The sequence below is a fragment of the Aedes aegypti genome, chromosome 2, assembly GCF_002204515.2.
Source record: "Aedes aegypti strain LVP_AGWG chromosome 2, AaegL5.0 Primary Assembly, whole genome shotgun sequence".
NCBI classification, from domain to species: domain Eukaryota; kingdom Metazoa; phylum Arthropoda; class Insecta; order Diptera; family Culicidae; genus Aedes; species Aedes aegypti.
This window is the reverse complement of record NC_035108.1, coordinates 100,232,098-100,371,537: the sequence shown is the minus strand read 5'-3', so window position 1 is coordinate 100,371,537 and position 139,440 is coordinate 100,232,098. Positions and strand designations below refer to the sequence as shown.

The window sequence follows — 139,440 nt, the reverse complement described above, 5'->3', positions numbered from 1 at the left end:
GTAGGAATGTTGTGTTTAGATATTTGTTCAACAAACTTTGAATGGTTCGTCACCTCAAGTGTCGGCAAAATTTTCCTCTACATAGAAATTTTTCATATCAAATTTAAATATTATATTTACATGTAATAGACAGTTTCACAAAAATCAAAATGTCTGGGATTCAACCAGTCACCCCCTAGTCCTAGTTGCAATACTAAAACAAACTACCAGACAAATTTTCATCCAATATGGAGAAGATTTGGAGGTGCCTCAAGTCGAATTTGTGTTTATTGGCTATTTTTCACATTCAAAAAATTCTTACGAGAATTCGGAAAAATGAAAAACAAAATAAATACCACTAGTTGAACGTATTATTAGTACTTTACAACTTTTGAGAACACTGTATGCCCATTAGAGATGGTTTTGACCTCATTAAATTGATTTCTGTTCATTAAAGTACCTGTAAAACATACATTTCTCTACAGTTTTTGTTCTACGAGATTCTTAACCTCATGCCTAATCATAAAATTTCAACCGTAGTATCATTCCTTTGTCATTTCTAAACATTATTGTAGTACATCATTTTTGTATCCGAATTACAGATAAATTGTATAAAATCATCGGAAATACGATATTCCTCATTCCCCTGCATTTAGAGCTGCTGCCATATGGCGCAATTCCTGACATGTTACAAAATTGAACATAGTAGCTTTGCTTTTTCAATGATGGATGATGATTGAAGAAAACAGCTGTCAAATGTCATCTACGCAGTCGTAATTCAAACAACATTCGCATTTGATGCCAAGCAATTACATATGTGATATAGCCTCGAGGTCAAGCTTCTCGACTACTTTAATGAACAGAATTCAATTTAATGAGGTCAAAACCATCTCTAATGGGCATACAGTGTTCTCAAAAGTTGTAAAGTACTAATAATACGTTCAACTAGTGGTATTTATTTTGATTTTCGTTTTTCCAAATTCTCGTAAGAATTTTTTGAATGTAAAAAATAGCCAATAAACACAAATTCGACTTGAGGCACCTCCAAATCTTCTCCAAATTGGATGAAAATTTGTCTGGTAGTTTGTTTTAGTATTGCAACTAGGACTAGGGGGTGACTGGTTGAATCCGAGACATTTTGATTTTTGTGAAACTGTCTAACATATAAGCATATACATATCTCACAAATCATTATTTATCATGGTCTAATCGCTTATCAAAGTGAATCCTGTGACCCAACCATCCTTCCCATTAATAAACATCCCTCCCAGTAACCTTTGTGGAGATGCAGAGGCAAACACGGTCTCCAAATAGCAAAGGTTACACACTAACATTTCTTCCCCCAATCCCATCTGACTGCAAGGACGTGGCCGGCGCCGTTATTGACCCTGTATAAATAGAGGCACTGAATTATGCACATTGAAGAAGATTATGGCCAATCCCAGCCGAACTTCTAGTTGATTCTTTGTGCATTTTCACTGACTTCGGTCAATCACGGAATAGCAACCATTGATATGTGTAGTCAGTCTAAGCTAAGCTAAACTAGCTAAGCAAATCTCGAGTTTTAGTGAACCGATGAAACTGATAATGTATTGGGTTGTGCACTACATATATACCGTTTTGATTCATATTACGGACAGCTTCAAATTCCGGACACTCTCGTTTGTATGGGAAACATTTCACACGAAATGTTTCAATTTTCGCCGTCCAAAAGTTCTCATTTTCGAGGCTCGTTTTATTAGGTTTTTTTCCATAAATATCATTGCAAATTTATAATGCCCAACTACCTTAGACGTCTCTTAAGTGGTTGAACGATTTCAATTGATGATTTGACTGTTCCATTAATGATTATCATGAGCTGTCCGTAATTCGAATCAAAGCGTCCGGAATATGAGGCAAAAGTTAGGGAGCGTCCGGAATAAGAATCATGAAAAGGCCACACGTTTTGATTTATTTAAAATTATTCAAGTTGCGGACGCGTATTCTTTACCCACCATCCGAAAGTTAAGGGCTTCCGACGCTCGATAACGCTAAAAAATCATACAGAATGATTTATTTTGTATGGTCCAAGCTGAGTTTTACTTCACTGAAGCCTTAAGTGTCCGTAATATGAATCAAAACGGTAGAATCATAGTGATACATTTTCGCATCGATATATGAAGTGGTTCTTGGGATTTGCTTCTTGGAATGGATAGGGTGATTATGATGACGTCCCGTGCGGCCTTGAAGAGATTCTTAGCTCTATGATAGATCATCTCGAGACCAACGCACAGTGAGAAAATCGGGCTCCAAAACGCGACTAAATGCAATATCTCAGCTGGGTAATGGTTTCAGGAAATGATTTTGACCATTCTAGATCGGAAAAAGGCTGCTGAATCGATTGGTGGCGGTCACATTGACCGGAGACTTCGCCCTGGCCACCTAGAGCCCTGGAACCATCCTGAGTTCCTTACGGCAATTAAAATTATTGGAACTGATATAAACTGTCATGATTTCGTTTTGCTGCGGAACAGCACAGGACAATATTCTTGCATGGCAGATTAAGTAATCTGAATTACTGACCATTATGGCCATTTCATGGTTCCGGAACTAACCCGGAACATCCGTTAAATTGGCAATATTGAAAAAAAAATGTTCTGATGATTCCTTTGCCTCTTGTTGATAAGAAAGAAGTACTCTTACAATTCGTATTTAGTAATCTGAATGTTTGACCATTACGGCCAATTTACGGTTCCGGAACTAACCCGGAACATCCGTAAAATTGTAAATATTGAAAAGAAAACAAATGTTCTGAGAGTTCCTTTAAGTCTTGTTGATAAGAGAGAAGTATTCTTACAATTCGTATTTAGTAATCTGAATGTTTGACCATTACGGCCATTTTATGGTTCCGGAACTAACCCGGAACATCCGTAAAATTGTAAATATTAAAAAAAATATATTCTGATAGTTCCTTTGTCTCTTGTTGGTTAGAAAGAAGTATTACAATTTGTATTTAGTAATCTGAATGTTTGACCATTACGGTTATTTTATGGTTTCGGAACTAACGCGGAACATCCGTAAAACTGGAAATATTGAAAAAAAAAATGTTCTGATAGTTTCTTTGTCTCTTGTTTGTTAGAAAGAAGTATTCTTACAATTCGTATTTAGTAATCTAAATGAATGACCATTACGGCCATTTTATGGTTCCGGAACTAACCCGGAACATCCGTAAAATTGGAAATATTGAAATGTTCTGATAGTTCCTTTAAGTCTTGTTGATTAGAGAGAAGTATTCTTACAAGTCGGATTTAGTAATCTGATTGTTTGACCATTATGGCCATTTTATGGTTCCGGAACAAACCCGGAACATCCGTAAAATTGGAAATATTTAAAAAAAATATGTTCTGATAATTCCTTTGTCTCTTGTTGGTTAGAAAGAAGTATTACAATTTGTATTTAGTAATCTGAATGTTTGACCTTTACGGTTATTTTATGGTTCCGGAACTAGCCCGGAACTCCCTTAAAATTGGAAATTTTGAAAAAAAAAACAAATGTTCTGATAGTTCCTTTATGTCTTGTTGATAAGAGAGAAGTATTCTTACAAGTCGGATTTAGTAATCTGAATGTTTGACCATTATGACCATTTTATGGTTCCGGAACAAACCTGGAACATCCGTAAAATTGTAAATATTAAAACAAATATGTTCTGATAGTTCCTTTGTCCCTTGTTTGTTAGAAAGAAGTACTCTTACAATTCGTATTTAGTAATGAAATCGAAAATGGTTTTCTGTACATCGTCCAACTAGTATTCGACGATGTTGTGGATAGTCGAGGTCTTTGGTATAAGATCTAATTAGTTTTCTCTTAAACGTCAAAGTTAAACAAAGTTAAAGATTTTATTTCGCTTAACAAGCATCTTCAATTCTATAGTAAATCATATGTTGTTCTTCTTCTCCGTCCTGTAAAAGGTAGTTATTTAAAACTTTCAATAATATTCCTTCAATCTCTCATATGATGCCCCTCTTGAGACATATCTATATAAATAAAAATGGAGTGGTGTTTGTATGTCACGAAATGGCTTGAGAACGGGCTATCGGATTTTGAAAATTCTTCCATTGTTATATTCCTCAAGTTTTCCGACGTGTTCGTGTGTATAAAAAGTCCAAGATATTGAACGCAAAAGTAGGAAAAACAGGAGTGCACGAAACTAACATTTTGTACGGGACGTTTCATGTCGTTTTTCAACAGCCTACTTGATAGCAAGACGAAGTTTGCTGGGTCCACTAGTTTATGATAAAAAAAAATATGAATTACCAATTCGTAAATTGGTTGTTCCAAAAATTCCGATTGGTACTCAAAGAATAACATATTATGTAAATGCTACATAGAAAAAATATATGAAATGTGAGAATGGAAACAAAATATTTATCTTTTATCTCTTATTGTTATTTCTAAAAATTCTTGTCACATTTATTATGCCTATAACATTAATCAAGTATGAACAATTGAACAATAAACGTTAATAACAAAAAAAATACGAGCTTCCACATCCACCTGGCTTTGGTCGGTTAACATGCGCTTTGAAACGATCTGAAAGTTTGTTTGAAATTCTTCTATGCTCTGACTGCACTTCCGGATGTTTCAATGCTGGATTATTGGGAATCCAGACCCCCAGCAATCCTCATTAAGCAGTCAATTACGACTGGGGGTTTTAAGGAATTTGCAATGTAATTTAGCCTTGATCTTATAGTTGGAAGTTCCATTATTCTTCTCGCATCATTTTCAATTAGGTTACGAATGGGTATACTACAAAACAGGTATCCTTTTTCCCAGTTTGGACTTGAAAATGACGGTATTATTGATTTGCGGTGTTCTATCATTGCATTCCATGGCACGAGGGGCTTCAGACCATATTCTTGTTTGAAGAATTGCCGAATACCTTTGAAAAAGTTAAAATTATGTGAACTGACTCAGAATTTAAAAATAGCTGTAAAAGAGATATATTTGCTGATACATTTGTATTTTTCTTAATGTTTCATGGGGAAATAAAATGAATATTACAGGGTGGCCATCGGAACCCTATTTTTAGTTTCCAGACTTTTTCCTGGTACATATAGTAATTATTTTTTTACGGTTTTAAATTGTGCGTCAATTAAAAGGCTTTTTAAATTTCTAATGTTATGATTTTTTTTATTTATCGAGATATTAGTTGTAATTTTACTAACTAGGGATTATTTTAGCATATTTGTTTTTTCTTTTTTGGGGTGTCCCAAAATTTAACTTAGTCATAAAACCTGGAGTACTAACATTTAAAACGTGTTACAAACAAACTTTTTTAAAGGAGAACAAAAGACATTTTGAAAAATCGCTTCGTTGACATTTTTGAGAAAAGTCTGATTTTTGTGACAAATATCAACAAAATATTGGTAGTGCTGCAAATTTTCTGATATTTATTTTATTTATATGTTTATGGTTCTTTCGGAGTCCAAACTTAAGGAGTCACAGCAGTCACTTTGTTTTTCCTAAAAAATCATCAAACAGAATTTTAAAATTCGGTGATTTTTTAATAATAATTTATTTAAAATCATCAAAAGTGGGTTCCTAACAAAACGCTAGTATTATTCTTCCCATATCGAAAGACAGTGATTTTTTTTAAGGATATCTCTTTAGTATAGATATCCTTAAAAAAATCACTGTCTTTCGATATGGGAAGAATAATACTAGCCTCTAAGCTTATGCGTTTTAGAGCTATTAATACATAGACAAACATCTGTCAACGTTTCGCATGAAAAAAAAAATGCATAATGAGCAAATAACATCAATATGTCAATATGGAAGAATTCATGATTTTCGAACTGATATAGTTTTTTTTATGAAACATGTCTTTGATAACATTATGAAATTTACACAGATTTTTCTTGGAAAATGTGGTTATGAGAAAAATAATTAATATCTATAATAACGCATAAAAATAATTGCTTTGTTGAATTTTCAAGCCCCTAAAACTCAATTTATGAAAAGTTTATTTTCAGTATCTTGCAAAAATCTGTCAAAACAAATTCGATTTTCACAACTGCTACACTCGATATTGATCTGGTCAATTTCAGTTTCCTGTACCATTGAAAGTTTTGAATAACTACCTTTTACAGGACGGAGAAGAAGAACAACATATGATTTACTATAGAATTGAAGATGCTTGTTTAGCGAAATAAAATCTTTAACTTTGTTTAATTTTGACGTTTAAGAGAAAACTAATTAGATCTTATTCCAAAGACCTCGACTATCCACAACATCGTCGAATTCTAGTTGGACGATGTACAGAAAACCATTTACGATTTCATTACTGAATACGAATAATAAGAGTACTTCTTTCTAACAAACAAGAGACAAAGGAACTATCAGAACATATTTTTTTAATATTTACAATATTACGGATGTTCCGGGTTAGTTCCGGAACCATAAAATGGCCGTAATGGTCAAACATTCAGATTACTTAATCCGACTTGTAAGAGTACTTCTTTCTAATCAACAAGAGACAAAGGAACCATCAGAACATTTTTTTTTTCAATATTGCCAATTTAACGGATGTTCCGGGTTAGTTCCGGAACCATGAAATGGCCATAATGGTCAGTAATTCAGATTACTTAATCCGCCATGCAAGAATATTGTCCTGTGCTGTTCCGCAGCAAAACGAAATCATGACAGTTGATATCAGTTCCAATCATTTTACTTGCCGTATGGAACTCAGGATGGTTCCAGGGCTCTAGGTGGCCAGGGCGAAGCCACCAATCGATTCAGCAGCCTTTTTTCGATCTAGAATGGTCAAAATCATTTCCTGAAACCATTATCCAGCTGAGATATTGCATTTAGTCGCGTTTTGGAGCCCGATTTTCTCACTGTGCAACGGCTTTAACTCCTTTCCGAAGGAAGTCGTCATAAGTTACTATATCGGGAAAGGAATTCGATCCCAGGCTCTCGGCGTGAGAAGCAAGAGTTCAAACCACTACACCAGGCCCGTCCCCTCATCTTGTATTATTGATTTTAGAAAAAAAAATCTTCCAGGCTTTTATCGCGAAATCTGATTTCTGGCCCATAGTGCTAGTGTACTGATCTGGACTATGGAATTTCACTGAGACTGTGTTCTGGATCGGGAGAAATTAGAACCTCAATAGAACAGCAGGTTTTACCACTTTCTGTCCTAAGGCAGGTGGTACTATTTAAGCATCGGTACGTCCAGCACGTGATGGCATTCTCATTTCAAGGAGTTTCTGAGAAGGATTCAAAGCGAAAATCTACCACCAGTTCTGTGTCATAATGTTCAAATTAGTGAGTACTACACATATGATCTTATCTGTTATAAAATAATCATCAAATGATCCTTCTATCTGTTTTCAGCTGATAATCACCAGCCTGATGGCCTACGCCTCCGCAACACCAATTGCAACTTTCCTGACTCCAGCTGGCCCAATTGCATACTCCCCAGGCACTAGCAATTACGTTGCTCCGGAATCGCAAACCCGCGTAGTACAATTTGCCTACCCATCGTTGGCGACAGCAGAAATCGCATCTCAATCGGATGGTATCAGCAGGATAACGGAATACGAGGCAACCCCACTGGTCCCGGTCTTGGCTCCTTCAAGATACTACGCAGTACTACCATCGATAGCAGCGGCGGCGACGTCTTACTATTGACGTTAAAGGTCGAGACACAATGCAGAAGATAGGTCTAAGATAGCTTTTCCCATAACGTCTCGATGGGCATTGCGTTCGTGCTTTACCCATGGGAATAAAGAGGAAGTTGAACTAGGACAATGCAAGCGACTGACCTGACGGACTGTTAATGAATGCAGACAAGAATGCGACACTCAGGACGAATAAGTGGGTTTCTTTGTAAGAGAAAAATGCAATTTACCAGGCGATGAATAAAGTATGATAAAAACATATTTGACATGGTTTTCACCGAAGTTATGCGCGTATATTTTTGAGCACAACCATTTGATCTTTCAATTCCCCAGATATATGGGCCATGTGACCGAGTGACTACGTCAACCCCAACAGCAACCGTCCTACGTCATTCGAACTTTTTCCCAGCCGGAAGGAATCCACAGCTTTTTTCCCTCCGGGAAGCCATGCCAATTTTCGATCAACTCCAGCAAAAGCTAGCAAGTCACGATAAAATACCAGCTGCCCACAATAAAAAGTGATTGACTGGGTGCCAAAGCACTTTCATCTCGACAAGGGGTGCCAATCTGTAGCTATCAAAACTCGGCAATAAAACCACTTTACAAAGCGATATCACGTGCAATTTACAGTTCACGTGGCGCTTTCCAGGGGTGCAATGTGAGTATTGGCGAAAAGTTTCACACCTATGCCTACACTCGGTGCTCCGGAAGGGTGTTGCGAATATTTTCTGTACCCGGCGTCGAATGGGAAACTTTTGATGGCGCCCATTGGAAACTATATTACTGCTGCTATGAGATGACGGACGCAACCAAACGGAGCATGATGACGAATGGATGCAGGTGTTTTGCGCCTATTGTTGGAAAACGCTTCAAATCGTGTCACATGTTCGGAACTTGTGAGCTTATTCTGCCACACTTTTTTTTAATTCATGCAGGAAGAGAAAATACAAAATTTGTGGTGATTCAGGTTCTGATTTTAAATTATTGCATTCCACTTTCTTCTAATAGTAAAGATCTATCAATAAAATATATAATTTATTACTTAATTAAAAAATAAAACCCTCATGGACTGCATCGAAAATAAATTACAGTCGCCTCTCCACATCTCGATATCGAAGGGACCATCGAGATAGGGAGAGATCGAGATAAAGAAACGATTTTTGATGAATACTAGATTGAAAAACACTCCGTTTCCATGAAAGTAATACACAAACAAACGTCATTTTGCGCTCCTAATTTGTTTTGAATCCCAAAACTTTGGTCTAGTAACCTTCGATAATGGTCATATCGACATACCGAGAGAAATTTGAGAACGAAAAATCAACAGAAACACATCGAGATATGGAGATATAGAGATAAGGAGGATATCGAGATATGGAGAGTGAAAATGTATGCAGACTGAAGGGACTTATGAAACCATCGACATAGGGAGAGATATCGAGATGTAGAACATCGAGATGTGGAGAGTCGACTGTAGCAACATTCAAGTTGCTAGTTCTCCAAGGTTAATGCAACTTTAGGTAGGTACAAGGGGGAGGTCACTATACGCACTTAATTCGGCACAGCTGTGCCAAACGTGCTTTAATACTAGCATGCAATTTCAATGAACTGAAATTACGGAAAATCATTCTCAGCAAGCACGATGGTGCATATTCCGGGATACGTTTTACATAATTGCGGGAGAAACTTACGAGAAAGGCAAGTCTTGTATATGTAAGACTTCAATGGGAAGATTTAGGGAATGGCCCACACAAATTATCCTTGATCTCAAAACCTTTTCTCCACCTTACGGAATTCATTCGGAGAGAATGCTATGTTGAACAGGTCGAGTAAGGAAAGGCGTTGAATATTTTTCCCCATATTATCCTATATTTTTTCACCCATTTATGCGGAAAGTGCTTTGAACTGATGACAAGGTCACTGACTTTTTTGTATTTATGTTTAATGTAAGTTTTTATTCAATATCAATTTAGTATAGGACACATTTCTATGGGTTCAGCTGAAGAAATGCCACTTTCAAGGCCCGAAGACAATTACAGCGGAACGACAACGCAAGCGGAACCGGTTCGGTCAGAATGAATCACGCCATCTCGACTGAGCTGTCAACATATGAAAGTGAGCTTAAAGGCCCAAACGCAATGATAGCGGAACGGCAACGGAATGCGGAACCGGTTCGCCAGCATGAACTTAATCAGCTTGTCAACTCCGTGTTGATCAAATTTCATTCGTTGTCAGTACAGTCGAGATGTTGTGATTCATGCTGGCGAATCGGTTCCGCATTCCGTTGCCGTTCCGCTATCATTGCGTTTACGCCTTAACGCCCCAAACGCAATGATAGCGGAACGGCAACGGAAAGTGGAACCGGTTCGCCAGCATGAAGTATAACATGCTTGTCGACTCAGTGTTGGTTAACTTCCATTCATTGACAGCTCAGTTGAGATGGTGTGATTCATGCTGGCGAAGCGGTACCGCTTTCCGTTGCCATTGCGCTATCATTGCGTTTGGGCTTTAAGTAACTAAGTCGACAAGCATGTTAATGATTCGTTCTGAAATAAGAAAAAAGTTAAAAAAAAAATTGGGGAACTGGGGGTAAAATGAACACCCTAAGCAATTTTCATGTTTTCGTGCTTATGAAGCTGTCAGATTATTTTTCAACTGCTCAGAATTGAAGAAGGATGTTTATGCAATGTAACAAGTGGAAATATTGTGAAGGAAATAGAATTTCATCAACATTATTATAATTTTGAAAATTTCTTTCCCCAGAGTCAATGTTTCAAACATGTGGGTAAAATGAACATGTAACGGGGGTAATGTGAACATATACTTGAGGGTAAAATGAACATACAATGGGGGTAATATGAACACATGCTGGGGGTGAAATGAACATGTAGTGGGTGTAAAATGAACACCATTCAAATTGAACGGGTTGTGGCATGATTCTCGGCATCTCTCACAGACATTCCGGAATCGATGGAACGTTTAGCTGCGACCATTCAGTCAATCCAGTCCATGTCTGTCTTTGCATTTTGTCCGGAAAGCTCTCAGCATCTGAAATAAAATCCGGTAGCATTCGCCCTGCCATGGTGTTTTACCCTCATCTCAAGTGGTTCATTTTACCCCCAAAGAATCAACATATTCAAATCATTTGTTTTAAGAATTTAGAAGATAAAAATACTTTAAATTTTCGTCTACTTATCATAAATAGATATGGTGTGCTACGCAGTTCAATAGATTTTGGATGATTTTAGTCATAAAAACCTTAAATTCCACGAGTGAAAATTTACATAATATGAGAAAACGGAGAGGCGTACTTTGTTTTTGTGTATTTTTCCAGCTTTTGACAGTTCTAGATCGCTCTAGATTTTTCGAAATAGTTCCTTAGTCTGAGGATTACACGGTAAAAAATCAGCACGTTCGATTGAATAGATTTCACTTGACTCAATTCAAAACACCAATCATCACGATTTGAAGGGTTCTAACTTCGTATTTGCTCTACTGACTCTAGAACTAGACTATGAAGTGAAAAGTCTTTGATTTTGAACATCATGTCTTTTGTATGAAAGCATTCATTGACAGCTCGTTGTAGAAAGTAATTGAGATCAATTCAACCCCTTTCAACAGATGCGAGTTGGTGTCGAGGTAAGACACTAGACTTGCACTCCGAAGATTGGTGGTTCAAATCTGGGTCAGGCGAAAAAAATTGTTTTTAACTTTTTTTTTATTTCAAATCAAAACATGGAACGTTGAATTCAAGTGCTGTTACCTTGATTTTGTCAAGAATCAACAGTAGTGCGAAACCAAGTGCAGATCTATTGATAGCATGGTGCTTATTTTTTACCGTGCATGATGTTCAAAATCAAAGACTTTTCACTTCATAGTCTAGTTCTAGAGTCAGTAGGGTAACCAATATATTTTGGACCCCCTGGGCCATTTCCCTGCAAATTTCCCAGTTTAAATCGAAAGACCAATTCAATTCGCATGCCATTTGGAAAGATAGGACCAATCCGCACTTGCATCAACCGTTTGTACATAGAAAATGTGTTTATTTTATCTGAATTTAATTAAATTTAATCGGTTCATCCATGCAACCGTTACAACACGTTACACACAGAAATTGAAGCCGTCAGAATTTTTTCAAATGTAAACAAAAACTTTTTTCAAATTTCTGAACTAAACGCGTAGAATTTCTTAGGTTTTCCATTGTCAATCGATTGATTAGACTATGGGCAATCAAACTATTCAACCAGTGTCGTGGACTTCGTCGCCAAACGAATAAAAATGCCAGAGGTCCAAAATATATACTTTGACGGTCCAAAATGTATTGGTGTGTCCAAAATAATGAAACACCGTGCTTCACAATTCAATTATTTTCGACGTTTTTTGGATCCTACATGATCGTATGGTCATTTTTACCTCGTAGATGAAGTTTTTCTTTACATTTTGGCATGTTTTTTGACTTGGTTACGCTGTGCAATTAATTATTTAGGACAAAAAACTAAAATCACTTCCTTGGGGGGTCCAAAATACGACCGTTACCCTAGAGCAAATACAAAGTTAGAACCCTTCAAATCGTGATGATTGGTGTTTTGAATTGAGTCAAGTGATCAATCTATTCAATCGAACGTGCTGATTTTTTACCGTGTACCAATCAATGCGCCGAAATGTGCCATGAGCCTTTGCACGTGCCATAAATTCTTTTGTTCTCATGGCTTTTACTGTGCGCCCTGTGTTGGTGCTGTCTCGCTCTCTCTCACAGGCAACTTGAAAACAAGGTGCACAGTAAAAGTCAAACGTTTTATAGAATGCATAGGCTCATAGCTGCGCAAGGCACACTGCGTAGAGTGTCCACTAGGGCGGTTCAAAATTTGAAATAAGCCATTTTACGAGATAGTCGGTTGACGTTTTCTGGCGGGCCGCTCATTGTTATTGTTTTGAAAACTAGCATGATATGTGAATGGCGCTGGTAACGTTTTTGTTGGTGATGACATTTTCATCTCTTTCTGGCTATTTTTCTACGCGGTTACATGTCTGATGTTACCAGTAAATAGTAAAATTCTTCCCTGGCTGCTGATTTTTATTTTACAGGGGAAGATTGACAAGCTCGTTGCATGCCATTATTGAATGAGCTTCTTCCAAATGTGGCGCTAGAAGAAACGTAAATAGATGGGCCCGCCAGCAAGCCTCAAAGCTGGTAAACAAACAAAAACATATGATTCGAAACGTCTCATAAAATGGCTTATTGTTTTAGAATCCAATCTCCCATATGCACCTTACCATCCTTACCATAAAAATAGTGTTCTGTGAAAGTTTCAGCTTTCTAGGTGGTGATTTAAAGGTGGCCCAAAGACAATGTAGGTTTATATGGAAATTACTATGGAGAAATTTTGAGATATGTTCCAAACACGCTAGTACTGTAATGTAAGTACAAACTTTTTATCCCATATTGAAAACTCATTCTTCAAACCATAATAAAGAAGTTTGCTGAAGAGAGAAATTCAATCCGACCGATAGCAGAAGAGGTATTTCTGAGTTGGTTTGCTATTATTTAGCTTATTATGGGATTATAGCCCTGCAAACATGTACAAAAATCCCAAACAAAATTAGCTCAAAATGGATTTGTTTCTTCAGCAACATCCTTCATTAGGGTTTGAAGAACGAGTTTTCAATATGAGATGATAAGTTTCTACTTACATTACAGTTCTAGAGTATTTGGAACATTTCTCAAAATTTCTCCATAGTAATTTCCATATAAACCTACATTGACTTTGGGCCACCTTTCAATCACCACCTAGAAAGCTGAAAATTTCACAGAACACTATTTTTATGGTAAGAATGGTAGGGAGCATATGGGAGATTGGATTCTCAAACATTTTTATAATTTGAATTGCCCTAGTGACCACCCCCTTGGGGGTAGTCACTCTACACCAAGGGTGGAGGGCGGCTGTCAAATGGGAGTAAAATTGAAAAGCCGTCAACCTAAGTCCAGAACCAGTTTTAAGGCTTAACGCGGAAAAGTGAAAATCATTCTTCGCAAAATTACAGGCAATGAATGCGCTTCAAACATATTGTTGGCAACCAGTTATTTGCTACGTGCTATTGCAGAGCGCTGTTGACAAGTTAATCAGCAAAATCTGCTAAATTCCCAAAATGAATGTTTTCGGGAAAATTGATTACGCCTTGACCGTTGTTTGGTCGTTATTTAGTATGGTTGCTTACATTTTAGAACCAGCCGTATGTTGGGGTAGCAATAAAGAGCCGCCAGTACCTCCTTTGGAAATTATGGGAAAATATTCTCAGCAAACATTGACATCAAACCTCGTACCACAAATTTTAGATGCCCTAAGTAGGATCATGATACCTTGGGTAGGATTGGATACCCGGATACCCGGGCAATTATGGAATCGTAACTTGTTTTTAATTTATCACCGTCGAACTAATTATGCTTAATTTTCTCCTCTAAATCGAATGATGAGTTTAACAATAGACTTAACAATGTCGCGTAGAAACCTAAGAATATACTTTAACTCTGTAAGATATAGCAGTATTGCTGTTTGCCTTTGAGGTGCAAATCGTGACTAAACGTCCTCCAAGTGCGGTAACACAAAACAATCAAAGGACTCTTAGCAACGACTATCCAAATCACCGCCGACCTAGCAAGAAAAATCTATCATTGACATCGCATTTCTTGTGAAAAATCTTACCGCGTTAAGTGTTCCCGCATTTGATATTTGCGTTTCAAACGCACACAGCAATATATAAATTTAAGTGTCAACATGTAGTCTACTTTGATTGACGATAATAATTAAATAAATAAATAAATAAATAAATAAATAAATAGATTGCACGGTACAGTCGAATTTCGTTCGTTGCACTATCTTTAATTGGGCTCCCGTTAGTTGGGTTATAGGCCACGAAGGCAAACGTCATTTTCTGTTATAAGACGCAATTCATTCATGTTAGTGGTTTGTAAATGGCTGGGCATGGCGTATCATTAGTACCTCGCGTACCTGAAGGAATAAAATAGACCCCTTTGTGCGGTCCTTAGCCTCTTGCCCAGCAACTCCTATCCCTACCTCCTCACTGTACTGACCGGGGTACGAGTAACCTTAGGGAAGATCGGGTAACCAACCCCCGGTGGGAACTATGGTCGTATGCTGACAGGGAAGGGAAGGGGGTTTGCTTTTGCTTTTGCTTCTGCAAACCTTGAGCGTCTGTACTTCATGTTAGGATCGGCTCACAACAGCGTCTGTTCCCCATGTCAGGGGCGGCTGATCATCGTCCGAATGCCAGAGAAAGACTCTAAGCTAAACTGCGCACTATGGCCCTCCGAACATTTAGGGGGAATGGTCCTCCGGAAATCTAGGGGGTTGGTGTCAGGCCCTGCAAGCCAACCGTAAAAAAATCAAGCAACGAATAATCAACGAGAGAATACGGACCGAGACAATCGGCGAAGACCACAGCGACGTAAAGGGACTAGCGATTGGAAGCTCGATACGTAGAACTGCAAATCTCTCAACTTCATCGGGAGCACACGCATACTCGCCGACGTGCTGAAGGACCGTGGATTCGGCATCGTAGCGTTGCAGGAAGTGTGTTGGAAGGGATCAATGGTGTGAACGTTTAGAGGTAACCATACCATCTACCAGAGCTGCGGCAATACACATGAGCTGGGTACAGCTTTTATAGTGATGGGTGATATGCAGAGGCGCGTGATCGGGTGGTGGCCGATCAATGAGAGAATGTGCAAGTTGAGGATTAAAGGCCGATTCTTCAACTTCAAAATTATGGACGAGAACAGCTTTCCCGGGTAGCTCACAAGACTGATAAGAGCGACGATGGAAGGTGTGCAAAATTGTGTGACGGTTTCAGGCGAATACTCTAGTTTGTTTGGATCCCGCCGGGGACTACGACAAGGTGATGGACTTTCGTGCCTGTTGTTCAATATTGCGCTAGAAAGTGTTATGCGGAGAGTCGGGCTTAACAGCCGGGGTACGATTTTTTCGAGATTCAGTCAATTTGTTTGCTTTGCGAATGTCCATTTTGTCGGCCGAACATTTGAAGAGGTGGCAGACCTCTACACCCGCCTGAAACGCGAGGCAGCAAAAGTTGGATTGGTGGTGAATGCGTCCAAGACAAAGTACATGCTAGCTGGTAGGGCCGAGCGCGACAGGGCTCGCCAAGGTAGCAGTGTGACGACAGTAGAAGCATTAACCTAAGAATGCTAATGTCGCTGCTTTTCGTGTTACCAACATCTAGTTTGCCACGCGCTGACAGCTTGAGTACCGGTCCTCAAAGTGTCAAATAAATTTTAAAATTATCTACTACAACATGACATCGAACAAACAGCGGAAAGATACAGTTAAAGGTGATAATAAACTAATTCAGTTTTGTAACAACAGCGCCATTAGCGTTCTACTACTAATATTTCTATTGTTACGATAGACGGGGCTACGTTCAAAGTGGTCGACGAGTTCGTCTACCTTGGATGCTTACTGACGGCTGACAAAAACGTTAGCCTTGAAATACGGAGGCACATTATCAGTGGAAGTTGGGCCTACTATGGTCTCCACAAGAAGCAGCGGTAAAAAATGGGGTGGGTAATGTCTGTTATATTACCGCTAGATTGACGTCGATATTAAATATCAAACAAAATATACTATCCAAACGACAGTTGATTCCTGACGTTGTTTTGCACCTCTGGGCCGAATTTGAAAAAAAATCCTTAGTCAGAATTTTGAGTTACGCCCTTTTGAAGTTTATATGATTGAAATCACATGATGTGTGCCATTTTAACTTGTTTAAACAAACAGATAGTAATAAAATTTTGTAGTTTTGTTTTTCTATCTTTGAGGTAACGCACGAAAGTTCGGTTTTTGGGTTGTTTGGCTCTTCGCTCTCTGACAACAATAGAAGGAGCAATTGAAATAGGGAGAGAAAAATAACACAAAATTAAGTTAAAAAATACTTAAATATGGGTTTTCCGTTTTCTCCGTGTATGGTATTTCTTCGGGGAAGGACCAGTGCATAGGGGAAGACGGAGTATGAGCGCCCGCCGGGGTAAGACGAACCACCTCCAGTTTGGCATGGAAAAGGCGTTTTTCTTGAAAGTTCACCAAGAACTTTGCATAAACACAAGATTTTTGACATTCCAAAGCATTTAGAGTGATACCAACATTATTTTTTCAATGACAAATATCAAAAACAAAGTTTTTGCTCGTAGATACTTAATTTGATCTAATTTTAACAGATGCTCACTTAAGGATTTCGTAAGGGATTTTTTGTCAAAACATAACAAATTACCTGTCCATGCTTATCCATGCATATGCTGCAGTGAAGTGAAATATGAATTGTAAATATTTAGCTTTGAAATAAGTCCTTACTTTTGAAAATTGCGCAAGCGGGGTAAAACCGACCACTGTTGATGGGGTAAGACCGCCACCCCTAATTTATACCAAAAATGTCTAAACCATTTTTAAAGTTGTAACTACGTTGTACATTACTATTCAAGTAAAATAAAATCAATTTTGTTAAAAATACAAACCAAACAATCGCAAATTTTTCCAAAATATGGGTGTCTCAAGGTAATGATAAGTATATGTCTATGTTTTTTGAACTAATTAACTCTAAAAATGATTCAATATCCACGTTAATCAATGTAGAATTCATAAAACAATATACTTTTTAGAATAACAGGGAACTGATATATTTTTTCGCAAAACTGTGAACGAAAATCGAGGCGTTCGCTTTTACCCCGTGGGTGGGCGGTTTTACCCTGTCGCTAAAAATAATCGTGATAACCCGCATAGAAAAATACAATTCGCCTTATGTTTCAAACAGTATGAAGTAATTATCTGTTAACGTTAATGTATTGAAAACAGTTGCGTTTATGTTGTACATTATCAAACCAAAAGCGTTGAACAATAAAAAACGGTTTCAGTACACCATTCCGAAAAGTGACAATGTTCTAAAGTATTTTCAAATTGTTCAACAATATAGCGTGAAAACTTGCGAGAAATAGTAACAACATAAAATCACGTTTTCAGAAATAGTGTTTGCCTCTGTTTGTGCAACACATGTACAAATGTGCCTTTCACTATATGTTACTTTTTTTCAACAATACGGCAAACAGTTCAATCGTACACGCTAGTAAATTAACACTTTCATCAAAGTGTCTGCATATTATGAAAAAGTTTGACATAATGGTTCAAAAATCACATTTCACCCTCATAACTCAATACAAATAATGAAACATTAAATTTAAAATTATGCTCTACTGTTGAAGTTGAACAAATTGAAACTTAAAAATATATCTATTATAAAATTAATACTTTTACTGTGTTGAATTTTTTCAGCGTGTTTGTTTTTCTACTGCTGGTGAAAGAAAAAAAAAGTCGCGAGTTGTCTGTTGTTTCAGTTTTAATTATTTATTTTCGATATGGAAATACGTGTTTGGCTGGTTTAGCTCCGTTGCTGGATCCATAATAATTGGTAAGTAATCTGATTCGTGTTTGATTTCATCAATTAGCCAAGTAGTATTTTTTCTCTTAATAGATATAATCAACTCAACCGTAAACGCTGCCGTTTTTTCCTCAACAGACTATCATCGGGAGAACCGGAACTGGAAAGTGAGCTGAATCGTGCCAATAGAATGCGTCGTCCCTATGCCTGCTTGCAAAAGCATCGGTTAAGGAAACCGGAACTTTTTGTACTTGTTCCGTTGAGGTTGCAGCTGCTGGTAAAGTTGAAAAGGCGTCGTAAAGCTGTCGGCTTGGAATCCTCTACTCAGCGGTTCGTGGGTAAAAAGATGAATTTCGGTGATACTATGCAAAGAATATTAATATCTGTGAGTAATGCACTTATGTGATCAATAATAATATTAATTATAATAATAAATGCAGTATTTTTTTGACACGTATCTAAATGTTTTTTTTTTTTCTAATTAATTAATTTTCATCACACTTTCTTTTATGGTATTAATGTAACAGAAGAGTACAGTATGTGGTTAAAATACTGTATAGCACATACACTGAAAATAATGCTGTAGTAACCTCAATCACGACATTGTTGTTACTACAACTATTCCAAAATATTGTTGAATTGAATGAAATAATGTTATTCATAAAAACAATGTTGTTCAAACTACCACGTTAAGCAAGCTATAGCATTGTTCTTTCAACTATGTTTTTGTAGTCGAGAGCTATTCTTCTTGAAGTTGACTTGACCACATGTTCAGTAACAAGCAACAGCAAATGTTTTCAATTTTACCATGCACATGGTAAAAATGAAAACATAGAATGTGTAATCTTTACTACTGTGCATATTATGTATATTCATAACTCAAGCGCACTCCCATCGAAGGACGCCATTTTGTATGTTGATTTAGCTACTAAGTTTAGTAGATAATTAGAGGCAAACTAGACTCAACCTAAAATAAATTATCCAAACATACCTACTCCAGGATCCAGAATTTGAAGGTGCGTATGAAAAGTATTTATTGATTATATGTCGATTCAAAAATCAGACTTTCTTTTTTTTCAGCCCGTGGTAAAAATTCAGAGCTTTTAGATTGAACTTTAAAAAAGTAGTTCTTCAAATAGTTTACGACTGGTTCTTCGGATCGGCATTTATGCTTTCATTGCATCATCCACCGGAAGGACAAGGTAAGTTTCTTCTTAGCATTTACCATACTTCCATCCCAATTAACTTTTACTTTCGCCTATCTTAGCTAATGGAAAACAAAATCAACAGGCCGGGAGTAGTGTTCTTCGAGGCAGACCATATTCAGTATTAGGTGTTCCTGAGAATACGACAGCCAGTCGATACACATAAAGGTCAGCCAAGTACCAGTGTCAGTTACCATGGTTGAAAACCATGGTCTTCGCATTTCCAAAAACCTGAACCAGTTCTTTGATCGACACGTCGTCGCACCATCGAAACACCAACGTCTCACCGTAATATCGATACCGTCCGACGTATTTCTTATTTCGTGAACTTCACAAATATGCAAATATGAATACATCATGAAAGACATTGGAATCAAATATAATAAATATCAATAAAGTTAGTTCTATTTAAAAAGTACACGATTTTTATTATATTAAATGTAATAAGTTATTGTAAATATCACTTAGAAATGTGTTTACAGTTACCATGCTCTTGTATTCAAATTTACTACACGATTGTAGTAATTTTTAATGCAAGGAATGGTTGAAAAAATAACTTTTATTTGTCGTCAACATAACTATGTACCATGGTAATTTTGACTGAGTTCCTCTTGCATTGCCGTCATGGTAAAAAATAACGACACAATTTGTTCGAAAAGAATGCATTGAGTAGTCTGCACAAAAAAAAATGGTGCTGTGCATTTAATTTAAACCATCAACATGGTAATTTTTACCGCAAAGCTGTTTTCAGTGTACATTATCCGGGTTTTGAAAATAAATATGGTTTTACTGTTCATGAACAGTTTGTCTTACATTGGAATTGGCCAAAAATGGATGGTTTAGCTACAATTTGGTAAATCGTTCACGAAAAGTTTTGTTCGAGAAAATCTTTGTTTTCAAATGGTTACATAACTTAACCGCCCATTCCCCACATTGTTATTTGCTCATTTACCGTTCACCAAACTGTGAAAACCGTTGGCCGTATGGGTGATTTATTGTTATTTTGCACTTTATACGATATTATAATGATGTGGTCGCAAATTGTTGTTGACAATACGGGAAACCGTTCTGATATGGTTCATAGTTATGCGGGAAGACATCACTTTTTCAAGCTTCCAGAAATACATATTTTTTACAAATACAACACATGTGATATTTTCTGATCATGCCCAAGACTTCAAAAAATGGTATGCTGCGTCGAAAAAGGATTGATTGATTCTTGATTTTGACATGTGAATTAAATTGTTTAGGCGGGCGGTCTTACCCCGTCTTCCCCTATAGCACAACACGTGTAGCAGAAGTAGCCTAGGCAAACTGCTTCTCTTAGCCGACTTAAACAATGTTACAATGTTACAATACAAGGGACCAGCCTCGGCAGGGCTAATCCTCTGCAGCCAACTCTTGGTCGGCGCGCCTAACAATTCTAACATAATGTGAATGACAGCCGTAGTTACTGCATTCCAGCGCTCGGCATCCGCACACATTCTCTCTATTATATTGTCGGGGTCCCCTCCGCATGTAGTGAGCATGCGATCTCTCACAACAATGAAACGGGGCAATCGAACACGACATGCTCCGCTGTTTTCTCCACACCAGCACAATAGGGTATCGACTGTTTATTTTGATCTTAATCGCTAACAGTTGGCGCCTGTGGCAAAAAGTACAGACAACAACCCTTCGAACATTCAGTTTATCTATGCTGGCTGCCTAGCGGCGACACTGATGTGTGTATTCCTTTCACTGATCGCGCTACGCTGGATTCTCAAATTTCTCAAAGCATGGAAGAATGGTAGTCGGTGAACTGTCAAAACGTATGGGAAATAATGAAAAACGTAAATGGATCATTAAAATAACCAAAACGGCCGCTATGGAAAGCATAGATAGCGCCACCGTAGCCTTGTGCGTTTGACAGAACAGCAATGCTGTCACAATGTTAAATTCCATATACAGTGGCGCCTTTGTTTTGATGCGATGAGCACTGACAAAAACTACATTCAATGATTAATTACTTGCAATTAATCATTGAATGTAATTTTTGTCAGTGCTCACCGCATCAAAACAAAGGCGCCGCTGTATATGGAATTTAACATTGTGACAGCATTGCTGTTCTGTCAAACACACAAGGCTACGGTGGCGCTATCTATGCTTTCCATAGCGGCTGTTTTGGTTATTTTAATGATCCATTAAGAAACTGGATCGAAAAAGTAGTGATTAGAAATCAAGCGTAATATGAATACATAACTTTTTGTGTTTAGTTCATCTTCCATTGAGCTTTCTTTGCTTCAGGATTTCGTTTTTACTACCACTGAAAAAGAGTCATCTATTGCCTTTTCAGTTTTGAATATCGCCCTATTGGGGCACGCAGGAGATTCTGAGTGTCCGAACCTATAGTGGTTATCACGCTCAATTGTATAAGGGATCGCTTGGACTCTATGGTTCAATCACCTATCGAGATAAGCACCCGTTGCTCGGACTTGCGTTTGTTGACCACCACCACCTCAGTCTTGTGACGGGCCAGTCCTGGTTTCCTAGACTTCATCCTTTCCTCAACTATAAGAATAGAGTACGCTGCTGTCAACTCTATTTCCTCCATCGATTCACCATAGACCTAGGATGATATCGTCGGCGAAGCCAACAATCTTAACACCCGTCGGCAGGGGCAGCCTCAGTCATCGTACATCGCATTCCATAACAGCGGGCCCAGGATTGAACCTTGAGGTACTCCCGCGGTAATTCGAACGCTTATTTTTGCCCCTCCTCTGTGTCATACAGTAGAGTCCTACCATCAAAATAGCTTTCTAGAAGCTTACACAACTGCACCGGTACCTTGAGGCGGTGAAGCGCGTGTGCTATTGCGCTGTTGAACGCATTATTCACATCCAAAGTGACAACCGCGCAGTAACGGATCCTGCTCTTTTTATGCTTTTTATGCTTATGATTACCACCTCAGCTGTCTGAACGACCGACTGGATGGTGTCCAGAGTAGATTTACCTTTTCTGAATCCAAACTGGTTGTTGGACAGGCCGTTCGCACTCTCCGTATACGGTACTAGCCTGTTGAGAATCAACCTCTCCAATAACTTGCCCATCGTATCTAGTATACAGATTCCTTGATCAATGCAGCATTGCACCGTGGTTCTGAACATGTCCGGATCCGCGATCAATACCGCTTTTAACCTTTCAGTCGACGCGCGGTTGACCACTGCCAGAAGCACCACGCTGATCTTGAGTACGAAAAGCTGGGTTTTTTCACCTGTGTTGTACAAAATACAACAGCGCGACTGCTGAAGTGTTAAGATGATTATAGAACGAAGCCACACCTCAAATTTTCAAGAGCACAAGACTTGAGAACCAAACAGCGCTTCCCATTGAAAATGTATCCCATTGGTCACCACCAGCAAGCAAGCAAGTTGATTTGATTTTCCACGCGATCTGTTGCCAGATTCTCCAGTCTTGTGCACTTGAAAATTCAAAGTTTGGCTTTGCTTTATAATCACCATACCATCGGGTCCCGGTGCCTTGTTTGACGCGAATGATTTCACGACTTCTGCCAGCTCTTCGTTCGTCACTCTCGCCACTTCTTCTCCTTCATCTGCCGCATACGGCGCTGGGGGCCATGGGCTTATGGGATGGACCCGCACCAAATGTACCATGTGGGCATTTTTTCAAATTATCGGACAGGTTTGGGCCGGAGGTTCTCCGATTTGCATAAAATTTTCACCAGAGGTAGAGCTCGTGGATACATGACCAAAAGTGAAATTCAAAAAAATTATAGTGGCCTATTTTTCCGGAAAACTCTAGATGAATTTTCACGATTTCTCTATATACCTCAAACTTTGAAAATTCATATCTCCCATCGTAGAACAAAAGTAGCATTGAGCGATTGACGAAAAGTTTCTTCTGACTGGAAAGGAAAGGATGGTTTACTGCGTTACACTTACAATGCGTGTAAATTACTGCCGCCGTTAGCGCACGGTTATGAGGCCCACAATAGAACACATTTTTCTTTGGGAAGCGTGCGGGTGGTCATCGGTTTTTCAGTTCTGTCGCCTAAACGGTAAAAGATACCACTTTGGCGTCTATGGACGAAAGTTAGAGTATGGATTGATGAAACAAAAAATATTTTTTTGATAATTTTTCATGATACCGACGATAGTTTTTTCGCTATTTTGCCGACAATTTTGTCCATGGTAAAAAATTTTCCGAGAAATGTTTTTCTTTTTATATTTTAAATAGATTGCGAGAAAATTTCCTTTCCATTTCATTCAAAAACTTTTGTTCTACGATGCATAGTTCAGTAGATATGAATTTTCAAAGTTTGAGGTATATAGAGAAATCGTGAAAATTCATCTAGAGTTTTCCGGGAAAATAGGCCACTATAATTTTTTTGAATTTCACTTTTGGTCATGTATCCACGAGCTCTACCTCTGGTGAAAATTTCATGCAAATCGGTGATCCTCCAGCCCAAATTTTCCGATAATAAAAAAAAATCCCCATGTACAAAACGCTTATAAGGCCGGTAGTCTTCTACGGACATGAAACGTGGACGATGCTCGAGGAGGACCTGCAAGCACTAGGAGTCTTCGAACATCGGGTGCTTAGAAGTTTAGGACGATCTTTGGCGGTATGCAGGAAAACGGTGTGTGGCGGCGAAGGATGAACCACGAGCTCGCCAACTCTTCGGCGAACCCAGTATCCAGAAGGTGGCCAAAGCTGAAAGGATACGATGGGCAGGGCATGTTGCAAGAATGCCGGACAACAACACTGCGAAGATGGTGTTCGCTTCGGATCCGGTTAGTACAAGATGGCGTGGAGCGCAGCGATCTAGGTGGGCGGATCAAGTGCGTATCGAATTGGCGAGCGTGGGGCAGAACCGAGGATGGAGAGATGCGGCCACGAACCGAGTATTGTGGCGTGCAGTTGTTGATTCAGTATTATCTGTTAGATTTTGACTAAATAAATGAAATGTCATACACGTAATTTGTCTAGCTGGAAAGGACGAAATCCCGGTGGAGTTTTTCAAGCACGGAAGTGAGCAGCTTTACCAGAGATCCACCGAGTACTTCTGATTGTACATATGGGAGGACGAAGAAATGCCTACAGACTGGTTGGATGGACTCAAACGCCCAATCCACAAGAAAAGGCACAAGCTAGAGCGCACCAATTACAGAGGGATTACCCTGCTGAATTCGGCGTACAAAGCCGTAACAAACAGATATTTCGATGAACCGTACAATTCTGTGAAAAGTAATGAGCTGTACAGGGTGTCGACTCAATTTTGAAAATAAAATTCCCTGACTTTCCATGACCTTCCAGTCGTTTTCCAGAAAAATTCCAGGCCAATCAATTGGTTAATTTGAACCGAAATTAGTACGATTTGTACAAGAAGATACATACCCGATAACTTGCATGATGTAAAGTTTATGTTATAGGTCGTATGAATAAACTGAACAAAAGCTATTACGTTACTAAAATATATTGTCAAATATCATTTTTAGCGTTTATTCAAGTTGATATGTTAAAACTAAGAAATTGAACTAAGGTGTGCTATTACGATCATCCACGATGCTTCTAAGTGTAAGAAATTTATCCTGAAATTTGGCTATTACTTTTTCCAGGTAAAATTCTACCCATTGTCGAAGAACTTTTTGGAGAATGGCTTCAAGAAATTCCACATAGATTTCTCTTGAAATTCCTAAACATATTTTTACAGATACACTCCCGTGCAAAAGTTTGGGTTCACCCCTTCAAAAACATACAAAAGTGTTCTGTCCATATCTCTGTGATTACAAGTCCAATTCAAACTCTTTAAGCCGCATTCGAAAGGCAGAGAGTTATTCTTACTTCGTATGTATTTTTCCAAAAACATTCTTTTAATTTTGTATACTAAATTTATACTTAAAGTTGTAACATTTTTCAAAAAACACACAGGAAAATCATATCTAATTTCCTCAGCATTGGGTCGATCAAAATTTTAAATCAAAGTGTCATTAGAATCGTAATCTTATATTCTTTGATGAGACACCACGAAATTTTGGCGGAAAAATCTGGAAAGTATTCAAAATCAATGAAACAGTCAGTCAAGTCATCGTGCAAAAGTTTGGGTTCACCCCTCAGTATGATGCAAATCGTGCAAAAGTTTGGGTTCATCTGAGCCACACGCACATCATTTTTGTCAATATGGCTGCCATTTTTCAACCGATTTTAATAGTTTAAAGCTTTTTTGAGCGCAAATAATGACGCGTACATGATTGGTTTGAGATTTCACAGATTTAAGTAAGTTCAAGTGAACCCAAACTTTTGCACGATACACCATACTGAGGGGTGAACCCAAACTTTTGCACGATGACTTGACTGACTGTTTCATTGATTTTGAATACTTTTCAGAATTTTCCGCAAAAATTTCATGAGTGCTCTTCAAAGAATATAAGATTGCGATTCTAAAGACACCTTGTTTTAAAATTTTGGTCGTTCCAATGCTGAGGAAATTAGTAATGTTTTTTCAGTGTGTTTTTTGAAAAATGTCACAATTTTAAGTACATATTTAGTATACAAAATTCAAAGAATGTTTTTGGAAAAATACATACGAAGTAAGAATAACTCTTTGCCTTTGGAATGCGGCTTAAAGAGTTTGAATTGGACGTGTAATCACAGAGATATGGACTGAACACTTTTGCATGTTTTTTAGGGGGTGAACCCAAACTTATGCACGGGAGTGTATATCTTCAATACTTCTCCATGTCGATTTCCCTTAGAAGCTTCTTATCTCCAGAGTTTTCTAAAAATTGATAGAGTATTTCTTTCAATCCTGAATTTCTCCAAGAATAGAATTTGGATTTTTTAGAATTATTTCAAGAATACGTCTAAAGATATTTTTCAGGAATCACATAGAGTTTTTCCCAAAATGCTTTCATATTTTTTCTTAGAATATTTTCAATTTACACAATGATTAGTTACTTGGTTTACTAGATTCATGCTCTTGAAAATTTGAGGTGTGGCTTCGTTGTACCTTCAATTTAAAGTGATTATAAACAAAGCCAAATTTCGAATTTTCAAGCTCACAGATCTAGAAAATCTGACAACCGTTCGCGTTGGAAATTTGATAGGTTGGTTGCATTCTGGAATGCTCAAACGATAAAAATTTTCATTTCAGAGCACTGTTTAGTTCTTTAGACTAGTGCTCTTGAAAATTCGAGGTATGGCCTTGTATTATAATCATATTGACGGAATGCATTCAGGGATTGAATTATGCCAATTATGCGCTAATAATAAGTGTTCAGATGCTCCTCTTGAATTTGTCGTGCCTTCAGCAACGATCCGAAGAATTCCTCTAAGAATTATTTTATGAGTATCTCCAAGTAATCTCACAAAATGTCAAGAGCTTATTGAATAGGTAGATGAAAAAACCGAATTTAATACTATACCATTTAATTCCACTAGAGTTTATATCCTTTGACAGATTCGCGTATTTCGACCTCAACTGTAAGGCCGTCTTCAGTGTCGTGTACTAGACTCGATTTCACATTATTTCAAACAATATTCCTGAAATTTCTGCTTTTCAATAATGTTCTGGAAAATTTCCTGGGTATATTCTAAGAAGAAAAACTGGTCAAATCTATGAGAAAGCTCCTGATAAAATCCTGAAGGAAGGAGGTATTATCTGAACAAACTATTTTCAGAAAAAAACTTAAAAAAGATAAACAAGAAATATCCGGATGTCCGTATTTTCGACAAAATTTTATTTATTTTCTCGTGCTGCAATTTTACATCAAATATACTGCCGTGAATCGCAAGTCAGTCCTATCTGTAAAAAGTAGGCATTAAAAAAAAGGGGGTTTGAAGTTTCCTAACTCGTTTTCCATACGAATATTCAAAAAATTGCAGAGGTTTTTAACATGTTAGGGCAGCTGAAAGAGCATTGGAAGATATGTTGAAAACTAAACTCAACTCAACTGACCTGCGATTCACGGCAGTATAATAAAAGCGAAACTATCCAGAACATTAAACCGAGAAATTGTACCATCATCGGGACCACAAATCCAGAAAACCAAACAGTGTTAAGAGCTGAACAATAGATCTATTGATCACCACCAGCCAGTAACCAATTTTTTTTTTCAAATAAATTATTGTTTGATTCATCAGATTTATGCTCTTGGAATTTCGAGATCATAGGCTTTTATTCATCATCACTTAAATACGAGAATCCCTATTGGATTTTCTCTATACTTAGTTTCACCAGTTCTACATGGGTATTTTGAGCAAACTTGTAAGGATTGACATAATTTGATGGATTGGAATCCATTTTTTCAAGATTTTGAGCGAATGCGCCAAACTAGACATTGAGTCGATCTAGGAAACTTAACAACAAAATATTTTTAGCTATCCACGTCAATTTCGAAGAAGTTGTTCGGAGAGTACTGTTGATGCTTTTTAATTCAGAAAATTTGAATCCTGAGGATAAATACAAGGAGTAAAGTACGGTTTACTCTATTATGCATAAGAGTATTTCCTCAATGGTTAACTGCTATTTAAAAAGATTGATTACCCTTTTTATTCCATATACCGTAAAGTGCCATAATTCAGCGCAGTTAAGGAATAGAACGATTCACATGGTTCATTAAAAATGAGTATTGCATTAACAAAAAAGCTTTATGAGTGGATCGCTAGCAAATCTGTTGTAGATTATGGGAAAAATATAAACTAGACTGTATTCATAATTTACAGATGTGATTTTATTGAAAAAGTTCATTTGTCGAAATTGCCTAATTCCGCGCATTTTTGAAACGCTTTTCCATATTCCGCGCAGAAAAATGCCTAATTCCGCACACTGGTGAAACAAACAAATTAAAATTTATTTTTAATGTACACGGGTAAAAATCGGATCCCAAAATCATAAAAAAAGACTCATGATTTCTGGAGCCTAGGGTATTTTCAGTTTATGAAAATACACCATGATTCGAAAGCATGATATCATGATTCGGTGCACCCGTAACGCAGTCAGTGCGTTATACTTTTGGCAGAATCATAAAGCTAAATCATGATGTTGGGATTTGGAATCATAATTTCCGGTGCGCATCTTTATGATTCTGGTCGGGTTTGCAAGCGCCATAAAGCTAAATCATATATTTAGGCTTTAGAATCATGATTCCAGGTGCGCATGGTTTATGATTCCGGTCGTTTTTTACAGGATCATGCAGCTAAATCATGCCATTGGGATCCCAAATCATGATTTCTGGTGCGCATCGTTTATGATTATCATTATATTTTCGGACCATAAAGTGAAATCATGATACTGGGATTTGGAATCATGATTTTGGGTGCGCATCATTTATGATTCTGGTTGAATTTGTTGGCACCATAAAACCAAATCACGTTTTTGAAATTTGATCATGATTTTTGGTGCGCATTGCTAATGACTCTGAGGAGGATGTAACGACAAAAATTGCGTTGATACTTTCATTTGTTGTAAAGAACTACTGTAGTGTGAAAGACAGAATAATATTTTAACTATTATTGTGCGTAAAGTTGACTTTTCATGTGTGGTGATTTGTAGATAATATTGTATTATTTTCTTGTTTATTGAAATGATGAAGGTTTGTTCTTTGGTAAATGCTACTACACATAGAGTACCTACATACACTCCCTACATACAGTTTGGGGTCACCCCCTGAAAGACATATATAAGTTTTATGGTAATATCTCTGCGAATTTTCATCCGATTTCAAATCCTTTAGGCTCATCTGAAAGATTAAGAATTAAACTTTGTACATAGTTTGCAGATAATAATTTTTACATATGGTCGGTGTTAAGTCAGAGTGAACTAGGCGATATTTTGGACAGGTGTAGACAAGCCAACAATTTTGACAACTCTGAACTTTTCGATGCTATTTTGTTAGAGATGTTTTATTACATAAAAGAACTATGGTATTTCAGAAAATAAAGCGTTTGATGTGATATCCCAAGTGCCTGAAGGACATTTTTCTAAAATCATTGAAAAATACATGGTCCGGTCTGACTGGACATCGACCATATAGTGTATGGAAAAATGACCCAAAATTTTGATATTTTCAATTGCGCCTACCAAATTTTGAGATGAAGGTTGTAATAGAAGCCTAGTTCTATACCCTCTCAGCCACTTTTAAGAGATCATGGCGGAAAAATCTAGGAAAAAAGGTATTCCAAAAAATATCAACTGATGTCATTGATAAAATTTTTGGGTCACCCCTTAGTATGTTGCAATACTTAAGTTTTGAGTCTCTTTCATAAAAAATGTAACAATTTTTCGTTCATATCTCTATCATTTTTTTTTTCAAAATTATATTTCTACACTGCTGGTGAAGGATAATGAATAGTACTCATTATAAGTCTTACGAAAATGAACTCAAACTTTTATGGACTGCTTCATACTAAGGGGTGACCCAACACTTTTGGTCGATGACCAAAATGACTTTTGTGTCAATTTTTCATATATTAAATGTAAAAAAATATTGCCTGCCAACTTTGTACAAAATTAGTTTCATTCCTTATCTTTCAAATGAGCTTAAAAGATTTGAAATTTGATGTAAATTCGCAGAGATATGACCATAAAACTTTTACATGTTTTTCAAGGGGTGACCCCAAACATTTGACTAGAAGTGTATGGTACTAAATTTAAGAAGTTACCTGTCATTTTAGTACCTTTAGAAGTTGCTTGTAGTATTCCTAACTGGTAATATCAGCTATTAGTAACTACATATGGATTAGCTAGAGCAGGGGTTCCCAAACTTTTTGTAATCACGGCGCCCTTTGACATTTTTTATCAGAAGCGCGGCGCACTATTATCATTTTATACAAAAATATGAATATTTTCGACAAAGTTTCTGCCAGACTTTTCATGCTAGAACAAAATCTACTTTTGCAAAAAGTACGTTCTTTGATAATTCAATAAAATTATTGATATGAAAAACAAATGCCCTGCGTGGGGTGAGCATCAGGTCAAGGTAAATCGTGTTTGTGTTTGGATCACAATTATCGTGGAGATTATATTTTTGGTGGATCATATCGCCAGCCATAGGACTCTCTGATTCATCGCCTGTCCTACCTTAGTAACATAAGTTCCTTCCCGAGACGACTGTGGAGATGCTGTGCCAAAATCGAACAGTTATGTTGCCCAAATCTAACCGTGTAAAAATCGAACAACAAAATTGCCAAAATATAACCGTGCAAAATTCGAGCAGTGCCTAAAATGCACCGTACCAGAATCGAACGAACACTGTATATGCTTATGCTTATGCCTATGCTATTACTTTTTAACTAAAATTTTTATTTCTCCTCAACTTCATCTTCACCTCAGTATCTCACCAACTTCTTTTTTCCATTCCCGTTTCACCAGCTTATTTTCTAACTCACTTTCTCAACTCAAGAATGTGCGTCGATGAGATAGTGAGTTGTGGGTAAAATGAGTTGGTTAAAAAATAATTTTGTAAGAATGTGAGTTGGCAAGATAGTAAGTTGAAGAGAAAATTAGTTGGTAAAAAGTGAGTTGGTGAAAGTTGGTGGTGGAAAGTGAGTCAATAAGAAAGTAAATTGATGAGAATACGTGTTGGTGAGAAAATAAACTAGTAAGTTGGTGAATTGGTACGAAGGTGAGCTTATAGGAAAGAGTGTGGATTGGTTACAATATGAGTTGGCGAGAAGATGAGTTTATGAGAAAGTGAATTGGTGAAAAAATGAGATTGAAAAGTGAGTTAGAAATCACCTTAGTTTTACCCAATTTAACTTCTTACAAACTTACCTTCTAACCAATTAACTTTCTCATTAAATCTCTTTCTCACTACCTCATTTTCGCACCAACTTACTTTCTCGTCAACTTATTTATCATCAACTCATTTTCTCATTAACTTACTTTGTAACAACTCACTTTATTATCAACTCATTTTCTCACAAACTCACTTTCTTCCCAACTCATTTTTCATCAACTGACTTGAACTCATATTCTCATTAACTCATATTTTTCTAACTCGCATTCTCCATAACTCATATTCCCACTAACTTCCTCACGAACTCACTTTCTTATTAACTTGCTTTCTTAAGAACTCACTTTCTCATCAACTCAATTTTTCACCAACATATTGTTTTACAAACTCACTTTCTCATCAACATATTTCCCACCAACCAATTTACTTTCTTACTAACGTACTTTCTCCCTGAACTTTTCACAAACTCATTTTCTCACTAACTCACCCAATCACCCATATTCTCACTAAGTCCCTCACTTAATCATTTTCTCACCAACTTTCTAATTCGTTTAATAACTCACCTCTGTTCTGTGAACTGATTGGCTTAGACAGAGAACTGCATTCAACTTTTTAACGATGTTTTTTCTACTTCGGCTCCATTATGCTTCCGAACTTCTGTGCCTTTCGATAAAATACAATGTTTGAGTTATTATAAACGATGTTTTTTTTTTCAAATATCTTGAATGGGATGCAATGTACAGTTCACCTGTCAGCCGTATCAAGCATTCAAATTCTTCTTATTAGATTGTTTTTGTGTAATGTATTGCCTGTATCTGCAAAACAGTTCCATATGAAAAAAGTTGGCATTGAGAAAATCGTTATCAAAGTTTCAAACTACATAATTCATGCAAATGTTTGAAAAATCACTTATAATTAGCCAATATACAACATGGACCCGATTTTGTCAGCTCCATTTTGCGACAATCTTTATGCTGTCATCATTTTACAAATGAAAATTTTCCAAATCTTTTTGGTTTATCATCAAACTGCTTTCGAAAACTAAAAAATAGAGCGATAAAAAGTTGAAAAATATGTTTAAATTTTAAAGGAGAGCAAAACATGTTCTCCAAACAGGAGCTGACAAAATTGGGTCAATAATGTATGTACGATAATAAAGTTACAGTTACAATGAAGTTAGAATATTATAATAAATTATAGAAAAATAGAATGACCTCGAAAGCAGATCCTTATGATGATTCCTGGTCAGTTCAATTCCATCATGGGGCTGATATGCAGTTACTTTGGGTCTCCAGGTAGCGTAGTGGTTAAGGCTTTGGATCGCCATTTCGGAGACGACGGGTTCGATTCCCGATCCGGTCGAGGAAGAATTTTTCTCGACACCCTGGGCATAGATTATCATTGTGCTTGCCACACAATGTACAATCATTATTCGTGCAATGGCAGGCAAAGAAATCTCTTCAATTAATTACTATGAAGTGCTAAAGGAACACTGAGTTGAAGAGGCAGGCCAAATTTTAGTAGGAACGTCGAGACAGAAAGAAAGAGTCAAAAACTAACATGGGAAAATTATGTGTAGAGCGGCAGATTGAATGTCTGCCTGATAAAAATATTTAAATTTGTATTATTTGTTGCTAGACAACAGAGATTGTGTTGAAAACTACAGTAGTGCTTACGTCGACTATATGATTATGGACAGGATAGTAGGAGTGGGAATGGGGCACCCAAAACAGCAATGGAAATGGAAGCTAATTACGAATTAGAAGGCAGTGGAAAGTGGTCAGCATTTGATTTCCATTGCAGATGCAAAAATAGATTCATTTTGTAACACTTACCGGTAGTTGTGGGGGAAGTCGGAACGGGAACACCTACTGGGCGGAACCAGCCAAGGCTGAAAACGAAACGTCCGGAACGGCAACAAAATCGGGAGCTTATTACGGAAGAGAAGACGGTGAAAAATGGTCAATATTTGATTTCGATTAGAGGAGCAAAAATACATTAATTTTGTATCACTTACCGGTAGTTAGTAGGGCGGAGCTGGTCACTCAATGCGGAGCCGGAACGGATGCACCTATTGGACGGCAACAGCCGCGGCGGGAATGGCGACAGTGGCACTGGGACAATAAAACGGCTAAAAAGAGAAGACGGTGGAAAATGGTCAAAATGGATTTCGATTACAGGCGCAAAAATGGATTAATTTTGTATCACTTACCGGTAGTTAGTAGAGCGGAGCCGGAAGAATTTTCCCTCAATGCGGAGCCGGAACGGGTACACAGGAGCCGGAACGGGCAACAGCCACGGCAGGAAAGGAACAGAATGAAACGGCTAAACAGAGAAGACGGTGGAAAATTGTCAGCATTTGTATTGAATTGCATGCGTTTTTTTCACTTAACGGTAGTTCTGCAGAGCCGGAATAGCTCGATATCAACGGAGCAGGAACGGAATAGTAGAGCAGGAACGACATTAGAGCAACAGCGGCGCAGGAAACCGGCAATAAAAGTGAACTTTTTTTTAAAAAAAAAGGGCAACTTTTCCGTGAATGCGCAGCCAACTATGCTTTGCACAAGCTTTGCTAAACACGTTTTGACAGCTGCACCGTGTGCGTAACGCTTTTCATGGTCATGATTTGGAGCTCATGAAAATGGTTGCTCTGAATCATGTTAGTGGTAGCTCAGCTTCAAAAATCATGAGTCTGAATCATGATTTCGTCCCAAGAGCAATTTATAATTTTCATGATTCGTGAATCATGATAATGGGATCAGATTTTTTCCCGTGTAAGACAGCATCCATTTATTACGTAACACTGAGATTGAACATTTTCAACCCCCTGCCTCCTCTGTAACGCTTTTTGTATGAAAAAAAGTTAAGTTTTGTATGAGCCGTAACGCTTTAGTCTACGTTTAGATTTTTCATATTTTTTTGAATATCACATGAAATAAAGATAAACATTTGTTATGGTCTTTTCAATACCGCGGCATTGGTACGTGTAAATTTCGTATAGGAGAAAGTGAAGCAACTTGACTACCTTGAGGAAAAGTCGTTAGAAGCGCAGAAAGTAAATTTGAATTTTCGGATCTTTATATAATGCTTCGCGACTAAAAATGGGTGAACCAACGTGCGAGGTTCGATTTTTGACCAACTTTGCCGCGTCGCGAGTCACTTCGTTATAGTGTGCATCTATGCCCTCCGCCGTGTGCATTATGCGCACTTTTGAGAATCGAGTTGCGACGCGGCGAAGTTGGTCAAAAATCAAACTTCGCACGTTAGTTCACCCATTTTTAGTCGCGAAGCAGTATATGATGTTCAACAACTTTTAGATCAATATACAAGATCCGCACGATTTCCGTCGTCAACTTTAACAAATGAATATTTTTTCAAAATTTGTCATGTTTTGGGTCGATTTTCTATCAATGGGATGAGCGCCCTATTTTAGGTTGTGAAATTATTTCATAGAGATAGAATCTAAAAATTCAATTATGTTGTTCACTAAACAGGAAAGTTATTAGTATTTAGAAACAATCTGTGTAAACAGATCATATTGTAAAGAGCATTGTAAGAGTCAAACATCAACACTCTAGAATGATGAAATTTGTAAGAGCCATCCGGGACAATATGGCCAGTTATTTCGAACATAAATTATTCCTTTCTTATTGAGTTTAGAGCACTGACTTATAACATGGGTTGCATGATATTTTTAATGAAATTTCAAGAATTTATGCAGTTTTCAAGGGGTGCTCATTCCATCTCATTGGTGAAACCGCCCCGACTACCCCTATATTTGTATTCTAAACTGTTCATACAATAAAGGAACTTTATTCGCATTATCACGTTTCTGTGAATCACTATCCGAGAGTGCGTTTATAGAAGACCCCTATTTGTTGTTTTCTCAATAAGATTATAAGGATTGTATAATGTGAATAAGAGTTGCAATCAACCATACATTGGCAATTCTATTTGTGGTTCACAATGTTAAGTAAATTTTGTGTGCACAGATGTATAGAATAATCATTTGGGGCTTTCCATAAACTACGTGGTATTTATTTCGGATTTTCAAAATTGTTCACACAACAATTTTCAAATTTTTAAGAACTTTGGTCTTTGGACAAACTTTTCCTTCCACTAGAATGACCACGTGGTTTCTGAACAGCCCCCTGTAAGTGAGCTTTCCAGATATTCCGCTTTGTACGTGAAACGTATTTATGCATCAAGAAACTTTTCAGAGAAATAGTCAGCTGTGAAGACGACTATAGCATGTTTAACTTGTGTGTTGTTCAGCGAAGAACAATGCGCGGAATTAGGGCATTATGAGAAAAGCCGTAACCTAATTCCGCGCAATACTTTTTTGGATAAAACTCAATAATTATGCTAATATTTGATAAGATTACATAGAAGTACCATGAAACATATCTGTAGCAAGTAGTTTCATGGAATAATGCATAAAAAATGAAACATTTTCAATATATGTCGTTTTCGTTTTTAGGAACTGGGTCGGTGATCAACACATAAACAAACAAACGTCAAGCAAATTGTAGTTCGGTCGAACCTGAATCGGGTTGGGGTCGAAACTGTGATTCAGAACGGGTTGCGCCAGTTCCAACCTAGGTTCAAAAACGAATTCGACAATAGAAATCGCTTTTGATTCTGTCCTACAGTCTTAGCACGGACGCTAAGGAAATTAGAAAAATGGCGTCTACTTAGGCGGGCCTCTACTAATTATTGTTTTACGCCGCGAAAAACTGCGTTGTTTGCTTTTATTTGTGATTCAAACTATTACTAAATCAAAGTAGCATCAAATGGAATAAAAAAATTGCTGCAATATTAATCTGTTTATCCATAAATACATATTTTTGTATGAAATGCGCGGAATTAGGCAATGCGCTGAATTGGGGCACTTTACGGTATCGTATTGCTGACTTAGCCTGAACAATAATTTTCCAGACAATCAACTCGTTTGATGTTGTAGTATTGATGTTTTTTCCCTGACCTCAAGTGAAATTCCCTGACTTTCCCTGACCTTCCAGGTCAAAAATTTAATTCCCTGACATTCCCTGACTTTCCAGGTTTTTCCAGGTAGTCGACACCCTGTGTTACGGATAATGTCTGAACATGGTTTTCCGATGAAACTAATTAGGCTGTTACGTGCTAAGCAGCATGGTTCGAAATCAAGTGTTCAAATTGCAGACGAGGTGTCAATCTCGTTAGACGGATTAAAGCAAGGGGACGTACTATAGAATTTGCTGTTAAACATTGCACTCGAGAGTGCTATGAGGGGATCTGGCGTGTTTAGAAACGGCTCTATCATCACACGGTCGCACATACACATGCTTCGTGCCTCTGAAGAGAGGGACAGCGAGGATAGGCCTGGCCAAAAAAAAACGAAGTATATGATTACAGGTAGAGATAGAGGTAGGCTTAGTTGTGTTGGTGCTGAGGCAGTGTGTGGAGCCAGAGCCCATTTCGATATGTAACCCGAAAATTGTAAGAATTTATCCAATGATATGAGATACCTACCGAGATCCTCACTGAGCGACCACAAACATGTATAAAAAGCGAAGGAAAAAACGATGACGAGTCAGTCTTTAAAAGTCTATCTCAATGTTTATCACTTCAACGTTAGAAAAGTTATCCTTTTAGTGAAATACTACAAAATTGATATCAAACTATGATATCAACTTGATGCTGAAAACAGAATATTTTTTGGACTTGGTTTGATTGGTTTGACTTTATTAACGAGATTTTTAACCCTAGGCTAGTTCATCTCGGGACCAACGGCTTTACTTCCCTTCTGAAGGAAGTCGTCACTATAACTTTTTACGTCATAAGTGACTATGTCGGGGATGGGATTCGATCCCAGGTCCTCGGCGTGAGAGGCGAGTGTTCTAACCACTACACCAGGTCCGTCCCCATTTTTTTTTTTTTGGACTTGCTTTCTTTTTGATGCTGGACTTTGCATAACCCACAAATATCATGTTGACAAATCAAAAAATGTATGAAATAAAGGTTGAGTAGAAAGTATGTGTAATGCAAGCAGTGGGTTGAAATCGTGGTACCTAGAAATAAAACATCTTCTCATTTTTTTTTTTTTTTTTTTTTTTTTTATATTGAACACAGGTTTATTATACTATAATAAAAAATGTGACTTCTTGCAAAAATGGATACTAAAAAATCTATTCAGACACTCTACTCCGTCGTAGCAATGTACGTAAAGTAAATACATAAGTACCGTTCAATTGAATGAATAAGTGGAGACATGCGACTAGCAAAGTATAACAAAAGCAAGCAAAATTTTGGCTCGCGTAACAAACTACACATTCAAGCATGTGTATCGTCCAAACATTTCGTTTCGTTCACTACCTACTATACCTACTAAATTATTGCTAATTTATCGACACCTGATTTCAGAAAAAAAAAGTTAAGTAGCTTTAAGAGTTCAGTGGCTGTTTTGTTCTTTTTATTTTTCCTAGCTGAAAAACAATAGTTCATACTGCTTTGTACTTAGTGTATACCTAACGATTCCCTTTCTACACACTGTCTATTCTAGTGATTTCTGCTCTATATTAAGTAGCACTTGTAATCAGGCACTTTTTAGTTAACCAGTTCTGCCATGTTCACAATTTTGCAAGTGTTGTTGGCTTGTTAAGTTTACTACATTTAAAGCGAAGGGTGGGTGAAGATCGACGTTGATGAGATGAGGCTTCTGAGTTAGCGCAATGCAAGGTTTATGCTTCGGAAGCAATGTTTCCACTATCCGTTCGGTGTTTCTTTTCGTGAGCCTGGAAGATAATAATGCCGGAAATAAGAATATGAATTATGACACACCAACGAAACAAATAAATTTACCTCTTTGGCAATCTTTAGTAAGTGATCAAACGTGCTCTTTCCTGTTTGTTTGACCATACCGTAGAATATCCTAGGTCCATCTTCCGCGGTCAGTAGTTCGTATGGTGTTCCGAATTCCACACAACGTCCAGCGTCCATTACTAACACCTACAAAATATTAACAAAGGCTGTTAAATATCTGATCCGGAAAACAGACCAAGCTCACCAGAAAAAAGAATCTCCATCAAATCCTTGCTCACCATTCGTTTTATCAAAAAATAAATTTCTGTAGAGATCCCTGTAGGAATCGCAGAAAGTATACTAATAGGATAAGTCTTGAAGCATATCCTCGAGGAAATTGAGTGCAAATTCTTAAAGAACCTGTTGAAAAGTCACGTTATAGTCCCTGAGAAATCAGTAGAATTTTGAATCAGAATTCAAGGAAAATAGGTACTTTAGACAAGATTTTGGTAAAAATAAGACTTTCCATTGAAAATAGATACCAAGCCTCTAAAAAAAAACCTGCTACCAGCTCTGGGTAAAGGAAAACTCGTGAGATATCTCTAATTTTGTGGTGGACTTCAACCATCAAAAGGGCCCTACAATTTTTGTCAAATTATGCCCAGACATGTCATAGAAAACGAATGGTCAGCACAAGTTTGAAGGTTTTTTTTTTTTTGATAATAACGGTCTGGGGAACACCGAGCCTACACTTACCTTATCCGAGTCCATCACCGTGTTCAATCGGTGGGCAATCGTCAGAACTGTGCAGTCGTCAAACTTTTCCCGAATCGTCTGCTGGATCAGTTTGTCCGTTTGAGGATCGACGTTGGCCGTTGCCTCATCCATCACCAGGATCTTGTTCTCCCTCAGAATAGCACGAGCCAGACAAACCAGCTGTCGTTGACCCACGCTGAAGTTGCTTCCGCCTTCGTTGATCTTGGAGGACAACCCCGAAGGCAGTTCATTGACGGCTTCCTCCAGTTTAACCTCCTTCAGGGCACGCCACAGCTTGTCATCAGGATACTCGTCAAATGGATCCAAGTTGTAGCGCAGACTTCCGGAGAACAGGACAGGTTCCTGTGGAATGATCGAGAGCTTGCCACGCAGATCGTGCAGTCCCATTTCGTGGATGTCCCGAGAATCGATAACGATTGATCCTTCGTTGTAGGACAAGCGGAACAGGGCATTGATCAAGGACGATTTACCCGCGCCAGTTCGACCGACTATTCCGACCTTTTCGCGAGACTGAATATCGAACTCAAGCCCCTTCAGCACACGATCCGTGTCCGGATCGGGATTATATCTCAGTGATAGTTTATCGAACTTGACACGACCCTCCTGTGGCCATTCTTTGGGTGGTTTCTTCTCGCCTTCGGCTTCCAGCGCCGGTTCCGGATCCACCGTGTCGTATTCCACCACTCGTTCCACCGAAGTCATCGTATTTTCCAGTTCGGCCGATTGACGCATACCCCACTGCACCATTCCGGTCATGCCCAGGGCTTGGGTGATGGCCAGACCAACGTTTCCACCACTGTCCCCGTTGATGAAGAACGTTAGCGTCACGATGGCAATGTAGATAACGCAGAACACGTCCAGGTAGAACCCGAACGCACGAGAGGTCGAGATGAACAGATAGAACGACGAGCTGTGCAGATCCTGATGGCCGTCGAATTCACTCACGAGGACCTTTTCGGCACCGAAGGCTCGAATTGTGGATAGGCCGGACAGCGATGCCGAGAGATGGGAGTATATTGGGGAGCGTGCTGTGAGGATAAGAAAGATTGGTTTGATAACCATTAGTGCTATAGGGTAAATAAAATAGTTAACCTTCCGTCAGTCGCTCAAAAAAAAGTTACACCAGCGGTCGCATCGTGTACTGAGTACACGCGGAGCAATTTTGATTGTCAATCTAAAGCTAGGCAAGATAGAGTATTGATGTCTTCGGCAAATTTCTTCAGTTCAACGGTACCAATCGGTCAGTGGACAAATGGAACATTGGAAACATCCTCACCCTTCAGTGGCCATCGGAATGTGTCCCGGGGGAACCGATGAAGTGGACATTTCGCAATGCAACATCTCGAACACAAATATCTCAGGATTTAGATTTTTTAGCAAGATGGTGTCTTCGGCAAAGTTGTTTAGTAGATCAAGGACTAACATGTGATAGGATGCTTGTTTCGGAATTCTGTCACCAGTTGGCGCTAGTGAGCATGTAATTTTTCAAACACGGATATCTCAGGATCCTGATTACCTAGAAAGATGCGGTCTTCGACAAAGTTATTTAGTAGGTCAAGGACTATCATATTATAGGCCATCAAACTTGAAATTCTGCCATCAGATGGCGCTAGTGAGCATGCAATAATTCAATCACGAATATCTCATGATCCCGATTTTTTAGAAATATGGTGTTTACGGCAAAGTTGTTCGATAGTTCAAGGGCTAATATGTGATGATCTATTTAATTCGGAATTCCATCACCAGATGACGCCAGTGAGTATGAAATTTTTTTAACACAAATATTTCAGGATCCCGATTACCTAGAAAGTTGACGTCTTCAGCAAAAGTATTGAGTACGTCAAGGTCGAGCATATGATAGAGCATCCAACTAGAAATGCTACCACCAGATGGCGCTTGTGAGCATGCTGTATATTGATCGCGGCTATCTCAGGATAGCAGTACCATACCGAAATACCGTAAGGTGGGTCTGGGAGATAAGGGTCTGAGGCCAAGGCTAATGTCGGTGCATTGTACACAACTTGAGCAATTCAACAAGAATTGCTCAAGTACAGTGATTTACTGAACCAATTCTGATTGCATAATCATGGAAATGATGTCTTCAACAAATTTGTTTATTCTGTCCAAGGCTAAAGTATGTTTAACATGTTATTATCCATTTGATTCGAAACTATGCTACCAAACGGCGCTATTCAGCATGGAAATTCCATAAGTAAATACTTCAGAATCTTAACTACAGTCAAATTTCCAGTCGATATTTCAGGGATCATCGACTCATGGAAATATTGAGTCATGGAACAAATATTCTTTGGCAAGCTGATTGATTGATTTTTGTTTTTGTTTCAAGTATGGTTTCATGAGTCGATATCGAGCAATGGAACATCGATTCATGGAGGTTTGACAGTATTTAGAAATATGGCGTTTTCTGTTCTCTTTACAAACTGTGTTGGATTTTTCTTGAAACAAATATTATTCAACTGCTTCCGGGCTTCTATTATTGCTGTCTAGCATGGGAAAAGTCACTCACTCGCGCGAACAGTATCGATAAAATATCTGCAAAATATCCGCTGCCACCGAATGTTCAATGACTGCCGAACGCTACTAGGGTGAGCGCAATCCCGGCGAATCGTAAACGATTGAGATAAACCGAAATTGAAAAGATATACGGAGCGGAGAGAGCGCATATCCTCTCTTAAATTGGAGACACGAAAGAACGCGTTCGCCATTCGATCACTGAAAGCTTCCTGCGAAATGTACAGATTTTGCGTTCACTGAAACATTTCGCCTTGTGTATTACCAGTCAGTGAACGCTCTTCAGCTCTCAAATACGAATGCCACTCGTGCGGAATCGGAATGTAAAGAGTCATTCGCTACAGCAATCGGATGCCTTCGGCACAAGGAATCGGTAGTGAAAAATTCTGTTGCCGTTTTTGTCTAACTTGTCGCTCGGCGAACAAGAAGAAAGCGCATTGGAAATTGAAACACTCAGCTTGGTCGGAGAAACGGCAATCTCGCTCTTGACCGCTTGTGGATGTGAGCGAGAGAAATGCAACATTCGAGTGAATGTTTCCCATGCTTGATTGCTGTTTGCGTTTGACGTGCAAATCCAGTCTAAGTGAGTTTCAAATGCAGTAACACAAAGTAATCAAAGGATACTTAGCAATATCACTGCCAACTCAGCAAAGAAAATCAAATTTTGACTTCGCCTTCCTTGTTGACAATCTTAACGCGTTTGGTGTTCCCGCATTTGATATTTCCATTTCAAACGCACACAGCAATACAAAAACCATTAGAAATCTTGGATAAACAGGTTAGGAAACACAGTTAGGAGTTATATTTATTTTCCTTTCTTTATCAGCTGCACCAGTATAAAGAATTTTTATAAAATTCGTCCTCCTATTCACTTTTGACATAGTTTTTTTTTAAGAATCACTTTCCGAGTTGAGTCTTCGTCGAGCCTAGTACAAGATGCTGAAGGTGGGCTTACAATGGAGATCGAAATACGCGTATCTGTCAAAGGATACACACTCTAGTGGAATTAAATGATACAGTACTAAATTCGGCTTTCATTCACTTCAAGGTATTTTACTACACTACTTGAAGTTCAAGATTATCAAGAAAGTAGGGTTTATCCACAGAATTTGTTTATATAGAGAAGTGCGAATACTGGAATCAAAGAACTGTCAAACGCGGTTCCAATCGATCAATAAGCCTTTTCACGAGATGATTCAAATAAACTGATTCGGAAGGTCTTTGACAGTCTTGTATGGAACCAGTCCTCCACTGATAGAAACGAATGGAAACACGGACCTGTCTCATAAAAAGGCCTGTCTAATGGGCGGCAGAAAGCTGTTACTCAAGAACAGTCGGGTGTGAGTTAGTGCAAAGCGATATGAAAGTGTCGTGACCGGTTAGCTAGGTCTATTATGGCAACTCACAGGACGACACGTGCACTACAACATTGGTCGAATCACCTCGAATGTGATAGCAATCACGCTCAATTGACTGTCCTGCTCTTTGACATTTACTGATGGAATTGTTTCGATGTTTTTATATGGAACTGACGTTCACTGCTGGAATTGTTGACCTATATTTTTATATGGAGTTTTGAGGTTATGTCAGGCGTGAAACGATCTATAGCTATTGCCTGTGTTGTTTATAAATAAATTCAAAATGCTCTCAGTGCTTCTCTAGTATAATAATATTCTCTGGGTTTATCATTATAGTCAACGGTCCATGATTGCTCTGATTATTGAAGCGATGATCGACTCATGGTAATGTCGCGTTATGTACAGTAAAACCTTGGAAAGCTGTTGTTGGGGATAATTACAGTAAACATGTAGTTTAAATTTAAGTATGGATCCATGAGTCGATATCGAGTAGCGAAAATATGACTCATGGAGGTTTCACAATATACCAGTGCAGACGATCTTTTCATGACTCATTTTTGTAGTCATATTATTTAAACAATAAAAAAGAAAATCATCTTTCAACATTAATTTTGTTATATACTTTGTTCATAATTGATGCTACAGTGAAACCTCCATGAGTCGATATTGAAGGGACCATCGACTCATAGAAATATCGAGTCATGGAACAGCAATCCTTTAGAAAACTGTTTCAAGGGACCATCACAGTAACCATGAAATTTTGTTTCTAGTACACTGAACCAAGAAATATCATAGAAAATATTAAAAACGTCACATACTCTTACGACAATTGAAATCCGATTCACATTATATGTGTCCATTGACATTCATGTAAGAAACACATAAATCTCATCATGATACTCCATAATATTCAACTATCAACACTATGAACCGTATATGAACAAAAGTCATGTATTCAATCCAATGAATGCTATGGGATTGGCAGATGTGAAAATTAAGTCATTGTACTATAGCGATATCTTCGTAATGGCGAATTTGAATCTCAAAGAATCATCGTGGAGGGTTTGGAAGAAAATTTTATTCCAACGCGACGTGAATCACAGAATTATGTTTGGGATAATCAAAGAGTAAGTAAAAAACGTTATTTAAATATTTATAAACGAAAATATTAAATGTGAATTTATTCTTTTGGACTTGAGTTTACAGAAAACATCAACTTTATTCCTAGCGGATGTCAACGGAACAAGGTCGGAAAGAACAAACCAACCAGAAGAATTCAGAGCTAATAGAATCGGTTATCCAATATAATCCAATGTAACATCGCTTATTCACACAAATGCCAATAATGTATGAAATAAACAGATTTTTCAAAATTATAATAACATTGTTCATCAATTCTACTGAAAAAATCTGAAAAAGAATCATCTCAAACTCATTTTAATATTTAATAAAAATCACTAACAAAACCAATAATTTTCATCTGAAATTCACATAAAACTCATTGACAAAATCCAATGGTTCGTATGATGAATTTGCATCAAATGTATGTGATTTATCAGATGAATTTAATTAAAAAGAAATCGTACATGTTTATGTGATAAATTGATGAGCGTTACGTGAAAAGATAGATGGAAAAAAACTATATGTGTTTTCAGATAAATCTGATATGATTCCTTGGTTCAGTGTATGGTTCCATGAGTCGATATCGAGTCATGGAACATCGACTCATGGAGGCTTTACTGTATATCATAACAAATTTAGGAAACACTTTGGCATGGTGTCGAAAACGAATCTTACCAAAATCGAACAGTAATTATGTTGTGAAAAATTCGGTTAGCCGACATCTCGGTAGATTAGGTTCCGCGATTCGATATTTAAAATTACCGAATTCTCAGCTCTTGGGTTCTTGGCGAAATGTTTCGCTGAGGTTGGAGACATAATATAAGTGTGTATGGATCTTCATTCACCTGCATTCATTCACTGAACCAAGAAATATCATAGAAAATATTAAAAACCTCACATACCCTTGCGATAATTGAAATCCGATTCATTTCATGTGCATCCATTGATATTCATTGAAAGAACACATAATGCTCATTATGATATTTCATACCATTTATTTACCAACACTGTGGATTGTATATGACATAAAGTCATGTATGTCATACGATGAATGTTATGTGATTTTCCGATGTGAAAATTCAGTCCTATTATTTTCGTATTTGATTCGTACTTTCGTGATGGCGAATTTGGCTCTGATAATTTCATTGTGATGGATTTAAATCAGTTTTATTGTAAGCGATATGAATTGGAACTGTGAAATAGTTAAAGAATATGTGAAAGAAGGGTAAGTAAAATAGTCAAAACACAAGTTGAACGTAAATAATTTTTGTAATTAAATTTACAGGAAACATCAAAAACTTTGGAACAAGAACGAAAGGAACAGAAAGTTCAGCACGGCCAGAAGTATGGGATGTGATTTTTTTAAAGTTATAATTATATCAATAAAAGTGATTGGCTATGCAATGTAATTGATAATTTATTAAATATATGATGTTTATAATTGATATTGTTAATTATATTAAAAAACTGAAATGAAATCGTCGCAAACTTATTATACTATCATATAAAAATCATTGACAATATGGATATTTGTCATCTAAATATAACATAACATTCATTGGCAACATACAATGGTTCATATCTTCAATTTTCATAAAATGTATGTGTTTTATCAAATGAATCTAATTAAAACGAAATCTCACAAGTTTATGTGATAAGTTGATGAGCGTTATGTGAAAAGCTCTATGGAAAAAAACTATATGTGTTTTCAGATAAATCGGACATGATTACTTGGTTCAGTGATAGATATAGTGTGTCTTATGTGAGGAGAACTGCTTTGCGTTTTACGGAGTCTTTTCACGCAACATAATCAGTGTATTCATCAGAAGTTCGATTAATAGGCTAAATATAAAAATAAGATTGATCAATTTCAATCTAGAATTTGAACGAGAATGTACTTTATATCTCTCATTTTGTTATGTGCTGGCATATTAATTCACTGGTAGCGAAATATTAACACATTTGACAAAACGTGCACTGATAGCCCAAATGATCAGCATCATAAGATGTTCAGAAAATAAAATGCTCACTGGCGCCTGGTTGCATAATTCCAAATATAATTGCCCATAACATGGCAAAACTTAGCTTACTGAATAACTTTGACGAAGGCGTTAAGTTTAAAAACAATCAGGAACTCGAGATTCTGTACAAGAAAAATTTGAATCAAGACCTCTAGCGTAGCCTGATGGAAGTACATCTAGCATCCCACTGCATTTTAAATTGAATGTTGAAGAATTTTGAGTATATTTTACCCCTTACACGTTGGCCCGTGATATACAGAATAACTTGATCAAAGACGCCATCTTTCTAATCTAATTTTATTTTCAAAATTCAAAATCTAATCTTCCACATCTTCCTTATCATCCTTACCATAAAAATAGTGTTCTGTGAAATTTTTAGCTTTTTCGGTGGTGATTTAAAGGTGGTCTAAAGAAAATGTTTATAGGGAAATTACTTTGGAAAAATGTTGAGAAATGTTCCAGACACGTTAGCACTGTAATGTAAGTACAAATTTATTATCACATAGTGAAAATTCATTCTGCAAACCCTAATGAAGGATGTTGCTGAAGAAACAAATCCCTTTTGAGCTAAATTGTTTCGGATTTCTGTTTTATGATTGCAGGGCTATAATCCCGTAAGAAGCTAAATAAAAGCAAACAAACTCATGAATATCTCTTCTCCTATCCGTTGGAATGAATTTATCTCTTCAGCAAATTACTTTATTATAGTTTAAAGAATGAGTTTTTACTATGTGGTGATAAGTTTGTACTTACAATCTAGTACTAACGTGTTTGGAACATTTTTTTAAATTTCTCCATAGTAATTTGCATATAAACCTACATCGTCTTTGGGCCACCTTTTAATAACCACATAGAAAACTGAAAATTTTACAAAACATTATTTTTTATGGTAATTATAGTAACGAACATATGCGAGATCGGATTTTCAAACTTTTTCAAATTATGAACCGTTCCAATAATCACTAACACCGTGTTGTGGAAGAATTGCGAATCAAAAGACACATCACATGTTTTGTCCTCAATCTACTTTACAGCTTGCCCCGATCAAAATATAGCATGCTCACAAGCGCCATCTGGTAGTAGAATTTCAAGTTGGGTGGCCTATCACATGGCCTATCACCTACTCAACACTTGTTGAAGACGTCAACTTTCTAGGTAATCGGGATCCAGAGATATCTGTGTTAAAAAATGTCATACTCACTAGCGTCATCTGGTGAAAGAATTCCGAATTAAATAGATCATCACATATTAGTCCTTGAACTATCGAACAACTTTGCCGTAAACACCATATTTCTAAAAAATCGGGATCATGAGATATTCGTGATTGAATTATTGCATGCTCACTAGCGCCATCTGATGGAAGAATTTCAAATTAAATGGCCTATAATATGATAGTCCTTGACCTACTAAATAACTTTGTCGAAGACAGCATCTTTCTAGGTAATCAGGATCCTGAGATATCCGTGTTTGAAAAATTACATGCTCACTAGCGCCAACTGGTGACATAATTCCGAAACAAGCATCCTATCACATGTTAGTCCTTGATCTACTGAACAACTTTGCCGAAGACACCATCTTGCTAAAAAATCTAAATCCTGAGATATTTGTGTTCGAGATGTTGCATTGCGAAATGTCCACTTCATCGGTTCCCCCGGGACACATCCCGATGGCCACTGAAGGGTGAGGATGTTTCCAATGTTCCATTTGTCCACTGACCGATTGGTACCGCAGAACTGAAGAAATTTTCCGAAGACATGAATATTCTATCTTGCCTAGTTTTAGATTTACAATCAAAATTCTCCGCGTGTACTCAGTACACGATGCGTCCGCTCGTGTGACGGGCCCGGTAAAAAAAAGTTACACGAGCGGTCGCACTGGTGTACTGAGTACACGCGTAAAAACTTAGGTTAGAAACACGAAGTTTTCGAATACTTTTCGTTGATTTTTTTCGAAATATTTCTTCCCTACAAGCAAGAAAAAGAGTAGATCTTGGAATAGGACCAACACCCGGATCAATTTAAAGGGGTTTTCAACGTGTTTTTCGAGTTTTCGCAAAGTGCGTGTACTCAGTACACTAGGGCGACCGACGGTGGGTTTATTAGTAGGAGGAATATTGTATGGCCAGCCATCAACAACGCAGCCGAGAGCATCGTCGGGTACGTGGAAAGGAGGACATGTAACGATTGGTTCGACGAAGAATGCAGGCAGGTTTTGGAGGAGAAGGATGCAGCGCGGGCTGCAATGCTGCAGCAAGGAACGCGACAAAACGTGGAGCGATATAAAAGAAAACGGAAGCAGCAAACCCGACTATTCCGGGACAAAAAGCGCCGCCTGGAAGAAGCGGAATGTGAAGAAATGGAACAGCTGCATCGTTCTCAAGAAACGCGAAAGTTCTACGAGAAGCTCAACGCATCCCGAAAAGGCTTCGTGCCGCGAGCCGAAATGTGTAGGGATAAGGACGGAAGCATCTTGACGGACGGACGTGAGGTGATTGAAAGGTGGAAGCAGCACTACGACGAACACCTGAATGGCACGGAGAACACAGGCGACGAGGGTCACGACAGCGGAGGAAGTGACTACGTCAGCACGGCGGATGAAGGAAACCAACCTGCCCCCACATTGAGGGAAGTTAAGGATGCCATCAGCCAGCTCAAGAATAATAAGGCCGCTGGTAAAGATGGTATTGGAGCTGAACTCATCAAAATGGGCCCGGAGAGGTTGGCCGCCTGTCTGCACCGGCTGATTGTCAGAATCTGGGAAACCGAACAGCTGCCGGAGGAGTGGAAGCAAGGGGTCATATGCCCCATCTACAAGAAGGGCGACAAACTGGAATGTGAAAACTATCGTGCGATCACTATCCTGAATGCCGCCTACAAAGTGCTATCCCAGATTATCTTCCGTCGTCTATCACCAATAACAAATGAGTTTGTGGGAAGTTATCAAGCTGGTTTCATCAACGGCCGCTCGACAACGGACCAAATCTTCACTGTACGGCAAATCCTCCAGAAATGCCGTGAATACCAAGTCCCAACGCATCACCTGTTCATCGATTTCAAAGCGGCTTATGATAGCATCGACCGCGAAGAGCTATGGAAAATCATGGACGAGTACAGCTTTCCCGGGAAGCTCACAAGACTAATAAGAGCAACGATGGACGGTGTGCAGAATAGCGTGAAGATTTCGGGCGAACATTCCAGTTCGTTCGAATCCCGCCGGGGACTTCGACAGGGTGATGGACTTTCGTGCCTGCTGTTCAACATCGCGCTAGAAGGTGTCATGCGGAGAGCCGGGTTCAATAACCGAGGTACGATTTTCACAAGATCCAGCCAATTTGTTTGCTTCGCGGATGATATGGATATTGTCGGCAGAACATTTGGAACGGTGGCAGACCTCTACACCCGCCTGAAACGTGAAGCAACAAAAATCGGCCTGGTGGTGAATGCGTCAAAAACAAAGTACATGCTGATAGGCGGAACCGAGCGCGACAGAGCCCGCCTGGGAAGCAGTGTTACGATAGACGGGGATACTTTTGAGGTGGTTGATGAGTTCGTCTACCTCGGATCCTTGTTAACGGCTGATAACAACGTTAGTCGTGAAATACGGAGACGCATCATCAGTGGAAGTCGCGCCTACTATGGGCTCCAGAAGAAGCTGCGGTCGAGAAAGATTCACCCCCGCACCAAATGTACCATGTACAAAACGCTTATGAGACCGGTGGTCCTCTATGGACATGAAGCATGGACCATGCTGGAAGAGGACCTGCAAGCACTTGGAGTGTTCGAACGAAGGGTGCTTAGGACGATCTTTGGCGGAGTGCAGGAGAACGGTGTGTGGCGGCGGAGAATGAACCACGAGCTCGCTAGGCTCTACGGCGAACCAAGTATCCAGAAAGTTGCGAAAGCCGGAAGGGTGCGCTGGGCAGGGCATGTTGCAAGACTACCGGACAACAATCCTGCAAAGATGGTGTTTGCGTCGAATCCGGTTGGCACAAGAAGGCGGGGAGCACAGCGAGCGAGGTGGCTTGATCAGGTGCAACAAGATCTGGAGAACGTGGGCCAAAATCGAGGTTGGAGAGACACAGCCTTGGACCGAGTAAATTGGCGTAACATCGTTAACGAGGTTTTATCAAATTAATTGATGTAACACCAACTAAATAAAAATAAAAAAATATTGTATGGCCGGACATCCTCCGTACCCGGACTCTTGGTAGTTATTATAGGTTATACAAAATACAAGGGGGGCCAAACTTAAATGAAATGCTTCAAAGTAATTTTAACTTATTTTAATTTACATTAAGATTTAGAATTATTTAATAAAAAAAAACAGTTCTGGACGGTGAGACGATATCCATTTACGACAGAAACGATCAGCGTAAATTTGAGCATTTTTTTAGGCTGCTCAGCAATCTAGGTTCCTCTCGTCGAAGTCATGGTCAAATTGTTTTCAATTGTTTCTCCCCAAAGTAGCATGTTTGGAGTCAATGGTTCAGCGTCTAATGGATCATTCCAAACGTGCGTCAACGGCTAATTGTTGATACAGTCATCTCTCCCTTAAGCGAAGTATGCACTTCAACAGAAAAGTAATGGCCTATCTATATGCGTGGGAAATTTCTTGCAAGAAATGCTCAAGAAAAGCATTTTTCTTTGATCGCAGTACGCAGTTGAAAAGAAATGTCAATTCAAATGGAGCTTTCACGAAACGCGACGCGAGACAAGACAAGACAAGACAAGACAAGACATAACACTTATAGTTCTTACTATCGTCAAAAAGTTTTAAAAATTATGTACCTTTCTGTCGACCGGTTTCGGGCACGATGTAGCCCATCTACGGGACAATGTCCGACTGACTGCATTTCGTACGTTGCTCGTACACGTCCGAAGAGAAATGCTACTGGTGCTTCGTGTCTACCAAATCGAATATGCACGATGTGATGGGGGGATCGTCTTCATTCATCAGCGGTCCTTGATTGTTGCTGATAAACATGGATTCCCATGCGTTTAAGTGCGAAGCTTTCCTAACGCTTTTGATGAGCTTCGCATTTTCCCAAAGGATTTCATGATTTGTATCTACCGCATGAGCTGCTACACTGGATTCGTTTGTTTTACCGCCCGTTACGGCATTTTTATGTTCTCCCAGGCGGAGTTTGACTTTTCGGCGGGTGTGACCAATGTAAACTGCTGGACAATCCTTACAAGGTATCTGATATATTCTAGATTGTTCGTCCGGCGGAATCTTGTCCTTAAGGTTGCACAGTAAGTCGCGTAGGGTCTTATCGCTTTTGTGTACAACTTGTAGGCCTTGTCGATTTAGTGTGTTTTTAATAGAATTGGTTACTTTCGGAAAGAAAGGCAGACTGATTCTTCTAACTTGTTCGTTATCCGATTGTAGTGGCAGCCGAGATAAACGGGTATGACAGAACATTTGTTAACAAAATTCTCCGAAAACACAAACGCAAAAGACACCGAAGAAACATAACTACACTAAATCGACAAGGCCTACAAGTTGTACACAAAAGCGATAAGACTCTACGCGACTTACTGTGCAACCTTAAGGACAAGATTCCGCCGGACGAACAATCTGGAATATATCAGATACCTTGTAAGGATTGTCCAGCAGTTTACATTGGTCAAACCCGCCGAAAAGTCAAACTCCGCCTGGGAGAACATAAAAATGCCGTAACGGGCGGTAAAACAAACGAATCCAGTGTAGCAGCTCATGCGGTAGATACAAATCATGAAATCCTTTGGGAAAATGCGAAGCTCATCAAAAGCGTTAGGAAAGCTTCGTACTTAAACGCATGGGAATCCATGTTTATCAGCAACAATCAAGGACCGCTGATGAATGAAGACGATCCCCCCATCACATCGTGCCTATTCGATTTGGTAGACACGAAGCACCAGTAGCATTTCTCTTCGGACGTGTACGAGCAACGTACGAAATGCAGTCAGTCGGACATTGTCCCGTAGATGGGCTACATCGCGCCCGAAACCGGTCGACAGAAAGGTAGGTAATTTTTAAAACTTTTTGACAATAGTAAGAACTAGGAAAAATGTACCATTAGTGGTGCACCTAAGGGAAAACTGCTAAACCACGGTGATAAAATCATCAAATATATGATTTTAACGTATCAGTCGATAGATTTCAAATCCTTCTATCATTCAAATGTATAAAAATCACGATTCATTTGAAATTTCCCTGTAAAAAGCCTTGCACCAATAATAGGAACACTGTTCCTTTAGTGGAGGTATGTTTTAAGAATGGTTCCTTTAGTGGCGCAATCCATTGATTTCTTATGGGACCCTCCACTATGGGTACCGATACACCACTATAGGTGCAAAGGAGCAAAAAATTTAAGCAAAATAATTGTTTTAAATAGTTTAACGGTTAAATTTCATGAATATTTTTCGATAACTTGTATTATTTTCGCATTGTACATCATATAAAAATATCACATAGCCATAAATTAGTACGAAACATGTCAAAACACACTACCTCCACTATTGGAGCTACCTCCACTAAGGGAGCGTTTGCCCTATAAGTGTTATGTCTTGTCTCGCGTCGCGTTTCGTGAATGTCGTGTTGTTCTTACGTTAGCACAAATCACACAAATTGATAGTCAAATGGAGCTCACTGTAGGAAATTTTTTGAGCATTTCTTGGGCAGAAATTTTTACTTTTCTTGAGCGGAACAGCATACTTAGCTTTACTCGATATTGAAGGGACCATCGAGTTAGGGAGGTATCGAGTTACAGAACACAAAAGCAATGCAACTGCGTTCCAAGGGACCATCAAGTTAGCCATGAAAACTAACTTTTACTATGGTTCTCTAACTCGATAACGAGATACGGAGTCGAGTAAGGGAGAGTTAACTGTAGTATTAATTACTTCGCATAATGCACCAAATCAATGTTTCTTGAAGCATCGCACGTAGAGCATATTTTACAGAGCGCACTAACCGCTCCCAACACCCTCCGAAATGCGGAGCACAGGGTGGGATGAATTTCCACTGCACACCTCTGATACTCATCGAACCCTCAATCTGCGGTTGATCTAATGCTTTTACTAGCCTTTTTAGTTCTTGATCTGCGCCAGTATAGTTTGCCCCATTGTTTGTCATAATGCACTAGGTACTACTTCAAGATGCATAGCTCTAGAAGTCAGACACGTAAAAAGAACCACCCATCTTTTTTTCTAAACGACGTCCAACCTTAACAACCAACGGTCCAAAATAATCTATTTCGGTATTGGTGAACGGGAATGTAAACGGTATTGTTCGCTCCGGAGTAAGATTACTCATTTGCGGAACGGTCGAAAGAGCCCGAAGCTCTCGATACTTTATGCAGGATGCAGTGTATTCCTTCACCTGTGAACGGATCTTCAGAATGCGATGACACTCCTTAATGTTGTTGACGATCGTTTCAAGTCCTTGGTAAGCGTTAGCGATATGGTACATGCGGATCATTAGTATAGAAAATGGATGATTATCGGGAAGAATAACGGGGTTGTTAAAATCAAACGGCTAACTGTTGCCTTGCACACGTCCGCGCATACGGACCATTCCGTTGTGGATAAACGGTGAACAGGTTTTCAAGCGACTACTATTCTTAACATACCCGGTCTGTTTTGACGTAGAACTACGTATTTCTTCTCTATACAGGAGTGAAATTGGAATTCCAAAATCAAGAGCGTTACGTTGGCATGAAATATTTTAAACGTTAATAACTTTTTGCTGGCTTAACGAAACTTCTTGATTAGCACCTCAATCGAAAGACAAGACATCAAAGGTTTGTGTCGTTTACTTACTGAATCTCACATACCTGTCCAAATAGTTTAATAACTGTTTTAAAAGAGAACGTTGATTTCAAGCATATCTATAAAAAGAGGTGCTAGAGAAAAAATGACGTCATTTGCTTTTCACTCTCCGATTGGATGCCGAAATATTTGCATTTTTTGACATGACAACCAATATTTTTTTTTTTTTTGAATGAGAATCAGTAAATAGAGGCTTTGATTCAAATTATAAAAGTGCAATACTTACTCGTGGCTTCAACTCGTTTCACATTCCTCGATGTCTGCAGGTAGTACTCCCGCATGAAGTAGAAAATTATTCCAATCACAACCGTGGGAATCAGATTGTACGGATTAACGATTGCCACCACAATGACGATACCGAGCAGCGACAGGAAGATCTGGATCACATCCACCGTCACCGAAGGCAGATACTCGTCAATCTGGCCCATGTCCTTGGAGAATCGGTTCAAAATTCGACCGGACGGATTCGTATTGAAGAAGTACATGCTGGCCCGGGTCACACCGTTGAACATGGCGTCGTGAAGCTTTCGAGATGCCCGCATGGCAGCCTACGATGAAAGGGGAGGATTTGAGAATGGAATATTTTTCTGTTATCCACACATGCATTGCCTGGAACCACATTATTATCCATAATTAGAATGGATCTAAAGTTTTCATTACACGGTTTGAGTTTATGTTATATTTTTTTCCAAAAATGATTAGTTCAAAACATTTTATCGGTGAAAACTTGTATAAATCATATTTTTTCATGGTTTCACCGATAGAATATTTGGAACCAAAGGCTTTCTGGAAGGTGAGACCATAAAAAAACCCCTGAGAGAAAATTTAGGTTCATTCAAGTTTGATAATTATGTGGCTCCAGGTATTCGTGACCACAGTTACTAACCTGGAAGAAGAACATGCTTCTACTCAATGTGATGACCACGGTTGCCACCGTCAAGGCGGAGAAAATGTAGATATCGGTTAATCGTTCATCGTCATCTGCACCGGTAAATTGTCGAATCGTGTTCAGCAGTTCATCAAACGCTGACAAAACCAAATTGGTTGAATTTGATGCGAGAACGTCCGTTGCATTTTGACCGGTCAGAGCGGAGGGATCCGCCACGCGGTTATCACCGTCAGGTACCGTAACGTCGTCGCTGACTGTGCTGATCCGCGATTCCTCTTTGTTCACCCAATACGTCAGGAAGTAATCCCCACCGGAAGCCGCCATTTGAGAGAGGATAAATGCTGCCATCAAAAGGCAGATCACCAGATATCCTCCACTTGCTTTGAAGTACGCCTTGTAAACGCCGTACCCGATGGAACCCTCCTGGCGTTTCTCTTCGCTCGCTATGGGAGCCGTTGAGTCACCTTCGTTGATACCTGATTCCATGCTTGATTCACTGCTTTGTCGTTTGTACAAACTACCAGATCTCTTGAACGACTCGGTGTCGGTGCTATCGTCGTCCTCTTTTCCGCTTGGAGCTGCCAGCAGCTGTGCGAAATCCAGTCCCGTTTCCCTTAAGCTGTCGTAGCTTCCTACGGCTTCTACTCGGCCGTGTTTCAGTATCACAATTTGGTCTGCGTTCTGCAGATACTGCAATTGATGAGTCACCAGGATAACAACTTTACCCTTGAGGAAATCTCGCATGCAATAGTCAAATAGGTGGCGTCCCACGTGTGAATCTACCGCGCTTAGGGGGTCGTCTAACAGGTACACTTCAGCTCGGCGGTACACCGCTCTTGCAAGACTGATACGTGCCTTCTGTCCTCCGGATAGGGATACTCCCCTCTCACCAACGATCGTTTTGTCTCCGTTGGAAAATAGTTGGAAGTCCCTTTCCAGTGCGCAGGTTTTAACCACCTTCCTGTATCGTTCCTTATCCATGGGCAACCCGAAAAGGATATTCTGTCGTATGGTAGCTGAAAACAGCCATGGTTCTTGGGAGGCATATGAGACCTCTCCGTTAACCTTGATGGTTCCTCCCTCCAGAGGCAACTCTCCAAGAATCGCGTGTATCAAACTTGACTTACCGGCACCAACAGGTCCAATAACAGCCACCAGCGTTCCCGGCTGCACGTGAAGGTTCACACCTTCCAACGTGTACTCCGATGCCTTCGGATCCCATCGGGCCGTGGCCGAATCTACGATCACTCCCGCCTCGGATAAGTGCTGGTTCGACTCCGAGTTTTCATTCAATCCGTCCGATTCCGAGTGCTTGATCATCTTGGTCTGATCCTTGCCCGCTTTCGGATCTTCGCTGCTACTGCTATCCAGCGATCTGTCGTCCTCGTTCTTCTCCGGATCGGTCATGGTAACCCCGATGGCCGCTTCCACTTCTTCGTAGCTCATGAACTTCTGGATACGGCCGACGGAAACGATCGCTTCCGCAAACTGGGCGATTCCCTGCGGGAAGAAGATGGTCATCGTGGCCCGCAGGATGTTGTAATAGGCGGTGATGGTGAAGGCTTTCTCGGCCGTGACGAAGTTCCCCAGCAGGGCGTACGCGATCAAGCTGATGAAGATCGACACTCGGGTGGTGAACATGATGAACGACAGCAAGGTACCCCGGATGTAGGATACGTAGCGGATGACCTTGATTTCCTTTCTGGGAGATAAGTGGAGAGGGAATAGATGAAAGAGGACGTTAAAAATCGCGGTCATAAGGTTGTAATTTTTTATTAGTTTTTAGGTTTTCCTGTAGCTACAGGGATATATAATTGTCGAAATTCGGAGTGAGGAAAGGGTGTCGCCAATCTTTTTTTTTTGGATTTAGGCAGGAGATCATAATCTCCATTAGGGGAATCTATGTTTCTGCAGCGTATTTCCAGAAACTCTGAAAGATCGTGAACTTTTCCTCAAACATCTTGAAGAGAAGAAGCACAATTTTATCAAGGTCGTGTTGAAAGGTCTCTCAAGTGATTATAAATCACTTGAAGAGATCGAATATGAAATAAATGAATTACTTGAATCTTTTCACGCTAAAGACGTCTGTCCTGCAAAGGCAGATAGATACCAAAAAGTTTGTATGCGAAAATTGTAAATGGATCTAATGCATAAATTTAATTTTTATTGCCCTTCAATAAAACGTATCGAAGAGGTTCGTATAAGACTTATTTTCTTCCTACATGTAACCGTTTGATTTTTTGCAATTCGAATCGGAATACCAAAGAAAATACCTATGCTAATGTCGCCGCGAGGAATTCAAATTCCACTTTCTCATCAACGGAAAATCCCAACAGAATATGTTCCTCTAATTTTGATTTTTTTTTTCAACTTAACAATTGAATCAAATGTTTGACGCAGTGTTCGAAACGCAATGTTTCTATAATGTATCCAATTTTTGTTAATCCAAACTCAAAAGAAATCCAAAATTTTTGTTTAACGAAATGATCGCATGGATAGACATTGGATTATATGAATAAAAAACTTTGAACTTTACTACATGTAGCATCTACTGAAAAACAAAATCCACAAAGTTTACTACACTTTTGGAATGAATAAAAAACTTTTCGAACATGTAGTACTTACTACACGCAAACAAATTTTGTTGTATAATCTACCGAATCCATGGTAGAATTAAGTGTAGGAATGATAAGTTTAAGTAAATAATTAAATTACATATTGATTCATAAAATATGAATAATAGCAGAAGATTCTACTGAGTAAATAAATGATATCAATAACGTGATTTGTGCCAGTGTTACTCTCGATCTTGCATGCAGCGAAGCAGAAGCTGAGCGGACGAGAATAAAAGTTTGCGAGAGTGAGCTTTTGACAACCAGCCTCAATGAACACCAACCACAACAAGCTTACGGCTACACACTAACACGAGGGAGAAGAAAGGAGATGAAATGAAACAGAGTCAGTTTTGAAAAGGAAGTGATTGAGAAGAGATGTGTTTAGAATTGTGAACGGCGAAAAGAAAATAAAAAAAAATTGAATTTGGAAATCTTATTTGATTTATTCGCGAAGGAAGAAATCCTACAATGGCACAGTCGGTAGTGCTTGTTAATTTTTTGAGTTTTTGAGTATTTATTGTAACGAATAAGGAACAAATCATTGTGTTGTGATGTGGTCAGGTTTGTCAATGGCGTCGGGCAGAGGGGAATGTTTAAGCAGGTAAGTGACTGCTCCTTTGTTTGACTGGTGGTGCATTTTGGTGACGGCGCGGATAGAATTAAAAGTGGTAAAATGTGGTCTGCAAGAAAAACCATCGGAATGCGATTAATTAGGCGTATACCGTTTTGTTTCGAAATCCGGACACTTGCGCCGGATTATTTTTAAACATCATTTTTAGTATTGGTGATATACATTTTCATTAGCCATTGTGATTTATTTTGTACTTAAATGTTCAAAGGTGATTAAAAAGCAATAAAAATAGCCAAAAATTATGCAAAAACCGTTATAATGTGCAAAACGGAATTGTCTGCGTATTGCCACCGCCGTTGGATGTGGATTTAAAATGACTACCGCATCACCATGCATCACTGGAATAGATAGTTTGAGGCAGTATCCAAGTGAGTTTTCATGAAATAGAGCAAAGAGCATTTATTTGAAAACAGCAAGGAGACGGATGAAATTTAATGTTGGTGTTTTGATATGTACTTTTTAGAGAAGTAGTTAATGCGGAAGTGAATTTTCATAGGGTATGTGTACCAATAGTCGATCAGCTAAGAAAAGTAATTGTTTAAAATCGAATTATAAAGCCAGCGGTATTATTATTATTATTTTTATTTTACGTCACAAAAAAAAATGTTTTAGCTTGATTTTGTAAACAAAAACTATAAAAAAATAATGTTCGAAAAGTAACATCGATCGATGAATTTTGATAAGAATAATTTTTGATGCCAATCATTTTTAGGACAAAATCGAATTGTGAATTAATGTAATTGTGATTGTAATTAATAGCTTTAGCTTCTGATGATCATTAAAATGAAGTAACTGTATTTTCTTATTATTAACAAACTAAAAACAATTTGAGTTTGCAAAATAATTTTATTTGTCTCCAGAAACTAGTGCATGGATTTACGAAATTGTGCATTTTTTTTAGTAGGGCTATTGCGTGTTCCTGTGAATAAAGAGAAGTTGGAAGAGTTGCAAACCAAGAAATGGATTGATACTTCTAGATAACCTAAGGTGATTCCAATACAACGTTTGCCAGGACAGCTATTTTACCACGAATTATATGTGTTTGAGTAAATTTCTATTTATTTTAAATCTTGTACGATGCGTAATTGACAATAAAGAAAAATAAAACAGCCATCAATCAATAAGGTATGATATTTATCTGCATTACATTTGAAGTTAAATGTACAAAAATGTATTCGGCCACGATTAGAAATTAATCGATTATGTATGAAAAATCCAACCCTAGATCGGAGTTGGTCAGTGTGTCCAAGCTGAGCACTGGACCCGGTTGGGTCAAGAAATCCAACTTGAAAGCCTTGTATGAATAGTTGGTCGTCGCTTCATTGGACGTAGATCCGGTTGGATCAAGAGAAAGGCAAATCCAACCCTAGATCGGAATTGGTCAGTGTGTCCAAGCTGAGCACTGGACCCGGTTGGGTCAAGAAATCCAACTTGAAAGCCTTGTATGAATAGTTGGTCGTCGCTTCATTGGACGTAGATCCGGTTGGATCAAAAGAAAGGCAAATCCAACTCTAGATCGGAGTTGGTCAGTGTGTCCAAGCTGAGCACTGGACCCGGTTGGGTCAAGAAATCCAACTTGAAAGCCTTGTATAAATAAGTTGGTCGTCGCTTCATTGGACGTAGATCCGGTTGGATCAAGAGAAAGGCAAATCCAACTCTAGATCGGAGTTGGTCAGTGTGTCCAAGCTGAGCACTGGACCCGGTTGGGTCAAGAAATCCAACTTGAAAGCCTTGTATGAATAGTTGGTCGTCGCTTCATTGGACGTAGATCCGGTTGGATCAAAAGAAAGGCAAATCCAACTCTAGATCGGAATTGGTCAGTGTGTCCAAGCTGAGCACTGGACCCGGTTGGGTCAAGAAATCCAACTTGAAAGCCTTGTATAAATAAGTTGGTCGTCGCTTCATTGGACGTAGATCCGGTTGGATCAAGAGAAAGGCAAATCCAACTCTAGATCGGAGTTGGTCAGTGTGTCCAAGCTGAGCACTGGACCCGGTTGGGTCAAGAAATCCAACTTGAAAGCCTTGTATGAATAGTTGGTCGTCGCTTCATTGGACGTAGATCCGGTTGGATCAAAAGAAAGGCAAATCCAACTCTAGATCGGAGTTGGTTAGTGTGTCCAAGCTGAGCACTGGACCCGGTTGGGTCAAGAAATCCAACTTGAAAGCCTTGTATGAATAGTTGGTCGTCGCTTCATTGGACGTAGATCCGGTTGGATCAAGAGAAAGGCAAATCCAACTCTAGATCGGAGTTGGTTAGTGTGTCTATGCTGAGCATTGGAATATTGCCTATTGAAATCAGCTATTGTCAGGAGTTGACAAATAGAACGTTTGATTGCATTTTGAGCGGGCAATTAATAATGTACTTTCTGATTTTCTTTGCTTGATGGACATTTCTGGAGCCTAGTAAGCTCCATCCGAAGAAGCATATTCAAATCAGCTATTGTCATGAGTAGAGAAAAAGAAAGTGTAATGATGGACATTTCTGGAGCCTGGTAAGCTCCATCCGAAGAAGCATATTGAAATCAGCTATTGTCAGGAGTTGAAAAATAGAACGTGTGATTGCATTTTGAGCGGACATTTGTTGAAATATTTTCTGATTTTTTTTTGCTTGATGGACATTTCTGGAGCCTGGTAAGCTCCATCCGAAGAAGCATATTGAAATCAGCTATTGTCAGGAGTAGAGAAATAGAACGTGTAATGATGGACAGTTCTGGAGCCTGGTAAGCTCCATCCGAGAAAGCATATTGAAATCAGCTATTGTCAGGAGTTGAGAAATAGAACGTGTGATTGCATTTTGAGCGGACAATTGTTGAAATATTTTCTGATTTTCTTTGCTTGATGGACACTTCTGGAGCCTGGTAAGCTCCATCCGAAGAAGCATATTCAAATCAGCTATTGTCAGGAGTTGAGAAATAGAACGTGTAATGATGGACAGTTCTGGAGCCTGGTAAGCTCCATCCGAAGAAGCATATTGCAATCAGTTATTGTCAGGAGTTGAAAAATAGAACGTGTGATTGAATTTTGAGCGGACATTTGTTGAAATATTTTCTGATTTTCTTTGCTTGATGGACATTTCTGGAGCCTGGTAAACTCCATCCGAAGAAGCATATTGAAATCAGCTATTGTCATGAGTAGAGAAATAGAATGTGTAATGATGGACATTTCTGGAGCCTGGTAAGCTCCATCCATATTGTCAGGAGTTGAGAAATAGAACGTTTGATTGCATTTTGAGAAGACATTTGTTGAAATATTTTCTGATTTTCTTTGCTTGATGGACATTTTTGGAGCCTGGTAAGCTCCATCCGAGAAAGCATATTGAAATCAGCTATTGTCAGGAGTTGAGAAATAGAACGTGTAATTGCATTTTGAGAAGACATTTGTTGAAATATTTTCTGATTTTCTTTGCTTGATGGACATTTCTGGAGCCTGGTAAACTCCATCCGAAGAAGCATATTGAAATCAGCTATTGTCATGAGTAGTGAAATAGAATGTGTAATGATGGACATTTCTGGAGCCTGGTAAGCTCCATCCGAAGAAGCATATTGAAATCAGCTATTGTCAGGAGTTGAGAAATAGAACGTGTAATTGCATTTTGAGAAGACATTTGTTGAAATATTTTCTGATTTTCTTTGCTTGATGGACATTTCTGGAGCCTGGTAAACTCCATCCGAAGAAGCATATTGAAATCAGCTATTGTCATGAGTAGAGAAATAGAATGTGTAATGATGGACATTTCTGGAGCCTGGTAAGCTCCATCCATATTGTCAGGAGTTGAGAAATAGAACGTTTGATTGCATTTTGAGAAGACATTTGTTGAAATATTTTCTGATTTTCTTTGCTTGATGGACATTTTTGGAGCCTGGTAAGCTCCATCCGAGAAAGCATATTGAAATCAGCTATTGTCAGGAGTTGAGAAATAGAACGTGTAATTGCATTTTGAGAAGACATTTGTTGAAATATTTTCTGATTTTCTTTGCTTGATGGACATTTCTGGAGCCTGGTAAACTCCATCCGAAGAAGCATATTGAAATCAGCTATTGTCATGAGTAGTGAAATAGAATGTGTAATGATGGACATTTCTGGAGCCTGGTAAGCTCCATCCGAAGAAGCATATTGAAATCAGCTATTGTCAGGAGTTGAGAAATAGAACGTTGGATTGCATTTTGAGAAGACATTTGTTGAAATATTTTCTGATTTTCTTTGCTTGATGGACATTTCTGGAGCCTGGTAATCTCCATCCGAAGAAGCATATTGAAATCAGCTATTGTCAGGAGTTGAGAAATAGAACGTGTAATGATGGACAGTTCTAGAGCCTGATAAGCTACATCCAAAGAAGCATATTGATATCAGCTATTGTCAGGAGCTAAGAAATAGAACGTGTTATTGCAAACGAAGCTGTCTTGCTTAAAATTTTAGTGGTGTATTGAGCTTTCGGGGCATTTTAGTTAGTGTTTCAGTTGATTTTATTTCTCTCTCAGGAATACCATTGGAACGGGGAACGTATTGCATTTTGTCAAAATACAATTGATGGAAATAATATTTGTAGTTATTTGTTTCAATACAGATGTTAATATATTTTCTCTTTCCAGGATTACAGCGAAGCATTCAGCCTAAAGTCATGTTATTTTTTTTTTTTTCATTTTTGTCATCGTTTTTTTGTTAAAATATTTTTATATATTCAACAATTAGAACAAATATTTAACATTTACATTATATATGATTGCACTTTAAAATTATGTCTTACAAATTTGTATAAAGAGTAGAGGAGAAGGAAGATGTAGGAATGATAAGTTTAAGTAAATAATTAAATTACATATTGATTCATAAAATATGAATAATAGCAGAAGATTCTACTGAGTAAATAAATGATATCAATAACGTGATTTGTGCCAGTGTTACTCTCGATCTTGCATGCAGCGAAGCAGAAGCTGAGCGGACGAGAATAAAAGTTTGCGAGAGTGAGCTTTTGACAACCAGCCTCAATGAACACCAACCACAACAAGCTTACGGCTACACACTAACACGAGGGAGAAGAAAGGAGATGAAATGAAACAGAGTCAGTTTTGAAAAGGAAGTGATTGAGAAGAGATGTGTTTAGCATTGTGAACGGCGAAAAGAAAATAAAAAAAAAATTGAATTTGGAAATCTTATTTGATTTATTCGCGAAGGAAGAAATCCTACATTAAGAACTGCACCAACGATTTTCAATCGACTACAAAAATCTGTTAAGTTTACTATAATCTGGTGAAAATCACTGAGCAGTGCAGTAAATTTGACTATGTCGATAGTAGCATCCACTACAAAGCATTGTATTTCAATCCATGACACCCACCGTACAACACAGTCTGGTCAAAAGTATGATGCTAAACTTCTCAAATCAAGAATGTTTCTAGTCAAAAATACTACAACTCTGGTTAAATCAACAGAAGAAATTTTCTTGTGTAGTGATGTTGACTATGTTTTGGTAGAGTTAACAGATTAATGTAGTCGGTTGGAAATCGTTGGTGCAGTTCTTAATTTTACCAAGGATTCAGTAGTTTCTACAATAAAATTCATTTCAGTGTACTTTCGAACATGAGCAGTGACTGAAGCTGCACGTTAAGAAATTTCCATTCAGAGTGCAGAGTGATTCTGCACGTAAAGAATAATCTATTCAGAGTGACGCTTAAAATTAATACAATCATGCATATGAAGAAAATGCATGGAATCTAATCGATTACGCGACAATTTGCACAAATCACGAAAGTGCTGTTATTTGACAAGATTTGTAGTGTAATTTTGCGATTAGTCTGGTATTCTCTCTATTTCTATGATTTTATGATGATGGTACATCAAAGAATTTCCTGGGTGGTTTTCGGCCTTCGCCAACGCCGATGATTTTTTAAATACTAGCTTAACATTTATGAAGAGATCTTGAGATTACAGCTATCAAATTTGGAACCACATATTTTCTAGCACCAGTACTGAGATTCTGGTGAAATTGCGGTAGAATTTTGATGCTCCCCGTGTGTTTTCTTAACAGTGTTTTCTTCTAAGTGTTTCTGTGATATTCTCGTTATTTTGGTGGGGTTTCTGATAGTATCCTTGGAATGTCTAGAACTTAGAATGTAGAGATTTTTATGAGAATTGTAGTGATTCCATTGGTAGTCGTTAGAATACAATGAGGATCTCCCCTAAAACACCAGGGTTCCCTTTGAAATTATTAAAATTCTTAACGATTCCACAAAAAATCCCATTGAAATCTATAAAATATTTACCGACATTCAAAACGTTTATATTAAAGCTTTACTTTGAAATTCCAACGGAACTGGAGATCAACGGAATCTTACAGGTTTTTACAATAATTACAAAGATTGATTTTCGGAATTACAAATATTCACACAATAATTCGCAGGAATCCCACCGCAATCTCATAGATTCTTACAGAAATACCGTCTCAAAGATACCCACATAATTCCAAGAGATTAATATTCGGAATCCCATTCCCACCCCAATTTTCGTAATGCCAGAATTCATACGGATATTACAAATTGCTACTGCCGGTAATCTTACCGGAATCTCAGAATTGGCGGAGCGAAAGTTTTCGTAACCTCAGAATTCCTTTGCAAAACTCAAAATACCTTCCGATATATCAAAACTCATATCGTTTTCCCATGATTTTTACTCAAAAGTAAAATATTCCATTCAATTCCGCAAACTCAAAGCATGTGTAGCAACCTCTGAAGCTAACTACCAGTAGCTTTGTAGTAAATGCTACCTTTATTCATAGCAATGCGTTGTTTGTAGTGTTCCACATATAGCGTTTACTACCGAGAATGTAGTAAACTCAACTTTACTACATTTTATTCATACGGCCCATTGTAATGGAATTGTTATCATAATTGATAGCCATTGATATAAAACAGTTGCTTTTGCTTTTGCTTCTGCAAACCTTGAGCGTCTGTGCTCCATGTTAGGAGCGGCTCACAACAGCGTCTGTTCCCCATGTCAGGGGCGGCTGATCATCGTCCGAGTGCCAAAGAAGGACTCTAAGCTAAACTGCGCACTATGGTCCTCCGAACATTTAGGGGGAATGGTCCTCCGGAAATCTAGGGGGTTGGTGTCAGGCCCTGCAAGCCAGCCGTAAAAAATCAAGCAACGAATAATCAACGAGAGAATACGAACCGGGACAATCGGCGAAGACCACAGCGACATAAAGGGACTAGCGATAGGAAGCTCGGTACGTGGAACTGTAAATCTCTCAACTTCATCGGGAGCACACGCATACTCGCCGTTTTAAATATATTGAAAATTGACCCTATGTCACTGTTTCTTTCCGTATACTAGTAGACCGCGTTCAATTGAGCCCAGAATGACAAATTCACTAGTTGATACCCTAATGAACATAGTTGCAGAAGGTTGTACCTGGATTTAAGCTTATTTTCATAAACCTTTCAGTTGTTGAAAGTTAGGCTTAGATCAGCACTCCCGTACAATCACATGTATGCATGTACCTTGTATCGCAGCTCGCCCAGCGTCATAGGTGGCTATGATGCGCTTAGTGGCTACCACCCAGCTAAGTTGAAGAAATACTAAGCAATATTGCAAATCTACTTCAGATAGTTAAAACACCAACTTTCTCTATTTTAATCATCATACAACCTTCAGCAATATTGTTCGCTATGGTAGCAAGTAGTGTTTTTGACATTCTGGGTTTGATTTAACGCGATCAACAATTTTGCTGACCCAAACAGGAGATGATGTGCTGTTTGCCATATGTTTGAGCTGAAAATCCCATATTAACGCCAGCTCATGGAACGATCAAATGAGCTGAAATTTCCAGGAATTGTTCCTCTAACCCTAAGGAATAATCCTGGGGGGTGCCCCGTGGAATTACACAACTTTATTTTTCTCCCATACTGAGCTGGGCCAGTCTACTGGACACCGATCTACCCATTGCAGCTATTAGAATTTCGTGGCCTTTCCCGATGGCAATCGTTAGCTTTTACAGTGCTGGTCTGAACAATAGCAGCGTATGTCGATTTTCTTACAAAATGCTCAATTTTGGCGTACTCTAGTTTTGTTCCCTTTCAAGCAATTGAGATAAAATTTGCTCCACAGAACTACTAAAATTTTTCGAAAAAAATAGCATGTTTTCATTTTGTTTCTTCTACAAATATGTTTGATATTTTTGGTTTGGGTATACGTTTGTGAATTTGGTGGAGGCTGTTCAAATAGTAAGTGACATAAAATTTAAAAAATCACTGCCAAGCAGAAATTTCAATTATAAAAACTGCTATTTTTTTTAACAATTTCACCTAATATCTCACTTTTCGGCAGGGGCTCATATTTGTACGGTTTTGTCTCAAATTCCGAACAGACTCATATTCCGAACACTCGGTTTTTGTATGGCGATTTGGTTGAAATGTTTCGCTGAAATATGTCATCATATTACCAAGAAATGGCAGCCAATTTAAACTCAATTTCAACGTCTTCTTACGTCTTTTATACCTTGGGAGTAGTTATGATTTTCTAGTTTGAGACCAGTAGAACCAGTCCATATAAATTTATTTGCGAAATTTTCCATTTGAATACGATTTATTCGCGCTGTTCAGAATATGAATCAAGGTGTTCGGAATAAGAGACAAATTGAACACAGTGTTCGGCATTTGAATCAAAATGTTGTTACATACTTTTACGTTAAAACAATATCTAGCGGGATTTGGAGCAAATGTGCCACCTTAAGCAATTTGTTCTCTAACTTTGTCTTAAGCTTAAAAAATCCACCAATTTAGCCTCTTGATGTTAGTTTCACATCTTTCCATGAGCACTGTGCCACTAAAAAAGAAAATAATTTTAAAAAGGATTAGTTTTGGAGCTTCTCAAATATCATCCAAAATAACCTAAATTTCAACACTATGGGGCAAGTGTGACACCCATATGGGGCAAGACGGCCACCGAATGAACATTCATGTAATTTTACTTGTAATGAAATTTTCTTTGTTTCCTGTTGATATTGCTAACAAAGCAGTGCCTAATTGATAATTTAAAAAATATTTTTAAGTTTACCGTCATAAGGGGATGCTTTATAACAAGGTTCATCACATGCGAAACTTTTCACTAGTCAATTCGAATAACTAAAATGGTTATTTTTGTCTCAATTCAATACAATATATATATCACCCTTTTATTACGGCGGATCTGTATAATATTACACAAGAGCAGCATTAAATAACGGTAAAAACCCGATGAAGATTAATAAAACAGTTATTAATACGCCTAAAACCATGTTATTATCGAATATTTGGAGAAAAAATCACTTTGGGAGCAAACATGTTTGATATTCCCCTTCTACATTGCAGAAAACACAACTGGTGCGTCATTTTGGTTCATTATTGTGATTTTGTTGATGGTGTTTATATTTTTTTTGAATTTCATTCCAACCATTTTTGTTTACCAAATAGGTGGCACACTTGCCCCAAAAAGTATAGATTTAAAACAAACTGGATTTCGTATGTAAAACTAAATATTTTTTTCGTTCAAATGTCACAATAACTAACACATTTACATAGCTTGACGAAGTACAGTACGTTACAAAAATCTGTCATTAATTTACCTTTCACCATGCTATTTAGAAACAACGAAATCTTATGAAAAATCACTAAAATTTTATTATTTTTACAAAAGTCGATGTAAATACGTGAAAAATAGAGCAATTTTCGTCATATTTTGATCATTGTATTACGAACTATAAGGGAACATATTGTTAAACTCAAAGAGAAAATATATATTGTGGTAGTTTTTATAAAAATCAGGGGTGGCACACTTGCCCCAAATTCCGCTAACGAGTTTAAACTAACAATTTTATCGGCACACCCAACAGCTAACAGTTAGACTTTGCGTAGAAATTAAAATTTTCACAAATATCAGCTTATTTATGTCTATCAGATGCATTTGAAGTCACTGTTGGCCTGTGAGACCCGTGTTAGCGGTGGTAATCCTTCTTGGACATCCGGTCCAAGACATCGTCGTGGGGTCATGGTACAAAGTCTTTACACAGGCAAAACATATGCATAATGCATAGATAACTTAAGAAGTGCTTACGACATGCATGAGCTTCACGCTTTTTTTCTACCAAACCAGAAGCGTTGATTCAAAACTCCGCCCATATATTTCAACTAATTATTCTCTTCCTTCGAGAAATCACATTAGAATGGCAGTTGTTCAAAGTACACATTTGCTAAATCTATACCCAAGGCGCTAACACTCGGTAGCAGCGAATTGTGGAGTAAATCTACCCATCGAAGGATTGAATTACCTGGCGGCGTTATTTAAACCGAAGTCACGACCGCCATAAATTTATTCTGAAAACTGAATGCATATCATAACCAGTGAATTACAAAGCTAAACCCTAAAGATGGCACCGCAAAGCATTGTTGAACATCCAGTAAGTGAAAACCCAATGAAGCCCATTGGTACGCATTATATATGTGCCAGCAGCATAAGCATGTGGGAGACGTTGGTTCAAATAGCTTCGGAGCGATACGAAGAATTGATCGCAGAAGATAGGCTGCAAAATCAGTGTTGCGATCAAGAGGAATCAGTTTCCGTCGAGAGTCATGAATCGTCTGAAGATAGTTCGATGTGCTCGGGTCAATCGATTAGTTCGATTCGAACTGCTGACATATCGATTGGAGAAAACGTAACGGTCGGCGACACGGATGATGAAGAACAGGGACGACTGGTCATCGACGAAAATTCATCGGACACTTTAGACATGAGTGAAATTGCGCCATTACCAACCGGTACTGAGCAACAGCAGCGTGAAACAGTGATTCAAGTATGCAGCAACGACGCAGCAGGTGAAGCGGAAGCAGCAATGGTAAAGGTCACCCAAATCAAGCCATCAAAGCTTCATTTCATCTTCTGGTGCTTTTTCTTCTTCTTTTTCTTGGCATTACTTCCGTACTGGGACAGCTTCTCAGCTTAGTGTTCTTATGAGCACTTCCACAGTTATTAGCTGAGAGCTTTCCTAGGAAAAGTTGCCAAAGTTGATAATCTATGCCCAGGAAAGTCAAGGAACTTTAAATCTCATCGGGACCGACCGGGAATCGAACTAAGACACAGGCTTTACTTTGTAGCCGCGGACTCTAACCCACGGTTAAGCAAGGCCAAATCGTAATGAATAAGAATTATTGTGTTTCCTTACAAAATCTGAATGTAAATACATGTACATATAATAAACTACAAAAATATTCTTCTTATTAGCAAAGCTATGCTCTAAACCAATTACCCCAATACAGATCGGACTCGATTATGTTTTTTAATATTCTTGTTTTTCAGTTTTTAAGCATAAATTTGGGATAATTTAGTATTGCAATATACATTATGAACGATTTAGCAGATAATATTTAAATTCTTTTATTGCAATTTTAATTTTTCTTCTAGTGATTAGATTATCCGGAGGATTCGATTATCCGGAGTGAAAAACAATCGATACTCTGGATAATCGAGTCCGACCTGTACCAATGCAATCCATATAGTCCCAAACAGCCAACTGGTTGGTTTATAGTATAAGAACAGATAAACAGACATAACACTCGAATTGATTTCATCGTAGAACAAAATAGCGCTTAACTCTAATATTTGGTAGATCGCCACATACTCACTCGTGGCGCCCGCTTTTGTTTGAGTTTCTCTGTTTCCGGATGGCCAAAAAATTGTAGCATTTGCCGTTAATGTTTGCGGTACTTTTTTATAAATTGATAATTCTCGCATAATTTATGATCTCACCCTAAAAGCCATAATAATCGAGTGTGTAACTCGTTGTTTTTAAGCATATGAATGGAACAAGATATGAACTATTACTACTACCCAGACAACCAAAATGTACGTATAACGAAATCACCTGGAGGCTTTGTATGTGCAAAATTTCACTTATAAGATGTCGCGAAAAGGCCTTCTACGTACAAAAGTGGAGGCGATATGCGTGCATATATTATGTGATGAATAATAACATACAATGCTAGTATAGTAATATTCTACCGAACAAACCTGTGATCTTATGCGACTTAACTTATGATAACAAATGTTGATTTGACAGCTGCTACGGATTGATTCGACTTACTTTGTACGAGTATACGCGACGAAACAAAATGTATAAATGAACTCAGAAAAGAAGTGTTTTATCCACGGTGTTTTACGGGTTTGATGTAATTAGTATGAATAAACGAGTTGTAACGTGAACTTTCATGCGATTCCAGGTTGTCTGGGTAGGAGATAGAGGGGGATCTTTTCTTCATCATACCATAGTTAAAAAAAACGTGTAAATCTATTCGTTTAATTAGTAGGTATACACAAGCTACACTTGGTGAAACGAGAATTGTTACTAATACCGTACAAAACTTGTTTAATAAATAAGGCTTTCAACTTCTCTTCTACGCAAATTAGTGCCATACCACCTTTCCCGAAGGCCAAATACAATTGTCTAGCATCCACCTTGAAAATGACCAGTTTTCTTAATTCCTATATATGATCTTTATCCGGTGGTAAAATTTGGCCAACATATCAAAGTTTACTCAAAATATACGAGTTGATTATCCAAGATTTTTGAACAAAATTCAGATTCCTAACTCCTAATGCACCTAGTGCACATTTGCAACTATTGATCAACCGACTGTAATTAACTTTAGTAAATTCTATTCAATTTTGCGAAAAAGTTACTCCTAAAATTTAAAGTTGCTTTTCTTCCTTTATCTTCTGTGGACCTAATGCAATATTATTGATTCTCATAAAAGCTGATTTGTGGAGATTCAATAGGATTCCAAACTTTATTCTATAATCATCAGCTAGGCTCAATACAGTATCAAATTCTGCATCTGAACGAATGATAATCGTAACATCATCCTCATATGCAAGAATTTTAATGAAATTTCCGTCAATTAAAATTCCTGTCACTGATTGATAAACTTTTCTTATAAACGGCTCCAGATACAGAAAAAAATAATATCATAGATAGAGGGAAACCTTGCCGAACAGATTTTTAAATCTTGAACTTATTTGTCAAGTGGCCATTGAACAGCACACTTGAAGAGGCATGACGGTACAAATTTTTCAAACAATCTATCAAACGAACCGGGAAATTGTATCCTTCTAAAACTGCTAAACCATAATCTACCATGGTAAACATTGTCGAAAGCTTTTTCCATGTCCAAACTAAAAATTGCAGCTTTAAATCTCTTCGATCCATTCCCTTTCGCTATTATCGTTCTTAACTGATCAAGGTTTTCTGTGCAGGATTTGCTGGCAACGCATGCGAGTTCGGTTTGTTACTCCGTCGCGAGTGGACGTCTGCGTTGTTTTCTCCGCGAGTGAAGATGAATGTCTTTCCTTTGCCCGAGGGCAAAAATTTGAGATAGGGCAAAAAAAAGTTGAAAATTTTACGAAATGAAATAATTAGTTTTGTTTCGTTAGTGTTTTGTTCCCATACTCCTAGATGTTGAGAATGAAAATATAAATTTTAAAAGTGGCTTCCGTGTGATTTGTTTGGAAGCAATTTTGCTCCTCCATTCACTTTTTTCAAGTTTGAGGGAGAGATATGAAGACAGAGAAGAATTCGAAAGAAAATGATATGCTTGTGTGAGTCATACGGCGATAGTGGTAAAGTTTGACTGTGTTGCATGGGTGTAAGAAGGCGAGCTCTCCGAAGGGCTGAGTATCCGGTGAGTTTGTTCTGATTCGCAAACATGTTATGTTTTTGTCTTTCAACATAAGGGGCCGTCCATTAATTACGCAAGACGATTTTCAGGGTTTTCACCCCCATCCCCCTATGGTAAGATTTGTTATTTTCATACAAACAAATAATTGAATGGCACGTATGAAATTTCAAACCCCGCCCTACACCCATAAACGCTTACGTCATTATTGGACGGCCCCATGAGCATGCTGTAAAATGTTGGATTTTTGGGCGCGCTGTTTGCAAGTTGCCCGTGGGAGAGAGTAAGACAGCACCTGCACACGACGCTCAGAAAAAGTTAAACGAACCAAAGAATTTAGGGCACGTACAGACTCATGAGCCGACATCGTTCTGCAGATTTATTTCAATGTTGGTAGAAAATAAGACAGTATTGGGGTCTAATTGTATGCAGAAATCATTTTCATTTGATGGAAGAGATGGATATCGGCAGCTTGTGGACCTGGACTGTATGTGTGGTGGAGGTGATGGATTACGATGTATTGTAATGCAAAGATGATGCATCGGTGGTTGTAAACTTATAAGAACTGACACGGGAGACCGTGTTGTTTTCTCTATCTTTTGTCTCACTCTAACAATTTTTATCAAAACTTTGCAGAAGCAAATATTGAGTTTTAGTTAACCGATGAAGCTGCAAATGTAATGGGTTGAACACTACTTATATAGTGTTATATAATATTTTTTTCACATCGACATATGGAGATTTGCTGTGACCATGGAAACCAGTGTATTCGGCACCGCTCAAACGTCATATTAGTGAACTCGTGCATTGATCCATACGCTGTTTCGTCGCTTTCTGTTGTGTGCGTTTTTTTGTGTATATTAGAATACCAAATACTAGATCTTAGTATTCGTAGGTTTTTATGGAAACATAATGATTTTTTCCTTCTGGTCAAAAACTTACACGAACTTATAGGGTTGCCGACCAATTTCCGACAGCAGATTATCAACTACACGTATGGCAGCATTTATCGAAGAATTGTTTATATTTAATTGTTTTATATTATATTGTATTGTATTATATAACATATTATATAGTGGCTCATTTAAATAAATTTACAACGCTGAAGGGGGTGAGTGAGTGTCCTTAAGATGTTACAGCTCATACGAAATTCGAAAAATATTCATACAAAATGCATTACGAGGGGGTGGGTGGGCGTCAAAGATGACCATTTTTAGCGTTGTGAAATTTGTGAATGAACCCTTATATTATATTACATTGTATTACAATCAATTATCCCCTACACGATGCTTCGTATCTTAATATCGAGTTAGAGAACCAGAGCAAAAGTTAGTTTTGATGGCTAACTCGATAATCCTTTGGATCGCAGTAGCACTGGTTCTATGTTCTGTAACTTGATGGTCCCTTCAATATCGAGCTAAGGAGAGTTTACTGTAGATTCTATTATATTATGTTATGTCATATTATAAAGGCGGCTGACAAAATCGGATCTTTACAGTATATTAAATTGCATACATGTTTTTCTCACTCTTTGGATAAAAGTAAACAAGGCAAAAGTTATGTTGTCACATAGTAAACTCTACGCTAGTCTGTGCAAAGGTCTCCACAAAATTTTAAATGTGTTTTAATTGTTTTTAACTTTTTCAGTGAATTTCAGCAATTTTCTGTCAAACGTTAAGTCAGGATCCTAGATGATGTACAGAACGAGCAAATCATTCAAATCTGTTAATCTGTTGTCAATTATTATTATTATATTTTTTAGTTATCCCGGGGAGAATGAAACTGTTTAATACGATGTTCGATTTGAAATTTCACGTCCTTCATCTAATTTAATCTGACTATAAAATCAAATAGTGACAAACAAACATTATTTCATTGTATTGATACAAATTGTAGTGTGTTGATGTGTAATTTATGGTTTTATATATGTTATTTTATTTCTGTACATTATTGCAAAATTATTATATTTTTTTACTTTATATTGTTTAATTATTTTATACTATGTACTGTTTTATTTCACATTTATTGAATTACATTATATTACAGCATATTTTGTTTACTATTTGTTTTGATTCGTGTTCCTTATGAATAATTACTGTATCATTCATTATAGCTGTTAAATATAAGTTATTTTGTGATATTCATTTTTTTATAGCAGTCGATTCCCTAGGTACATGAACATCAAAAAAATATATGGTACTACGCAGCCAAAAGATAATTCAACCGCTTTACTTTTCAGAAAAAAAAAACAAGCCGAACTTTTTCGAAAACATTTATTTATACTATCGTTATTCGCAGAATGTCGAGCTGCAACTGAGAACCACGCATCTGAACCACATATCATATATGAAACGAAAAGTTATTATTAAACATTTATTATTTAATATGTAATGTAATATTTCACAGAGAAAGGGCATCCAAAAAAAGGGCTAGAAGCTCTGTAAGTAATCGATAAACGATAGTTTTTTTTAGATTAGTTAAAAATAATTACCACACAAATATGCCTTCATAGCCACTGGCATAGTTTACGGCTACACACAAATACTTGTGTTCTTATACTTCTTAAAATTGGAATTGGATATCGATTCTCTGTGATTTTATTTTATTTTTATGTTTAGGCTGATACAAATTTGATTTTGACTCTAAACATATGGAAGCTGAAATTTAGTTTTCGATGTATCCGGAAACTTTATTAACAAATCGATGAGTTTTTATTTTATTCAAATTATTAGATATTTTATTCACCCTTCGCTCGACCAGCCTAATATAGGACAAATATTGAAAAGAAAAATATGTGTTGGCCGATATAATACTGCATGCACTTAAATTCTGTTTTACTGCGTCATAATTTATTGCTACTACCATTTTATTTTCATATTTTTTACCATATTATTATAAATATATTGTAATTTGTTCTAGTATATAACATTTCACTATAATTGAATTTACCATATTTTGGGGAGGGAGGGAGCATCAGGGCATCATTGAAGTTACAACTGGACAATGAAGTGGAGTGCCAATCGGAGTCAGGAGGAAAAGTGTTAGTCGTTCGCGTCCAGTACTTTTCTCTCCAACAGTTGTAAAAGATTTGACGCGCCCTTCTTCTAACAAACCTTTCCGTGGAAAGCTCGACAAGTATTGCAAATTCTAATACTCAATCTGTTGGATCATATGGCTGGAAGGAGATTCTCTATTTCCCGCGGGTTTCGCGTAAGTGTTTCTGCTTACGGGTCCGCCACCCCCCTTTTGGCCCTTCATACAGCGGTATGTTGAATGCAGATTGGTAATAAAATTTGACCTTACTGTTGAGTGGAACCGCATGCAGAGCAAGACTCAAGCAAGGATTGGTGGCTACCTACATACATACATACATACATAGGATTTGCTGGCAACGCATGCTGTTTGTCCTTCACCTACTACTTTTCCTATTGCCTGCTGTATGCGACTAGCAATGATTTTTGCGAAAATTTTGTAATTGCAATTGAGAAGGCTAATAGGTCGAAAGCCTGAGATGTTTTTTGAACAACCCGATTTTGGTATTAATGTTATATATCCTTCACAAAATTCGGAAGGAAGAATAACATCGCTATGCAATAATCCATTAAAAAGTTTCAGCATATCATTTTTTAGCAAATCGAAGTGTTTTGCATAGAACTCATAACTTATACCGTCTGGACCAGGTGTCTTTTTCTTTGTACAGCTAAAAACCACATGTTTCAGCTCTTCACCGATTTCACGTACATATCAAGCCCTCAGCATCATTATCTCCTAACTTTTTGGTTACGTATTGGAGCATATCACAGCGGTCTTCAGTTTCATCGTCAGTTCGTCTAGCAAAATTACCAGAAAAATGTTCAAAAATGTACCGTTTTGTCTCAAATTCCGAACAGACTCAAATTCCGAACACCTTGTCGTAATTGTTATATTTATAATGGATATAGTATAATAATATTAAGATATTTTGCATTGGGGTAATTTCCATATAGTAAGAATGATTGTAACGAGATTTTTATGCATTTACAGCGCCTACTTTTAAAATAGTAAGCATTTGTAAAAAAGTGACAGCGCACAAGTTATGGAAAAGTGCACCTGCTAGCAATTTATGCTCAAACCGGCTTCGTTACTATTTCAGTTATTTCAGTGTTGTTTCGCGATTTTGTTTGATTTGTTTTGTACTACAAGATAACTAAAGGTAAGAATAATTGATTGTTTAATAACTTAATGCCAATTTTGGGCAAAAATCCTACAAAAATCAATAAAATATGTAGTGTTCGTAATATGAATCATGTTCTGAAGCTTGATTCAAATGTCGAACATAGTGTAAGAATCTTTATTTCAGGTGCTTGCATCGTGTGAAATGGAAGCTAAAAAAGAAAACATTCAACGAGCGTTGGAATCTGTAGCTGGCGGTACCGTTTTGATTCAAATTACGGACAGCTTCAAATTCCGGACACTCTACTTTGTATGGGAAACATTTCACGCGAAATGTTTCAATTTTTGCTGTTCAAAAGTTCTCAATTTCAAGGCTCGTTTTAGTAAACTTTTTCCATAAATATCTTTGAAAATTTATAATGCCCAACTACCTTAGATGTCCCTTTGGCGGTTTAACGATTTCGATTGGTGATTTGACTGTTCCATTAATGATTATCATGAGCTGTCCGGAATTAGATTCAAAGTGTCCAGAATATGAGGCAAAAGTGAGGAAGCGTCCGGAATAAGAATCATGAAAAGGCCACACATTATCATTTATTTAAAATTATTGAAGTTGCAGAAGCGTATTTCCACCGTTCACCCACCGTTCGAAAGTAAAGGGCTTCCGACGCTCGATAGCGCTAAGGAATCATACAGAATGATTTATTTTGTATGCTCTATGCTGGGTTATATTTCCCTGAGTCCTTAAGTGTCCGTAATATGAATCAAAACGGTACATCTCTCCGAGCGGCAGCTAAGATGTTCAACATCCGTGTAACAACGCTGTATGATCGGAAAAAAGCAGTCAATCGTGGAGATGCCGCTGGAAAACCCACTGTATTATCACCAAGTGAGGAGTTGGAGATTGTTGGCTGGTTGGAGGACATGGCCGCTGCAGGTCATCCGATATGCGAAGAGATCCTCAAAATCAATGTGGCCCAGTACGCTAAGCAGTTGGGAAAATCGGAAGCATTCCGATCTGGAATACCCTGGTGATGAAGTTCGTTTATGGTTCCAGGAAGTTGAGCGGTATCTCACAAAGCACGATTACCTGGACATTCTGAACCATCCTGACCGCATTTTCAATATAGATGAAAGTGCTTTCGAAATGGCCCCAAATCCTCGCAAGAAGAAAGTTTTTGCTAAGCGAGGTATACGTATTGTTATATATGTAATATATTATTCACCGGCTATTTAACATCTCTTTCTCTTTGTTGCAGGTACGAAAAACGTACAGTCCATTCAAGGAAATTCCAACCGTGAGTCATACACGGTACTGATGACTGGATCTGCTTCTGGAGTACTTGTGGCCCCTTTAGTTGTATTTCCGTACAAAGAAAGGCTGCCACGAGATGTTTCCCAGAGTATCCCAAAAGGACGGGGTGTCGGGCGCACTGAGAGTGGTTGGCTGAAGTCGGAAGCGTTTCTAGACTGCTTGAGGAACGTTTTCCATCCTTGGTTGCTCAAAAATAATGTGAAGCTTCCCGTCATTGTATTTGTCGATGGTCACCGTTCACATGCGACCTACGATACAGTTAATTTTTGTAAAAGTCATGGTATCATTTTGATCTGTTTGCCTCCGAATTCTACCCATTTCATCCAACCACTTGACATTTCATTTTTTAAACCAATGAAAGCTGCTTGGGACTTTGCACTGGTCAAGTGGCGATTCGACAACGGAGGAGCAATGATTTCAAAGCCGGGCCTCTTTTGAAACAAGCTATTGATTCGATGAACGGCATTGAACAAACATTGATCAATGGATTCAGAAAATGTGGCCTGCATCCGTGGAACTCCGAGGCCATTGATTATACATCTTTTCCTGATCCATCTGCAGTTCATCAAAGCAAACAGCCAAACAATATTGTATCTACGACCTCTACGGAACCACTAAACCAGAGCATACCTTCAACAATTTTCCTTCGTGAACTAAATCGTTGGCTTTCACCTGAAGTTTTGGAAACTTTCGAAGACCAGCGGCGTAATCTCATGTGGACTGGGGAGCTTGAAGCATCGCATCTCTTGAATTTATGGAGAACCATCAAAGATGAAGTAGACGGGCCACCGGAGTACTTTGAAATAGATCCTGCATTAGTTGGCCTCGATATTACCCTTGATGGAGAAGGAAGCGCTGTTTTGAATGAATGTGCTCCTAATGATGTTGATTGTAGGAAAGACGGGAGTGGTTATCTGTTCATTTTTGTAGTAAGGAAATCAAATTGATATTTTCAGATCAAAATGAAGATGCGAACTTTTTTGAGCATGAACGCCAGACCTGTGAAGTTATACAATTGGAGAATGACGAACATATGTTTGAAGAGTTTGATTTTGAGCGTAATTGAGAGAAATTAAAATTAAATGTTTTTGTTTTTAATGTAAACAATACTTTAATTGAAGGTGATCGGTCTGATACGGTAGAGAACATTTCTCTATTACTGGGCTGTTCCGCAGAAAAAGACAGGGCTGAAGAGCGTATCTCAGAAGCTCAATCTTCTACCAAGAAAAGGAAACGATGCGCACCAGCAGTTGCGACAAGTGAGGCTTGGGAAGAGTTTTATAAAGAAGAACAAGAAATAAAAAAACAAATTCAACTTGCAAAACAAAAACGACAAGAAGAACGGAAACAAAAATCATTGGAAGAGGAAGAACAGAAGAAAATAAAAGCCGCGTTGAGGGTACTGAAGCAGCATGAAAGAGATGCACTGAGAGAACAGAAGAAGAAAGAAAGAGATGCAGTAAGAATTAAAAAAGCTAAAGAACGCCTGGAGAAAATGAAGAACAAAATGAAGAAACAAGCAAAAACTATAAATTGAGACAATGCAAAAACTATAGACAATTTAAACTTTACTGTAAATTCATCTCCACGATAACTGTTTCATTATTATTTCATTTACTATTGTAGTTATAATTCGACTTAATAAATATATGTATGATACACTGAGCGCAAAATCAACATATTTTTCTTTAATGCACTCTCCATGTTAAACATTTTTAAAACCATTTTTGAGTGAAGGGTTTGATTTCAATTATTGTATTGCTGGTCACCTCGATAGTTGAGCAAAAAAAAAATTGTCGGTGATTGTAGCACAGTCCTTTGCTACATATTTTAGCATCATCTTATTGGGTCTCCAAATAGTCGAGCCAATTTTGCTGAATAATGGTGCGTCTGGTTGTTGGAAACCCGGCATAATCAAATTCAGTCTGTAACATAATTAAAAATTAAATATTATTCATTTCCTGATCAACAACCTGGAACACTCAAACAAACTTTTCCTTTTCCATTTGAAAATATGTGAGTGAGAAACAGCCATATTGAAAGAAGCAAAAGGATTTTTCCAAGTACAAGCCTATAATATTCGATTGAATTTCAACGACTCGTTTAAATAAGGTATTTTTCAAATGTTAATCGCATCAATGATTTAAATTGTACAGCATAAAATCAATTGTACAAATTATTATATTATTTCACAGAATATATAGTTTGTAGCTCAAATGAGCAAAATTATGCTTTATTCGATCACAATTAAAACAAAAATAATGAAACAAATTTATTCAATTCACCATGTTCGGAATTTGAGACAAAAGTGTTCGGAATTTAAGTCAGTAGCATAATTGGTGTTCGGAATTTGAATCGAAACTGACTGATATAGTTTTCAATTTTGAGCCTTATTTGTTTGTTTTTAAATATTTTTTTTGATGGTAACGTGAAAAATACACAAAAAGTCATCAATGAAGTGAATAACGCCCAAACAAAATTGTGAAATTAATGAATACAGTAACAATTAATATGCAAAAGTGCTTAGGGGGAGATCCCCCAGTACCGGACACTTAAGCCACTAAATTCATAGTTCGAAAAATATTGATTTTATGGGCTCGTGTTACCCATTTATGACAAACATTATCATTTTTATAGTGTACAAAAATAAATTTGGAAATATAAATACGAATTATGACAATGCATTTTGATGATGTATTTAAGTATCAAATTGATCGATCTTGAAAGGTGGCACCCAATACCGGACACCATCTGGAAATGCCTCGAATTCTGCAAATATGAACATCATTGAATGTGTACACTATAGGAATAGTTTATAATTACCAGTTCAATGCATTTGCAACATTTACAAGAATAATTTGCGTTTTTCTTAGTTTGAAAGATGCCTATCAAATACCTCTTCCATATATGATGAAAAATAGCACATTTTACGATGTTGTTCTGAATGTTCATTCTTCTTAATTTTATTGCATGTTTGATACCATGATCGACGGAACCCATGAAAAATGAAAGTATTTTGAGACACTGGTGCAATAATAACAAAGATATCATATAACAAATCAAGCTGTCCGAAACTGAGGGACAGGAGGTGCTTAACGAAAATTGTAATTTGTCCATATTTAGTTCAATTATGGTACAAAATACATTCATGCTATCAAATTAGGATTATGTTCGATCCTGCTTGCGTGATCCAAAGTATTTTTTCATATTCAAAATAATTACTGAATAGGCTCAAAATTAAGAAAATACGTCAATTTTTTAAAGATTTTCAAACTTTTCTACTTTTTTAAAAAGGCATGCATATTTCAAGGATATGTTATTCTACGCAAACATTAGTCTACATAAAAGCTTTCTTTTCTACTAATACACCATCTTGATTGGACCGTGATTTCTCAATGTTTCGACTTTGTCCGGTATTGGGTGCTGTCCGGCACTGGGGGATCTCCCCCTAAGTGTTCGGAATTTGAGACAAAACGGTATCTTTTCAATTCTTTCGTTCCTCTAATAGTGTTACTTCCATCATGCAGTTCTACAGCCGTTCTGCTTTTCGAGCTTTTCTGTCTGGCTGTAATCTGATAAATATTAACTTTTTCGTCTTTCATGATACTATTCGCGGATAGTTTTGTTTCCATATTTTTCAATTTTTCGTTTTCAATTTTGAATATCAAAGCTTTTGTAAAAATCATTTCAGTACTAACGTCTTCATTTTCATTTTGTAAATTCGAAAGCTCTACTAACGTCTTATACAGCTCAGATTTTCTTTCGGTCATACTACGGTTGAATTCTATACTTTTACTTTTGTAAAACTGTTTGACTTTTCATAGACGATGAAAGTAGGTGAAATGGCTTGTCCACCAAGAGTAGAAATTATTACGATAAGCTATTCTATTTTGCAACGACTCAAATTCGAAGCAGAATTCATTTTCTATAAAATCATCGTCTATGAAAGCAGTATTAATTTTCCAATATCCCTTTCCGTAATGGTGCCCTAAGTCATCCTTGTTTACATTCATTTTCATTGAAATGGCTCTGTGGACAGAGACAGGTACACTTGTTGTTTCGAAAGAACTGATGAACTTCAAAAAATTCGCAGAAATATAAAATCGATCTATTTGCTACGCGGACGATCCTCTAAGGAACGAGAACTGGACCGGTTGTCCTTTGGTAGCTTTTCCAACGTCTTTTAAATCTAATTTTGTTACCAATGTTTTCAAGCTGTTACAGTAATTTTTCGTTGAACCTTTTGTATCATTTGCATCTAAAATACAATTGAAGTCGCCGCCAACTAAGTGATGACAAACTCCTAACTTATTGAAATGAATTGCAATATCTTCTGAAAATAACGTTTCTCTTTCCTTTTTGTATTGGTACCCCGCGTGGCCGTAAATATTGACGTAATTGATATTATTGATTTTAACCGAGATTCTCCTTCCGCTAGGATCACTGATTACATCGCTGTAATCTAGCCCCCTTCGTATTAGTATAGCTGTTCCTTGATTGTTCCCAATGTTAACGAACGCAATGTGTGAATAATTTCGAAAGGCTACTTCCTGACAGAAAATAATGTCTGCGTTGCTGTTAACTATGTAGTCTTTGAACAACGAAAGCTTAACTCTGGTCTGTATAGCATTAAGATTAATGCTGGCTACAATTCTACTGTATACCATCATTACTTTGATTTTGAATTCCGCTTACTATGCCCTGAAGATGACCTACTCTTCCTCGTTTGATTCGGGACATCTTTCACCACACTTTTGAGAGCGTCGAATTCAGGCGACTCCTTATCACTATCGATACCTCGTCTCTTCTGCATGGTTCTACCTTGTCTGGTCTGAGTGCTGAGACCTTCACTTGCTACTTCGAGCGTTCGTAGCGGCGATATATCCATCTCTTTCATTCGCTGGATGATGCTTGTCGGACATCCTGAAGATTCACCTAGTTCCATTTGCTTATCCAAAGCCGACATTTCATCCACCTGGTTCTCTTTTTGGTTACCCGAATCCGTAAATACAGGTGTGATACCCTTAATGACATCTGCAAACGAGGTTTTGTGAGCGGTCACGTTGTCCTTTTGCTGGTTTCCAATTATGTGCTGCACTGAGGAACGTTTTGGGCAGTCAGCCTTGACGTGCCCTTCCTCTTTGCAGACGAAGCATCGATTACGTAGTCTTCTTCTTCTTCTTGGCATAACGTCCTCTATGGGACTGAACCTGCTTCTCAGCTTAGTGTTCTTATGAGCACTTCCACAGTTATTAACTGAGAGCTTTCTATGCTTAAGTTGCCATTTTCGGATTCGTATATCGTGGGGCAGGTACGATGATACTCTATGCCCAGGGAAGTCAAGGAAATTTCCATTACGAAAAGATCCTGGACCGACCGGGATTCGAACCCAGACACCTTCAGCATGGCTTTGCTTTGTAGCCGTGGACTCTAACCACTCGGCTAAGGAAGGCCCGATTACGTAGTCCTTCATAGAAAATACGACACTTAAAGTGCCCAATGTACAATGCTGACGGAATTTTCGACTTAACCTCCATATGTATCCCACGTGTTCCACTGTAAGCATTGAACCCAAGATCTGCAGGCAGTTTCTCTCACACCACCTGCCGCACTGAACCGAATTTTTCCATTACATTCGCGATCTCCGTATCACCGACCTCCGGAGGGAGGTTGAAAACTCTCACATAACGGAAGAACCCATCAGCTGGTACCACGTGGACTTGAGCCGTTGTGCCATCACCATATTTAAAAGTTTCTGTTGCACGCAAACGTTGGGTCATTCCTTTCAGCACTTCTTCGTTAATAAACTTAACATAAAACGTGTTTTCCGTATACCGATATACCGTATGAACATCTGTCTCCTTGATTTTCAAATCCTTTCCACGAAAGTTATGGCATCCTTCACCGAGGGCATAGCTCCATTCTTTCCGAATTCAAATCCAATTTTTCTTCTGCACTTGATGCATCCTTTGTTCAAATCCGTGTATTGTATAAGCGATAGCACTAGTGACCTTGACCACTGGCAATCTACGTTATTGTAATTGACCGAACGGAGTAAACCACAAAAGCGTGTGTGCTCGACCGCTTCTCGTCTACTACTGTTAGTAATTGCATCGAAATGAGCAATAAGTTCGATGCTCTAGACAAATTTTCCGAACACCAAATCGAAGCAGTCTCTAGCCCAGGCTCTTTGGTTCAAGTGAGGGAAGCAAAGAGTGCCGCCTATCGTGGACAGTTGTTCCGAAATTGAGGGATTTAGGCAGGAGATCATGAATTCCATTAGGGGAATCAAGGTTTCCTTCCAAATCGCAAAGAAAGAAGACTGTCGCGTTTTGTCGGAAACTCTTAAAGATCGCGAACTACTTCTAACATCTTGAAGAGAAGAGGCACATTTTTTTTACTTATGAGGACAAAACTGAACGTTTGTTCAAAGTCGTCTTGAAAGGTCTCTCAAGTGACTATAACTAGCCTGACGACTTCAACAATGGAATAAATGATTTGTTTGGATTTTCCCCAGTCCAAGTCATTATGACAAAGAGAACCCAATCTGGCATTGTTCGGAAAGGGCTTTCTCAAGAATATTAGTTCACTTTAACAAAAAAGATCTAAATAATATTGAAGCTTTAGAAAAAGCAAAACTTATGTTCGATGTCCGTGTGACAGTTTAGAAACCTGGAGGAAAATTCCAGAACCCCACTCAGTACCGTCGGTGCCAAAAGTGGGGTCATGGTACAAAGTCGTTACTCAGGCAAAACATATGCATAATGCATAGGCTCCACGCTTTTTTTTTCTACCCAACCAGAAGCGTTGATTTAAAACTCCGCCCATCTTTCGAGTAAATAGACCATTATTCTTTCGAGACACGTAGCACGTTTGAATGGCAGTTGTTCAAAGTACCCAAGGCGCTAACACTCGGTAGCAGCGAATTGTGGAGTAAATCTACCCATCGAAGGATTGAATTACCTGGCGGCGTTATTTAAACCAAAGTCAAGTCCACCATCAAATCATTCAGAAAGCTGAATGCATATCATAACCAGTGAATTACAAAGCTAAACCCTAAAGATGGCACCGCAAAGCATTGTTGAACATCCAGTAAGTGAAAACCCAATGAAGCCCATTGGTACGCAATATACTCGTGCAGACAGCATGAGCATTTGGGAGACGTTAGTTCAAATAGCTTCGGAGCGATACGAAGAATTGATCGCAGAAGATAGGCTGCAAAATCAGTGTTGCGATCAAGAGGAAGAAGTTTCCGTCGAGAGTTATGAATCGTCTGAAGATGATTCAATGTGCTCGGGTCAATCGATTAGTTTGATTCGAAGTGCTGAAATATCGATTGGAGAAAACGTAACGGTCGGCGACGTGGATGATGAAGAACAGGGACGACTGGTCATCGACGAAAGTTCATCTACAGAGAAAGCGGACAGTTTAGACATGAGTGGAATTGCGTCATTGCCCAGCGATACTGAGCAACACCAGCGTGATACAGTGATTAAAGCGTGCAACAACGACGTAGCTCGTGAGACGGAACTCCAGCCGGTCAAATCTACAGAGCCGCGTATAGAGGAGTCACCGCAGAGTAATCAACCAGTGGCGAAGATTGTACAGGAAGCAGTAGCAATGGTAAAGGTCACCCAAATCAAGCCACCATCACAAGCTGCTTTGAATCGTTTCATCATCTTCTTCTGCTTCTTTTTCTTCTTGGCATTACGTCCGCACTGGGACAGCTTCTCAGCTTAGTGTTCTTATGAGCACATCCACAGTTATTATCTTGGTTTCTTAGAGAAAGTTGCCAAAGTTGATACTCTATGCCCAGAGAAGTCAAGAAAATTTTAATCTTACCGGGACCGACCGGGAACCGAACTCTGACACATGCTTTACTTGGTAGCCGCGGACTCTAACCACTCGGCTAAGGAAAGCCCCCATCGTTCCAGACCGTACCAAATTCCCATGGCCTGCAGCAAGAACATGACCCGTAAATTCCCAGGAGCAAATACCAGATCTCCGGAGCAGCATGCAATTCGCGAAAGGAACACAATCACATCCCGACAAAGCCGCGCCGAAATCCAATTTTAATAGGTTAAATATTCGTAAAATCGTGTAAATATTCGAATCAAATTGTAGTGGATAAGAATTATTTTGTTTCTTTACAAAAGCTGAATGTAAATACATAAACATATAACCAACTACAAAAACATTCTTCTTATTAGAAAAGCTATGCGGCAAATTACCCCAATACCAATGCAACCCGTATAGTCCCAAACAGCCAAGTGGTTGGATTATAGTATAAAAGCCAATTATACTAAGCCATTAGTTATCGAGTGTGTAACTCGTTGTTTTTAAGCATATTAATGGAACAAGATCACTACTAGGAGATGGAAGCTAAACTTGTCGAAGCGAAAATAGTTCTAGCTGTTATGTCTGATTGTGGTATAAGTACAACTGATCTGGCGATACTGGACTAGCAGCTATTGGAAGTGTGTCCCGCTCAAGCTCAAATTTATCAAGATAACTATTATTAATTTATAATTAAATGAATCAATGGCTATCATGTTAAGCTTGAGCACAAGTTGGACTGATTGCTACTTATACTAGAAACAAACCAAGTGGCTGTGCAAGTAATCACAAGCATTATAAGGAACATGATTCTCTACTTGGCAGTTTTAATTCACTTCGGCAGAGTTTTTTCATCGCTTCAGGGCTCATATTGCACTAGATAAAAAAAAATTCAAAAATCACTTTGAGGGCATTCAAGACAAATGTAACTAATGTAACCAGAACTTTGTCGTAAGAATAAGATTCTAATCTTCAAACAAATTTTCAGACCGGCCATGTTGTAGTTATACCAATATGGACCAACTTTTACAATATCCGAAAGAACGCTCTACAGAGGGTGTGAACATGTGAGAAATGCGAAAAGTTAATAGAGTTTTAAATGTAATTCATAACAACTTACTTTCTCGCTAGCGCCACCAGCTTGGCGAACGGTTTCTCCCACGTGTACATCTTGATCACCTGAATGCCCTGGATGATCTCATTCATCAGTCGCACACGTTCGTCCGTCCGGAGAGCTGTTTGCAACCGCAAAACCGAAGTCTTCTTGCCCAGATATGCTTGCAGTGGAATAAACATCAGCAGGAATATCACACCAAATACCGCCGATATGCCGATCTCTCTGTACATCAGATACGTGACAACGATCGTCTCCAGCGGGCCAATCCACAGATAATGCACAAACAGAACGGCCAAATCCAGTCGGCCCACGTCGTTCGATAGCAGATTCACAACCTGCCCGGCTGTGGTGTCCCCGAGTGCGGTCTTGCTCAACCGGAGTGACTTCCGATAGATCATACTGCAGGCTGCCACCCGAAGTTTCATACCGAGATGCAGCTGGGAAAGCATGTACGAGTGCATGAACAGAACGCTGATAGCGCTACAGAGGACAACGGCTGCCGCGTACAGATAAGCCTCATTGATGTCCCCATTCTGCTTGGAGTAGTAGGCCACCAAGGCACCGAGGAAGATCGGTTGCGTCACCTTGAAGGCCAACTCGAGCACCAACAGAATCAGTCCCAGCAAAACGATGTTCCATCCGAACACTCGGAAACCAGCATGCAGCAGGCTTGGTTCCTTGCCTTTGGCGCGTTTATTTGCCACCTCGTCCTCCCAGGCTCGACAAAGGTCGTTGCCCAATTTACTCGATTTGTGTGCCGTCAGCGGTTGGTAGAGATCCTCCGGACCCAGTTCCTTCTTGGAGCCCTTGTAGAAGATGGGCAAGACCCAACCGAACACGATGTACGAAAGGAAGCTGGCATTTTGGGCGGGACACACTGGAAGCGCAACAGATTGCTTGTTGGCTTCCATGGCTGCTACTAGCGCTCCAGGGCTGAAATGGGAGAGAAAGAAAACGATGCGTTGTGATAAGCTATAGTTTATGAATTGCGTTGTGTTCTAATTATAAACAGATGATAACAGCCGAGATAATCCAATAGCAGGGCTGGTAGGACTGAGTGTCTTAGAAAAGGATGAGGTCTCTAAAATTTTTTAGGACACAAGGCACAAAAGCAAATAGGGGCTTTCCTTAGCCGAGTGGTTAGAGTCCGCGGCTACCTAGCAAAGCCATGCCGAAAGTGTTTGGGTTCAATTCTCAGACGGTCCAGGATGTTTTCGTATCGGAAATTTCCTTGACTTCCCTGGACATAGAGTATTATCGTACTTGCCACACGATATACGAATGCGAGAATAGCAGCTTTGGCAAAGAAAGCTCTCAATAAGTGTGGCAGTGCTCATAAGAACACCACTCCTGAGTGAATGGTGATGAGCTGCGTGAACGTCAATTTGAATTTTCTGATTGATTGAATTATTAAGTTCAAGTTTACTATATTGACATAACATTAATGTTCCATTAGATTATATTATCGTATCGAGACTATGATGGATCACGCTAACTTCTGGATCATGAGCATTTTCCATAAGTTACGTCGCTTGCAAAGACCGACCGCTTCTAGTTCCGCTCGTTATCTAGGGTCAGTGCGTGTATAAACAATTAGTCCATATTTAATTCGCGACGCCAACTCTGTACGCAGTGCTTGATGTGTTATAAATTAGGTGTAATGACCCATCACGCTTCTTCCAGTTTGTGCGGTAGATAAGCCGCGATGCCGCCACTTGATTTGTACTCAGTCATGCGATGACAGGCGAGTCGTGGGACGGGATTCGGATTATGTGTGTAATGGCTTTAGCAACAGCATGTGTTGTCTTGCGTTTTAAACTCGTTGTTTTAAAATCGCCACCTAAGTCATTCTTCCACTGTATCAAATAGGGCCGCGCATTGCTCTATCAAAACAATTAAACTAGAAGCTCCCCTAGTCAAATATTTAGATATTGATAAAGACTCTTTGAATTACCGGGTGTATAATAGTTTTGTGTATTCTACATTGAACTATAAGTGCGACTATATTAATCACGTAATGTACGCCTGTGCTCTCTGATTATATGGTTTACATTAGGTGTTTAGTTCAAACAACTAAGAGGCTAGTGAGTTATCATTTTCATGTTTTGATTCTAAAAGATGAATTGTGAATGTTCAGGACTTCAGTTGCATGCTACTGCAATTAGCTCTGATTTTTCACGTTGTTAAAATGCTTCTTTTATATCTTAGAGAAAATCGAAAAAAAAAACCCTGATGGAACATAGAGAACATCGAATTAGGACCAGACAAAAAAGGATACGTTTTTGCAATCTTGGAAGATCATATGTTAGGAACGATTGATTAACATCCGAATACCGTGAAGGCCCCATACTCTGCGCACTTAAGGCTTTTCAAATTTCAAACAGCTGTAATTAATTGAAAACAAAACACAATACTCTGAAATTTTGGGAGCAAATACTTATTGATCTTGTGTATAAGGAAAAAATATAAAAGCTTCACTAAGTAATGATTTTTATTGCAATTTTTTAATTTTTCTCAAAGGTGTCCGTGTTCCTAACTCTGCGCACTCATTTTTGCAATGCTCCTTATTCTGCGCATTTAGGCTCTCTGCGCACTCGATAAATTCTTTATAACAGTTGAAGTATTTTACTAAAAGCAACACTAGCATTTAAACTCTGAATTAATCTTCATTTTTTTGCTTTATACGGCTTTACGTCCACAGTGGAGCGTGGAATGTCTCTAACATAGAAGTTTACTAAGTGAAATAAATTTTATCTATAACACTGTTCGACAAAAAAAGTCGATATGAATGCACAGAGACCGGACACCCCGGGCTTGAAAGTATAAAAATAAACAAAAATAATGGCGTTTTCAGAATGTTCGTGTCTGCCCCAGGTCATTTTTAAAATATACTTGAACTTTTTGCATTTTTTATTTAAAAATCTAATCTAATCAATAAACCGACACAGTGTTTTATACTCAGGACAGGGGAATTCATGTGCCATATAATGTTTTCAACTTTAAATACAATATGAAGAGTTGTAATAAGATTTGCAAGGAGCCCTCCCCCCTTTTTTGTACCCTCCTCATTTTTAAAGTATCGCAAATGATGGAATATTTGATATACAGGGGGTTGTCAAAATAACTGGGACAGGCAAAAATTGGGCCAACTTTGGAATGCTGTAACTTTGACAAAAATTGACCGATTTCGATTCTTTAAGAAGTAATGGACGGGTCAACTAATCTAGTTTTGAGGTGCATCCACGGAGATGAACTATGACCACCGGATACCGGTGATAATCCGGATTTCCGGAAGCATGTCTTATGCAGTAAAATTATGACGTGTTTTTAGCAAAGGTCTCGGCTAAAAAATCAAAATTTTACTACACATGAAGATAGAAGATCTAATTCTGAAGCGATTGGTGCGCCAAGTATTAATATTGGTCCAGAAACAACCAATATATGGCCATTTCCCCGGAATCGGTGCCGGTAGTGGATCCGAATTGGGATCAAACAATTTATTCACTCAAAATATGTCGCGCAATATTGTTTTCTCCCTAGCTTATCATAAAATACCCTATTATAAGTTGAAAATGAGTCTTGTACAGATTTGGCCACTCATGGCGCCGCCCAGTGCCCCGGGGGAACCTTGCATAGGGGACATTTCGATTTTGACACCAAAGCATATCATGCGACGGCTCATTCTTCATGTCTTGTCGTAAATAGGGCAACTGTAGACTCAAAATGGATAGTTGACTACAGTGACTACTTCCGGGACCACCGGATGTCCCCGAGGGAACCTATAATTAGCGACAATTGATATTGAACTCCAATACATATCGTGCGACAGTTCATTTTTCATGTCTCGTGCTAAATAGGGCTATTGTAGACCTAAAATGGATAATTGACTACAGTGCAGTTGACTACAGATTAGATTTTTAAATAAAAAATGCAAAAAGTTCAAGTATATTTTAAAAATGACCTGGGGCAGACACGAACATTCTGAAAACGCCATTATTTTTGTTTATTTTTATACTTTCAAGCCCGGGGTGTCCGGTCTCTGTGCATTCATATCGACTTTTTTTGTCGAACTGTGTAATTCAATCCATGATAATTACTGTTACTGAATGCCATTAAGTGCAACTCTCAAAATAATCGAAATCATCATATGATTTCCAAAACATGTAATTAACTTAGTTTTCTAAAATCTAAACCAACATACGAAAAGGGTACAAACTACGTCTTTTTTGCGCTCACCCTTAGCGTGTAGAGGAAAATTAGCTTTGACTGTTTGTTTATGTATTTTCACTAGAAAATATAAAAACCAAAGTTTCTTCGTTTCGGTTCGGGTCCGGGTTTGGTATTAAATAATTGTCTCGCATTCGGATCGGATCCGGGTTTGAAGAAAATAAATAAGAACCTGGTTCTGGTTTGTTATATGTGAAACCCGAACATTTCTACTAAATACGAAGAATAGTTTGAGCGAAAGGGTGTATCCATTCTGAATGTATTGTTTATCACTCAATCGAGAAGTATCGCCACTCTGTATAAGCGTAACGTAATTAATCAACGATTCCTATTACATATCAATAACAGTACTTTATATGAGTTTCTATACAGCCAATATGATTAAACCTCGATGTTTCATTACTCGATATTGACTCATGAAACTACACAAAAAATCAAAAATTTTTTATTGCATGGTTAGGGAGCATTCATAAATTACGCCAATCGTTCAGGGGAGGAGGAGTCTACGAAAATGTGACAATGCATGCAATAGGTACTGTAAACATCGCGACAGAGGATTGTGGAGACGGAGTGTAGAAATCAGGGTTCTGAATTTTCGTATCAATGATGCGAAATCTACGATTTTTCGCACGTAAGGAGAATGCTTTTTTCGCTTCCTCACGTGAACATCTTTTATCGCTCACACTAATTTTCTCTGGAGCTACGATGGTGGATAACCGAAAATCACTCCACTCCGGGGATAATATATTTTTCACTCCACCATATTTTCGCTCACCAACTGCTCCCGAGAATTATCACTATGTGGATAAACAAAAACTAGTGCTGGCGACGGGATTCGAACCTAGAACATTGCTAAAAACAACCGCGATGCGTGCACGCTAACCATACTACCACACCAACTTGACGAAAGGAGTAATTAATTTGGTGCATAAAAGCAACTGCTGCTTGTGGCGATGCATACAGGAAAAGTTCTCCATGGATCGGAGAAATAGAAAACAAACTTCTCACAGCTGCGGAAATGTGCAATTATCTATTTTCGCTTTGTTTTGTGGACGGATAAAATCGCAAGGCAGCTAATCGCTGAAAATTGCTGTGAGGGATAAATCCATTATCGTGAGAGTGAGTGAGAATTCGGAAGCCTGGTAGAAATCCTTAAAATATGATGGACGTCATTTTTTAATCTTCCCTTACTATGATGATCCCCTAAAACATTTTTCCAAAGTATTTCTATTCCATATCTCGATGGTGTCGACAAGTCGATGGTTCCCTACAATATCGACCTCTGGAGGGTTGATTGTATGTTGAAAATAACGTTTTTTAACTGCTGCGCATAGTAAGGAACATAGTTGAAAAATGGTTCCTTACTATGCGCACTTAAGAAGAATACGAAAATGAAGAGAAAATAAGTTGCACTATACCAGTGATGATTGCTCGATAAAAAAAAACTAGTGCCTACGTACTAAAAATCTGAAATATTTTCTCTTTAATTTGCTTCAAATGACTTAAGTGATAATGTACTGCCGTAATACGCATAATTGTCCCATGTTACTTTTTGTGCATTTTGACTTTTTGTCATCAAACAGTTTATTTTTACGTATAGTTTTAGAAAACACTTACCGAAAATTAACTTTGTTCGGAAACTCAATAAAAAGCAAGCCAAGTCAATTTGTCCCATTGTTGAATTTCCACGCATAACTGTCCCACTACTGTATTTCTACGCATAACTGTCACACTATACAATTCGCTGCGCTGATCTCGAACAAAATATTCAATTAGCTGGTGTTTGGGAAAATCGTTTTGAACACCTTCTTACGTTGGCTTTACATCCCATGTGGAATACAACCTGTATTATGTGTTATCAGGATGCATTCATTATTCATGCGAGCCTGACGTCAAATTTGATTGAAGTTTTCAATATCACAATATTATTTCACATCCGTCTTTCAATGAATTTTAGTTGAATTTTCAAGGTCAATCACAAAATTCTTCTAGTTTTTGGAACCGCGGTCGATGATTAGAAATTCACCGTAATTTTGGATTCATCACGGGGAGTACTGAAATAATCCCACTTGAAGAATCAGTAACCACTTCAATTTCGAGTCCATGGCTTGCGACAAATCAACTTCCAAACCAAGTCTTAATAAAAATTGTTCGAACGTTTTTGGATGACTTGGTCACATGCTGGGTTGTTCCGAATACCGGTTCACTGGTTGAAGTGGCCATTTTTTTTGCGAATCTGGCTTGCGAATTCGCAGACGAGTTTCTGTCAAGCCTGCAGCTGGAAGAGTCGATATAGGAATTTATTACATCTTATGAACTCTCTAACTCAATCATCCACTCTTTCTTTCACTAACTTATACATTTTCTCATTATCACACATACAGTAAACTTTGCTTTCCATCCCAAACTATAAAATAGTATTTCTTCACTTCCCCACCCGGATAAAAAATACAATACAAAAACAATATAACGTATTGTAACAGTACCATTCAATATATTGGAAATACAATACAGTATATTGTAAAATGACAATAGGGGTATTCACTAAAACTTGCGTAAAATGAAACCCTGCGTAACTTTAGCAATGAAACATTTCAAATGAAATATTCTTCTTCTGCTTCTATGCAATTCCAAATCAAAGAAATACAATCTAGTTATCCAGTGTAAACGTCAAACAGTCCTCCAAGATTTGTTGTTTGAACTCAAAATTGTTTTTTTTTTATTGTCGGAGGAGAAACTGATGTTTATGCATTCATTATTCGTTCAAATATCGATAACCTGAATTGAACGTAAGAAGCAGCAATAAATGAGAGCCAGTGCACTGTTTGTGGCCATTCAGGATAGTTTTGCTTGTATCGTGTTAACGGAGATATTCATGATCTTCATATACGCATAATTTGGGAGAGCAATGGTATGGCAATACGTGGAGATGATATTTAATGGGGATCACTAATGGGAGCTACATGACATAGCCAAATAGGTGCCATTTTATATCTCACTTGCTACAAGGAGTCATGTACCCCATGTACCCGGTTCAACTACCTTTATCATCTTAAAATGACCAACATTGATTTTCAACTTACTGAACATTGATTTTCAACTTACTGAACTTACGCAGTTTAATGAAACATTTCATATAACCAATTTAGCATGACTTACGCAGTGATTTACGCTCTTAAGTGAATACCCTTAATACAATTACAGTACAATATATTGTTTTGAACAGTTTACTGAGAGGTATATGAGATTTTTGCAATATAATGTATGGGTGGTTAAGTATCGTAACAATACAAATATAGATATTTTCTCATACAAACATTTTGAAAATACAATACGATATATTGTTCATGTATTGTCTTGATAAGCAATTCGTGTATTGTTGTACAATACAAAAACAATTCAACAAACTGTATCATGGTTGCATTCGTCGTTACAGCTAATGTCAAGTGACTTCTAAAGAACTACTTATTTTTACTTTTTGAACATTTTCCACCCAACATTTCTTGCTTTTTGAACTTGTTTTGTTTATTTCTTTCAGCAAAGCTACATAGAAAAAAAAGCAACAGTTGTCTTACGTGAAAATAGAATTTGACCAAAATTGTAAGGTATAAAACCAATTAAAAACAATACAATGTTCTGTTACAATATATTATATTGTTTTTGAATTGTATATCCAAACATGAATAATATTGCTTCGACATTCAATTACAATACGCTTTATATTGTACATTAATGGTTTATTCCATTCACTGAATGATACGTTTTTATCCGGGCACACGTGGCTCCGTTTGGCACATGTTACTTGAGCCTTCATTAGGTGCCTTAACATAGTCTTGAGGATATACGTCCTCTACATTCGGTACAATATATACGTAAGAACGGTCATCTACAGCAGTATGCTTGGCACATAATTGGTCACTACTATCAGTGGGACTGTTATGCGTAGAAATTCACCAAAAAACCCCGTATTTCTAGGCATAACAGTCCCACTTTGAATTTCGTAGCTAAATTTAATTTATTCCCATAATACAAACTCTTGACTCTAATAAACACGCTATTCTTTATACCATTGTATACATTTTAATTTAATTTACCACACACCTGCTCAATACGAGGCCAAAATGTGTTAAAATCTTTAAACGCGTTTTTCTCGATTATATATTTTGGAACATGGGACAATTTTGCGTATAACGGCAGTCCACTCCCTTAGCATTTTTGCTAACGGGCAGTCAATTTGGACGTTTTTTAACATTTTTAAAGCTATTTTATTTTTTTTAAAGTAATAAACGTAAATTTGTCAAGAAAATTCTTCGCGTACGTTATTATTACTATTGTAGCAATATATGAACAAACAAATTTAAACAAAAAATTAACTATTTTACCAGATTTTGGTGGATTTTGGTAAAAGTGCGCAAAGTTACGAGCTGCGCAGAGTTAGGGGCCCTCACGGTACATAACTCTGAGTTAAACTATGCACTATATTTGTTTCCGAAAGCTAGGGTATCATGACAAACATATGCTCGGAAATCGTAACTCGGAAGCAGTGTTACGATCAACACCTGAATAACTTAGAGGATTAGACAACAATATAGGCTAAAGCAAAACAATCTCGCTGGCAAGGGAAGAATCGGGGCTGGATTCATCAAGACCGTGTCAAGATTGGTTGGTCGCTCATGTTCGTAGGCTGAGTGTTAGAATCAGGGTGACAGAACACCCACACAACCAGAATGTACATATAACGAAATCACCTTTTGCGTTATGCGATGCTTATAGGCGCAAATTTTCATGTATAAGATATTTTATATGATAAAAAGTAGCATGCAATGCGAGTGTGTAGAATTTATTGCGAACTAATCTGTACTCTTATGCGACTAAATTTGTCATAACAAAGTTGATTTGACAGCTGCTACGGATTGATCTGACTTACTTTGTATGTGTATGCGGGACGAAACGAAATGTACATATGAACCCATAAAACAGCATTTTATGCGAGGAAACTTGTCTGTCAAACGATTTCGCACACCATGTAGTGCGGGTGCGATGCAATTTGCACAAATGAACGACTTTGTTCGTAAACTGTTATGCGACTTCTGGTTGGCTGGGCAACTAGCGGAGTTCAGGGCAAGTGTGCAATAGATGCAAGTAGACATCCCCCTTCCTTTTACAATAAATAAATATTTTTTTCCTCTTTGAGTTCAACAATATATTCCGTTATAAGTACGAAGATAATGTACAAAATTAAGAAAATTGCTTTATTTTTTCAGTATTTTTTATTGATTTGTATATCACCAATCAAAGGAGAAAGTAAGAAGCAAAGTGGCGTAAACCTACTTTTGAGTAAAACGTGTTTGAAGTTTTTGCAGCAATTTTTCATTCCATACAAATTGTATGAGAGCAAGAAAAAACAAATCAATCGCCTAAAATACTGTTGGAAAGCTTGTAAACGGTAAAAATGTCCAGTATACTTAACTCAAATCGACCAAAATGTCACACACCCCTTTGCGTTTGGGTTTCTCAAATATCAGTAGATTTTTTTTATTGTCTGTTTATCGACATAGGGGTAGGTTGGGTATAGTGAGCACCCTGCATTACTACCTTAATAAAATTTAAAATAAATTGTTATTTTTTTTTTGTCAATGAATGGCGAAAGTTTGAACGGAGTTAAGTTGGTTTTTATCAAGTATAATTGGGTTTATTCTACGACTGGCGTGAGGTGACAATTGTCGGTCTCGTATAGCGAGGTGACAATTCTCGACTCGAGTGAAGTGACTCTCCATTTGATTTACACGGCGAGTCACTTCATTCGAGTCGACAATTGTCACCTCGCTATACGACAGCGACAATTGTCACCTCACGCCAGTCGTAGAATAAACCCAAATGACACTTTGATAATAATTGGAATCTGTTCAAGTCATTTTAGACATCTATCAACTATTTAACTTTGAAAAAAAAAAATAACTTTTAAATTGTATAGTAAAGTGGGTCATAGTGAGCAAGTGTTGAAAAATAAGAAGAAAGTAAGTAATCTTTCACACTTTGTAGTTACTTGATCAAACCATTGCCAACAAAGTATTATCCGAAAACTTTATAACTTGCTTGTCACGTCACAAAAACACGTATGCAAAACATGCTAGCGGGCCGCACAAGAACAAGCGAAGAGGTGCATGTGGCCCATGAGCCGCAGTTTGGTGACCACTATAGCAGATATTTGAAACTTTAATTATACTTTATCAATATAGAAATTGAAAAGTTTGTTATTCTGGGCCTTTAACCAGTTTAGGCCTGACAGAGTGTTTACTCATTTACATAAATGAAATTCCCGGATATTGCCTGGTTTTACCAGGGTTTAAAAAATTTCAGGTTCATAAGAATCTCTAAAATACATAAATCCTTGACGAAAAGTTAATTTTCGATGAATGATAAGTAGTTCCGCTTCGAAACACTTTAACAAAAATAATATATACTACCGATAAATTTCAAAGTATTTATCACATCAATACAAAAAATAGGGTCGATGTACCAATAGCTGCATAGTAGAGTGGTTCAAAAAATCGTTTTTGCTCCACACCACTCATTCGATTCTAGATCAAATTCACAGTGTCCTCCCAAAATTTGAGCTCATTTGGATGAAAACTGAGACTGCACAAGCCCTTTGAAGTTTATATGGGAATTACTATGGGAAAAGCAACCAATTCATTCAATCGGTCATGGTGTTTGCCCATGTGCTCTTGAGGATTAGAACTGTGTTGATACTGTGAGATACATTTATCAGTTACAACTTTGCCGAAGACCGTTTTTATATCGGATGCCCCAGTAATTAGTTATTGATTTTTGAATGAGTTGTAATACTTTGATTATAATTATTGGGCTGTTCTGCAGGCATCACTGGGTATATGCAGTAAAACATAGTAGCCATGATTTGTTCGTGCTACCTTTCGCGCCAGATGCAGCAATGTTGCCTGTTCAGAAGTTAAATGAGCACTGCTGAAGAATTTGTGACTGGATATAAATCAATAACTAATTACTGAGGCGTTGGATTTGAAAACGGTCTTCGGCAAAGTTGTAGCTGATAAATGTATCTCACAGTATCAATGTAGCTCTGATCCCCAAGAGCACATGGACAAACACTATGACCGATTGAATGAATTGGTTGCTTTTCCCATAGTAATTCCCATATAAACTTCAAAGGGCTTGTGCAGTCTCAGTTTTCATCCAAATGAGCTCAAATTTTGGGAGGACACTTAGAATTTGATCTAGAATCGAATGAGCGGTGTGGAGCAAAAACGATTTTTTGAACCACTCTACTGCATAGCTAAGAACAAATATTCGTATAAAATCGAAAGATAAAGCCAGTGGCATTATTTTTGCATCATCTGAAAGCATTTTGTCTTGGCTTTGTGGAGAAAATTCGAAACCACGAGAACCACGAAATCTTATATTTTTGTATTTATTATCGCTTGTGCCACTATAGGAACACATGTGCCTATATTAGCACTATTTCTAATTTCTGTTCCTATAGTAACACTAGCTTCACGGGGTAGGCAAAATACAAATCAAAACCGTATTTTTACAAAACTTTTATCTTTTTCCTTTATAGTGAGGATCAAAAGCTTTCGATTGATATAAAAAACAAGTTTTTAATTCTTCTATTATTTCGTTTATATAAAAAATAGTTTCTCTTAGTAGTACTACTATATAAACAATAGGTTTATTATTATCTTCATTACGAGATTTGCAGCCCGAAGCTGGCTCATCTCGGAGGAACAATAGGTTTACTATAGGTGTAAAAGAGCTTAAATTTTAAGCAAAACTATTTATATCGATCAGTTTTTGAACAAAAATTTTTTCAACGGTCTATAGCAAAACGGCCGTAAAAAGCCACTAGTGCGACTATACGGGACTGTCTACTAAGGGAACACCGACCCTACAATAATTATGAAAATGTTCAAAAAGAAACCTAACAGAAACCCTGAAGGTGTCTGGGTTCGATTCCCGGTCGGTCCAGGATCCTTTTGTATTTGAAATTTCCTTGACTTCCCTGGGCATAAAATATCATCGTACCGGCCACGCAATGTACGAATGCGAAAATGGCAAGTTTGGCAAAGAAAGCTCTCAGTTAATAACAGTGGAAGTGCTCATAAGAACACTAAGCTGAGAGGCAGACTGTGTCCTTGTGAGGACGTAATGCCAAGAAGAAGAAGAACAGAAACGACATGAGAGTTTGGTTTCTCATTTGAACAGATTATTGAATTACATGTCACGACAAGTATCCAAACGACTCTTAATGTGGATTTCTTTCACACATTACTCTGAAGATCTCTTCAAGAGTTTGTGTTGTGATTTTTCACGAACTTCCTGAGTAAATCTTACAAGAATTTAATTTAAAATACCTTCAAGAACTCAATCTGAAGTTTTTCGGAGGGTAATCACAGAAATTACTTCGGAGATTCCTCCAAGGATGTCTTAAGTTCTCCAGAAATTTATCCATTGATTTCCTTCGAACTTTTTCCAACATTTCCGTTTAGAGCATTTTCAGGAATTAAAAATTTCTTCAGGATTTTTTCTATTTTTGTATTTTTTTCCCAGGAAGTCTTAAAAATTCCAATCATTCATCCAGTGATATCTCCAGAGAAATGTCAAGGTAATTCTTCGTATCATTGAAAACAAAAATCTCTTTGGAATCACTAAAGAAAACCCCTGTTTGAGTTCTAAGTATGTTTTGATAAACTCCTACGAGGATCTCTGAAAGAAATCCTGGATTGTTGGTGAAATTCTTCCTAGGATTTCTTTATGAATTTAAAAGATCAGTTATCGAATTTCTGAATAATGACCTACAAGACATAATGTAGAAATTTCTTTAAGAAATTCCGACAGAATACATGTGATAATTGCTATTGTAGTAGTATTAACTGATGTGGAATTTTGAATGAAATTTTGAAGAATCCATGGGGGTTTGGAAATAATATTTGCAAACATATTAGAGAAATGCTTGAATCCCAGATATATTGATGAAATGCTGGTGAAATTCCAAGAAAAATTTCTAGAGGAACTTGATGAGGAATCCCAGGTCGAATTTTTTGAAGTATTCTTGGAAAAGTTTATACCAGATTTCAGCGAATAATGCCTCAAGAACGTAATCGTGGTTTTTTAATAGAATCTTGAGAAAAAATAAAAAACGACGTAGAAATTATTAGGGTTTCTTGGAAAAATGTAGAAACTCTGAAATAAACCTATGTGGAAGAACTCTTGTAGGATTTCTGGTAAATCTCCTAGGAGTAACAACTGGAAAAATCGATGAAAGGAGCAGTGGAAAAACACCTGGATATTATAGTTAGATTTTTTTCCACAGTGTTGTATGTGAAAATTACTGTGGTAGTAACGTTGCAGTGCTCTAGGTTTTTCTTGACAAAATTCTGAAGAAATTTATCCAAACAGTCCCTAAAAAAGAGCAGGTAGCATCTCAGGAAGAGCTCCTGAAAATATTCCAGAAGGAATCTCTGGAGATATCACTTGAATTCCTGAAGCATTCTTTAGGATCTGAGCAAAATATCATAAAGAACTCGTGGATTTGCCGAGTAATAGTCTCTGAAGTTTTCTCTGGATCCTCTAGAATTTTGCACCTTGGTTTACTGGAAGCATTCAACAAGGACTCTAAAAAGACATCTGCTTTCCTACGAAATGGTTCTAATATTTGCTCTTTCTCTACAATTTTTGTTGTAGAATAAACAAAACAAATGTTTGTAAAAAATGGAATGTTCTCAACCAAGTTTCATTAGCTCACGAACGACATCCAACTGGAACTGGAAACTGTACTTGCTTTTACCAACTTGCCAATCTTAAGTTTAGTATCCTTGCTCAAACATGTTTTATGCCGAATAAATAAAAATCACAAACAAAAATTGAAGGACTGAACCTAAGGTATGCGAACTCGAATACATAGGTCGTTTAAATTGAACACAATTCTTTCCACGAGTGCTAACCGTTGTTTGTTTACTTGTCTCACAGTGGACTTTAAGGACATATAGGAAGGAATCCCTGTCATGGCAGTGAAAATGGCTTTCTCACATATACAAACACATTTCTGGAAGTCCACATTATTTCTCAAAATATTTCACTTACCTACACTAAGTTCACTCCCAAATTGCTAACGAGACATCAGAACACTATTGCCTTACGATTTCCGTAGGTTTAACAGTAGTAGCTGGCGGAAATTTCATGAACCGTGCTAATTTCCAACGCGGACGTTTAACTTTGCTAAAATTGTTTACACTTATCCGCCTGCAAACGAAAAACACTTTACGCCGAATTTTACCACTTTTACTAAACGTAGAACCTCCAACACAGTTTACTTTCACTACTTGTTAATCAAAGAACAATTACTGGTGGATTTCAGATGAAAACAACTTAAAATTTCTCCAAACCGTGCTAAAAACAATCACTTAATCACAGCATTTTGCTTTTTTTTATTTTTCTAATTTTACGCTGGCTGTTCGCTTGCAGGGCTATCAGATACGTTGATGGTTACGTACGACATCAAGCAATTTGATTTAGTCGAAGGGGAAAAGACTCAAATTGAAGTAGCGATTACTGGCAACAACATCTTATCAATTATAATTTCACTATTACCAACAAATAGGAGAATATTTTTTGTGTACCACTACTTTTATACAGTTATTAGTGGATTCAAAGGAGTTTCACCTTAAAGCATCATCAATTCAATGCAAACGATATACCCAACAAACAGACTTATTCAGAAAGTTGCAGGTCGAATGTTAATTAGAAACATATTTGAGAAAACTTGTAAAAGACTTTTGCATAATTTGGACGAAGCACAACTTTTCTTAAACAGTTGTCAGTCTTTATGTTATATAAATTGTATCATTTGTTTTAGCGTGATGAAATCATGACCGAACATTCCTAGGCATACTCGGATCATAATTACGAATTTTTTAATTTGACAGCAGCCTGGCCGCTTGTAGATTTTTAGTTCGCACCCCGTAGGGGTTCGACCCACAAGAATCATGTGCCAATTTTCGGATTTCCATACAAAGTAGGCCAAAATCGTATAAATGGGTCGAAAATTGGTGCTTTTCCCCTAGGACTGAACATTTTCAGTTAGGGTTCGATGCCAGTTATCGACCCTTTGCGTATTATCGACCCCCTACAAAAAGACATAAAATTGATAATCAAAGCAACCTTATTCCTTTAAAATTTTACCGGGGAACTTCTTTTGCATTGTATGGCAGCAGTTTAGGCTGATGTGCCGAAATACAGATTTAAACAGTTTTGTAAATGAAACCACCAAAAGGGTTCATAATTAGCAATTCCAGGTTGGTCCGTCTTCAGTGAGAAAAGTCAAATTTGTAAACATTCCTATTATGCACACAGGCGGGGTCCATAATAGGCAAAAGGGGAACAGTTTTCCAAATGTATAATTTATTCGAAAAATCGATTGATTTTGTATATTTGAAAGGCGTACTCTCAAGTAAAGACATGGAACTTGTTAAGGTGAAGGTGAATCGAAGCCAAACCTCAAATTTTCAAGAGCACGGATCTGGAGAACCGAACACCCGTTTGAGCAGCGAGTGACCAATCGATTAAGTTTTCAGCTTTAACGGATGTTGGGTTCTCCAGATCCGTGCTCTTGAAAATTTGAGGTTTGGCTTCGATTTATCTTCACCTTAACAGGCTGCACAAAACGTATATCCGTCTAAGATATCATTGCAGAAAAGCGTTGAGAATGAATCTCAGCTTCCAAATGGTCAACTACTAGCACTGAAGCACTTTCAAATTAAAAATATGATATGCTAAGCCCGCCTACCACTATAAGGGTGTCAAGTCATTAGGCCGAAGCAGGTTAGGCCGAATGGATTATTAGGCTGAATAGGTCATTAGGCCAAAACTTTCGAAACTTAACGGAAACCAGAATTTCTTATTTCTTTCATTATAGGCTATTATGTCTTCGATTGTAACTCATTTGATTTAACGTACTTCGGCCCAATGGCCTAAGTTTCCGGAATATCTCTTTGAAAAACTGTTTACTTATTCCACCTCCCTTTCGAAAGAGCTCTTAGGATTGTTTCTTGACAAAATATTGAAATGACATTTTGTAGTTAAGAATAAACCGTATTTGTAGTTTGGTGATGAAAATTTCAACTCGATAGGATGAAAGAGGGGAAAACAATTTTGTAAGGAAAACGACATACGCTGCTGTTACTCCCAACAGTACTGAATAAGATTGTTCACTGTCAAAAGTACTATTCATTTGTATCTAATCAAATTTAATCTGAGAGCTTGTACATTCTTTATAGATACTGGTGTCCGGTGTTCATGGCCTCTACTCTGAAGGTCAACTAGAGTCTTAAGCCGACTCAAGAAAAAAAGCACTTCCTCAAAAATAGTATACAAGCAGACAAAAAAAAAATACTGCTAATTGTTAGAATGTGTTTCCGCCTACGAAACTTCTACCGCTTATCATCCAACCAGTCAGTCGGCCAAGCGTGTAACCTTGACCATGAGTCGTCGGCTAGCATGTCCGACTACTGGCGGAAGGGTAAGCCGTTTATTGCCTAGTGACCAATTCAGATTCGCAAAACTAAATCGTTCTGGTCGAGTGGATTCCGCAACTACTACCAGACAGACAACCATGGGAGCTATCGATGGTAAATCACCTGTCTATCACCTTCGTTAAAAAAAATGACGAGTGTGTGATACCACTCTTGAGACCGTTTCATACTACCGACGGCTACTTCGCCTTTGAACTTACAAACTTCAAGTAGCAGGAGAACAAGTATCGGTTTTACAACAACCACAACACGCGAGCTACACTTTAGTTGTTGAACTTCAATTAACGTCACTCATTCACCACACAGCGTGTCAGCCAGCCTATCGGTGTGGTGTAAGATGATTGAGGTTCAAGTTTCTGGAAAAGGTTCGGAACCGCGGCAATTTTCTTGAACTAAATCGATTGGAATAAGCCCTACTCGAGTAGAGTTTTAAGTCGGGTGTCGTTTCCTTCCTGTGTGGGTTTTACAATGGCTTCTTTTCCCCAAATCTCATGATTGGTTCATTGTCGATGCATATTGAGCTGATATGGTGGGTATTTTACATTTTTTGTTAGATAATGTTTCACTTCAATACAATTCGTTTCTGATAAGAGAGCAGACCAAGTGCACCCGATGAAGCCTTAGATGTTGTCTATTCAAATATGGCGAGAATATTCGATTTACGTTATGTTTTCGTCGTATATAGCAGTAAACTCGTAAAACGAATTCGTCAATGTAGGCTGCTCATAATCGCATACCTATTGGCTTATGAACAGAGAGGAGGAGGTTGGTAGCCAAAGTTGATTTTTCATGCTCCCGTGCTGCATCAATACCCGGGCGCGTAAGGTGATACATATATTCAAATGCTCGTATACAATTGGATAATCGTTATTTTATAATGAAATAATTTGAGATGATAGTTACTAGATTAGAACCAGATAATTTTCATAAAATTTACAATGTATTCAATGGAAATACAGTAAAAAATGTGTTGATTCTGTACCATATCGAGTCCACAAATCCGGTTAAGGCGAAATAGGCCGTCATTTAAATTTGTACGCATCATCGATGATTGGGTCTAACTCATCCCATGATTGCGAATTGTTGAAAATCAGTTGGCATTCCTCTGACAGCACTTACTTTATGCATGTATGTGCACATAGTGATACATTTTTGAATCAATATTCACTATGACTTGACAACTGAGTTTTATTACTTTGAAATTGCGAGCTGCAAAGTCATGGCTGCCAAAACAAGTGACGGGCTACTTAGCCCGTCATAACAAGGTAGTCTCTTTACTAGTGTAAACATCAACTTTGGTTGTAAACATATGACGTCATTCCTATCGTAGCGTATAAGATTTGGATCACTAGATTATTTTTTCAAAAAAAATATTCAAGGTGGAAAGGAATGAGGTCGTCAAATAGCTGTCCATTTTCGGAATATATAACCTTATAAATATTGTAAACCGTGGCCTTAACATTAATCGTAGGAATAAATTTCTTATGTTTAGAGGGTATTTAATATTAAAATAATTAAATTTCACCAAAGTGTCCGGATTTTGATTCATCACGGTATCAATTGTGGAAATAAGTCAAACATTCATACTCGGTAAGTAGGCCTTGACAAGGGTTGGTGGATTTTTTCTGCACTTGTCATTTTTTTTCTGTTTTTCAGGCGATCTCTGAGTATTGAAGAATTGGATTTGAAGCAGTATTTTCCGTGTGTAGGGGAGCTAATCTGGAGACAAAAGGGAAGGATCGATAGAATAGTCATCAAAACAGAAGTTTTCCGTAGCAGCTGGTGTTTCAATCAATAGACCGACTATTCTGGTGCCCGAAGATTTTGGTGTTCGACGATTCTGGTACCCGATGATTTTGATGCCTGGTGACTCAGGAGGAGAAGAAAAAAGTGACGGATTTCACGCCAACTCGACACGCGATTGGCAGCACCCCTTCAGAATTCAATGAAACTTTCTGGATCTCAAAAGTATGTAAAACTAAGATACTTTGCATATTTTGTTTTTTCAAAATCGATCTAGACTAACATTTGGAAAGGGTCAAAGTTTTTTTTTACTTTTTTTATATAAACCCGTATAACTCGAAAACGGTAAGACCTACAAAAAAAGTGTTGTATGGGGGACTGTCGTACAATTTCCTGACGTTTTAGAGAAAAATATTGAAAAAATAAAAACACATTTCCAACACTGAAAAAAAAAAAAATGATTCAAAACTTAAAGGTCGTTTTAAAAAAAACGGCCACTTCAGATTTTGATCATCCTTAAGCAAAAAGTTTGGTAATTAAATTTACTAAAAGTCGTCCATACATTGCAAATTGGGCATATTTTAGAAAAAAAAGTTTTTCTAACATCGAATTTTTTAAGTCCCAAAGTTTTTTTTTTACTTTTTTTATAGACCTGTATAACTCGAAAACGGTAAGACCTACAAAAAAGTGTTGTATGGGGGACTGTCGTGAAATTCCCTGAAGTTTTAGAGAAAAATATTGAAAAAATAAAAACACATTTTCTACACTGAAAAAAAATTATTCAAAACTTTTAAGTCGATTAAAAAAAAAACGGCCATTTCAGATTTTGATCATCCTTAAGCAAAAAGTTTCGTAATTAAATGTACTAAAAGTCGTCCATACATTGCAAATTGGGCATATTTTAGAGAAAATTTTTTTTTATAACATCGAATTTAGTCCCAAAGTTTTTTTTTACTCTTTTTCATAAACCCGTATAACTCTAAAACGGTAAGACCTACAAAAAAGTGTTGTATGGGGGACTGTCGTGAAATTTCCTGAAGTTTTAGAAAATAATATTGAAAAAATAAAAACACATTTTCTACACTGAAAAAAAAAATATTAAAAACTTTAAAGTCGATTTAAGATCAATTGAATTTAATTAAAAAAACTGTATAATTCCGTTTTATTTCTTTAAACTACTCCCAATAAAACTAATATAATCTATTTTGTGATTAAAACTAATTTATCATTTGAAAATATGATCATACTAGACTATTTAAAGCGAAATAAAAATAAAATAAAAAATTCATTTTGGATTTAAAAAATTCGAAGTTAGAAAAACTTTTTCCCCTAAAAAATGACCAATTTGCAATGTATGGACGACTTTTAGTAAATTTGATTACGAAACTTTTTGCTTAAGGATGATCAAAATCTGAAATGGCAGTTTTTTTAAATCGACTTTAAAGTTTTGAATCATTTTTTTTTTCAGTGTAGAAAATGTGTTTTTATTTTTTCAATATTTTTTTTCTAAAACTTCTGGAAATTTCACCGATAGTCCCCCATACAACACTTTTTTGTAGGTCTTACCGTTTTCGAGTTATACGGGTTTATAAAAATAAGTAAAAATAAACTTTGACCCTTTCCAAATGTTAGTCTAGATCGATTTTGAAAAAAACGAAGCATGTAAAGTATCTTAGTTTCACATAGTCTTCACACCCAGAAAGTTTCATTGAATTCTGAAGGGGTGCTGCCAATCCCTTTGTCGAGTTGGCGTGAAATCCGTCAAGTGGAATATTTCTTGCTACGTTGATTTCCTGCTGGTGCTGGTTTTATCCATCTAATTCTAGTGGATTGGTGCTCGTTAAGTATAATTTTTATTTGTTAATGTTTTTTCTATAGTAATTTAATTCTGATACGTAGTTCTTTATTGTCACTCCCGTCGTTTTCCTATTATGGAGACTGACGGGGATGGAAACAAATCTGCAGAAAATTCGGTTCTCAAGGAATCGAGTTCATCAGATAAATCGTTTCGAATTAAAACATATCCTTCAACATTTCTTGGTCCTTTTGTTGTTTATTTCCGTAAAAAGGATAAACCAATTAATGTTGTATTGATTTCTTCAGAGATTTTTTAAAACTTATAAGTCTGACAAGGAAATTAAAAAAAAATTCTCTTAACAAACTTAGGGTTATATTTGGATCACGTGGAGATGCCAGCTCTTTATTGGAATCTAAATTATTTTTTAATTTATATATTATGCCCCTTCAGATTTATGTGAAATAAGCGGCGTAGTTTATGATGAAGACCTAAACTGTGAAGATATTTTGAATCATGGTTTAGGATCTTTTAAAAATAAATCAATTTCGTCAGTTAAAATTCTAGAATGTAATCGTTTATCCAAATTAACTTTTACTGACAAGGATTCTTTTTACACCCATTCTAATTGTATTAAAATTACATTTGAAGGGTCAATTTTACCAGATTATGTTATAATTGATAATGTTAAATTCCATGTGAGGCTTTATTTTCCAAAAATAATGCATTGTAATCGATGCCTTCTTTTTGGACATACAGCTAACTTTTGCTCTAACAAACCTAAATGCTCAAAATGTAATGAAAATCATGGGGACGGACCTGGTGTAGTGGTTAGAACACACGCCTCTCACGCCGAGGACCTGGGATCGAATCCCATCCCCGAGATAGTCACTGACAAAAAAGTTGTATTGACGACTTCCTTCGGAAGGGAAGTAAAGCCGTTGGTCGCGAGATGAACTAGCCCAGGGCTAAAAATCTCGTTAATAAAGAAAGAAAAAAAAAAATAAAAATCATTCATCCTCAGATTGTGAAAAAAATTCTAATGTTTGTTTTTATTGCAGGGGAAAACATAATTCATTAAAAGAATGTACTGTTCACATTGCTCATCAACAAAAATGTAATCAATCTATTACAAATAAAAGTAAATTATCATATTCAGAGGCGACTAAATCTTCTGAAAATTTTAGTTCTCCTAATATTTTTGTACCTTTATAACTTCATTTATAAACCTCCCAGTAAAAGAAAAAGGATTCACAAGTCATATCAAAATCATGATCCACAGCCATCAACGTCTTTCGATATTAATTTCCTCCCTTTAAGTGAAACTAAATCTTCTCAAAATATACCTGGTTTCAAGAAAGATAATGAATACACTAAAAATAACAATGATGATTCACTAATTCTAGTAATAAATCCGAAAATTCTTTTTTAAGCATTTTGGAAGATATATTACAGTTTTTAGGTTTGAGTGAGTTTTGGAAAAAAAAATTTAAAAGTTTTTACCATTTTTAGCTTTTATTCTTTGGACCCCTTACCAGTTCCTTTTTTGCCTTGTAATGGCTAAATTTAATATTAATAATTTGAAAATTTTACTGTGGAACTGTCGTAGTATCATTCCAAAAATTGACAGACTGAAAGCATTGATTACTAATCATAATTTTGACATTTTTTGTCCCAATGAAACATGGTTAGAAGAATCAAAATCGTTTCGTATTCCATCGTTTAATAATATTCGGAAGGATAGAAATATTTCATATGGAGGTGTTATAATTGGAGTTCGTAAAAATATTGAGTTCAAATCTTTAAATTTAACTTCCAATTCACAAACTGAATGTGTTGCTGTTTTAGTAAAATATAATGATTTACAATTTTCTATTGTTTGTTTATACATTCCTCCCAATGTGAAATTTTCTGTAAATGATATTAAATCAGTTTTAGAAAATATACCCCCTCCTTTTTACATACTTGGAGATTTAAATGCACATAATTTAGCATGGGGTAGTGATAAAACTGATGGTAGAGGTTTCTTAATAATGGATTTAATTGATGAATTAAAGCTAAATATACTTAATGATGGATCTTTTACTAGGATTGCTATACCACCTGCTTGTCATTCGTGTATTGATTTATCTCTATGTTCAAATAATTTATCAATTAAAACTGTTTGGAATACTATTGATGATCCTAACGGAAGTGATCATTTACCAATAATAATTGAAATTCAAAATCCCATCCGTAAAAAATTTTCTAATGAATCCTTCATTCCTGATTTGACAAAAAATTTTGACTGGTCCAAAGTTTCTGATTTAATTTCTTTTGCTTTAATTAATTATGATAATTCACTTTCTCCAATTAATAATTATGATTTTTTTTTCTAAGTTATTAATCGACTGTTTATGTAAATCTCAACTAAAAACAAATAATTACATTCCGCATAAAAAACATAATCCAACTCTTTGGTGGGACATTGTAGTATAGCTTAAAAACATAAATCTAATGCAGTGATTCCCAAAGTGGGCGAATCCGCCCCCCTGGGGGCGATTTTCAGGTCCAGGGGGCGAAAATTTGTATAACTGAATTTGGGGGGCGAAACTGCTAGAAAGGGGGCGAAAGTGAAAAACAAAAATAGATCTAAAGTTTGTAAGAGACAATCATATTTTAATGATAGCATATACATCTGAGGAAGAATTTATTTGACCCCTAACTATTTCATTGGTTCATTACCTCTAAACGCGTTAATGGTTTTTGCCAATATATAATATTGAATGCATTTTGAAAGCAGAAAGTATGTGAGAACTTTTGGCGATGTTTGAAATTTATTTACAAGTCCAAAGTGAAGTTTGCTGGTTTTTTGTTAGGGGATCTTTAGAATAAGGCAGCTTAAATTTCTATTATTTCTCACGCATTTGTTAAACTACTCATTTTGATATTTTGTTGACACGTATACTAATCAGTATTTATAGTACAAACCATAAAAAAAATTATATGACTTTGGTGGACAAAAATCGAGCGCCATTGAAAAATTACTGAATGACATACACGTAAATCACCCTATTAAAAATAGGCCAGAGCGACTTAAAATTTCATGGATCAAAGCATGAAATAAAAACTCTAAATTGAACGTAATATTTCAGTGAAAGAAAAGTTGCAAAAAGTATGAGTTTACTGATTTTTTATATTTTGTATATAGATTGGACTATTTCCAGAACAGAAAAAATGTATTTCCAAAATTCCGTAAATTTGATTTCAACAATTTGAGAAACATTTGAAAAGAAGACAAAAATGCAAAACGTGAGCCGAAACTTTTTCGATGATAGCACATTAGCCAGGATAATAGATTTGTTGATACAAAAACAATACAATGATAGATATTGCATGACTCTTTTATGGATACACAAGTAAAATAATAGAATAAGTAGAATTTTTGTTTTCTTTATTAACGAGATTTTTAGCCCTGGGCTAGTTCATCTCGGGACCAACGGCTTTACTTCTCTTCCGAAGGAAGTCGTCACTGAATTTTTCAGTGACTATCTCGGGGATAGGATTCGATCCCAGGTCCTCGGCGTGAGAGGCGTGTGTTCCAACCACTACACCAGGTCCGTCCCCAATAAGTAGAATAAATAAATAAATAAATAAATAGAATACACTCTTTTTGGGGTAATATTTCTTGTCAATGAAGAAAAATTAGTGATTCTTCATCCTACTGCACATAAATATGTTACGAAAAGAGGATCAATTTTCTGCAATAACGCAAAGAGAGCAACGATGAAGAGAAATCAATGAATGCAGATAGGCCCTTATGAAAAAAAGCAATGCTGAAATACTTAAACTTCATATCAGGGGGGCGATTCAAAAAAATATTGGTCTCAAGGGGGCGAAAGTCAAAAAAGTTTGGGAAACACTGATCTAATGCCTTCAAAAATTTTCGTCGTTCTGGATCTAGAGATCAGTGTTGATAGACTCGCACTCAAATGTCAATCAATACGCTCTCCCGAGAGAGCAAACTCATTAGAGATCTGCTTCGCAAATATCACGCTTGATATTTTGATGCAAAATCAACTCAATCAACTCAAACCGTAAAAAAGGATTCAGTCGCAAAACCCGGCCAAAACTCGTGAAAACCGAATATTGTTGTTTACGTTAGAAAGGATTACTATAATTTTACCAGACTAACAAGAAATTATTGCCGTGTGTGAGTAAACTGTGGAAATACGAGACAATGAGTCATAAAAGTGAGACAACTCATCCATGATTTTTTAACTGCTGAGTTGCGTGATTGACAACTCACGCATGAAAAATCTCAAGCGTGAGTTGTGAGAAATTGAGTTTTTCACAACACTGCTAGAGATCACTATTTCTTATATTGTAAAGCTGAGGCACAATTCACTAGAACTATCAAATATAAGAAAAGAAATTATTGTAGAACTTTCATCGAAAATCTTGACTCTCAGACTTCATTATCAACATTATGGACTGAAGCACGAAAGTTGAGAAATTTTGATGCCTCTTCTCCAATCATTTCAGAATATTCGGAAGATTGGATTAGTCAATTTGCTTCTAAAATTTGTCCTGATTTTGTACCTCGTTATATTCCTTTTAAAAATACAACACCATACAATTTTCCCGAACTTTGTGCTAAATTTTCGATTGAAGAAATGGATTTAGCTTTGTCAAGTACCAAAAATACTGCTCATGGTATTGACAACATAAAATTTATTATTTTGAAAAATTTACCTTTAGAAGGTAAACTATATTTACTTTCTGCATATAATGAATTTATTTTACAGAACGTATTTCCTACCGAATGGCGTTTCATGAAAGTAGTTAGTATCATTAAACCTGGTAAAGATCCATCATTAGTCAATAGTAGAAGACCAATTAGTTTATTATCATGTCTTCGTAAATTAATGGAGAGAATGATATTGAATCGTCTTGAATTGTGGTCTGAAAAAATAATATTTTTCCTTCATCTCAATATGATTTTAGAAAAGGTCGTGGATCTCGTGATTATATTACGCTCTTAGCTTCACAAATTGAACTATCATTCAATAAAAAACAAGATGTTGTTTCTACGTTTCTTGATGTTTCTGGTGCATATGATTCAGTTCTCATAGATTTACTCTTTGAAAAAATTAATAATTGTAAAATTCCTCCATAAATTTCCAATTTTATATGTAATTTATTTTCATTCAAAATAATGCATTTTTATAATAATGGTTCTTCAAAAATGATACGTTATAGTTATTTTGGACTACCGCAGGGTTCTTGTTTAAGCCCTTTTTTATAGAATTTATTTACAAGAGACATAACTTCTATAATTCCTAATGGAACTTATTTTATCCAATTTGCTGATGATAAAGTAATTTCTGTTAGTGGAAAGAATCGAGAAGTTATTCGTCATTTCATGCAATGTTCTTTGGATAATATTCATACATGGGCTCATAATAATGGATTTACCTTTTCAGTTGAAAAAAACAAATTTATTTTATTTTCCCGAAAACATTCTCCCATTGCACTATGGGCCAGGGACGCAATCTGGCGGGACAAAATTAATAACTCGGTAACGAAACGTTTCCGGTATTTGTTGTCTTCGGCAAAGTTTTTTGTAACAGGACCATCTACTGACCTAAACGGATAGTTCGTAAATTGTCCGCATAGGTGACGCGTCTAACTTTTTACTGTGACGTTCTAGAGACTTGGCATGTTCGGGAAAGTAGTTCATTTTAGTAAAACAAACAACTCTTTCTAAGACGTCAAAATTCCATAGCCTACTATTATCAAGTTATTGGCAAAAGTAGACCAAATCAGTGAAAAAACGATTTTTTTCACCAAATTTGACATTTTTTCTAAGAATCATGTTATATAATATTTTTTACTGATAAATATATAACAAACACAAGCTCTGGTGGACAAATTTTAATAATACGAAGCATAAAAATTAATAAATTATAAAAAAAAAACTTGAAAAATAGAGCCATTTTTGAACCTTAATATCTCCAAAAGCGCTAAAAATCACAAGCTCAAGTTTTGAGGCAACATTGAACAATATTTGATGAAACAAATGTCAAAATTTCAGAGAGGCATATTTTGGTGTGTTTGAGATTTTTTAATTTTTTACGGTTTTCTTTTCACTACGCGATTAATATTTTATTATTTCATAAAATTATTATATCTGCTCACAGTACAAGCTGGCTTTGGATTTCATCTCAAATTCGTCTGTAACAGTTTTCTGGAAGCTCAAAATTTAAGCAACTCCGGTGATTAAACACATATTTAAGGGTAAACAACTTAACCGTTTTCAAAATCGAAGGAATCTCTAAATTGATATTTTTGATCTGTATCCTCTGTTTCGAAACATCCAAGGATCAACACTCTTCCCGCTTTAAAACAAAACTCTTAGCACCGCACAGGAGATCGTGTGCTCATAAAATTTTAGTGAATAAATATACTTAAAAATTTGATTTTCCGTATTAAAAGTGTGAGTGTGTGAGTGTGTACATAATAAATTGCTTACCTCGAGCCATGATGACAACAATTAACTGACACATGATCAAGTTTTTCATGGCATACTATATCATTTGAATGATTGAAGAAAAACAAATATGTACCCAGTTTTAATCTACACTTTAATCTACATTACTCGATATAAACTCAAGGAACTGCTCTTAAACAGTTTTCTGAAAGTTTTTGTTCCATGACACGTTATTTCTAAAAGTCGATCGTCCCTTCAGATTGACTCATGGAAATTTAACTGTATTGGAGTAATATAATCATTGTAAAAAAATTGAATATCTCGAAAATACCAAAATAAACCTTTTTGAAATTTTGACATCCGTTTTATCAAGTAATGTTCTATGTTGCCTCAAAATTTGAGCTTGCGATTTTTTGCGTTTTTTGAGATATTAAGGTTCAAAAATTGCTCTATTTTTCAAGTTTTTTCATTATATCTTAATTTTTATGCTTCGTATTATTAAACATTTTCCACCAGAGCTTGCGTTTGTTATATATTTATCAGCAAAAAATATTATATGACATGGTTCTTAGAAAAATGTCAAATTCAATGAAAAAAATCGTTTTTTCATTGATTTTCTCTAATTTTACCAATAACTCGAAAATAGTAGGCTGTGGAATTTTGGCGTCTTCGAGAGAGTTGTTTATTTTATCAAAATGAATAACTTTGCCGAACATGCCAAGTCTCTAGAACGTCACAGTAAAAAGTTAGATTGTGGCGCCACGTATGCGGACGATTTACGAACTATCCGTTTATGTTTATGTTTATGGTCCTCGTTGTTACAAAAAACTATACCGAAGACACCAAATACCGGAAACGCTTCGTTACCGAGTTATTAATTTTGTCCTGCCAGATTGAGTCCCTGGCCCATAGTGCATTGACATCAATTTATATCTCAATAGCCATCAAATTGAACAAGTATTTGATTATAAATACCTTGGCATAAGATATGATTTGATCTGTCGCATGAAAGTATTTACACACCTTCGAAAACTGGTCAAAGAACTGGTTCTTTGGAAATCCCATTATAATTCCTAAGGGGCTGTCCATTTATTACGTAAGACATTTTTCGGGGTTTTTTTGGAACTGCCGAAAAAGTCAGTAAAATGAAAACTGTCGCCACGCGTAATTAAAAAGCAAATTTCTTCATGTTTTATTTTTTATCGATATATGATATAAAAGGAAAGCTCTCTGCAAAATTTCAGTAAAAAAAATCTCTGTATTTCGATTTCTGACATTTTTTTTAGTTTACTGACTTTTTCGGTAGTTCCAAACCCTAGTTATTTTTACCGAACAGATTGAGTGTGTATGTGTAGCCAATCTACATATTGGGTGAATTTAGAATGTAAAGAACTGCAGTAATTTCAAATCTTAAGCAATAAGCTATCCGGAATGAGACAAAAAGATGGCGCATTGAAGATTTCACATATAATTTTTTTTACGAGACGATCATTAGCTTGATATAGGTTACTATTTTATGTTTCTGATTCCAGTCGAAAAAAATCAAATACATGAACTACGGTACTCGTGATAGAATGTTTACAATAATTCCTGTTCATGATGAACTTACAGGTAAAAATTCATTGAAAATTTTGAAGTAGAGATGCAAAACGAATTACTAGAAGCATTTCTCAACAAATCTATGGAATAAATCGGTGGAAAAATGTTGGTTGAAGACAAAACTGTGGTGAAAACGTGAATTTATTTCAAAGTATTCTGAAAAAAAATTCTTACAGAATTACAAGTTCAAAAACGAACGAAAAATTAAAACTGAAGCTAAATTTTCGACAGAATTTCTGTAAAATTAAACCATTTCTTCCAAATAAACAACGGTAATTCTAGAACACAACTGATTATTGGCGAACTCAAGACAAACCAAATTCGATGAATGTCTTGCATAAAGATTTAGAAAATAATTCCATGCGTACTTAAAATATTTATATTTCAATTGATCGTTTAAATAACTAAATTAGGTTTTGAAAACAATCGTATCACTCACGTAACCACACGTTTTATCTGATCTACAACCCTTAAAATGACTTATTTTGAATACTTAGATCATAAAGCAAACAATGAACGGAAGAAATCGCATATGTGTTGCTCATATGAGTTTCTTCATGAACAGGTGGATTTGACGTTAGGAAATAGTCACTGATATCATCATTAATTAATTATTATCGTCCAATAATGTTCAAGCATTAATTATAGTAACGTGTTTTTTGTATAGAAAGAGTTGACCATAGTCGTGTATGAAACTGCCAATAGGTAATCAATGAAAACATGTATAGTAACATCTGCAATGGTTCCTAACAAAACTAGTACTCGCTATTGAAATCATGGACAAGTGTATGACAAACTTTTTGAATTTTTGTTATTTCTAATCGTCTTTGGCTTATTCTCCAGTGGAGTTTTGATGATGTTCTTTCAGGAGGCAGGTTTAGGATTCCTTCTATAGCCGTAGATTACTGCAGAAAGTTCACTGGTAATTTATTCAGCACGTGTGTTAGATATTAGTCCTGCTTTGTGTCAAAATTTATCAAAATATTTCGAACAAAAATTTCTTCCCCAAGTCGCTTGCTAAGTTTTGCCAGAATCTTCTCCAAAACTTTTCCCAGGAAATGTCTATGGAATATTCACCTGAATTCTTCCAGACAGTTAGTCGGGGGTCTCTATTTTACTTGAGTCGAGAATCTTAACGCTTTGATTTCAAAATCACACTATAGCTGCCTATTTCTTTTTTATTATGTTTGAAGAGCTATCCCTGTCTTAGATTTCATTATCATCAGATCACAAAAAAAGTGACTTTAGTGACCATTTTCCTGAAAAAAGTGACTTTAGTGACTTTTGTCGAAAATAGTGACTTTTTAGTGAGCAGGTCGAAAACAGTGACCAAGTCACTAAAAAGTGACTTATTACCAGCCCTGTAATAATTGTGAAAAATCATATTCTTTTGAACATAAGATGTCAGATTGTTTGAAAAAAGGGATAATTCAAAAAAAAATATTTCAACAGTACCTGACAAAATATTTAAATGAATCTCTGAAAGACTTTCTAATAGTATCTATAGGAGAGGAACTTTCGTATAGATTCTATTAGATCTGATCTGTCTTTAGGAATCACTTGAAAAAATCAAAAATCAATCCCTAGCGAAATTCTTTGAAGAATCCCAACTAATGTTTCTGATGAGTTATTAGGTAGAATTTTCAACGATTTTTTTTGGTGAATTCACATAAATTTAAAATTACTCATATACAAATTTGAAATTGATTGATTCCATAGCAAAAATAATTGAAATTATTATTCCTCGAATTTCTTCAGTAGTTCGGCTAAGGTCTTTCACTAAAAACCGGAAACGGAAACCTTTGTCGAAATTTCTTTATAAAATTTCATTTGCCAGTGCCGGCTTCACTACAAACAGATTTTTTTCAGATTTGTGCTTCTGTTCTAAATAACATATTCGCATTGAATTCATCAATATATATTCTGAAGAGGGCATGCAGGAAAATGAAGGAGTGTATCTGATTCTACGTAAAACCTAACAAAAGTTAAGTTTACGATACTGGCCACACTTTGCACATAGAAAAACCTAATTTGTTTACAAGATAATTAATTATCTGGGTTGAAGCGAAACGGAACTAATTCACAAAGCACACAATATCCGCTTTCATTTTTGATTCTGTATGTATCGTAAAACGGGGTAACTTTGTAGGGCGTTTAACGTTATATGTAAATTTCTGACTTCGATTACTGAAATGGCCCTAATCTGTAAAAATGATTTTTGCTAAGCAATTTGAGATCGAATTAATGTTCTACTATAATTGGCCTGTCAAAAATAACTGACAAACTCTTTGAAACTTCATCCATTAGTGATCGTAGAACAGATTGTTTGTAAGCGTTTCAAACACGCTAAAATCTCATCAATTTTCAATATTCGAATATTAAGCTACAAATGTTATCGATTCGAACAAAAATAGCTCTGACATGAAGTATAATACGAGTACTTTCTACCTTTGCCTTACTGATTCACAAAAGAATTATGTTATATCATTTAGTATGCTGTGGGTCACACACTATCAGTCACCCACATTATCAAAGATACCCCGATTAACGGTATGTCCTGGTCACTACGAGTTCACTGAACTTAATTCCACAAGCTAAAATGCTGAAATGCTAATGCTAATGATGTTTACATTCATTTCGCAAATGGGCTGTCATTCTCTCAGTCTAGGTTGCTTCCGTGGCAATAGTCTAAATTTAGTGAAACGGAGCTTATGTCTCTTTGCAGTCTATCATTACTACCACAGTCATTTCATTCAGTCACGCCTTAGCAGTTGTTGCTAATCAATATCTGTTGAATTAATAATTCACACATTCGTCATATCCCGTCAGCTATGGAAGTTACTACTGAAGCTTTTACTGAATCTGGGGGACAACCTACTTCAGATGTTGACAGATATGCGAGCTAAGGACAGGTCCGAGAATCGAATAAATAGGTATGTAGAGTGTTCACTAGAGAGTACGAAGAGTGAACAGCTTCGAAGAACAGGTGATAAAACGTGCAAGTCATTCCCGGCATGACACGGCTTGTTGAAATTGAATTGTTTTCACACATCAGCCATCGACGTCGGGGTGATACTTTTATTGCCATCGAAGGCACGTATATAGCCTTATCAGATAACCACCCATGGTAAGATGATTGCGTTCTCTCTTCAAAAATCCATCGCAAGTGTCAGAGAAATATTTACGACAATAAAAGGTAGGTAATTTGAATGATATATTTCGTCAGGCTTTGACGAGTTCCTATAGGAACTGATTGATTGATATATCAATATGGATAACCCAACCTTTAAGTCTGATGTTCTGTTACTCGATATCGACTCATGGAATCAAGCTGAAACAAACATTTCATGGCTACAATAATGATGTTCCCCTCGGACTACTTTTCATCATTGTAGCCCTATGACTTAACACCTGTTAAGTTTAAAATGTGTCAATACGATGTATTTGATCAAGTTGAGTCTAGTACACGACAATGAAACGACCTTACAGTTGAGATTGAAAAACGCGTATCTGTCAAAGGATATAAACTCTAGTGGAATTAAATGGTATAGAACCAAATTCGGTTTTCATTTACTTAGAGGTATTTCACTAAACAGTTGGAAAATTTATTAACATTCCAAAGTATTTTTATTCCATACTTCGATATTTCTAGGACCTAGGTCGTTGAAATGACCGCAATCATTCAACCCTCTTTTGCTCCAATCATTAAAACGAAACCATCATTATTTGAAATCTCCCTTGGGTGCATCTTATGTTTAGTGATGGTGCAGCACATGGGGAGAACACTCAATATTTTTATTGGGATGGAAACAACTTTACAGCATCAGAAGCTGATAATGATTGATCAGGTTTCGATGTCGTGTTGTTGAGTTAGTATCTTCAAATAGACACAGACGCCACATCTTTTACGCACCGACGAGATAAGAGAGTTTCATTGGAACAAGTCAACTTGGAATATATAGTTATGAAATAGCTGTGTCATTCCAGATCTGATAAAATTTATGAGCGTGATAGGTTGAACGTACAAGTTTACAAAGCAATCAATGGAATGTAACGGAATTTTGAAGCAAATACATAGTTTCTCTAAAACTAACTGATGTAGTAGGATGCAATTAGCATCAAGTTATAACAAAGGAACAAAATAAAATCGCAAGTTAAACGATTGGAATTGAAAAACATTGCTTCAATTGTGACTTGTTATAGATATTTATCTTGCAAACACAACTATATAAATAAGGGCAATATGTATCTAAGCAAACTCATCGTTTGGTTCTGGTGACCGTTTGTCGATTCTGCTCCATTCGCTATACAAAACAAAACAGAACTGAATATATGCTCAGTCTGAACGAACGTTCACAGACATGCAATCTATGGTGCAACTTGATAAAACGCCGTTATGTAATTTAAGAGTGCAGCGTCATCAGCAGAAATTCTACGACGTCGTCAACGCAGTGAATCGTTTCCCACACTGTTTGCGCTCGTTCGTATGGATAGAATGAGGCGAACCGCGACTGCCAGGGCTGGTAGCTCTAAGTGGTGTCACAAATGGTTATTTTACTGACCAAATTTAAGAAAATTGTGTGTGCCATCAAAATTTTAAAGGATATATGGTTTATATCTGTATGATATATTTGATAACATAATTGATGAAAGCCATGAAAATTAATGTATTTTGAGACACAGGTCCAAAAATTACAAAGACTACTGCATATTTTTCACAATTTCGAGTTAATACCATAGAGAGTCATCAAATGAAAAACATATTTGATCAACATACTGAAACCTGTGAGATTATTCTAGAAAATTCGAACAAACTACTAAGTTGTTTTGTCACATTGGTAATTGTAATCGCATACCTGTCACATTGAGATTACAGATGGACTTTCTATCAGAATCATTTTCTGACAATTCACCCAATATGAGCTGTACAAAATGTCAGCCTTAAATATGTTCTTTGTAATCTTTGAAATATTACTTAGTTTCTTTCCATACTTCCATATAGTAGGGTGCAGAGCTCACGGTGCCCCGACAGACCGTTATTATGCAAAAAATTTGTCCATCAAATCTGAGCACATGGCTCGATTTCTGAGGTCATTCTGCACCTCTGGGCCAATTTTTAAAAAAATCCCTAGGAGGAATCTTGAGAAATCTTAATTTGAAGTTTTTGACTTTAAAAATTCAATATAATTCTTATTAAAATTTTGCAATAGCACTGGAAAAACCTAGAAAAAGGCTCAGAAGTTGGCCCAGCTGTTCTCAACTAGTATATAACTGTTACCGTTGTTATAATTAGAAATATTTACAACTGACTTAACATACCAGAGTGGGTTAAGTATATTTCTACATGGCTTAAACCAGTAAGCTTAGTTCAATAGGATGAAATCAAAGAAATAAATTCTAATATACAATTGATGTTACGTTCGATAAACGTCAAACATTCAATGCTAAATATTATGAATTTACAGCTTATTTTTCGACTTTAATACTAAGTGACCAGCCCACCAAAGTCTGTCGTATTTATTTTGCTTTATAAAAGTTGTTTCTTTGTACATCTGGTACTACTCTTGATGTTTACGTCTAGTTTTCCACCGAGTATTGCCCTCAGCATTTTGCGCAAAAATATCCTATTCAACATTCCAGACACAACAGGTTTATAACTACACGGGAAACATGATTGTCATATGTCACAAGTGTTCGAAGATTAACAAAGTTTTTAACAACTTCAAACAAATCCCTAATAAGTACTACTTAAGTATCATCATCACTAGAAATTCTATATACCTGCAACCTGAGACGAGACTCGCGAAGACGGTCTGCTTATTCTGTGATTGCTGAGCTTTTGTCTTATTCCACTCTGTGTTTATATCAATCATGCGCAAACCGTTCAAAACTCTCACATGAACATCTCAGCAAAAAATATTGCGTTTGCATCACACTGAAGCATAAAAATCCTTTAGAGTGAAATTACATGCCAGCAAACGTAGCAGATATTAGAAATAACTAATCTAATATTTGGATTTATCAGCATTTTTATAAAAACTGCTCCGCTGACTTAGGACAGTGACAGTTTATTTTGAATACAATACTTTTCATTTTTGCAGCCATAAAAAACGACGGGTTGCATCTAACGTTTTGTGGCAGCGGTATCTGGGCTGCATATGACGTTGATAGTTATCCTCTTCGCGAGTCTCTCAGTCTGCAACTATCTTCGTTTTATTTATTTTTTTTCGGGATTCATCGTCAATCTGTTTTTTGACTTCTAGATCACGTTCGACTTAGGAACGGAAATATAGCTGTTGCAGGTAAAATCGAAGTGTAAGAATTGTAGACAATGAGCTTATTTTTATTTTTGGAAAATTACATGAAATGAAAAGATATGAGTTTCCGAAATTACTGTTCAATATCGCGTTTTGTCGCATATACTCCTTGATTTTGGAGACCATTACCTTATTGAAATCGATCGCAGTTCAGGAAAACAGGGGTTCACAATTTTAAAGATGGACAACTGTGGGCTTCGTGGCCGTGCGATTAGTGTTACCAAGCATTTAGCCGCATCGAGTCAAGGGGTGTAAGTTCGATTCCCGTTTCAGTCCGGAAAACTTTTCACCAGAAATGTATTTCGGCTGTACCACTGGGCGTTGCATACTAGTCCGTTGTCTAGTGAGGTGCTGCCTCCGAAGGGCAAATCGTCTACTGGAAGTATTAACGTGTCGGTGTCTTCAACTAGGATAAGCTTGTAATACCATTTACTCTACCCAAACGTATAGGTTGCATATAGAGAAAGAAGCAAGTTCAGTTGTGTTGGTGCTGAAGCAATGCTTTATGGAGAAGTAGATGATTTTGTTGAAGAGCCAAATAACACTTGTTACGTATGATAATAATATTTCCCGTATGGTAAACACACGTGTATTGGCTGTAAATTTCTCCTTTCACGGATTACGTAACCAGCTTAGGGATAGGGACCCGCAACTTGCAAAGGGAAATGACATTTCTACACTGTTGCTTGAAAATGGCTTATCTGATTTCATAGATCCATTATTTCGTTAACAACTTCGCCAAAACACCTCGCGATCCTTTATCGCACAACACTGAAAAGTGTTTCGATTTTCGAAAACTAAATCAGTTTTCAACAATAATGCAAAGAAGGCAACGACGAATGCAAGCATGCCTAAATGAAACACCATTGTCTGTTTGCCCTGTATAAAATGCTTATTCTTAGTTCTCTAAGCACATTTATTTGAGAACAGGCTCGAAAACTATTGAGGCAAACTTCAGTGAGCTGGTCATTTAGTGAGAATAATGGAGGTCAGCGGCCCCGTGGAAGACATTCGCGTATGTTCATTCTGATATTGACGTGAGCGTACCAGAGCTACCAAATCATTCCAGATTTCAAACAAACGGCTGATACCTGGGAGGGAGAAACCGATAAAAAAATTCTACGTCGAAGTGAGCCGAGATTTCGCTGTCACGAACTGTCACTGTGAGCTCGGATCTTAAACAATACAGTTTGGCCAACTTTTTGAGCGTTTTTGTAGGTTTTTCCAGTGCTATTGCAAAATTTTAATAAGGATTATATTGAAATTTCCGGTCAAAAACTTCAAATCAAGATTTCGCGAGATTCCTCCTAGGGATTTTTTTTTAAACTGGTCCAGAGGTGCAGAATGACCTTAGAAATCGAGCCCTGTGCTCAGATTTGATGGACAATTTTTTTGCATAATAACGGTCTGTCGGGGCACCGTGGAGCTACTTGGGCTTTTCCATGGCAAGGGGTTTTTTCTTGGCCGAATTGTCAGAAACTTTACACAAGCGTACTTTATTACGACGCATATTGTAGCGAAATATGAACTCTGTAGCTTTCAAAAAACCCCACTGCCGAAGTGAATCAAAAGTGCAAAGAATAAGATCCGGCTCCATTCACACTTGGTATTCCATTTGCTCAATGCCTACTTTTGTCGAATGTTACAAATATGCAGTTATGGGCAGTGTAGTTTGACCACATTTAGTTCAAATATGATACAAAATACATTTTAAAATACTTTCAAATTATGATTGCGTGATCCAAATTATTTTTACATATTCAGAATCATTAGGGATATTCACTTAACTGCGTAAACTGGTGTTTAAGTACTGATAAACTGGTAATTTTAAACATTCCATGACATTGTGTAAAATGCCAATCAGACATTTTAGAATTTTGATAATCAACGATGTATCAATCGCTTTGGTAATCTGACGAATGTCAGTATAAGAACTACAAACAAAAATATACCGTTTTACTATTAAAAGACGGAACAAATGTTGAGAGCCGAAGGAAGGATACCATTACAGAAACAGGACATTACAATATGTGTATGCAGTAACTTTTCATTTGAGGCATTCTTCCTCTAGTTGGTTTCCATGGTATGCGGGTCCCCATTACCGCGACTTGCACCTACTAAGTGGCAACATATAGCATCATCTAGAGAGATTACTAATCTTTTGCTTATTTGAGTGTAATATGCGGAAAGAAACTATTAAGCTTCGCTTCTATTCGGGAAAAGAATAATGATAAATTTTCCAATGTTTGATCTATTGAGCGACTACCAACAATATACTGACAGTAGACCGAGTCAATTTGAGTCACATTTTACTTGATTTTAGTCATACTACAAATAATAAACACTATCCAACGGTGTACAATATTAAGAAGGTGATATATTCCGAAAACTGACAGCTACTTGACGACGTCATCCCTATCCACCTAGAACAAATTTGAAAAAAAAAAAAAAAACGATGTGGTTCGGTTGGTATATGCTACGATAGGAATGATATCACATATTTACAATCAAATTTAATGTTTATTAGTAAAGAGCCTGACTTGTTAATTTTGTATGCCGTGCACTAGGCTATCTCATTGCTACAGATTACGCAAGTGATTCCGAATAATCAGGAGCCAGCTGTGGGTGCCCTATGGAATCTTTACACTACTTGGCCGTTAGTCCACATGTTAGAATAATTAACCTGAAAATGTATCAAAGAATATGCGTGAAGATGAGTGCTTCCCAGACAACCAAAATGTACGTATAACGAAATCACCTGGAGGCTTTGTATGTGCAACATTTCACTTATAAGAAAAGGCCTTCTACGTGCAAAAGTGGAGGCGATATGCGTGCATATATTATGTGATTAATAATAACATACAATGCGAGTGTATAAATATTCTACCGAACTAACCTGTGATCTTATGCGACTTAACTTATGATAACAAATATTGATTTGACAGCTGCTACGGATTGATTCGACTTACCTTGTACGAGTGTACGGGACGAAATAACGAGGAAGCTCATCAATCTGACGAGTTTATTTACGGTGTTTTGCGGGTTTGATGTAATAAACGAGTTGTAACGTGAACTTTCATGCGATAGCTGGTTGTCTGGGTTGTAACTAAATTGCGAAGCTAAACCTGAATAAAACCATTAAAACGATTTATTTCGAGCTCGAGAAACATCTTTGAAATGGATGTAAACATCAGCCATCCATTTCAAAGTTGTTTCTCGAGCTCGAAATAAATCGTTTTAAAGGTTTTTTTTTTTCAGGGTTTGTTTCGCAATTTAGTTCGCATCGGATAACTAATCTCATATTCGACATCTCACAGAGGCAGAAGAGGAATATTTCATTTGAATTATTTCTTTGTCCACGATAAGCAGAATGATACTTTACGCAGCTTCAAGTGAATACCCCTATCGTTAATTAAGTTCAAATATAAGGCGATACGTTAACTTATTTCCAATGATCAAACATCTCTCTTTTTTCAAAAATGCATGCGTATTTCAAGAACGTGTTGCTATACACAAACATTACTCTCCATGATAGCTTGCTTTTCGTCTAGGGGAAGACGGGGTAAGAGCGCCCGCCGGGGTAAGACGGACCACCTTCAGTTTGGCATGAAAATGACAATTTTCTTAAAAGTTCATCAAGCACTTTCCATAAACACAAGATTTTTGACATTCCGGAGTATTTAGTGTGATATTTAAATCAAATTAATCATAACAAATGTCAAAAACAAAGTTTCTGCTCGTCGATATTGAATTTTATCTAAATTTAACAGATGCTTAAGGATTTCGAAAGGGATTTTTTGGAAAAACATAACAAATTACCCGTCCATGCTTTAACAGAAATGTGAAATATGCTTCGGTGAAGTGAAATATGAATTGTAAATATTAAGCTTTGAACTAAGGCCATAGTTGTGAAAATTGCTCAAGCGGGGTAAAACCGACCACTGTTGACGGGGTAAGACCGCCACCCCTAATTAATATCAAATAACTGTGTAAACCATTTTTAAAGTTTTAACTACGTTGTACATTACTGTTCAAGTGAAATGAAATCAATTTTGTGAAAAATACAAGCCAAATCCGCATAGTTTTTTCCAAAATATGGGTGTTTCAAGGTAATAATAAGTATACATTTAAGTTTTTTGAAATAATTAACCCTAAAAATGATTCAATATTCACGTTAATCAATGTAGAATTCATAAAACATTATACTCTTATGAATCACAGGGAACTGATATATTTTTTCACAAAATTGTGTACGAAAATCGTGGTGGTCGCTCTTACCCCGTGGGTGGGCGGTTTTACCCCGTCGCTAAAAATAATCGTGATAAGACATCACTTTTTAAAAGCTTCAAGAAATAAATATTTTTTAGAAATACAACACCTGTGATATTTTTTGATCATGCCTAAGGCTTCAAAAAACGACATGCTGCGTCGAAAAAGGATTTATTGATTCTTGATTTTGACATATGAATTAAATTGCTTAGGCGGGCGGTCTTACCCCGTCTTCCCCTAATACACTATCTTGATTGGACCATGATTCTTCAATGTTTCAACGAGGTCCGGTACTGGGGGATGTCCCCCTAGTTAATACAAATCTGGCAAACCTATAGTTTAACGAATTTCTAGATAATTTATGACAAGTATGGTTGAAATTTCAGAAAAGCATCTGATTAATCATCTGAAGGAGCTACTATGATTTTGCTCAATTTTGATATGTAAATTCCCTGACCTTCCAGTTTATTTCTAGAAACATTCCATACCATTGAATTTTATGAATTGTATGAGCAATAAGTAAAACTGAATTATGCCGTAGGCATATTTTATTATATCATGAAAAGCAATTCTCGAATAATTGTTCAAACAACCTTATCTCCGAATAGTAAACGATTCATCGATTCATCGTATTCCGTATACAAAATTATACCAATTTCACTCTGAACCTCCTCGGTTTTCACTTTAAGAACGTTAAATTTCTGGATTTATAAAATGGCTCAAGTCAGATTTTCAACTTTTGAAACCTAGCTACTACTTTCACCGCTCTGTTATATGGAGAGACAAAATGACTTAAGGGGCAGAATTCGCCATCACTTTTGGAATTTTCGAGAGCAGTTTTTTTCGCATAATATCAACAAAGTTTAAATGAAAATGTTCACTGTATTCTTTTCTCCAACCGAAACACAGTGAAAATATTTTCAGAAACTTCAGTTTGGAGGAGAAAACTGCTTTTGAAGTTTCGATGATGACGATGATTGCAATGATGGATTCTTGAACGTTAACCACGAATCAAAACAAAACTACTACAAAACTACTCGAGTCGATTTTACACTGGTACAAAAACGTCGTAAGTAAAGACTGTATTCGATGAAATTTAAAAACACGCAATTGTTCGTATTTTTTTAGCGTGTGGGTGAAAGTTATTGAAATTTTGACTGAATATATTTCATTGTGTACCTAATGTTTACATAGGCTGAGTTTCGTGAAAATCGGTAGAGTGATTTCAGTGATGGCTTCGAATAAAGAAATAGTGCGCCAACAAATTTTGAGCACTCACTTCGAAAACCCAAACGCTTCTCATCGATGGATCGGAATCGCACATTCAACCGTATCTCATGTGATCAAAACGTTCAAAAACCGTAAGACAACCAAGCGGAAAAATGATAGTGGCAATAAACGTGGCACATCAAATCCGGAAAAGGCCAGGATTGTTTTGAACCAATTTAAGCGTTATCCCAACATTTCGATCAGGGATGTTGCGAAAAAGGCGAAATTTTCAGTTTGTTTTGTGCAGAAAACAATGAAACGTTCTGGATTACATGTGTACAATGTCCAGAAGGCACCAAACCGGAGCGAAAAACAGAACTCGGTGGTTAAAACTCGTGCAAGAAAACTGTACAGGGAATGGCTCATAAAACCGTTCTGAATTGTGATGGACGATGAGACCTACATTAAAGCCGACACCAAATTAATGCCAGGACAGGAACACTACGTCGCCTCCTCTATGTTGGCCGTTCCGAAGAGTATACGGAAGAAGAAACTGTCGCCAAAAAATTCCTTGTCTGGCAAGCGATCTGCGGATGTGGCAAAATGAGTCAGCCCTTCATCACCTTTGAGACCGTCAACGGACAAATCTACAAGGACGAATGCCTCCAAAAACAATTTCTGCCCTTCTTGAGATCTCACTGTACCGTCTTTGACTGGTTAATACAAAGCTAATGATGTAGTTTTTGTACCAAAAGACGTCAACCCTCCAAACACTCCGGAACTTCGCCCAATTGAAAAACAAAAATTGGGCGATCATGAAGGCAAAGCTCGTTAAAACTCCAAAACTGATAGAAAATTAACTTGAATTACAGAAAGTGTGGTTAAAAGTAAGTATGCAAGTCGCTCCTCTCATTGAAGGGGTCAAGGCAAAGGTGCGGGCATTTGGTTTGGGAGAAGAGGTTCAATAAACTAATGATGTCAAAACTTAATCATTTAGTTGTGCATTATTTCCAGAAAGTTTGAAAAGAATCGGGCTCAAGGAAAATTTTTGGTGACCTATTTAGTGTGTCCAAATTTCATCGAATACAGTCCTTAATTGAATAAAACAGTGTATCATCAAAGTGTCATCAATTTTGTGTGGGAAACAATAGAAACTCTCTAGTTATTGAACGCGAGCTGATAACATGCGTAATTTAAGCGTTGTACACGGTGAAAAAATGTTAAGAAGGGACTTAATGACTCCGGAAGTTATGAATGATGTATTTTCAAAACAGCTTTATTAGATACTGGTGTCCTTGAAAAATGAAGATTAGAAGTACGTCATATCAATAACTGACTACGGAATGTACGATCGTGAGCAGTTTATCAATATCCCTTGGCTTCATGGAAGGAATTTGACTAATTCACAAGTGGCATTATTTCGAACTTAAATTATATTTCCAGAAAAACTTCAGACGGTTGTATTATTGAATTGGCATGACATAACTTCGCAAAAAAAAAACTTTCGAATAAGGATGTATTTTTTGCCAACATTGACATTCTGAGAATAGTTTAGCATAATCCTCTAGTTAGAACATTTTTGTAAAAAAAATGAGGTATTAACAACTGAATACCTAACAATGGTATGATACCAAAATATGGTATGCATAAGTTATTGCAAGTTATTCTTTCCTCCTCGGGTGCTCGCACTATGGGCGATTAGGTGGCCAATAATTGAAATAATGATTCGTTCTGATAGGTTCTTCTGGTACAATAATAATCAAGATATTCCTGGAATACTAGAGCAAGATCTTTTGTAGATTCATTGATACAGTATGCCAAAGTTAGAGTTTTAAAGATAAACAAAGAATTCAGTACAAATCAAAGGTATACGGAATATACTGCTGAATCCTAATATTTCATACATATCTTTATACACTGTTCGAAAGCTTACTAAAAAGCTATCGTAGAAAAATAAAACGAAATAAAAATTCGTACTTTAGTTCAGGTAAATGTGGGGACTACACTGAAAATAACATATTCGATTTTTTACCGAAAATTTATACATCCCATACTTTTTTGTCCTAAGTTGTCCCAGGCTAAAATTCATTTCCAAGGTTATTCAAAGATGTAAACTAAAGGATCGTGAAGAATTTAGCTGCACATATTTGCAGCTTTTTTCAGTTATGGCTCATTGACTTTTTTCAATATGTTTGCCTTTTTTTTCTATAATATCAGCTAAAGATAATTTCAGTGGCTCGGCGCTACAGCTCGCTATTGTGAAACAACTGCTTAGTAACGAAGAGCCTCTACAACTATCTTCGCCTCATTATGCAGGTGTCTAGATGGTCTACATGTTATGGTTGATGACTCGCGATCCAAGAGTTACAATTTCGATCCTCGTTGACAACTTGTGTAATCACTTTTATTATTGCGCCGAATTTTAAACAGCACATGTGACGGAGCACATGAGACCGCAGTGAGACACATCTTAAGAAAAATAAGGTCTCACAATGTATAGCGTGCCCGTGCGCTAGCAAGTGCCTAATGTGGCTCCTGCACATAAGGCTACAGTACGTGCACAGTAACTCTACTCCAATGTCGTTATAACGAGCAAAAATAAAAAAAAAACTTCAACCTCATTGAAAAATCGTTGCGTTGGGTCTTACTCACCACTTACTTTATTGACCACCAGATCGGGAAAGAGGGTTTACATAGATCTTCAACGACTTATATTCTATGTGTACCGGAAACGATCTTCTCTACATAATCGACAAGATAATTTATCACTATCAAGTTGCTCTAGATAAGAACGAGGGGTTTGTTCTACACTATTTATCATCTCCCTTCTTTAATTAAATAATTTCATTATTTCTACGATACTTCAATCACAATTCAATATCTAAAAAATCTGGTTTACGTTTTGTTCGAACACTTCGTCTAAGTTTGAACGGTCTCTCAAAACTAATTAATGACGTACTAAATTTTCTTCTACGTTTTGATCCACTTCTTGTGGTTTTCGGAAACATGTAATTATCTTTGACAATTCTCTTTTTAAGTTGATTTTGGCTAGCTAGTTTAACTGCACCACTAATATCTATGTAATAAGTACTAGGACTATTGATTCCAACAATTTTAGCTTCCATCCAATTCCTATCCGTTTTGAACTGATTTTTATACCAGACAAGGTCATCAATTTTAAATTTTTCCCTAACAGTTTCTGTACTACTGACATTTTTAGACGCTTTCTTGTGAAAATCCTTATTTTTCTTTACAATGCGTTTCTCTACAACTTCATCAGAAAAGCTTACTTTATCATCGAATGTTACTTTCTTTTGTTTAACGATCTTTAATTTCGTGTCAAGTTCAGTTTTTGGTACAAATTTAAAAATCATATCATTGGGACTACAACCTAAGACTTGACTGTAGCTATTTCTATTACTCACGAGAAAAATTCTAATCAACTCGTTTAAGTTTTTGTGCATATAGTTTTGATCATTCAGGAGCTTTCTAAGTGATGTCTTAGCAGTCTGAACCGCTCGTTCAGCTTGTCCGTTTGATTCCGGACTATAACTAGGACTTTTGATCAACTTTATTCCTAACCATTTTGCCCAACTCTTCAACATCCCGCTTCCAAAAGGTGGTCCATTATCTGAGACAATTGTATCACAATACCCAAAAATCGAAAAAAAATGAATCCAAAACATTAATCACCGACTGAGCATCTGTGTTCTTCATGACCTTAACATCCATCCACTTTGAGTACGAGTCTACTATCACCAACAATGTTTTTCCGGCTATATGACAGAAATCCACATGAAGTCTTTCAAACGGTGTGTTCACAGAATGCCACTGCTTTAATTCTTTGGTAACAGCTCTACCAGTCACACTACACGCTCTACAACCCTTTACGAATCTTTCGATGTCTGTGTCCATACCTCGCCAGTAAACGTACCTGCGTGCCATTTGCTTCATCCGGACAATGCCCAAATGACAGCCATGCAACAGCTCGAGAATACGCTCTCGGCAAGACAAGGGAACCATCACTCTCTCACAGAACATCAGACATTCACCTTCCGTAGACAGGGAACTCACTCTCTCGTAGTAATATTTCAAATCGTCCGTTACCGCGTGGTCTTCCCAACCGTGACTCACACATTTGTACAACTTCCGAAAGAACTGATCCTTCTGCGTTTCTTTCCCAATCAAGTCCAAATTTATCGGGATTTCTTCTCTCACGTTATTCACTAGGACATCCGAATCTACCTCCTGTTTCTCCTTCAATCGGCAATCTTGACAAAGCATCGGCCTTAGGAATTTTCTTTCCCTTTCTATATACAATATCAAAGTCAAAAATCGAGATCGCATACGCATACTTCTGAAGTCTGGCCGCAGCCAGCGGCGGTATCCCTTTCTTTTGATTGAAAATCGTCACCAACGGCTTATTGTCCGTCACTACCGTAATTTTCTTCCCAAAGATGTACTTCGCAAACTTAGTCAACGCAAACACTATAGCCAAAGCTTCTCGGTGTAAATTAGGATAGTTCTTCTCCGCGTTAGACAAAGTACTCGAAACGTAAAATACCGGTATTTCTACCTCCCCGATCTTGTGACATAGTACCGCCCCTACACCAACGGCACTTGAATCACATATCACCACGATCGGAAGCTAAGGATCGTATAGCTGTAACACTCTGTTATCTAACAACATTTTCTTGGACTCCTGGGAAACTTTATCGCACTGTTCCGACCACCGAAATTTAACGTTTTTCTTTATCAGCTCATAGAGAGGTGCTAATCGTATCGACAGATTAGGCACGAACTTCGAATAATAATTCACCATTCCCAGGTATGATTTGAGCTGAGCGGCGTCCTTCGGTGTAGGCACTTTAGCTATCGCTTTCACTTTTTCCTCACAAGGGCTTAATCCGTTCTCCGAGATTTCATGTCCTAAATAGGCTACTTTCTCCACCAAAAACTCACATTTTTCCAGATTAACCTTCACTTTATACCGTTGCAATCGATCAAACACCTCGAGCACTTTTTGCTTCAGACCCTCAATTGTATCACTTCCTACTAGAATGTCGTCAAGATAGCACTGAATCCCTTCCAAGTCCTTCAAAATTTCGTCCATAACTCTTTGGAAAGTGCTTGCTGCACTCGTTATACCGAACGGTAGACGCAAATATTCGAATAGTCCCTTATGAGTGTTAATCGTCAAATATTTACGCGATTCTTCAGACACCCTCACTTGCATGTATGCGCCAGACAAATCTATTTTCGCATAATAGCGATAACCACTGAGATTGGCGAAAATATCACTTATGTTGGGGAGCGGATAATGTTCTGTATTAATGACCTTATTGATCGTAACCTTGCAAGCAACGCATAGCCTAATGTTACCATCACTTTTCGGGACTATCACTATCGCCCAATCGCTCCTCTTCACCGGCTTGATAATATTCTCTCGCACTAGCCGATCTAACTCGTCACTCACCTTCTCTTTTAAAGCGTATGGTACCTCATTGGCCCTATAGAAAATCGGACGCGCATCGTCCCTCAAGTGTATCTCAGCCATGAAACCCTCGATTTGTTCATCCAGATTCTGCGTAATAATTCCACTGTATCTAGATCTAATCAGCGATAGCAATATTGCGCGTTCTCTATCTAATCCCCGGTTCTCATAACCCCTAATCGAGTTCACAAACCGATCTCTCCAGCCGGGATACAAAACGTCCAGCCAATTTCGTCCTAACAATGGCACAAAACTTTTGTTGCTTTGCCTTTTCACTATCACCGCACTCAACAAGTGAACACTCTCATCATTAGGCTTTTGTACTTCAACTTGAAGCTCTCCCATTATCACCAATTTATCCCCAGTCATTACTACCAATTGGACCTCAGATTTTCTTAGCGGATGTTGGGCAAAATTTTTCTTATAATCTCTGTCTGCCATAATCGTATAAGTTGCTCCTGAATCTACCTCAAAACTAATGCACTTACCATATAGTCAAAGATCGTGATAAAGCGCTTCCGATGCCACGTGGTTGATGGCGCGTGGCCTGCTACCGTCCGAACATGTGCTCGAACCGTCGTCGTCCGTAGCACTCGCCGCAGAATTTACTCTTTCCGTTGGGAATCGACAAAACCTCGCTATGTGTCCCAACTTGGAACAGTTGTAACACCTCACATCAGATCTCTTCTTCCGTGGTCCCACGTTTGACCACGAATTTCGGCGACCGTAACTAGTTGAACTCCGACGGCCTCTGGAACCATTCCGCTCACGACTTCCTCTAGCATAGTTTCCAGCATTGGTATTCACCCGATTCACAGCACCATTCTTCACTTTCATTTTCGTCATGTCTTATTCAATTTGTTCTAGCACTTTTGCCTTAGCCACTGCTTGCTCAAAAGTTGAATTATCGTCACTGTTCATCAATTCACCCTGAATCTTGGTATTTGAGATACCGGCGATGAATTTGTCACGCAACGCTTTGTCCAAAAAGTCCCCGAACTCACAATGCTTAGACAACGCTTGAAGTTCCACTGCGAAATCTGCCACCTTCTCAAATTCTTGCTGGTTCCGCTTAAAAAAATTAACCGACTGAGCAATTCGATTACGTTTCGGGCTAAAATACGTTTTTAACTTTGTCACTACCACTTCGTACGTTACATCCTTGTGCGTCTTCGGGTACAATAACTGGTTCAACTTTCTCAGCGCGGGGAGGCCGATATAGTGGACGATCAGTTTTCTTTTGAAGGTATCATCCGTAATACCGTTGAGCTCGAAAAAAATCTCGGCCCGCTCCATGTAGTCGTCAAAATCCGCGCTCGGCACAAAATTATCCAAAGATCCAATCAATTTCGCACCAACACTCACGTTTTCTTCACTCATCTTCTTCTTACTACTTTCACCTAGCATATTTGCAAGTTTTCTAACCTCACGACACCACGCCACTGAAAAATCGTTGCGTTGGGTCTTACTCACCACTTACTTTATTGACCACCAGATCGGGAAAGAGGGTTTACATAGATCTTCAACGACTTATATACTATGTGTACCGGAAACGATCTTCTCTACATAATCGACAAGATAATTTATCACTATCAAGTTGCTCTAGATAAGAACGAGGGGTTTGTTCTACACTATTTATCACTCATTTTATATGAAATAAGTTCATTACAGATGAACATGCTGTCTTGATAATATAATGTTATTATTATTATTATCTTTATTAAAGAGACTTTCAGCTCAGATCGTGGCTGGTTCGTCTCTGACAATAATATAATGTGTGGAAATGTTGGAGATTCTATAATGTTCAGAAGCCATGTTTGAAGACACGGAAAATCAGCATTGTTTTTTCATAAGGGTCATCTGCATTCATCAATTTCTCTTCATCGTTGATCTCTTTGCATTATTGCAAAAAACAAACTGATTCTTTTTTCGTAACATATTTATGTGCTGTAGAATCTAGAATCACTAGACCTCGCTACGAGATTTTTTTTTCCGATTCGGCCTGTGAAAATTAGATTTGACGGATGGTGCTATACCACGTGCAAATGTTCTGTGGAAACATGTTTTTCAAAGTGGTAAAAGTGTTTTTTTTTTCGGAAGATTATTTGCTTGCGTTTTACTCGAAAGTGCTCTGTGATGGCTCCAGCAATTGAATTCGTTTTTTATCTTCTGTGTGTGTTAAGCGCGTCGATTAAAAAAATAAATGTGGGTCGCGGATGCTCGGTTCAGGATAGGATATGAACTGCAGTTTTAATGTTTGCGGTGCATGCATTTTGATGGACAGTGCCAAGTTACGGCTCACACTATTGAGCGACGGATTGCAGAGGAGTTTCGTAAAAAGAATTTGGTGAGTTTGTTCTGATCAGCAGCGCATGATCACAATGCGTAAATATTAACCATTTGTTGGCCAGAACGTCTACCGAACGTATCCTATGGCACTACCCTTTCCATCAACATTCCACAACTTCCCGTAACACCTACGAGAGTTCGTAGAGTTCTCTGCATCTTTCTTAAGTAGGTGTTCAATCAATCATCCTTTCCCATTCCCCAGCTTTCGCAAGGACGTGGCCAGGACAGCTCTCGATTATTGGAGGATGCGTCAACCTTGTCTAAGAGTTAGAGGTTAGTCCCAAATTTCTGACTTTGGTAACGGACGGGAAGGATGCATCCCTCATACAATAGTCTAGGACTGTACCACCTACGAATTTGTGCGAAATGCTTAATGCTAATGCTAATGTAGAATGAAGAATCACTATACCTTGCTTCATCAACAAGAAATGTTAAGATTTATCTAATTTAGCGAAGTTATTAGCGATAGAGAGGGTCGTTGAAGAGGAATCGCTCATGTCAGTTAGGCCACCACAGAACGGGTAACGATTCTGCAGCTCAGTCGGCCTTTGGATTGGATTTTTCTAACAATGTATGTCGGAAAATTAAAGTTTAATAATTTTACAATCAAACCTTCATACCAAACACTGTCAAATGCTTTTTCTATGTCTAGAAGCGCAAGACCAGTAGAATAACCTTTAGATTTATTGGAACGAATCACATTTGTTAAACACGTAAAAGTCGAAAAGTGGTCAAATGTCCATGGCGGAATCCGAACTGTTCATTGGCAAAAATTGAATTTTCATCGATGTGCCTTTTTCAAAAAGTTTACTGATGAAAGAAAGCAAACTGATTGGACGATAGCTAGAAGCTTCTGCATGATTTTTGTCTGGTTTTAAAATTGGTACAACCTTAGCTTTTTTCCATTTGTCAGGAAAATATGCTTATTGAAAACATTTGTTAAATATATTAACTAAGAACGATAAGCAACTTCCTGGAAGTTTCTTGATGAGGATGTAGAAAATTCCATCATCGCCAGGAGCTTTCATATTTTTGATTTTTTTTTTTCATAATAGTTCTCACTTCTTCCAAATCGGTCTCACAGGCATTTTCGTAAACGTCCTCTTGATTGAGAATATGTTCAAAGTCCTGAGTAACTTGATTTTCAATTAGACTAGTAAGTCCTAAATTAAAAATGTGCGCGCTTTCAAACTGCATAGCAAGTTTTTAAGCTTTTTCGCATTTGATTAGTAATAATTTGTTTTTTCTCTTTCAATGCCGGTATTGGCTTCTGCGGTTTATTTTTTCAAAATTTCAGATAATTTTTAAAATGGCTTTTTATTTTCAAAATTTTTGTTTCTGAATTGTGAAAAACGTTTCTTGATTTCTTTCTGCAGATCCTGCCATATAATTTTCATAGCAGGATCGCGAGTGCGTTGAAATTGCCTTCTCCTCACGTTTTTAAGACGAATCAAGAGTTTAAAATCATCGTCTATAATTACGGATTCAAATTTTTTTGGAATTGCAATGCTCCTGGCTTCAACAATGGAATTTGTTAAAGTTTCAAGAGCATTGTCAATATGAAGTTTAGTTTCTAAAGAAATGTTAACATCAAATTAGAGTCAACATACGTTTCATATATATTCCAGTCGGCTCGAAAATAATTGAAAGTGGAGCTGATAGGATTGAGAATCGCTTCATGGGATATTTGAAATGTAACAGGGACATGATCAGAATCAAAATCAGCATGAGTAACTAATTGGCTACAAAGATGACTAGAGTCGGTTAAGACCAAGTCAATCGTAGATGGATTTCTAGAAGAGGAAAAACATGTGGGGCTATCAGGGTATTGAATTGAGAAATATCCTGAAGAGCACTCATCAAATAAAATTCTGCCGTTGGAATTACTTTGAGAATTATTCCATGACCGATGTTTGGCATTAAAGTCACCAATGACAAAAAATTTTGACTTATTGCGAGTCAATTTTCGCAAGTCAGTTTGGAGCAAATTAATTTGCTGTCCATAGCATTGAAAAGGCAAATAGGCAGCTAAAGTATTTTAACCAAGCTGTGTTTCAAATGGCAAAAACAGTTGATGTTTTATGCGTCTACTAAAGAAGCACTTACCCTAACATAACTAAAATCTGTAAAATATTACCATCTCATTGTTTCAGTTTGTGAAGCACATCCATATTATCAAATTTGTTTTATCCTAAGACCCCGTAAATAGTGACTTTAGTAAATTGTTTTGTAGCAAATGAATTGCTACAGCTCGCTACCAGCCCTGACGAAATGCAAAAAGAAGCATCACAATGCCACTTTCCTGTAGGTAGGTAGACGATACCTACGCCCAGCGAGATAGATTGGCCAGCCCATGTGCTGACATGTTTTTGCCAGAAGAGGCTTGTTTGCCGGTCGGTCGCACTGGAACTTAAACTAAACAAGTATGTGAACAGCTCATACAATGAACACGAACAAACGCCCGGCTAATCGTTTACGATGTTTTTAACTTTTAGCTCATTCAAGATGCCATATAAATAGATTAGCTGCCCCCTGGTTTAAAGTATGACAAAATTGCACTCGGTTTATAATGGCCATTGTAGCATTAGGTGCACTTACCTGTAAGCTCAATTAGTCACAACAGAGAGTTTTAATCCACCGGAATCAAACAGCTCAACGGGATAGGAGACAAAGTGATAGCAGCTTATTCCGATTAAGCCACACGCAAAAAGAATTCGGCAAAAAACCGGTTTGCCGCGCTCGACACCTTCTAGAACACTGTTCAGGTAAATTGGCCGCGAATAGCCAATCTTGTATCGCGCCAAGCGATAAGAGGCACCGAATTCAACAGGCTTTAGATAAGAACAGATCGAATGACGAGACGGTCACCTAAGAAGCGTTTTTATCTTCGGAGCCAATGTCCCTGTAGGACTTTTTGCAAACTCAGCACAATATCAATGACTATCTATCATACGAGACCTTGGAACATTCCTCGTGCTAATCTCCGATATTATTCGCTCAAGGTCAATCCCACACACAGACAATCAATCGGTTCTATTGTCTAGTTCCTCTAGGAGACTCTTCCCGAAACCCCCAAACAAATCAATCTTTTCTGTAGATAGAATGAAAGTAGAACTATACCTACTATACAATTACACAAGCACAGCACTCTTACTCACGCGGGGAATACCCTTCTTCCTGCACTACTTCCCAACTTAAATGACCGGTCTCCTCCACCAGAAAATGAGGAGCAGGAGCAAACGAAAAAGCGAACCGGCCCGGACCACGAGCGAACTGTGAGTGATACTGAGCAGGCCGATTGAATGTGTATTCGTTTGCTTCGCCCGCCGCGGAACTAGAAGAGGAAATTTCGCCGTTTGTTTTGATTCACCCGCGGTTTCAAGTTCTGTTGGACTGATTGCACAACGATGTGGCCGGCAAGAAGCGGGGACGGATGATGACCGACTGCGCGCGGGGGTGTTCAAACTGACAGGTGGATGATGCACCACCGAGGGAGTCGACAAAATGCATCTACTGTCAAACAAGCGTTACATGCATGACGAATTGCGTTATGGGCGGTTACGATAGTTATCACTGAACGAAGAAATATCATAGATAGTATTAAAAACGTCACATACTTCTACGATTGTCGCATTCATATTCATCTTATGTGTATCCATTAAATTTTATGTACAAAACACATAAAAATTAATAGGATACCTAATAATTTTTATCTGTTATACCGGTAAATTATACATGACCAAATGTTATGGATGTTACCCGATAAAGTCTATGTGATGTGCACATGTGAAAACTTATAGCAGAATTTCAAGATGGCGCATCTTTTTGATCCACTCTTCACAGATTTGGGATACTCGGAGATTTCATGGTAAGCTTTTTAGTGTAAATTTCGTAAAATGCCAAATAACTAAGCACAATTATCTTTTAGAATGCATTTCAGAATTTTATTGAAAATTTCGGGTTCATCTTGTTGGAGCGACGTGGATTGAAATTTTTGAAAACGAAATGTAAGTTGAATGCTTAAAAAAAACTAATTGAAGTAAAACTAATGTTTTGTATTTGAAATTACAGAAAAGTAGCAGTTCTGAGAACTTTATCACTTGAGTTACTGGTGCAGCAAATCAACAATCAGGAAACACCGGTGATAAATTTGATTGTTTACCGAATACGTTGCTAATGTAGAACATTATTTTTTAGTTCAACCCTGATTTCAATGGAGCAAAAGTGGATAAATTATCAATAAATCATTTCAAAATTCAAATATTTCGTTTGTTAAATTTAGTGAAACTACAAAAAAAGTTCATTTAAAATCTATTATAATATCACATGGAAATTTTTAACCAAATCAATTATTCTCAACTGAATTTTACATGAAATTCATTGACAGCATCCCATAATTCGTATATATTTATCACATCAAAAGTATGTGTTCCATCAGATAAATCCAATCAAAACCATTTCGAAACTGTTTATGTGATATATTGATGAACGACATGTGAAAAACTACATGGAAAAAAACTATATGTGTTTTCAGATAAATCGGATATGATTCCTTGGTTCAGTGTACGTCAAAGTAACATGCGGAAAATTAAACATGCACGGCAACGCGGATCTATTCAAATCTGAGTTGTTTCAACGCAAAACCGCAATAACTCAATAATCCTAATTTTGCTAAATTTCCAAGGCCTCCATAGGCCTTTTCATGTGACAGGTCCGTCTATGCATTTGTTTACATCGGTGGAGAACCGGTGCTAACACGAGCCTGTCATTTTCATAGAAGAACTGTCAAAGAGCTTCCAGATCAGCTGATTTAAAACGTCATGTGAAAAGGCCTATTAGGTACTTTGCCTTTAAAGTCATAAGAAAAAAAAGTACTTGAATTTGGTTTGATTCAACGCTTAATTGAGTTCATTCAACCCAAGCTAGAGAATAATGCATTACCCAAATTTGGCCTATTGCACACATAATTCACATCACATCACTGACCTCAGCAAAACGTTTCGCCGAGAACCCAACAGCTGAGATCAAGACCAACAATTTAAAAGGCCTCAAGTCCAAAATGTAAACAAATCGGTTTTCTGCTGATTTCAGTGTATAGCCTATTCTTACTAAAACATACAATAGTCATTTAAAAATATGCATGTTGGAACGTTTCGGACGTTTTCGGAGTTTCTGTAGCACGCCGTTTTATAGGTTAAAGCTAAGTATGCTGTTTCGCTCAAGAAAAGTAAAGAAATTCCTTGATTGAAAGGGTCAAGAAATTTCCTACAGAGAGCCCCCTTTGAAGTGACATTTCTTCTCAACTGCGTACTGCGATCAGAAAAATGTGATTTTCTTGACCATTTCTTGGCAGAAATTTTCCACGCATCGAGATAGGCGATTCCTTTTCTTGTCAGTAGCAAACCGGCCTTAAGCAAGCTCCAACTATTTATTAAGAATGGTCATAAGTAAGTAGTTCAAATAATAAATACAATTTAACTTACAATTGGTCTCCTAGTTTTAGTTCAACGTTAAAGCAACAGGATGACGGTTCGAATTCACGATCTATAGAATCTATATCTTTCTACAAATTCTGACTCTGCCTTGTTCGTGTGGTACAAATAATGGTTTTGAGAAGAATGGTTAGCGGATATTACGACAGTGCTATCTGTCAAGGTTTGACGGCTTGTCAATTGATAAGTGTTTGTGACGACGAGCAGGGTTGCCTGCGAT

General features: G+C 37.3%; 2 protein-coding genes and 2 long non-coding RNA genes across 9 annotated transcripts; 2 read left to right on the top strand and 2 right to left on the bottom strand.

The window, feature by feature from the left end:
- The first annotated feature begins 18,055 nt into the window (after positions 1 to 18,055).
- On the top strand, positions 18,056 to 18,282 carry LOC110675100. The gene is made up of 2 exons (XR_002499281.1): positions 18,056 to 18,128; positions 18,237 to 18,282. It is a non-coding gene; the product is annotated as an uncharacterized LOC110675100 (long non-coding RNA).
- Positions 18,283 to 32,486: 14,204 nt separating this feature from the next.
- Positions 32,487 to 33,772, bottom strand: LOC110675826. Its single transcript, XM_021841702.1, has 4 exons — positions 33,431 to 33,772; positions 33,251 to 33,363; positions 33,056 to 33,169; positions 32,487 to 32,968 (listed from the first exon to the last, which is right to left on the bottom strand). Exons 1-4 carry the CDS (start codon positions 33,500 to 33,502, stop codon positions 32,791 to 32,793), a joined length of 477 nt encoding a protein of 158 aa, XP_021697394.1. The 5' UTR covers positions 33,503 to 33,772; the 3' UTR covers positions 32,487 to 32,790.
- A 3,619-nt stretch (positions 33,773 to 37,391) lies between these two features.
- On the bottom strand, positions 37,392 to 137,154 carry LOC5578230 (probable multidrug resistance-associated protein lethal(2)03659). 6 transcript variants are annotated; one of them, XM_021841696.1, is made up of 8 exons: positions 136,887 to 137,154; positions 136,327 to 136,819; positions 85,692 to 86,621; positions 54,326 to 56,030; positions 53,666 to 53,987; positions 38,575 to 39,623; positions 37,879 to 38,025; positions 37,392 to 37,811 (listed from the first exon to the last, which is right to left on the bottom strand). In XM_021841696.1, the coding sequence occupies exons 3-8, from the start codon at positions 86,597 to 86,599 to the stop codon at positions 37,758 to 37,760; spliced, it is 4,185 nt and encodes a 1,394-aa protein (XP_021697388.1). In that variant the 5' UTR covers positions 86,600 to 86,621; positions 136,327 to 136,819; positions 136,887 to 137,154; the 3' UTR covers positions 37,392 to 37,757. The 6 variants fall into 6 exon arrangements, with proteins under 6 accessions (XP_021697388.1, XP_021697389.1, XP_021697387.1 ...); XM_021841697.1 differs by having other exon boundaries at positions 136,327 to 136,559; XM_021841695.1 differs by having other exon boundaries at positions 136,327 to 137,154.
- A 408-nt stretch (positions 137,155 to 137,562) lies between these two features.
- LOC110675423 lies at positions 137,563 to 137,989 on the top strand. Its single transcript, XR_002499481.1, has 3 exons — positions 137,563 to 137,596; positions 137,657 to 137,735; positions 137,800 to 137,989. It is a non-coding gene; the product is annotated as an uncharacterized LOC110675423 (long non-coding RNA).
- Positions 137,990 to 139,440: the final 1,451 nt, after the last annotated feature.

Coding starts and splice junctions, on each gene's coding strand:
- LOC110675826 (XM_021841702.1), bottom strand. CDS start 33,502: ATGTCGTTCCTGCTCTACTATTCCGTTCCTGCTCCGTTGATATCGAGC. Junction 33,364..33,430: donor CCGGCTCTGCAGAACTACCG/TTAAGTGAAAAA, acceptor TTCTCTGTTTAG/CCGTTTCATTCTGTTCCTTT. Junction 33,170..33,250: donor CTCCGCTCTACTAACTACCG/GTAAGTGATACA, acceptor TTCTCTTTTTAG/CCGTTTTATTGTCCCAGTGC.
- LOC5578230 (XM_021841695.1), bottom strand. CDS start 86,599: ATGGAAGCCAACAAGCAATCTGTTGCGCTTCCAGTGTGTCCCGCCCAA. Junction 53,988..54,325: donor GAAGCATGTTCTTCTTCCAG/GTTAGTAACTGT, acceptor CTTTCATCGTAG/GCTGCCATGCGGGCATCTCG. Junction 39,624..53,665: donor GAAACGAGTTGAAGCCACGA/GTAAGTATTGCA, acceptor TTATCCTCACAG/CACGCTCCCCAATATACTCC.